Source organism: Vidua chalybeata, chromosome 4 (genome assembly GCF_026979565.1).
Source record: "Vidua chalybeata isolate OUT-0048 chromosome 4, bVidCha1 merged haplotype, whole genome shotgun sequence".
Lineage (NCBI taxonomy): Eukaryota > Metazoa > Chordata > Aves > Passeriformes > Viduidae > Vidua > Vidua chalybeata.
In genome coordinates, this window is record NC_071533.1 from 2,373,614 (window position 1) to 2,511,401 (window position 137,788).

Below are 137,788 nucleotides of genomic sequence, written 5' to 3' on the forward strand. Positions count from 1 at the left end.
TCACTGCTGGCTTTTAGCAGGTTTAATCCTCCCTCTGTGAAGGGCAAAACTCTGAAGGAGTTCAAACACTAATAACAGAGATAAATTAAGAAATTACAATAAACAAATAGTGTGCTGAGCATTTAAAGAAAAAACAGAGATTACTCACTCTGACTTATTCTGAGGTAAGAGATGAAACTTGCTACAGGTTTGTAAGGTTGCTCACTTGAGCCAAGAAAGAGCCTTTATCCTTTAGGGACATAGTTAAAATAATTATATTGATTGATTTTTAAACCATTTTTCTAAACAGTGGATTAATTCTGCTACAATGTATTTCACCTTTTATTACGAAGATGCAAAATGTCCTCATTTGCGATTCGGGAAGAATTTAAAATAGGTAATTATTTTAAGTACAGTAAAAAGAAAAAATGTATTATAAGAAAGAGCAAAGCAGGCCACAGGGACGCATACAGCAGTTTTCCTGCTGACTTTTGTAGGGAAATACTATTAAAATTGATAACTGATCACACACTGTGGGTGTATGCTGCCTTTTAACAAATTTGAGCACATTTTAACAGAAATGCTATGATCTGCAGTGACCTGCTGGGATACAAATCAAACCTATGGCTCATGGCTGTGGGCCAGGTAAATTTAAACCATGTGACAAGGCCTCTTCTACATTTTATTACTTTTTTTCTTTTTTTTTAAATCCCAGGTTTCTTTAAGAGAAAAATCCTTCACACATCTCCCAGGTACAGCTTGTCTTAGGGTAAGAAATGTGCTGTGACTCTAAGCTGGTGTAAATCAAGGCAAAATCATTGACTAATGGACTGATGCTATTTAATATTATTTATCTTATTGCTTCTATGATTTGACAAGAAATTATTTGGGTTCTTGCTTTAGGTCTGTTACAGCCTCATTTTTACAATAATATAAGAACCCAATATTTCCAGTTCTGGCATTAAGTGTTTTAACATGGCATTTCTCCAGCATTTTCCACTTAGCCTGTTACAAGGCCATGACAGAACACCATAGCACAGAGTCCAAGAATTACTGCTGAAATACATTGTGACTTCAGCACAGGCTGATTCCGCATGGGTGCTTGGAATAAATCACTCTTGGCAGCTCCTGTAGTATTTGGTGCTGTTCCCAACATCTCCATTCCTGGGCTGATGTAATTAGAGGGCACACAACTGGCTTAAGTCCTACAAGTGAGTGCAAATGCTTTATTTAAAGATCAGCCTTGGACTCTTAAAAAAAACCAAAATCAATTACCAAAACTTTTTATCTTGACTTTCACCTGGACTGACAGGTGACAGTCTCAAAATGGAATTACCATTCCTTGTTGCATCTCACTTCTTTGTGTGTACTTACATTCAACAGTTTCCCTCAGCTATAGGAGGAACATCAAGGAGTCCAATTCCTGTGATCCTGTTAGGGTCAGTCAGCTGTCACTTCCTCAGAAGCCTTTCCAAGGAATAAGAGGGCACTGAAGGCAGGACCTCCAGGAGAAGATTTCTCTGCAAAGAGAGAAATTTCTCTGCAAAGAGAAATCTGCTTCGGCTGCTCCCAAGACCCTGCAGAAATCTCAGGAGAGCTGGAATAAATTTGGAGGTTCCCAAGATTTCTAGGGGCTGCTACTGCAACAGGAGGAATACAGTATGTCAGGAGTTTTATCCCACAAAATGGGAGCCAGAACTGCCTGAGTCATCACAAAACAGGCTTTACCATTGAAAAACCATGAGTAAGTGAGGAGAGTTTTTCTGGAAGTCTGCATTTCTTCCCATCCAGCCAGACAGCTGAGCTAGGACTTTTAGAATAATACTGAAATTAACTCCACCACACAAAGAGAAGATAATAATTATCTGATTATTACAGTAATGCATGCAAGGGTGATTATTAGATCTTTTAAATCCAAGTCCTCAAACCTTGACTAGCTTCAGGTGGATTTTTGAGAAGCAGCAACTTTTCATCTTATCCCAGTCAGACCCTTATTCTGATCCCAATCCCAGTCTCTACCTTATGCTTATAAACACTGTTTCTTAAGGCAGCAGATAAGTCATCTTCCTCTGCAAAGTCTGTGTTTGTTCACCTTCTCAGCCATTCTGCAGCTTTCTTGCAGCTGCTTCTGGCTTTGATTTTAAAAGAATTTGAAAATGTACATTAATGAAATTGCATTATTAAAAACTTCACAGCTTTTACAAGATCTCCTTGTTTCTAAATTAGCATTATGGGAACACAAAAAAAAAAAACCCTCATAAGAAAACCCCAAACCTTAATTTTAACAGTGACTGGCTTTTGATATCTCTTCTCATAAAGCCTTTGATTGATTGGCCACCATTAAAATATCTGCCCTTAAGGTTTCTTCCTGTAACTGACAAAGCTGAAGATGGGGTGAGAAGATGCTTCAAAACTCCTTCTAAAAATTAAAAGAAAATCTTCAACAATTCCTAACATCCATCTTAGTACACTACATATCATCTTTTGTTTGTACTGACAAGTAATATATGTGCAAAACTCAGAATGAAGTAAAGGTATTCAAGGTCTATCCAGGTAAAATGTGTTTTAAGAAATGAACGAACAAAAAACGAAGTGTCTGAGCAAGAAGCAGATTTCCAGGGCGTCCAGAGTCAGTCTAATATTGATCCTGCTGACTCCAAGCACAGAAATCTGAGGCTGAGGGGGAATGCTTTGGAAATCCCACCACGGCATGCAAATTTTGTGGGAGAAACATATAACGGATGTCTGTCAAAAGCAGAATGAAAGAATGCATTCTGCATTTCAAGGCTTGAAGGAAAGAGCTTTTATGGGCTGAAAATAAAAGAACAGAAAGTATATTTGGCTAACCAAATTGGAGAGAGGAGTGGATTTTTGTTTGTTTGTAACTGGCATGGTTTTTCAATGAAGGAATCTGGAGAATATTAACAGTTATGCCTAAATCTATGCTGGAAGCATTTTTGTAATTTTAGAGCCAAAAACAGCCTCTTGCCAAAACCTGTAAACTGCTTTTTAAAAAAGGAAAAGAACAAAAAAAAGCACCTTGGAAAAGGAATTTGCAATTCTCGTGGCAGGCGATCATCAGCTCCAATTAGTCCACGGCAAAGGAATCTGAACAAGAGTGATAGACTCAGTGCATCCAAAAATGTTTAGTCTAGACTAAACCTCACTGGAATTGTCTGCAGACCAGACCTCAGCCCTCTGGATCCCTGACAGCCATCTCTAATGGCCACAAGCAACAACACAGCGTGGATCCTGTTCTAGGCTTCCCTCCCACCTTTCCTTATCTGCTCCCAGAGCTATTCCCCCTCCCAAATCCACAGGCACTCAGGTAAAAAGCTGTTGATGGTTGCAGGTATTTGAAGCCTGGTTAATGAACATAGGTAATGCTCCCCCCCATACCCCTAATCATCAGTATAGTGAGCATGTGAGCTAAACCCAAAATAATAAACCCAGAAAAACATGTTCATCTGCCTGACAGCAGCCAGAAGCCACTGTTGCCAAAGAGAAGGGTCTGGAGCTGCTCTTTCTAAAATGTTGTCAGCACAATTAATTCTGAAATATGCTCTGAAAATGTGGAACGTGGCCCATCTGTCACAGCTCCTCGTGTGTATTTAATGATTAGTGAGAGGGAAGAGTACAAACTCAAGTGTTTCACCTCCAAACCCAGCTTCCCTGTGCAGAGGATTCAGCCTGTAGTTCAGAATTTCATCCTTTCTCAAACTCAATTCTAAGTGGCATCTTCGGCAGAAAAGAAAGTCACAACTAACTCCTTTGTCACCAGCCCCATCACAACCACCATCACAATGAAGTAAGGCTGGAGTATTATTTTTCTTTCTTTATGATGGAAATTGGTCATTGGCATTAGCACAGGTGATCTGGTACTTCCCTGGAATCCATTCCTTCAGCAAAGAAAAAAAAGTGATGCTATGTCAAGTGTGAATGCCTGGCAGCCTTTTTTTAACATGTATTGCTTGAATGGCAATTCAGACCCAGCTCCAAGTTTTCCAGCACTTTTTCTCATGACTCTAAGTCCAATTTAATGATCACAAACACTGGAGAAGTTCAGTTGACTCAGGTCCAGACCTGAAATCCAAGAACAGACACATTCAGATCAATCTATAGATTAAGCCACAGGAACTGAGGGGTCTGAGACTCAGCCTGTCAATCCAAAGACAAGCTGCTACATCCAGCTGTCATTTATAATTGTCCAGGATTTAAAATATTATTTTTCCTTTCACTCCCAACAGCAGCCTGGTCTGCTAAATAAAGCCAGGCTGCTGTTTTACACACCAGCAGACACGTGCACTTAACCAAAGTGTTAAGTGCCAGAATGTTTTTGCAAAAGACATAAAGAAGAAATAATACACAAGGACACACAGGTTTACAAGAACGGTCTCTCAAACCCGTGGCAACTTTGATAAGAGTAGTATTAGATCAGTACTGAATTTTGGGAATTTTATGCTTCATGAGGTAAAATAATTTTCACTGGATGCACATAAATCATTGCACTTGTACTCACACTAAACCATGACCTTAACCTGTGGTAACTTCCCAAGATTATACACTACTTAGATAATTACAAGTACAAAATGTAAGTGATATGTAAATAAAACAAGCCCTGAATTTCATTTCAGCATTTTGACAGATCCAGTTCTTTCACTTATGGGATGCACTTTTCTGCTCCCTTTCAAAGGTGTCACCAGGTGGACAGGAGAATCACAGTTAATCAAGGAGCCACATCTAATTACAGTATCACAGCAGCCACCCATCACTATCTCTAGAGAAGCCAGAACAGATGGATTCTCCTGGGATTTAAGAGTCCTTGAAGAAAAAAACCAAAGTACATCTTGAAGCAATTAGGCAAGGCATTGTAAATTCTAATTTCTAGATAACCATTGGCAAATTAAGTCTATTAGTTAAACAAACCTTCCTAAGGAAACAATACCTTGTTTTCTTAGGCTCTCCATGCTTATCCACTTGTCCTGGGCCAGGACAGCTTCCACAGGCAGCTGCTCTCATGTTTTTAGGATAGACTCTGCCTTCTTTTTTTGTACTGGTGCTGTGCCCCAGCCTCTGCTCACACCTACCCCCACACACGTGACCCTCAGAGAACATCTTGTTCTAGAAACAAGTTCAGAGAGACCTTTGGAGCCAGACATAAACTCTGAATTCAGCATTATTCAGCATTGTCCCTATATCAGCTTAAAAGGAGGTACAAAAGAGATGTCATATGAATCAAACCTACAAGCTTTCTCCAACAACAGAACAGACTCTGAGGAGGTACACAAAGTCCAAATGAATTAAGAACTGGAGTTCATATTCTCCTGAAAAGCCAAACCAAAATGACAAAAAGCCCCTTTGAAGACTGAAGGAATGCAAGAAACCAGGAAGGCTACTCCTCTTATGCTTCCAAGGCTGTTAGAACCAGGAGTTGTTAGAACTCCTGCTCACCATTCCCTTTGAATCCCTGTAAAAAAACAGTTATTTTTCCATGTGGAACATGGTGCTTTAAAAATGGCAGAGGAGGAAACAGGTTTTTCCTACAGTCCTGGCACAGGCGGGGTCCCACTCAACATCAGACCTCCCACATTCCCATCCTATCTATATTCAGATGTCAGCAGGAACAACTTACAATCATATTCCAGTAATACTTACGAAAGTATACAGACAGCCTGACTCACTCCCCTCTTCATCCAGTACAGAAACATTCTTGCTGTAAGGTTTGGTTAAAGGCCAGTGTTTATAAACTTTAAAACAACAACAAAGCCATTAACTGACTCCAGCCCTAGGAACATCCTGAATGCTAAATAAGATGAAAAGGGGCATCCTTTACTAATAGCAATAACACCTGCTCTTTATAAAGTGACATTTTGGTGCCAGCAACGCAGAACGAGTGAAATGCAACAGCAATGCCACTAGTTTCATTTCATGTTGGTTATGCAGAAGCTCCCCAAGTCCCAGAATCCAAGCAAACCCATGCTTTAAACTCTTCATTTCTGACTTGGAGCATCGTGGTCTAGTGAAAGGAACAGTGCATTGCAAGCTGACCACGCTTGTTCATTGTTCCTGACCATGCTCCGTTTTCTTTCAACAGGCTCTGGATATATTTTCTTTCAAAAATGAAGAGGCCAACCAATAGGGATAATCACTCACATGCCACACCTATGAAAAGCAGGGACATGGTTCATCCAAAAACCAGCACCACTCTCCAGACTGGGAATAAACAGCCCCAGATGCAGAGGCCTTAATAACATTTTTAATATAAAAGTATATCTTCATTTCCCCTGTGCTACTTAATTCTGTTCTGTGTTTATAGGATTCCTCAGCAGGGAAGAGGTCAAAGAAAATGAGAATTCATTCAGGGAATAGTTTCATTCTCACAGAGTGTTTTACTGAATGGGATGGAAAAAGATGGAAATGGATATTCCCAGAGGACAGCGATGTAATATTCTTGCATGCACTGATGAGTATCTCAAGAATACAATCCTTAGCAGGAAATATTAATTTTTCTCTGGCTAAACTGAAGTGGTTACTCTTTTGAGGACAATGAGATGCATAATTCAGATTGAGATTTCTTTCATGCTCATTTTTTTCTTCTTTTAAAGTAAAAAATGCAAAATAAACACTTCATATCTGTTGGACGCAATAATCTCAGTATTTGCAGGATTTCCCATGTTCAGCAGCACATTTCTGAATCTATCACTTCTTCAATTGCCATGCCCTGCCTTTGGGGTAGCTCAGGGTGCTCACATCCCTTCACTGCAGCTTTGATGATGGCCTGGCCCTTCACTGAAGAGGACAAGAATTAAAAAACAAGCTTTATTTCCTTAGAAAAAGGTTTTTCACACGGGGGAACTTAGGGTGTGGATTCCCCGTAGAAAGCAGATTTAATTTACAACACGCCAGTTCAGATGAAATAATCAGGGTTCTCTATATTCCTTTGTGGCAAGGAGTGAGAAAAATGGTTAATCAAATTTAGAGTCAAGAGCTGAACTCTCAAAGTTCTGATATATTTCCCCAAAAATTAGCATAAAAATTAGACACTATTACATCAGTCATTTCTTAGATTTATGTGGGCATAATAAACTGCAATTTCTCCTTGTTCCTCTGACTATGAACTTCAGAAAGACTCAAGCAAGCAAGATGCTCAGAACAGAACCTGTCCTGCCAGGGGAAGGGATTCCCCAAGCAACAGCACTACACAAACCCTTAGTGTAAAGTTCCTTGGTTTGTCTGGATGCAGCTCCTCAAGGGGCATTTCAGGGAATGTCTTCTGATCTCAAAGCAAGAGAAGAAAGAATCAAATGTAAATTGGTTTGATTTGCTGTTATGGCTGTTGGCAAAAAAAAAGCTAGCATACCTGCAGAACCACTCACCTCCCTAAAACTGGGACATTCCAAGTCATGGTGTTCATTCAGAGGCTATTCAGAGGATATTCTGAATGTTCCCCTCAAAACCCAAAAGACTGGTAAATAAAATCATAAAATGCTTCACTGCACAGATGGACCAAGGGAGATTGGAGAAGTTCACAAATTGAACCGGTTTTCCTCAGGCTAGCCATACCTCCACACTGCTACCCCTTCCCAGAAACTCCAGATTGTTGTCATGGAAGGAGAGGAAGGCAAAACCTGAATGAATTAGAACTTGAACCAACCAAACCAAAAAACCCCACCCAACAAACCACCTAACACACTAGAAGAAGAGCCCTCCTTCTGCTTCTCCTGATAATTCCATAATGAAGAGGCCAACACATCATATCCTATTCCTGGAGGACTTTCCTCTCTCCAGTTGTGAGATCCATGACCACTCTCACCTCTGTCAATTAAACAGCAGATCAAATAGGATTATCACAATGTTGCCTTTCAAAATCTTCTCCTAAAAATGAGGGGAAATTGGACACTTTTTGGGAATGTCAGTCACTTCTGAGAAAAAGGAATTCCTCCCTGATAATGTGCACTCAGACCCTGATGTGATCAAAGTGATTACACATCCACAGCTCCTGAATCCCCTGGAAAATGGACAGGTCTGTACTTCATGTGAGAATTTTTTCCCTTATAGATTGGTAGGAGGAGACTCAAATCCATGAAAAATGGACCAGTTTTATATTTCTGAATATAGTTCCAGAAATTCTGAAATCTCTAATAAATTTTTTTGTTGTTTCTACAAAAAAAAATCTTAATTTATAACAGTTAAATTCATGTACAGATATTACTAATAACAAAAACCTCCTCCATCCAAAAAATAGGAAAAAAATGGGCGTTCCTAACTGAAAAAAACAAAATATTTAAAACCAGATGAAGTGCTTTTAAACAACTTTGAGAGCAGTTTTTTTGTCTCTGCAAGCCTCTAACATGGGAGGTTTGCCTGTGGTGTGAGTCCCTGCAAGTCAGATTTAGCTGCAAGAAATCTGTGGAGTTTAGTTGCTCATCTTAGATTGTCCAGACTGTAATGGCCTGGAAACACACAGAGAAGTTTTGCAAGATCAGATTTTTCAAAGGAACATTCCAGTACTGATTGTGTTTCAAGCTGGTTGGAAATCTCTCCAGCACAGATTCTTTCATACTGGTTTAATAGTTTGAGTTTCAGTTGAAAACTGGAATTTTAAAAGGGTATTGCAGAATTGAAAATTCTGCTTGAAAATCAGAAAGCCCTCAGATTTGGGTGTGATCTGAGCGGTGACAAGAAACATACAAAACTCATCTACTTCCCAGTATTTTTTCCTGTCATTTCACTTCCAAGCTCTGCTTCAGGATGGATGAATTTATCTTAACACTGTGATGCCGTTTCGCACCATAAATATTGAAAATACTTATTCACTTGACCCCAAGAGCTGTCAGCAGAGTGACAATCTTCTAAAGGTAGGTCTGAGAAAAACTGGCAGTTCTCAATGCAAAACCTCTGTAAGTATCCTTACCAATATTTTTTTCCCCATATAACAGGATTCTACCAGATCAGAAGAAATGCTTTGGAAATTATACACTTATCCACAAACAGAAGCCCAGATCATGGGGGTTTTTCCATGATTCATGAAAAAGAGGTCAAAATGAAAAGAAAGTATTTTTGACTTAGACATCTCAAAAATCCAGCAGCAACCAAAGGTGTCCAGCAACAAAGAATCCAAGCATTCTCTTTGCTACAAAAATATGAATTCATAGGCTTCACTGAGCAGGCAGAGCTGCATTTCAACAGCTAAAATTTTACTGTACCTTCGGAAAAAGGGTTTCAGTTGCACAGGGTTGCAGCCAGCTCCTTTCATCTCTGACCCAGAAGGCACAACTCCATTATGGGGCAGCTGCCAGAAAAAAACTGCAGAGGCAAGAAATCAATCCATCGGGATTCCAGGAAAACACATTTTATTCAGTAAATAGCACCGTTTGCAAACCTCCTTTCACATGATGAAGCTCTACTCCGAGGATATGTACAAGTCACACGTGCACCTATACCAGAAATGTTGGAGGAATTTGCCAAGCTGTGTCAGAAAACATGGCTGAGATAATTATTGAGCAAACCCATCTTTAAACCGTCTTTGCAGCACAGAACACATCCAATGTCTTCCCTATGCATAATCCCTCCACCTGCTTCTCATCTCTCAGGGACTCTGGAGTGTGTGACAATATAAAGAGCGAGTAGGAGGCAAGGCAGGGCTTGTGCTCAGGCATCCTGCAATGCCAATAAAACCCAAGCCCTGGAGACATGTTCCTTTGGACAATCTCAGGACCACTATTCATCTGTAAAGCACAAGAAGACAGGCTGGGCAACAATCACAGAAGCTGTTTGAAAAATCCATTCCTGCATGCATGAACACCAAAGTGGCAAAAAAGAAACAACAAAATGCTACTTAATAGTTTAGGATACCTAAAGTTAGTATTTTAGAACATTAAGCAATTTTTCCAGACTTTTATCTACTGACATTTAAAACTACTTATCAGCCAATTTTTGTATGTTTTGCTGGAGACAGAAGATCAGGCTGCTTGGGAATAAAGGGGAAGAAGAACAACAAGGCTTGTGCTCTTACAAAGGAAGAGTTAGTGAGATATTAAGTCATCTCTAAGTATTTAATGAGGCTGGATTTTATTGTGTTTGAAACAATACTACCCCATTAGCACCTCTGGTTTGGCAATACAGACTGGAGCTGGGCATCAGACAACGGGCTAAGGACTGAAAGGGCACAGTTTTCCACAGAAATTAGGTACTGCTGCTCAGGCAGTGAAAGGAGCCTGGTCTACACCTTCCGTGGTGCCTGGCAGTTGCTGGAAAGCACCCAAATATCACCTTACACTGATGCAAGTGGGCAGAGAACACAGCAGCAACATAAACAAACCATCCTTGAAAAGCTTCCCAATATGCAGCAAAAATTTACGTTTTTTTAATGCACAAGCTGATACCAATCCACAAGAGCTTCCCTTTCAGCAGCTGCCAGGATAAATTTCCCCTTTAGGCAGATGGTCCAAAACTTGATCCCACTGTCCATGAGAAATTGCAGCTTGACTTGAGCGCACAGTGAAAAAAAAACCGCAGAGAATTCTGCCCAGGGAAATTAATCATTCTCAGCACCTCTGCAGAGCCACTCTATCCCTCCAGCCCTGACCTACATACTGCACACACAGCACTTCAAAACAACCTGACATTTCCACCAGAACTCCTCAGCTTCCCTCTTCCTCCCTGCACTCCCAGCGGACGAACGGCCCACTGACCGCCCACCCTTCAGATAAGGATATCTAGAGGTGCCCCAGGACACTCGTGGTCTCCTCTGGATTTTTTGCACCCTGGGGTTGTCCTGAATTGAAGACTGGAGATGTCACCCAGTGTGGAGTCTGTTACACATCAGTGGTGTTTCAAAGCATGTAAGAAAGTGGGGGGCAATGGACAGGGAATATTTAAAAATAATCACAGAGTCCTGGAATGGTTTGGGTTGGAAGGGACCTAAAAGCTCATCCATGCCATGGGCAGGGACACCTGCTACTAGACTAGGTTGTTCCAAAGCCATCCAAAGCAACAGTATCACACCCACCTGTTTTTTTTTGAGTTTCCTTCACAAGAGAGGTTGCCCAGACAAAAACTTCACCAGGTAGCACAGAACCTGGTAAATTGAAACCAGTTTTCCAAACAAATTTTAAGGTGAAGCAAAGCTGATTAGGGAAACTTTTCCTGATGAATAAGTCAAAGATAAGGGGCACAGGACAAGGGGAAGTAAGTTAAAAGAAACAAGTCTCTTTACTTTGAATAATGGCAAATGTCAGAATGTTGTGATTGAAAATTTGGTTTTTTAGTTTTTCACACTAACACAGAAATGTTAATCATTGAAAACTCCATGCATTGAGCATTTCTGAGCAGTAACAGAAAGGCACAACATCTCTCCGAGCAACTGGCCTTCCAAACTACCAAGTAACAGCACTTCCAGCCCTGGTTCTGCCCATAAATGGATAGGGGAGATACACTGCGACATGTGCAGAGGCTTTTTTTGGGAAGGGAGGGGGACTGGGGTCTCTTATGCATGATGGGACAGTAAAACTTTACACATTTACATTTCCAACTGCGCCCACTGCAATACGAAATATCAAACATCAAACGGGGAGAAAGGTCCACTCCTGGGAAATCACTTTTGCCTCACTTCAAACAGTTAACTGCAAAATCCTGATGCACCAGGACAGAGGAGAGAATCCAATAGGGAGTGTCTGTCCCATGCTCTGTTTACTCACCATCTCCCACTTGGTTATCATTTCATTCTTACACTGTTTTGGGATTTATTTCAGAATAATTCCTACCACTTTACCTTTAACTTGCAGAGAGAACTGCTTAGGGGCAAAACTTACTGTACCTACAGAGGCAGAGTTTCCTCTCCTGTCCCACACCCCTCTCCTACAAAAGGAAGGCATTACTAGAAGCACCAGCAGTCAGAGCAAGAGCAATGTTTTCCAAAACTGTTTCATTCCCTTTGTTTCACCACTATTAAAAAACGCGTGGCGCACTCCATCTGCAGCCCTTGTATTTATTACCTTCCCCCAAAATCTGTGCTGTGAGGAACATCAGTGTGAGAGCCCAGAGTTTTCCTGATGTGGGGAGGGGAGAACAAGTGATCACCCAGACTTACTCCCCACCCCTTCCCGAGTGCCCGGTGAATGTTCCAGTGGGAAGCACTGCTGCTCCATGACAGTGGGATCTGCTGTGAAATTGCTGTATTCACACCAGCAGTGACCTTGCAGATAAAGCCTGGGAAGTGTACAACATCCTATGTACAACATTTTCTATTAAATACCTTAGGACAAACACAAAATAAAATGAAAGTTCTACAAAGAGTTTTGATTTTAAAAGCTTCAGTTACTAAGTTCAGTTTTCTGGAGATTTGGCAGGCTTTCCTGGAGTATACTGGGATATCTGAAACCTCTTTTGTTCTCTTTTTCTATTTTTTTCAACTTAGCTATTTGCAACCATCAATGAATAGTGGCAAAACATGACATTTAGAATTAACTCTGAAATCTTGGAACTGTCTGTTGACTGAAAAAACCAAGGCAGAATGTTTCAGTCTTCAAGCAGAGAATCTTTAATCCTCTTTTAATAACTAGGTTTCACTGTGTCAACATATTATATTATATCATATCAATCCCTTGATGGCTGACATGCTCCAAGAGCACAAGGGAAAGAGTTTTTACTTCAGTGTTTCCCAAGAATTTTATATGTGCTCATTTTACTGGGATTTGCATTAATATCTTTCATTAATTACAAGTTATCTGCTCATTGCAGGGAGTACAAACGGTTTGGAGGCCACAGACCCAGAGTATTATTGTGATTTAAATGAAAATCGCACAGTGCCCCTGCTTTTTTTCCAGCCATCAGATGTCTGGATCAACTGCACATTCCAACACTTTGGAAAGGAGATCCTGCCTCATGTAATAGCTAAAGGAATGTTCCAGAGTCATTGCTGGGGAGGGTGCAGAGGGACAAATGCATTTAGAAAACAACCTGAAGACCTAATGTGTGTATTTTTCATGAAGTCACCTAAAACCTTGTGTCTCCTGGTTGTTTTCATCTTCAGGCAGCACAGCTCTGCTCTGCCTAAGGTGGAACCCCAAGTATTTCAATTCACACCATGCTGCTCAGGCAGCCAAAGAGCAGGGAACAGGTCCAAAGCCAGTTTCAATGATTTTAAGTGTAAAGACCCACATGATTTTAAGTGTGCCCATCACCAAAACATGTAAATATAATGGGATACAAACTCTGCCCTCACTCACCTGACATTAGATGTTCCTGCTTTATCTAGTAGAGCTATTTTTAAACAACATTTTATTGAAACAGGTTTCTTATCAATAGCAAAATGTAGCAATGGTGCTAAAAATCTGAAAATGTGTTCCTTAAACTGACAAATATCAGTATTTTTGTCAAATTCTGGTCTAATTTGTCTAATTCTGCCATAGTCTGTTGCCCTGGAATGCCAAAATCAATGGAAATTGCCTGTTAAGTGCAGAAGTTCCAACAGATCAACTCATTTAGGTCTGGGTTGGACTCAATGATCTTGAAGGTCTCTTCCAACCTAGTGATTCTGTGTGATTCTGTGATTTTATCCTTATGGACAATAGGACCTTCTCAACCTAGACCTATCTAGTCTAGGAGGAATGAAAGCAAGATGTTGTTCATGGGATTTAAAAAGGCTCTGTAGAAATGATAAAATCTTGACAAATCAAACAACTAATTAGATTGTGCAGGTTTGAACATCACCCCACAAAACCTCTTCCTAAGGATCTAATTTGCTACTGGATTTGCTCCAGCAATGACACAGAAAAGATTATGCATTTCTCTTTATGCCAAAAGCCTTTTCAAATGAGAATCTATGAGGAAATATTATGTAAACTGAGGGAAAGCCATTTTTAGGGAGGATGAAGTTGTGATCTTTATCAAGTTCACCACACAGGATGTGTGACGGCGGTGTTTCACCTTTGCAAGTATCCTAAAGCCATGAGGAGGTGTTGGGTCTGAGAACACACTCCTGAGGGGTAGAGAATGCTTTGTCCATATCTGATCTGCCATCCCAGCTCCTGCTTCTCCAGGACCAACAGGAAAAATGCCTAAGAGGAGCAGGACTGCAGACAGCTTGCATATTTGCAATTTGATAACAAACCTGCAGTCTAAATAAAATCTCTCTCAAGCGCAGCAAAAACCCCAGAGGCTTGGGGTATCAGGGGAAGAGATGCTGGTCCCACCTTTGCTGGGACCTTTTCCTGTGTAAAGAACATGAAGAGTGTCCCAAAGAAGCTCTGGGGCTTTATGGCAAATTACTAATTGGTTTGGTGCTCAATTGCTAATGTAGCAGAGAAACAAGGTATTTGTATTAACTTACACTTAAACTCCATTTCCCTCTTATAATGTGTGAGTGTTAGGCATTGTTAAAGGTCCTCACCAGCTCACAGCTCTGTTGCAGCTCCATCTCCCATCCCACACAAAAGGCACTGGTGTGTTTGGACAGACCACAGGCACACCAATGGAGCAGGAATTTGCTCTGCCCTGAATCTCCCTTGCACTTCCAGAAGCCAGAAGCAGCTCCACACTATTTGGCACTGGTGCCACTGGGCACTGTGCATGGCTCCTGGTGCCACCTGGGCTGGCCTAGTTTGCACTGGACTAGGAAAATATGATCATATTTTCCAGCTTTACTCGAGCTGATCCCCAGAGTAGCAAAGTTTCCACATAAAGCAAGCAGTACTTTTTCTCCATATCCTGCCAGTCCTTGCAAATGGTACAGCTGAGAGCAGCAGTGTTTAAGTGATGAGCGTCATTCTGAGAAGAAAGGAATCATTTGCTACAAACCTTTTCATGTTTTACCTCAGGCTGGTGTCAGTCTCAGGATAAACGGATGCCATCAATCACCCTAAATATAAAAGCAATTTGCATGAAAGAAGTGTATTGCTGACAGTTGAAAGCTGACAAAGAATTTACTACTTACAAAATAAGAGGCATTCTTCTTGTCTACTCGAGAGAAATCAATAGGAAGAAACAAAGACCAGCCTAGGAGTACCTACTATTAAGAGAATGTTTTATTTCTTTACTCTCTATAAAGGTCACACTCCCAACAAACCTTGAACTTCCAGTTGACTGGACTTTGTGGAAGTTCATGAAACTCAAGGATTTTGATTTTAAGCAGTGCTTAAACCAGCTGTACACCCTATGGAAAAGTAGGGGAGATGGCTGAGCTGGGATAACACTGGTTCTCATCACATTTAATTGCCAAAAACCATCTTGCACTTATCATACAGAGAGGGGAAGGAGAGGTCACCCCTGGCCTCTCCACTCTGCTTTTCCGTAAGATTCCTACTTCCTCTTCCAAAGCACTGCACTGTCTCGCTTTCCTGCTGGGTTCCATCATCCCATGAGGACTCCATGCTGGACATACAATCAGGAACATATCCACTGGGAGATTTTGGGGTGATTCCTGCTACAGAAATGCACACTACCATGGCCAGTGTTTAATTTCAAATGGAACATGTTTTTCTAAGAAATAACTGAGGCGCTGGGGAATGCTGGAATTAAGTCAGAACATGAGATCCATGGAAAGTTTGCCAACCCTAGTAGCAATCCGAGCAAGGGCCAGGTTTGGCATCTAAAAGGATTGTTTTTCACTCTGATAATAGCAGTGAAAATGAGAATTGGTCCATCAAGTCCAAACCTGGCAATGGTTCTCATGGCCCTGGTGGAACACAGACTTCTCATGGTCTATGAATGCAACACACACTGAAAAAGGCAAACAACTGACATTTGATCCCATCTCCGTGTCTGACATGGAAAATTAAAAGCCTCCCACATGGGTCTTGTTTGAAAAGATAAACAGAAAGGCAGGGGACTGAAGAACTATGTACAAACAATGGTGGGCCCCATTTTGAGTTAGAGACATCTCCGTATAGCCATGGTACAAATTCACGTCGGATTTCCAGTTCTTGTTGAACACTGGCTGCACCAGGAATAGAGAAGAACACAGCATGGGCCTGGGCCCTGATGGAATCCTGCTGTGGGTTGGAACATGCTCCCTGGAATTGAATTTGCAATACAGGAAAGCAAAGTATAGAAAATAAAAACTAGGTGTGAGAAATGGTACCTGTTTTCTGTCAGAAAGCCAACAATGCCTGTCACCAGAGTTTGTCAACATTCCCAGGAATTAAAATCAGGCCCGTTTGTGACTATTTATAAGCAAGAAACAAACATTCAACTCAGAATCAGATCTATAAGGTTAACAGACACAGGTATAGTGGGATTACTGCACAGTTACAGGGAATTTCATGAGGACACCCCGAGAAGCTCTTGTCCACAGGAGAGACATGGTAACTGTCATATGGACATTCCCATTTTATTCCACCAATTAAAAAAAAAAACCCTGAATACTTACCCCTAAGGACATGTGGCTGGCTCACGGACACCGCAGCCACATCAGCTCAGTTGCATTTCCAGTTGAATTTCCAGGATGGAGACAGCCAGATTTCTCTCTTCCATCTTTGATTCCCTTCAGGCAGCTGGAAGCTGCCTGTGAAGTGCAATGACATGAACAATACGGTTGTCACTGACAGCTCTCTCTTTTGATCTTGGTGACATAAGGCAAGACTGAAGTGGGTGCTGCCAATGCTACAAAGCCACATTTTGAACCTGTTTTTCTCTTACAAAGCCAGGGCAGTGCTAGATTCCAGTGGCACGGGGCCTTGTCCAACCCTACATTCCCTGGGAGATAAGGAAGGCATTGACTGGGCTTTTAAAATATACACATGGAACTGCCCAGATGCTTCAGCCAAAAGCAAAAATGAGAGAGAATCAAGTTCTATTTGTCCACTTACATGCCATCACAGAAAAACTCCCAATATAGACACGCTGCCTATTAATCTAGAACAGACAACTGTGATCCAAATGTCATTTCAGCAGTCAAACAGGGATACAGCACAAATTATTTGCAAAATGAGCTTAATGAAGAAACACATTTGGTCACAGCTGCTGCTCAGACTAGACTGGAAGCAATCCAAAAACCAGAAGGAAGTGAGAGCCTTAGTAAATTAGAATGAGAGATCAAGAGCTTGCTTCTGTAAAGAAATCCCAGCTTTGAAATCCAAAATATTTAATCCCAGCTACCAATATTTCTTCCAGACCAATGGAAGGCATCTACAAAGAACACCTGGAGCCTTTGTAGACCAGCAAAAGCCCACAACAACTTTTGGGTGTCCTTGAAAAGGGCTGGCAAATAACAAAACCATGACCTCGTGGCTGCTCAAACTATCCACAAAACCAGAGACTTTTTAGAGTGAAGAGGAATATTAGTGACTGAAATTTGTACAGATGGAGCGCTGCCTGTCCTATGAGGGAGGATTGGGGTCAATCTTGTTAGACATAATAGGACTTTATTCATTATAGATGAAAAGATTCGGCTCCTACTGTTATGGGAGCGGATAAGTGCAGCTGTGGTTCAACCAAATTCACAGGAGGTTGAATGAGGCTACTGAGACAAACTAGGCAGCAAACTTCCAAAACGCTGCTGGAATATTTAAGGTTCTGCCTCGCCTGGTGGATGCCTACAAAGCATAAATGCAATTTCCATTATGAAAAGGATTAAATTTGAAACTGCTGCTGGCTTATATAAGAATTATTGGGGCTATCAGTCCATACCATCAAGGCATAAGCTGATCACCAGCTGGGATCACGAAGAAATCCCCTCTGCTCCAAGCCCAACGCAACTATAGTGTTGGATAATTAACAGGATATTGAGGAGAGGCAGATTAACACCTTGCTTTAAAATATCCACAAGTGGGATATTAGGCCAGATGGACAGTTATCTGCTCAACTAATGCAACTTTTCTACTCTTAGAAAAATACACCATTGCTCAACAGAAATTCCCAATTATTCTTGGGTTCAGTGCCATATGAATCACTAACCACTTGAACCACTGACATTTCAGTGGTTTTACTACAACCTACGGCTCCTGGGATGTCTCAAAGTCAGGCTCTCTCCTGCCACCCTCACTCATCATGACTGCAAACCAGACCATCTCTGATTGCTATGGCAAAGCCATAAACAGATTCCTGCGTGCCAGGATGCAGAGCCTTGGCCTGAGGCCTTCTGAAATCCATCTGGATTATCGTACATTACAGCTGCTGCTCCTCTGCTCCAAAGAGCGAGCCTGAGCTGTCTAACAGAGAAAAGTTGCCTTTTTTTTGAGATGCTTGTGTCAAAGAACTTTGAGAGAATAAGACACAGTGAGTATTCAACCCACATTAAATCATTTTGGCAACAAAACTGATGAAGAAAAACACAATAAAAACGCTGCAAAGAACATTTCCAAATGTTTCTTTGAAAGAATTTGTACACAGCCAAAAGCTGTTGGGTCCACACCAAACTCCTAGGCCAATCTGTTATTTCTTTCTTTTCATTTTCTAAAGATTTTATTGGTACCTCTAAATTTTCAAGCTTTTTATAAGGCAAAGAGCTTGTCTTGCCAATGACTTTTCCTCTACAACTGCGCAAGTTTTGTTTCCAGTATTTTACCATTATTTTGAAGTATTTCAGGTGCAACATCTTCAGATTTTGCACCATTTAACTGTGGCAAGTCTCTGCTAAATGCCTGATACAGCAGTGAAACAGTTATCAGCTTAATTATTTACACAAAGACTGTAAGGGAAGAGTCACCCAAGTAGAAATGAAAACCACCTACCTCAGAGTCCCAGGAATGCTCACCTGCACTTGATACCACAGAAAGCAACTGCAGTTCCTGTTTCTTAAAAGAGAAATGTATTAAAAGATTTCAATTCCACCTTTTCATGATGGGAGAAGCTCCAGTACGGTTGATTCTTTCCAGAACCATCTCACTGATATTATTGCTAATTGTCACTTATTTGTTAATTTCAGACAACTGAAAGAGCAATTCTATGTTTTAAAAAGGTAAAACTGAAGCCAAACGGTAAAACTCCCAGCTGCTTAAGTCTTTCTTGGCTGTTCAGTTCCAATGAGAATTTACTATAAGTGGGTTTTGAGTAGTAAAAACTATCAAGAATTCATCAGAAATCTGATTCGATTTTGTCCCAATAACGCTTGCCTTTAATTCTGTATAAAATGGGACAGGAGTTTTCAAGCTACATTTGCTTCTAGGAAAACTATCTTCTTTTCCTTAGCACAAAATAAGTATCTGCTTACTGCTATTTTATCTGACAAAATGTTTTCGGAAAAATGCCTGGGAAACATTCAAGTTATGTCATGCAATGTAAAACTTTTCCAGGATATCCTGGAAGTTTTAGAAAGCTCCAAGCTGTTCTGGGTCACACAGCCTCCAGCAGGCTGTGAAATGCATACAGGGAAAGGCATCGTGTATGCAGTGCTGGGAAAGGTTAGCCTTTAACCACTGTGCTGGATGAGTACAGGACAAGCAAAATTCATTTCAGAAGCTAAAGAGACGAAGTCACGTCACACTTGAGCTGCACTCAACTTCCTCAGCACTTCTGGGAGCTGATCTGACCAGTCCCTAAGCTGTGTGTGCCTTCCCTGAAGCAGTTCAGAAGTTCTTCACAGGACCAAAGACATGCTCATACATTCCCTTGAGACTGGGCTCAAAGAAGTGGAATTCTCCTCCCTCCCCAAAAATCCCTGATGTACAACAAATGACATCTTGCGGGGTTGGGAAAAAAATCTTTTTTACCAACAAATCCTATTGTTGTTTGATTCTTGTGGTTTCCTGGCGCTGGCTGGAGTCTGGGGACAGCAGTAATTCCATAGGCTCTAAATCAGCTTGCCTGGCTTTGGAGGCTGCTCTTGCAAGGACACCAAGGAGCCTCTAACCACATTCTAAAGCAGAAACTCTTTCACACAAAAAAATACTTCAAAAATCAAGAATGCTTTCATTTTTCAATTAACACCCTGTGTGCTAGTCTGAATTCAGGCTCTCTCAATGATTAGGAATGCCAGCACAATTCCATAACAAATGCTGGAAACCAGCCAAGAAAACTCCTTGCTGTAAGTTGATACAGTAAATCTGTAAATTCAACACATGTAAACACAAACTTTTAGTCATGCAACAATATAATCTGCAGAAACACTTTCCCTGGAAGTGTCCAAGGCCGGCTCGGACAGGGCTTGGAGCAACCTGGTCTAGTGGAAGGTGTCCCCACCCATGGCAGGGGGGTGGAATGGGATGATCCTTCAAGGTCCCTTCCAACCCAAACCATTCTGTGATTCGTGATAGAACTTACTGCTTCCTTTTCCTTGGAACTGGCTAAAAAGCAGAAGAAGCTGATATACATTTTATAACTGGGTCAGCACAATAAATACTAATAAAATTAATAATGGTCCTGTTAGGCAAACATGACACTTACAAAGAATTTGAGTCCACTACTCCCCAGACCACGGTTATTCATCTAAAGAATTGTTAGTTTTGGAAGTACTTACGATGCCCATCGTATTTTTCGGAAACAGAACAACATTTCTTCCATCCTTTATTGGAGGAGACAAAAAAATAACAATCCTAAAGAGGTGTGGCCATTAAAAATCATCTGCTGTCTTTGGCTAGAGCCTGAGGAGGCAGCTCCAGCAATCAAGCCAGATCCCCAGAGTGGAAAGATGAATTCTGTCTCTTACCCACTTTCCAGGTTATTCCAAATCCTGAGTTCTGGCAGATCTAGTAAAGAACTGCACTTGATGACACCTGTAGTTTCGAAGCCAAGTCTTCTCTCTCTGCTACATCATAACTCTCCATAGCAAGGAGAATTCCTGACTCCTCACTGACATCTGCCAATTCCTTGTCACCCAGGGGCACACACATTGGTACTAAATCATCTCTAAGGTCCCTTCCAACATACACCAGCCTATGATCCTAGGTATTAAGATTATTTTCTACACAAATGTACTGCTATTAAAAAAAAAAAAAAAAAAAAAAAGAGGGGAAAAAAACCCCCAAAATCTCTTGCTGAAATCCTCATTTGACTATGGGCTTATACCAGCTATTGGCCTACAAAACAAACATTGCTGAACTACTTCTAATTTTAAGTTTTGAACTGTATTCTAAAGCATTTTAAAACATGTAAATGATTAAGCTTGACATCACAATGTATATAAAGAAATATAAAGCACCTTATACCTGTTTTCTCCCCTTTCAATGTATATCAAACTGTTCTTCATTTGCAACTTTTATTACCTCCTTTTTCTTAAAATCTGCATATGTACCTCTTGGGTAGGTTCTTTGTCCTGCTGAAGTCAGAAATATACTGACTAGAAGGTCCTTTCCAAGTTTCTCATTCCCCATTCGCTGCCACAGCCTTTCCCCCAAGATACTCATTTATTTACAGAGACATGTGAATTACAGCACTTCACAGTGCTTTAAATAATTGTTACTGCAGAGACATCAGCCAGACAAAGAGGCAAAACCTTGGCTGGGATAGTTCTGCCTCGTCAGGACAAGATTTAGTTGCTGTGTTCTTTATGGACAGTGGTAAAAGCTCAGAGCTGGGGAAGGATGTAAATATCTTTTCTGGCTGGCCTAAGTACTGATGTAGAATACATTCGCTAAATGTTCTAGCAGAGGTTAGAAAATTGCTTGGAACGGCTTGGAAACTGCTCTGAATTGGAGAAACAGCTTCATGATAATCAGAAAAATGTTTACATCCTTAATACATGAAAATACATGGAGCATTACTTGTTGGGAAATAAAGCCTGCAATTTCAAATGTATTTATTGACCTGACTGTAAGAGACTATTTTTTATTGCAACATTCACAGCCAGGTGACACACGTAAAACAAGAGCATGTGTCAGCACTTCCCCTCCAGATGTTTTCTGTCCCTGCTCACCTCCTGCCTGGCTCCCTGCCTATCTCCTCACTCCCTCCCACCTGAGACAGCCTCTCCTCGCCTTTCTCCTCCTTCTGCTGCACCTTCTAGCCCATCCCTTTCCCACCTGCACAAACACAGTTTATTTCCATTCTGAAAACTGTCAGAATATCTCCTGATTTCTCTACTTGTCTAGAGCGACTCAGGCAGGAAGCTGATCTTGGATGCACCAAAATATGCCTGAAGAAAGGCTATAAATCACGGTGCTGCTTTCACAGATACAGAGCAGCCAGCACCGAGGCCTCGTGGAGTGAGCCTGTTCTCACCTCAGGTTTAAGAAATCTGGGTTAGAGTTGGGATTACTGGGTACGGCGCTGAAAATTCCACTTCGAGCACGGAGTGGAGTTTTCTGGTGGATCTTTTCTTTCATAAGTATTATACGCACCAGAGATTCATGTCATCAAAAACATGCCTACTAATTGTCAAATTTCTGTGATTATCCAGGGACCTGCACCAATTCAGCAGTCTGATTGTCTTCAAAACTTGGCAGCAACCACAGACTACTCAAACATTATGTTTCAGGGACTTCCCCCTCCTCTGATGGATTCACAACTGGGACCACCACTTTGACCAACCAACTTCTGAAACACAACAATGACGTGTCATTGCTGGATCCAGGGGTGGGGATATCTTTCTACTCTTATCCTTTCTTTCTCTTCATTATATATTTCATTGGAATATATTCTTGTGTTTTTATATTGCTGTATTTCTACAGATAATAACCAAAATGGCTACATACCTCCTTCCCACTGCAAGCAAATTGTTCTAAAATAACCCCCACATATTTATATTTATATTTATATTTATATTTATATTTATATTTATATTTATATTTATATTTATATTTATATTTATATTTATATCAAATCCACCCTAAGGGATCAATTAACAACCTGAGTTACCCCTACCTTCAGGGGCAGGTCATAGCATTAACACTCGCTTCACAGAGAGGATTACTTCAAGAAGTGATGGGGAGGTTTTTTTTTTTGTGGGGATAACAGTGTTGGATAAAGAAGAACTGATTTATGGTCAAAGCTGGAATCTTGAGCAGAAGCTGAGCAGAATACCTGTATTAACTGGACTTATATTTTTGATTATAGGAATAGCGCCTGTCACTGTAGGACAATCCTCTTTCCTTTTTTCCTCTTCCTCCTCTCTTTTTTCTCCCTCTGTCTCCTAGGTTAGGACCAGCAACACAGGAAAAAAAGGCCCCATCACTCAGGTCCTGGTCACTGCTTAGAGCCATGGGCTCTAAGGCAACCAGAGGAATGGCTGACTGGCTCAAAAAAGCCAGGCAGGAAGCGGGGCATGGCGGAACTCTCCGTATGTAAGGCAGGCATGGCTCCACCCCGCTCCTCTGAGCCACTGTCAGCCCCTCGTCCGCACCAAAATGGCAGAGGCTGAATGCATGGCCTGCCCCAAAAGGGCAGATTCATTTGTAACCTGCCCCAAAATGGCAACAATTGATCCACAGGCTGGTGAGAGCTGGTGTGTCCTTATACAAAAAGGCAATGACTACGAGAGCCTACCAGAGCCGAACAAGAGCCACAAAATGGCGGCTGCTGACCCACAGGCTGCCCTAAAATGGCAGCAACTGACCCACAGAGACTGCTGAGAGCCCCACAATGGTGGGAACCGACTCACAGACTGTTGAGAACTCCAGAATGGCTGTGAATGACCCATAGTGTGCCACAAAATGGTGGCAACTGACCCACAGCCTGCTGAGAGCCACAAAATGGTGGCGACTGGCTGCCCCGAAATGGCAGAAAGTGACCCACAGAGATTGCTGAGAGCCCTAAAACGGTGGGAACTGACTCACAGACTGCTGAGAGCCCCGAAATTGCTGTGAATCACCCACAGTGTGCCCCAAACTGGCAGTGACTCACCCACAGCCTGCAGAGAGCCACAAAATGGCTCAACCATAGCGTGCTGAATTCCCCAAAATGGCAGCAACTGACCCACAACCCCCTGACAGCCCCAAAACTGTGGGAACTGACTCACAGACTGCTGAGAGCCCTAAAATGGTGGGAATTGACCCCAAAAGGCTGCTGAGAACCCCAAAATGGCCGTGGGTGACTGCATGGGCCCCGCAGTGAACATTAAAGTGCATCCATGCCTGGGGGAGGCCCCAGGAGACCAGAGCAGATAAAAGGAAGTGACACATGGGTTAAGACACTCCACTGGCCTGGATTTAGAAGCAGCTGAGACCACATGGGATCCTGGGGTGATCGATATATATATTTTTTCTCTCTTTTCTCTTTTTCTTTCTTTTCCTCTTTCTTCTCCAACCTTCTTCTTCTCAAAATATAATATAATAAAATATAATGTAAGCCAGACAAAAAAAATCCAGTCATTACCTTACTAAGTGCCTTGTTGTGTCTGGATAAGTTAAAGTTGGCTGAGTTTAACTTTGCTAAGTTAAAGATTGTAAAGCATCTTTGTCTGGATGTTGTTTTAAAATTCACTTAGTACCTTCTTTTACCTTTGCAAGCTTGCAAATAAAAGTTTGTTACTGAACCTCTTGAGAACTTGTTTTTTCCTCTGTATACTGCCCAGAGTAAATCAAACTAAACACACCCAGCAGGTTAGGGCATAATAATCTTAAATTCCAAATTACTTCCTTAAAAAAACAACCAACCAAACCAAACCCGGATCCCACTGAAAGGAGATCTCATCTTTTAAATGGCTCTTGATAGAGAACTGCCTTTTATCCCACTCTAGTGCTACCAGATGCATTACTCCTGGCTCACTTGTGGCATGAGGCACTTACAAGATGGGTTAGCTGTGTCCTTGTCAGTGCTGGGGGAATAGGTGGACTTAGACCTTGGAGGGTTTCTCTAATCTGAAAACTCTATGAGTCCATGACAGGAAAAAAAAGCATATTTCCCATATACTCCTTGGGAATCCACCTGAAGGCTCCCACACGTTTGGGCAGGGCTGCCCTCTCCTGAGCACCGGACTTTGGACTCCAACTGGAGTTCTCCTCTACTTCAAAACTTCCCCAAACGGTGCTGCAGGAAGAAAGAAAAGACAAATTACTTGCAGCTGGCTCAGAGAATTCTGTGAAACAGTAAAAAGCACTTCAGGCTATCAGCTTTGGGAGAAAAAAAAAAAAAAAATGTTTTGAGGTGCCACAAAATATTTGGAAAGCCGCTTGTTTCAGTTTGAAAACTCCTGGAAGTGACACAGAGTCAAACAGATGTGCACATCTGGCAATGGGTGAGCTCTACCTGCTGGCACACCTGTGCCAGCATAGCTCACTTCCAGTGGATAAAAACAGTGCCGAAATGAGGCAGCAGCATCTTAACATCATCAGCCAGGATCATCAGCAACTTTCATCTAGTCTAAAAAGATGTAGGTTGTGTTTTGTTTTTTTTTAAGACTCCAAATTCTCTCACCAGAGAGCAAACCAGACACCCTGATTGCTTCAGCAACAATTTCTCTACCTCATTAATAATCTTAGGAGGCCAACTGATTACCATCCAAGGAAGAAGCTTTAAGCACAATGAGTACTTTACTCCCATCACTTACCACAACATTTTGCCTAGGTTTAGCTCAATTTCAGCAAAGTGTCTGAAATTTGGAGGTCAACCACGTAAAAGTCTAAACTAAAAATCAAGTTTTTTATTATAGCTTTATGTTAGGGCCTAAAGTCAAAAAGAACCATGAGAACTGCAGTTTTTCCAATACACTAGCAGTATGGAAATTTTTTTAAAAAATCAGGAATGCTTACTGAAAACCTGGATTTGTTTTTTCTAGGGAGTCAAATACTTGGATCAAGTGTTGCTTACAAGACAAACATATTGAAAACGAATCTGAGAAAGCACTTCAAAGTCATTACAAAAAAGCACTTAGAAAGGGCTTGAGAGCAATTATCAAAATTGTCAAAATTTTAGAAAGAAAAAAAAAGGATAAATGTATGAAGTATTTTGAAGCTGCAATTTACCCTTCTTTACAATAGCAGTTTTGCACTTGCTGTTCTGTGCAAAACTTGCTGTTTCTGATAGAGAAATGAGTTTCCACACCTATACAGTTAAAAATCACATTTTTTTCCTGTTACAGACAGAAAATCACCTACTAGATCAGCAGCAAAACTGCAGATTTTCTTAAGGTTCACACGTGTAAAAGAAAGGCAGAGACAGAATTGTGTGTGTACAAATGTGTATGTGTTTAGGCACTAGAACATACTTACTATGCCAGTGTTCTCAACCCTCATTTAAAGCCCAGCCATGTCCCTCTCAGCAGTGAGAAGCTTTAGCCACCCTCCCAGGATGTGCTATTAAAAATGGTGACATCTCTTTGCACAAAAACAACGCTGGAATGCTCACCTAGCTGAGGGATCCATTTTCCTGAGCACTCAGACGTAGCTAACTAAGAGATTAATTCACCACAGGTATAACTGCAAGGACTGCAGTAAGACAAAAAAGGCTGAACACGTTTCAAGGTCAAAATAGATTTTTTCACAACTTTAAAAAACAACTTTTTCTCATCACCTGGGTTTCCCTCACATGAAATTATCACATCTACTGTCTATTTTTTTCCATTCTTTTTTTCCCCCTATAAGATCTGCATAATGCAGCAGCTTTAGCAGGTAACTTGCCTGGGATAAGGGACAGAACTGGCTATTTTCTGGCCATATCAAACATGCATCATTGCTTCTCAGTTTGGAGCAGTGGGAATGTTGTGATGCCACTGAACTACCCAACAAGTGCATCCTCATTTCTCTTAATCATAAAAATCCTGTGTGAGTAAAAAGTACTAGTCCTGAGAAAGAAGCGGTGGAGTGACAGAGCTGACCACACAGTCATTTTGAATATTACTCCAGAACTACCCTCTTCAATGCAGGCATCTCACCAATTCATTTTTAAAAAATTTTTGTTATTCAAATTCCCTTCCTCGTGTCATTTGCCTCACTTGCCCAGGTGGTCTCTCCAGGAGGAGAGTCCACACACTGGCACATAGCTGTTCACCCTGGTTCTTGCCATGTCAGCTATCCCTCTACAGAATAATGTCCCAGCATGATTCAGGAAACCTGAATAACCTCTCCTAACAAGACAGCTTTGACACAACTCCATCACTCCACAATAAAACACACTTTTGTTTTTAAACCAGGGTTCACATTTGCAGAGCACAGGATCTGTCAATAAAACAGGGTGATAAAACAATCAGTATCATTCTGTCCCAAAGGAAATGGCAAGGAGGAGGCAAATAAAGTTAAGGGCAGCTTTCCTTCAAGTGTTTCTATGACACCTGAAATCATAGGAGGCAGCCAGGAATCTCCCCCTGTGTCTCATCAGTGACCCTGGTTTTCATCCTTCAGCTTTACATAATCCCAACATGAATTTTGTGCCCACGCAATCAAGTAATTGCATATGAAAGGGCAAGAAAGAACATTTAATGTAAAAAAACCCAAAAAACAAAAAAACCAACAAACCTCTCTGGAGAGACATTTCATTTTCCTATTGCTTGAACTCACATGAGGCAGCTCAGGAAAATCAGCCTCCAACCTACTTTGCTGCATCTTTCTGCCTTTTTAGGGAAAGAAATCAGTACGAAAGTTTCCTAACCTGATGCTTTTAGTGTGGAATTTACCAAAAAGTGAGGGCTTTTTTAATGGACTTGAGAGAAGATAAATGCTTTGGAGGATTTATTCGCCTAGCAAGTGGGAGATAGAAACCACCAAATTACTGTGGAATTTTCAGTGAAGAGAAGCAGCTGCACGCAGAGAACACAGAGCTTTCCCTCACATCTGCCACCTCCACCACGTTTGGATGCATGAAAAATCCCAACAGCAAGAAAGGTGGAAGCTTAGCCAAATCTTACCTCTGTCTACCTGAAAACCTAGTGTGCTGGGGCTTGGGATAACCCTCATTAATAGGGAGATAGGGTGATCAGTGGACATTAATCCATACTGCCTGTCTCTACCTTTACATGATGCTGTATCCAGACTTTTAAAGCAATTTTACTCTTTGGAAATCAAGAGGATCCATGCAAAAAATTTAATACTCTGAAGAGGAGAAAAAATTGGTGCTGTGCTTTTTCAACTTGCCAAGTTAAAGGAATGTTTTTGAGGACTCTCTTACATAAATGTTCCTCGACCTCTGAATGAACCAACAGGTCTTAAAAACTGCATTAGCCAAAGCAAATTCCCACAGCAAATGAAACATTTAGCCGAGAGTGCACTGGACTTTTCTACGAGCAGCACGAAGGAAACTCCAAATGGCAAGTTAGTGTTTCCTGTTTGGGTCTAAATGAGCCCAATAAGCTCGTGAGGAGCAGCTGCCAGCATCTAGACAGTAAAAATACACCACACCAGCTCCTCCTAGAAGATGAAGCTAAAGCTGATGGGAGCAGTTTAAGGCAAAGAATGTAATGCTTGAAAGCCAGATGGCTGCTAAACAACCTATGGCTCCTCAAGGAAGGCAGAGAGCATTAAGAAAGCCATCCTAGAACCCCAACCAGGAGCTCATTCCAACTTCATCTCCTACAGCATATTCAAGAGCCTCATGCAGTCCGTAACCCTCTGAACATCCATTACCCCATTACAGAGGCACAGCTGCCAGGAATGAAACTGCCTGTGGCCATTTAACAGTGCTCTGTGACACACAGACCCAGGCGTGAGGAAAACTGCTCTGACACCTTCAATTCTGCGATTTCAACACTCAGCTCTGCAAACTGAGGAGATTTTAGCAGGTTCTGGCAAATAAATGTACATCCTTAGGTCACATACTCTCTTTGCGTCTGGATGCAGACATACGTGCAGTCTTTAAATTAAAAAAAAAGTAAAATTCTATAAAAACCAAGCTGTACCTGGTTATTAAAGAAGAATCTTGCAATCATCCAGATGCACTGATCCAGGGTGATTGTTACATGTCTCTGGAGGTGAATTCATGTCACATGTAACACTAATGAGGTTCCCTGAGTAAATTCCTTAGAGCAAAAATGTCTTCTGCACTCAAGAAAACAGCTCTCAGGAGTCAGGTCCTGTTGTTTCCAGGACTCAGTGAACTCCTGTGACATGCAATAGTAAAACCTGCCTTATGGCTGTCCTCAGGGTGTGAAGGAGCACAAAATCCATACATAAAACCTGCATTTCAAAATTCCTTAATCAGTTTTGTTTCTACTTCCCTACACAAAGCTTTTATGGCTTGAGAATCAAGCCTTTGGGGTGGTATATCCTTGGGTTTACAAAGATATTCAGCATTCCAGCATCAAATTTTAGTAATAAAAGGCAACAGAGGCTGCAAGCTTGGAATAGCAATTAGGCTTGCTCCCAAAAAAAAGCAAGAAGTCTACATAAAATAAACTGTGGGGGTTTAATCAGTGATAAACTTCAGACAGAGCTCACACAGTTGACCTCTCAGAGGTCTCCTTTTGCAATTTGAAGGATATTCTAAACTTGGAGAGATCTATGATGAGGAGCAGTTTATTTGCTCAGCTTCCTTCCATAAACCAGAAATATTTAGATGGAAAGAGTCAGAAAGGATTCTACCACGCATGCTGGAATGCTCAGCCATAACCCGTACACTGTGGAGAGAAACAAGTGTTTGTTGCTAAATCATTTCAGTATTTTTGGCAGTCATTTTACAGAAAAAGCAGGAGACCTGTTCCTTGTCCGCATACACATCCAAATTGTGGCATAAGCAAAGGGATAAAAAAGAGACAATCTTCGTATCATTCTGCTCTCAGGAGGAAGAAAACAGAGAAAATAATGAAATCTTTATTCCACTGAAATTGGTCACAGAATTCCTGCTGGCAGCAGCAGGTTTGAGACTTCAGAGACTCTCTGAAAGGATGAATTCAGATGAATTCACTCAAATGAAGCATAAAAATAACACACTTGGCCAAAATTTGGAAAAAATTTGGCCCACAACAAGTCCCAGTGATGCTCATCCAAAGAGCAATGAGGAAAGACAGAAACCAACCCAAATCCACAGATGCTGACAGCACAGGAACACGACAGCTCCTCAGCTCAGCCCTGAACCACAAATCCGTGTTTTGCATTATTTAACAGCATTAGAACATCCTCTCATCTCACAGAACCTGGAGGAGAAATATTACAAAAGGCTAAAGCACCAAACAGATTTCATTTGGCCAGAATAATGGAGTTACTTTTCCCTATATTCAGTATTTCCTATCTTTAGGGTTTTTAGAACCTGCTTAGTAGTCAAGGCCTCACTTCTGCAGTTCAGCACCTCCCAGATTTCAGTGTGATTTTCCACCACCATCTTCAATCCAAATTTTGCATCGCCACAAGAGCAAACAGCTTGTGGCAGCAAACAACATGATCTAGACTCACACTTGAGCCAGACTATTCTTATCTTGGATCCAGTCCTCGGGGAGCTGGCAGCCCTGGAGAAGCGCACACGCCGCAGCTCCAAGCTCTTGTGGTCTGCCAGCTCCACTCTGACATGCTCATGTCAACAGTGCCACGCTGCAGCAGCGGGAAACACTGGGAAATAACCAAAACACAGCACTGGGAACTGGAGTTACCTGCAGGACCAGCTGTCAGTGTACAGGTATGCTGCATTAAAGCAGTTCAAACCATCTCTGCTCCTATTTTCTCTCAACTTCTACAATTACTTCACTCTAAACAATCTGCATCTGAAGGGGAAAAGGCCACCATATATTTTTTTAAAGATTGCTGTCATGTGATAGTCCGTCTCTGGGGACTTATTGCTGAAATCATAACTCTAAATATCTCCAAACAAAGCTTATCTCTCAGCCCTCCAGCAAGAGCATTTAAAGTGGAAAAATGCAAGACTAGCAAAGGTTTTATTAGCAAATTAATCTGAGCTTGTTTACTTTGTAAAATATGACAGAATTATTGGTTGCACTCTGGAGCAAGCACTTAGGCAGTAATGAAATAAAAACCATGAAGTGCACAGCGATTACAGAGAAAAATCAGGGACTCTTGGTAAATGGCCCCACTTGGGAACCAATGGACCCACTTGCAGTCATCCCCATTTCCCTTCTGCACTTTCAAAGTTGCACTTTCTCCACTTACAGAAGTTAATATGGGCCTAGTGCTCAACTAGTGCTCAACTGTAACTCTGGCCATGCATTAAAGAAAGTCCTAAAAATAAGGAACAGAAATATTTCCAAACAGCTGAGTGAGTATCAAGTACCTCTTTACAGACCCTTCAAAGAAAAAAAAAACCCTTTTTTCATTATGTGGCCAGCTGGACTTTAACAAAATGCACAAAGAACTTGAGTTCTAAACTAAATCTAAGTTAAAATCCCTTTAGTTGTACCCACAAGGTTTAGGCTACATTGATATGAAAACCCCAAAAAGTTGCTGTCAGCCAACTTTCAATCTCCAACTCGTCCTCAAAGCAGAAATAACGTGCCTAGAGAGTACCGCCACTATTTATATTTTATTAGCTACATTTCTAAGCAACTGATTTCCCCCAGCAGAAGATTTTATAATTTATTTTCTAGACAGAAAGGGCTCAAGGTCAGGAATTCGTCCAGAAGAACGTGTTCTCTGCCTGCAGCAGCTCCCACTGAGGTATGCTTGATAAACCTCTGTCAGCAGGACAGAGGTCAGTTTCTGTTCAAGCTCAGGTGCTGAAAGAAAATCACTGCACTTGAGTGTTCTGGTACCTCCACTAGACCGCTCAAATCAAATCCAGCCTTTCAAAACTTCCAGGAAATCCATATTTTAAATGCTATCCTGTCAGATAAGGTTCACAGTTCACCATTTTCCTACTCACATTCCCAAAGTGAAAAACACACTTGTGGACAAATGGGAATCCATCACAGCCCTCAAACAGGAAGCAGGACTAAAGCCAAGCAGATCATCTCCCCTGCTCACGTTTAAGTATTTCAAAACTTACCATGTCCCTGCCTGAAGATTCCTGGTCCATCTCAGGTCATCTGAAAACACATGAGTGGAAAAGCACTTCTTGGCTTGCTTTACTTGCCTGCCAAGAGCACATTTTAACTACAATCCACAGACCTTCTTGCCCTCTTGCACTTCCAAGGATCCATCATTTACCATGGGTTGGCATTCCACCCCTCTGGAAGAAATGTATCCCACTGACCAACAGTACCCCAGAAAACTCAAGATAAACATACTCAGCCCCAAACTCCTGAATCCACAGGGCCCTTTTCCTCAGGAATGGATGATGCTGAAGGCCGGCATTTGTTTCCAATTAACATTCTTCCCAGTTACAGCCTGTCTGGTAGCCTTTGACATTCCAAGTGGCTTTTCAACCTCTCTGTCCCCTCCATTTCACACGTTTGAGCCTTGGACTCATAAAGCCAAAATCAATGCTTGTGACAGCATTCCAAATTCTCCACTGTTCTCAGCAACAAGTACCAAAACCAAGTACTGCTCGAGTGTGAATACAGGAATGTCATTTCCCTGCAGGAAGGCAGGGTACCTGGTCCAGGGAAATGCTTTCCCTACCTCTCTCCAGGCCTGAAAAGGCCAGGTAATATTAAGCCTCAGAGCACACAACACAATACCCCTTATTTTCATGAGGGATTTGAGTATCAGGGATTCTGGGAGCTGGAAGATTTCCTCCAGAAGTCCAGTCCCTACAAATAAGGCAGTAGCGGTCTCCTCTGCTTTCAAACAAAAGCAGGGGATTATATGAAGTAAAACAGGCTAAAAAAAAAGTTATTTACTTTTACTCCAACTGCAAAGTTAATTAAGGCCATCAAATTATGAATAGGTACCTTGACAAATGAATCCACAAAGCTCAACTCCTTGAATAAAGGAACATAGGGATGTGTGCACCCACCTTAATGATGAACCTAATTTATACAGGCTTCTTCAAACTACCTAAACTCAAAGCCTGTAACGCCACAGTTTTGTGCAGCAAAAATGGATCAAAATCATCAAGGTGCCATTGATGTAAAGCACTAATCCCTCACTGTGAATTTTTCTGTGGTCCCTGAAACCCAGAAAATAGAACAGAACACCTCACTCAGGGAAGCAGCAGCTGCTGCTGCTTTTAGCACTATGCTGAGCTTCAAAGGAATGAAGAATACCTTATTTACCATTAGAAATCAGTCAGATTAATTAAATATAGGTAGGTTAATAATACCAAGTGAAAAAAGGAGTCCTGCTGGCAGCTGGCCACACGGCTGCACAAACGGAGGGCTTTGCAAAGACAACCAGGGATTGTTCCGACACCTGCCCGCTTCCCTTCGGCATCCTCAGCCACAAAGAGGGAGCAGCAAGTCAGTTCTTTCCATTTTTTCAAGCTCAGCAGTGTTGAACACTGGATTACTTCAAAGGGGCATGGCAGCGAGGTGGAAAAGAAGTGTACACTGTGAAGGAGAGCCTGATTAAGCTCTGAAACAGCATCAAGATGAAAGACAGAGGAGGAAAATAGCTTTAGTCCAATGCTTGCCTGCCTGTCCTGGATTTCAGAACCTGGCAGCCCTGCAGCTGACAGGAGCTGGAGCACCCCCGTGTGTACAGCAGTGCACTCAACAGTACTTTGACAGCTTCTTCCTTTCCAGAAACCACGGAACTGTGCCAAAAATGACACTTAGTCCAGGAAAAAAAAAATCTTGCACTTCAAGGAATCCACCCTAGTAACTGAGGTGTGGCTGAAGAGTTTGGATTCCCCACTAAAACAGCCCCAAAGAACAACCAGGAGGACTGGCAAGGTGTCAAATTCTCTGGCAGAGAGCAGCATCCCCTCCACCAGCCTGTAAAAGGTGTTGGATCATACTGACATCTCATTCCTGAATGGGATGGGGGTCAGCTCACCTCACCTACAGTATTTCAGGCTAATAATCAGAGGGAAGTTAGGAAGGAAACTGCCCTCCTTTCTAAAACCACAATTCTTTTATCACTACTGGGTTTTGCTCATTTACTTACAATCTCTTTGTTTTCAGCAAAGCCAGAATAGGAAGCAAACAGGAGAGGTGGAGACACAGTTAAGCCAAACAGAACTATAGATGACATTACTTAAACAATAAAGTGTCATTCACAAAGAATATTGTACAGGCTTTTTAAAAGACACTTCAGTAGGGTTTCTCAGAGAACACAGCAACAGGTTTTTTCTAATTTTTTTCTCCAGAAACCTCCCTTGGCCCTTCCACAGTCAAGGAGGACTTATCTGACCTGACATACATGCGTATCTTTGTTCCATCTTTGTCTCATCAACATGGACTGACAACAAAGTAATTGCATTACCAAACAAAGGCGAACAGCAAAGCTCCGATCCTCTTTCCTAGAAACAGCACCAAACACTGAGACAAGGATTTAAGGCCAGACAACGTATTTGAATGGAGTCATTACTATGGCTGGGAGCAGAGGTAAGCTTTTGGGTAAGCTTTTGGGTACACAGTGTCTTTCTCCAGGGCACAACCACCAAAGATAACAAGCATCACAGCCCTGGTCTCCAAGTTCACACTGCATCTTCAAGACAGAGGATGAAACACGTAATTATCCAGCCAGAATATTTCAGAGCTTCTGAACAGAACCTATTCAGGGAACTTGTACTTGCCTGACTTCAGTTCCTTAAGCTTAGGCTCCCTCCTAAGTACATGCAGTGTTCCAACAACCCTCTTCCAGGTCTAAAATAATGCTGTGAGAAATCCACCACCAAATACACTCACTGGAGGAACCTTATTCTCATTTAACTCACACTGGCAGGTTTTGGGTGTAATTTTATAAGGTAAAAAGGGTCTAAAATAAACATAAATAAATGGAGAACTGCAAATCTAACAAAGCCAGTTTCCTGCATCAAACATATGGGGTTCTGACAGAGCTGTGAGGCCTTTTTTTCAGTGACCAGTTTCACGGCCCTCTTTATGCTTCCCAAGAAATCTCACGTTGTTTTTTTACTGCACACAAGATGTAGCTGTTGTCAGCCTGCCCTCTTGCCAGGCTGGGAACGTGAGCTCCTCTCAGGTGAGACTGCTGAGGAAGGAGAGGTGACTTTCCTCAGCACTGTATGGAGCACCAGCTCCCTCTACCACCAGCTTTCCAGACAAAAAATTCACTCCCCTTTGCACAGTCTTTTTCCAACACTTTCAGATGAGGCAAAATGACAGTATTCATTCAAAGAAACCTGTAAGACCCTTTAAAAATCTAGAACATTATCTTACCTGTAATGCAGACCTGGAAAGGGCTTTATCACATACCTTCTCATCTCCTTACCTTTAGGTTTTGAATTGTTAGACGCCATTAGATGAGATGCTTTTGGCTGCTTTACCTTCAGTTTCACACCTGTTTTGAGGAGTTTTTTGGGTATAAAAACATCCTGGCAGCATCCAGACATAACTATCACTGATGTTCTGAGACTCCTAACAGTGAAAACAGTGAAAGACCTCAGTGAAACATCCCCACAGCCACAGGTAAAGTGCAGTGTTATCAGTCCAATGACATCTGCATGTTTTCTTCTAAACTGCTGGTTTTAGTCAGAAAGTGTATCTCAACCCTATCTGTAAAGTTCTACTAGGCTATCACAACAATTCAAATAAATGCTTCCAAGTCTGCATTAAAAATTTCTGCTTCCAAATTTTTGTTAGTTTATGTCATAGTAGTAGCTTGGAATCTTTTAAAAAATTAAAGTAAATAATTAATTCCTGATCATTTTAACAAAAAATCCGCAAACCTCTTTACCTTCAGGACTCAGAGTAAAAGAGAAGCACTGTATATGAGTCACAGCTTTATTTAACACTCACCTGCCCTTATGATAATTCAGGAGACAAACCTGGACTTCTGGACTATAGCAACTGCAAAACGACCGCCCTTGAAACAAAGCTTCCCAGTAAAGACACATTTTTGCTGACCAATCCTTCCTCGTGGCCAGCCAGCGTTTTATTTGGAAAATAAATACACAGCAAGTAAGTACATCTCACTAGAACAGCACTATTTCATTCCTGAGACAGCTCTTGCTGGAGTTCAGGGTTTCTTAAAGCTGTACTTGGTGGCCAAGGCAGCCACCATGTCCCTGTACGGCGTAGCCGAGTCGGATGTGGTCCTTGGAATGCGGCACAGCCGGCGGAAGGCGGGAGAGCGCAGCAGGAGGTTGTGGGACAGTCCCACGAGGCTCGAGGACAGCCAGTACAGCGCCATGGACTGCAACAAGACAAGCACGGGTCAGCTCCCTGGAGGCAAGGAAAACACCAGCTTCAGGCAGCTCCTCCCAAACCACAGCTGTGTCCCTTTTACTCCCAGGGATTGATAAAAATAACTCACCTAAACCACTCCTCCTCTCATTTGCAATAATGGCTTCCATGTGAAATGCAACTGTCTGTCTCTGAACTCTTCTGGGGAAAAGTGTCATCTACACTGAGGCTTGACAGTTCTTAAATTAATTCATATTAAACTTGCTTCAACTTCTGTATTTGAAACTATAATTGAGCTAAACAACCAGACACTTTATTTTTGCTAAGAACACTCTGCAGTAGAAAACCTGGTAAAAATGAGAAGTGTTTGAAGAAAGACGTGGAAAAATTCCTAATTTAAGAACTACATCGGTCTCCAGTGAACAAACATTTGCCTACGTGTCTTTACACAAAGCTTTCCTCTCCTTTTTCAGGCTACATGAAGGACATGTCGCCTTTCAAGTTTGCAAAGTCTTCCTCCTTGAACAAAAATATCCCAAAGGCAACGAGACTTAAACATACACGCAAGGCAGAACATCTGACTTTTCTTAAGCACACAGCAGTAGAAACATGAAACACGTGAGGCCTTCGGGCTGTCCTTTAAGCACCAGAACAGACCAGCCACAGGTGAGATCCCAGAGGTCACCTGGGTACTTACAGAGGGCACTGTGGCAGCAATAGGGATCATCACCACCGACACCGTGCGGAAGAAGTTCGTAACAAGCTTCTGGATCCGCGAAACTGGCATTTTTGTCTGGGAAGCAAAGATCTGAAAGGGGATAAACTCACAGTTATAAACAAGCTCTTTTTGAAACGGCCACACTGAGGATTAACACCCAGAAGTCTCATTAGAGCAGCATTCTAAAAGAAACTGTAGTCAAGACTGAATAGCTCAAGAAGATCTGAGACGTGTCCCATCTGACCTGGAGGACTCTGAACAAAGACACCTACACATGGAAATACACAGAGCAAACAGATTGTGTTTCATTTCTGCCCAGTGCATTTAAAGCAGTGATAATCTGCAGCCAGCTTTATGTGTCAGCCCTTTGCAGTTACCGCTGCTGGTTTATTCCACCAACGTACCTCCACCACCAGCAAGTTCACCAGCCCCAGGGAAACTGGCAAAATCCACGTGGGATCAGGTGCCGTGAGGTCTGTGAACCACAGTGCTCCTCCTGAGGAAAACTGCTCTTGTACTACAGGAAAAAAATGAAGAAAATACAGAATTCAGTATAACTTACTGTCTCAAGTGAGCCAGAACTGTACCAGTGTTAAATCACAGACCCAAGTTTCTAGGTATGTTTTATCCACATGGTAAGTACGAATAAAGTAGAAATCCTTGGTTCAACACTCTGCTACCAATATAAGTAAGAAAAGAGAGAGATACAAGCTGAGACCCAGCTCATGACAGCCCCAGACAGGGAAATCTGTGATAAAAAATACTTAGATCTCAAATATTTAACAAGTCAATGAGGAAAATAAGAATGCAATAACCTACAGTGTTTATTTCCTGATTTTGAGAAAATTACATTTTTGTTAGTATCTGTATAACTAGCTACATCTTTGCCTAAAAGAACCAACTATAAACTCTTGTCTAAAAAAATCAGTATATAAATTTTTTTTAATTTAAAAGACCCTCACATATTCACCTGATCTACAGTATTTCACATGGAAGGCAAAAAATATACAGATTAATAGTGAGCGTGCTGTGGCACGTGTAATATGACTTGCTAAACAGGATTGTCAGACTACATTAAATTTAAAACTAATTTCAAATATTTATTACTTATTATTTATACTAATTAATTAAATTTAAACTATATTAGGTTTAAAACCTTAGTAGCTGACTGTTTTTTATATCAGCTTGTACGTCAAGCTCGGGACACTCCGTTCTTTAACCAAGAAGGTGCCTGTGAAGGCAGCAAGTGGGTAAGAAGTGACAGCGAGAGAAGATTGGTGTCCAGGTGCAGCACCTGTTTGTCACACAACACCCTTCTTCTGACCCCCAAAAACTCTCTACAAATCCATTTCCCCCACCTGCAGAGCCCAGGGCACCGACGCTGCAGTTGCGCAGAGCCAGGGACACGCACACCCACATGGGGACCTGCACCCACAGCAGCAGGGTGGCTTTGAAGGGGTGGCAGTTGTCCCGGACGTACAGCTCCGTAACGATCCTCCGCATGTTCCTGGCGAAGTGCGACCTTTCGGGGACAAAAGCACAAGCTCAGAGCTTTGAAACGGACAACGGCTGAAATTAAACTGAATAAACAAATTAATCACAGGCAGGGAAAGAAAAATCTAAGCTGTGGGCAATGGCAGAGCCTTGCTGCAAAAGTGCGGTTCGTGGGATCTTCCTTCCTTCCGGAATGGATTCAGGAGGTGCGGACGACGCCCCTCGTACCTGGCCACCTTTTCGGACCACCCCAGCTGCTTTCCACGCACTGAAACTTCATAGCGAAGGCGCTGGGCGAGCTCCTTAATCTCAGGCTGCAGGTTTTCCAGCTAGCTAAAGAAAAGGAGAACTGTTTGGGCACAGTGGCAGGTAGGTAACACTCGCTTCCTCTCCTCACCTCTGTTGTTAGTTATCCCTGGCAGCTCAATACCCCAACAAGTATTAGACTTACCACTGTAAAATTTAATATCCGCACAGGAATTAAACATACACGTTGCCACCGTATAACCGAATACCTCTATGGGTATTACAGATATTAATTACTCTTCTATGATTTAATGCCAGCACAGGCACCAAACGTTAATTACCACTGTAATTTAACAGCTGTTACAGGGGTAGTAAACGCCTGTGAGGGACAAGGCATCTTTGCCATGTCTTGCTCAACAGCAGTGAACACTTTTCATCTTTAAAGAAAATAACCACGTGAAGGTTACAGTGACAAGTAATAACAGTAACAATCAAAGATACTCTCTTACTACTGCAAGAAATGAAGACAGAATTTTAATATTTTTTAATTTTATACTTTTTTAAGAAGAAGATTATTTCTGTCACAGCTGAAATCAGGGCAATTCTTAACAAGCATCTTTTTGCCTGCATTCAGGACTTGTAATCAGCTACTCCACTTAAAAAGACCCAGCTTTAATGGCACCTCAACGATATAAAAAAGACAATTATAAAAACTAGTAATAGCGTACAAATATAAATATATAATAATAGAAAATGCATCTATGTTTAAGAAAAATTTTACATTAACAAACCAAAAGCACCACAATATAATAGAATGCATTACTTACAATACACTGTACGTAATATATAAATATATCGTGTTATACATGATAAAACACATAAATTATATATATACATATAAAAATAAAATAAAGGCCATGAGGACACAACTTGGCAGTGTACGAAGTCACCACTCACAGCATAAGAGACCCCACTACGCGAGAACGCAATAGACGCTCACTTCTACAACCAAAAAAAAAAAAAAAAAAAAAAAAAAAGCACAAAACGTAACGAAATTGCTTTAAAAAACCCCAAACGCCCCCAACCCCGCTGCAATAAAGGAACTGTGATGTTCATTGTTCATTCCGCGGCCCCCTCAGCCCCTCCACCGGCCCTTCCCTCAGGGCCTCTCCCGCCCCTCAGAGCCCCCTCAGCGCTCCCACCTTAGCCAGCAGCCGGCCCTGCTGCGCGGCCAGCGGGAGGGTCACGGCGGTGCGCAGCGCGGCGGCCCCGCCGGCGATGGCGGCCCACCAGGGCAGCCCGGTGGCCTCCTGCAGCGCCGCAAGCCCGCCCTCGGCCCAGTGCACGGGCGCGGACCGCGCCGCCCACTCGTACCAGCCCTCGGCGCCGCCGTGGCCGCCCGGCCCCGCTCCCGCCGCCGCCGCCGCCGCCGCCAGGGCCGGCGGGGCCGCCCGCGCCAGCCGCCACATGCCGACGGGCTCCCTCCGCCGGGGCGCATGCGCGGCCCGCGCGCCGCGCCCCAGCGCGCCGCCCCGCGGCCGCCGTGGCGGCTGAGGGCACGGCGAAGGGCAGCGCCTCGCGGCGCGCCCCGCGCTGTTACCGGAGCCCGGCTGCTACGGCCCCGGGAGTGGAGATGGGAACGGTCCCGGCGCCCTCCTGCCCTGAGCAGGGACACCTCCCGCCGCATCATACAGCGCGCTGACTTGGAAAGGAACTACGAGGATCACGGAGTCCAAGACTAGGCCCTGCACCGGGCACCCCCAGGGATCGCACTGTAGGCCTGGGGGTGTTGTCCAAACCGGCTTTGAGCGCTGCCAGGGTCGGGCCAGTGTCTCACCCCTTTCCCAATAAGTACTTCCTCCCAGTAGCTAGGCTAAATTTCCCCTTTTTCCCTTTGTACCCTTTACTTGTTGTATCACTACAGTTCCTGACAAGGAGTCCCTCCTGGGCCACTTCAGGTACTGGAGGGCTGCCATGAGGAACCTACACAACCTTTCCTTCTCCAGGCTGAATGGCTCCAACCCTCTCAGCCTGAAGATTATATTCTAGAGTAATTAATCATTACCAAGCACTTCATCATTCCACACCCGGCAGCATTCTCCTGCCCAGCCAGGTTCTGAACTGTCTCCTTACCATTTCTGTGGCAAGGAAAGGTCAAAAAACCCCTTAGACCATACGCTGCACTGTGTTCTCTTCCTCTCCATGTTTGTCCTAACCCTGCCTCTGCTCCTTTTTCCCCAAATAAACAGCACCTGCCCGCTCCCAGAAGAGTACATTCCTTGGTTTATTGAACGAATAAAAGGCATTACATTGTGGGGAAAAAAAAAAAAAGTATCTGGGAATAAAAATGGTCCAATTCCCCCCACCCAGGATCTCCTGTGCCCAGCCCACTGCCACAGTCTGGTGGCATCAGGCCTGTTACTGCCCCAGGCATGGATTTAACTATCAGGTCAACAAAATACTCTGAATTCATGGTGCTAATAAATACTGAGCACTATTTCCCAGTAGGATTAATAATTAGTAACCCTAAACAGCAGTAAAGCCTGCAGCAAATGACTGTAGCAGAGGGCAAGGACACTCGCCCACACCCTGATAAGGTGTGAGATGGAGTTTCAAACCTTTTTCTGAGCAGTTCCTCGCTTTGGGATCCATTTTGCTACCACCACATCTTCACAGGATTTATTTCAGGAGATCAGACTGCTGGAAAAAGGAACTTGCTTTTATTCAGAGCAGCATCTGAGGGCAGGTATATGGCCTTGGGCATGCAAAAGGTTTGAGGACACCTCAAATATCACAACAGTTAAAAGGCAGTAGTTTCCGTGGCCAGCTGAGATGCTTTCTTGGTTTTTAAAGGAGGAACCATAATAAAACCAAATAATGCTTCCTAAATCTGAGTTGTAGATCTCCTTTAAATGCTCTGTAAGGGAACTGTACAGGGATCCTGACTGGATCTGTGTCACTGCTCACCCAGCCCGGCCTCGCAGGACCCACCCTCCTTCACCTCCTGCTACAGCTGCACACAGGTGACAGCTCCTGACAATGGATACAGGAATTCCCACTTGGACTCTTCCAAATAAACCTTCATGGGCCTGATTCTGCAAGAGACCTGCCTCTGGAGCCTTCAGCAGGGAAGCTCTCCTCAAATGTCAAATAGAGGATGTATGTATTCTCAAAAAAATCCAACACACATTTGGAAAACACCCTCTGATAATGCCTGGGGTGTTTTTCTTTTTATAACTTACTTAAATTACACAAGTAGAAAAGTTATGCTTATTAATAGTTTAATGTATGAAGGAAACATCCAGATTTCTGAATATGAAGGTACATATCTCACATTAATTTAAGTCTACATAAAGTAGAGCCTCTATAACTGACATATTGAAATTTACTTTCTGCTTAGCCTTTTGTTATGTAAACAATTGTACATTTATTTGCCATTCTAAAACTTCAGGATCAAGTTTACATAATTTTGCTAAATTTCTGTGTTTGCTCAGAAGCAGTTTACAGTACTAAAACCAACCAGCCAAAGAACAGCTTCAACAGAAAGTTATGTCAAAAAAAAAAAAAAAAAAAAAAAAAAAGAGGAGGAAAGGAAAGAAGAAAGTCTAACTAAGTTGAACATATGATGGTGGGGAATGGGCGGTCACAATGTTCACAGAAAAAGGTCAGTTAGTAAGTTCTTCTGCAAAAAGCCTACACACTTCAGTCAAGCACATCAGTAGAATGATCTGGGAGCACATAAACTGTTTCTGCCAATTGTGGTTTCCTCTGCAAAAAAAGGAATCTCAAGGCCAGCACGTTGATCCCACTCAGCCCAGTTGGTTCATATGCACACTGTTCATGTGAGGTGTCCAAGTTCCAGTCCACACCTGCAAGAGAAACCCGTGTTAACACCGTGCTTGGGGCTGCTCCAAGCAGGGCACAGCCCACAGGAGGCTGCAGGGCTCACGGTTTTTCCCCTACAGGACAATTAATAGGGCTCTGGGTGTGCAGCACATGATTTCCCAGCCCAGCTCCCGAATCCCTCCATGCCCAGAGCAAGGGACGTGCTCTCTTCTTGACCTTAACTTCAGACAAATAAGAACTTCATTTCTGTCACCTTATTTTCCCCTAACACCTTCAGCTCTGGGGAATCCCAGGTCTAACCAAGTAAAGCTTTCTTTGGGGGACAAAGTTTCCTCATTAAACCAGAAATCACCTTGCAGGGACGAGAAGCCACCTCAGAGCAATACCTGAACTGTGGCCAAACCCCCTCTCCCCTCTCACCTATGATCTACCAGAACTGGGAGCACTCCCCACAGCTTGGATCATTCCCAAGCAAATTAAGCCCAGAAACATCCTTATTTAGTAACAGGGATCACTGTCCAATTAAACATAATCACAGGATATAATTGAACCACAGCTACTGATTAGTATTAGTATTAGTTCCTGAGTACGAACAAGGGGTTTAGAGGAATTAATCCCTCTGCCTAAATTATATTTAGTGGATAAGGCAGGCAAGATCAGAACAGCAAAGAGCTAAGACTTACTCCCTTCCTTGGTGTGCTCCTAACACAGTCACAACATCCTCAACTACGGAGCCCAGCAGCAGCCTGGTTGCTGTGTTTCCTTCTTGGGAAGGGAAAGCTTAACTAACAGCACATAAATTGGCTTTTCCTATGAAATTTTGCCCCAAGATTTCTTCTCCCAAGTGCCTAACTGCACAGAAAGGAATCACGATACATTTTGAGTAAAATACATAGTGCAAAAAAAAAATGGAACAATTACCGTCTGAGGCCCATTGTTTTCTGTGGAATTTGAAACCATCTTTATCAGCGAGTTCCAAGATGGGTCAGCAGCATGAGGCCCGTTAAAGATGGGGCCTCCAGTACCATCTGTGATGGGGGCTACAGGAGGAATTATGGCGTTCCCATACACAGAAAAAGGCATTCCCTGTGGGGAAGGAAAAGAACAGTCAGGATGCTTTCACGAATGCCACTACTAGTGCATGGTGGACAGAAGGACAAAAGGGGATTCACGCTGCATATGGGGGCCAAGGAGGTCATTACCCCAACTTTTGGGAAGTCCATGTATCCTGCAGGGACGGGCTGATGGAATGTACCGGAAGGCGTTACGATTCCCGTGCTGTCTCTCTCCATGGCTTGGTGCGAGAAGACGCCTGGATCAGACATGGGCCTGTGGATCATGTGGCTGCCCATGCCGCTGTGGCACCAGTCCACTTTATCTGCCGGCACAGAGACACGGCGTTACCCAGGGCGCTCTCCCCGCCTGCCGTCCAGCCTCCACGTCCGCCAGCCTGCAGCTCTCAGGCCCCCACCCGCACCACAGCTCAGCAGCACGCAGCACGGATGGAGAACACCAGGAGTGCCACCTGCAGGGCCGGGAACCCTGAGCCACTGCCAGGAGTTTGGGACAGTTACCTGCAACCAGAGCGTTGCCCCTGCAACTTTCCTCCATTTCAACAGCAAAGCTGGAATTTGGGCTAACTCTCCCTCCTCCAAAAACCTCAATTCCTCGTGCCTTTGGTGCTGTGGAAAGGGTATGTACACTATGAAGACTATTTGCTCCACTTCACTACCATTCTTCCATTAATTACTTAATATTCTAAGGGACACAGAAGTTTCTGTGCAAACCAAAACCAGAAAATGACGAGCTGCAAATATGGGCTCATATCCTAATTCTGTGAATTCATCAGAGGCACTTTGCTATTGGTGCTGCAGTTCAAATCCCAGACATTCAAAAATCCAATTTTCAAAACAAAACATTAAAAAAAAATTATTTGGAGAAAGGGTACAGAAGCATTTCTGAGGCACCCTAATACTCAAGTAGAGAAGAGCCAATCCCATTGTGAACTGAAAATCAAAATGTTGAAGTAATTGACCGGAGCAGAAAGAAAGAAAGCAGCATCCCAAAAGCCAAGACAGGCACAAAGGACAACTTTTACAGCAATGTAAACACAATGCAAATAAATAGTGAATTTCTAAAGCTTTATCTGGGAAAAGACCACCAGTGAAGTAAAAAAAGGGTTTGTATTTGGGAAAAAATTCCAGCAGTCAGTCAATTAAAATCTTCAGCTGCCTGGACTCAGTCAAGGGACACAACAGATTGCTCTGAAGGGTGGAGCAGTTCCAATCCTTGCAGGTTTTTCAGAGCAGATTGGATAAAGCCCTGAGCAATACAGGCAGAACTCATGGCAAACCCCATTTTGTGCAGGAGGCTGACAGGGCATCCAGAGGTCCAATCCAACACAGTCTCAATATTCACAGTCCCCATCCCAAGCAAAAAAACCTAAAGAAACTAAAAATCAACTCCCCACAAAAACCCAATCAATATGAAAAAAGTTCATCAGTCTCCCAGAAATTGCATCCAAGACTCCTGACAAGTTTGGTAAGAAAAGCTGTAGGATGACTAACTGAAATTGTTAATAAGATCTGAAATACTAAATTCTGTGTGACTCCAGGAGAGCCAAGAGCCTTGTGGTAGTAGAAGGCGAACGGCTGAAAAGAACAAAGGAAACCCAAATGTGGAATATCACTTTATAAAAGCACCATCCTCAGCACAAAAAGTTCTACCTTAGCTACAAATTAAATATTAACTTCTACTGTACAAACAGCCTCTTTATCAACAAGAAACTCCAGAGAGTTATCTTGTGACACCTTAATTTCCCCTCTTCCTAAATTCAATGATCCTCATCGTGTTCATCCCTGGAAGGCCTGTTTTTATTTTTCCTGCTCCTACTTGGGAGTACCAAATCTTCATAGCCAGGACATTTCAAAACCCCTGAGGATTTCAGAAACCTTGTTAAAGGCTAAGAAAGGAAGGCTAAGAGATGTCCTTGCTCCAAACCCTTTGGAAAGAACATTTCTGTGTTTTCAGGCACTCACTTCTGCATGCTCCCGTGCTGAAGACAAGTTTGGCAAACACAATGGTGTGATCAACTCAAGTGCATCTATGAACAACACCTACCTTGACTGCCACCTATACCTTCGAAGGACCAGATCCCACTGTGTCCCACTGGAGCAGCCAAGTTGCTCCCAATTACAGAAGGAGTAGACGTTCCAGTTTGTCTAATACGTGCAGAGCGTTCAGTCCCAATAGGAACAGGAACTTTTCTGTCCTGAGAAACGTTACTGGGTTTTTCTGATCCCAAGGACACTGCTGAAGGGGTGGGAGAGGGTGCTCGTACTCCAGAGGACACGGACTGAGCAGGAGATTCTGCAAGGAGAGCAACAGGAGCACTTAGTGATGGCAGCCAGATCCCACAAACCTATCCTTCAGTGTCCAACAACTGACAACGCGGAGCTAGTTGATGCCACATTCATCCACCTCAGGGTAATTTTATTTCCAGATCACAGAGATATTCACCAGTGATTTGGCCCCTCATATAAAATGTTTATTACACCCTGGTAGCTCAGCCACTGGAGGATACACCCCACAAAACCTTAACTAAGCATCACTGTCCATCAGCAACAGAGGATTTGAGGATTATGTCCTACACCAGAGCTGAAATAAGCCCACATAAACTCATGTCTTTGTTGGGTTTGTTTTTTCTTCTTCTTTTTGATTTGTTCCCTGGGGTTTTTTTGCCATTGTTTTTGCCAATAAAACAGATTAACACGTTCCCTATAAATAAGCCAGCACTCAACAGCTTATTTGTTTTCTGTCCAAAAAACTCCTAGCTGCAGGGGCCAAAGGTAGAGGAAGGTACCAGAACCTGCCCTGAGGACATTCTCCTGGAATTCCTTATGCAGCTCTGCCGGACAATTTTATTTATACAGCAGCTTCTCAGCAGCTTCCTGCTGACCAGAACTCACCATTTGATGCTGATGAACATGGAGGCAATAAACTAAGAGGGGAAAAATGCTGTCTGTTAAAATTAGCAGCTGCAGGCGCTCCACCCAGCGGTGTCCCGGGCGCGTAGATCTGCCCTCCCGACAGGTTCGAGGCAAAGGTCCCCAGGTGTGTAGAAGAAGGTGTTACAGAAGCATAGGGAGAATCCATACTGACAATACCTACGAGAGAAAACGGGCACAAGTGACTCCCACAACTCCAACACTCCAGCAAGAGGTCGCCCGTATCATGGAAATAGAAAGGAAAACTTTTATCCAATCTGTCTTTGGGGGCACGTGTTACAATTTCCCAAAGGAAACTGAAGCATTAAGCGCCACACTCCGCAGATCTACTCAGCATGTGGCAGTTGTGCTGTACACCTAAATCAAGAATGATTCTTACTTCCTTAACATCAAATGCCACCAATTAGCTACGATACTCAAAATACAAAAATTACTGCTCCCTTCATGCCCTCTTCAATGAAGAAAGTGAAAAATAAAATCTTAGGGATCTAAGACTTATGCATTTGTATATCTTAGGGAGATACAGGGTCCTAATCAAAATGCTGACTAGTATATCAAGATTAAAAATTTCAACACCATCATATTCACAAAATGGGAAAGAAAGCGCTGTTCTACCTTTTACACCATTAACACCTCAGTGGTCTTACAAAAACAGGCAGAGATGGTCCAAACCATGCATGTACTTTCTGGAAGCGACATGACAGATTCTGTGACAACCCCTTGGCCTCCGTTTTGGGCAGAAAGCTCAACAGCGCACTAAAAAATGCAGGCAGTCAAGGAAATGACAATTTTTGGATCAAATTTAGAAATTAAGAGAACACACCTCTTGTAATTTACAAGTTCGAATCAAAACACCACTTTATTTACCATCCTAGCCCTTGGAAGATGCTGCATATTTTTCTGCAGTCTCAGGACAAGGTATTGCAAACTGGAACAGTCATTATCCGGTAGGGAAGGGAGGGGGAAATGAGAGTGTTTCATTATCTCAGCTATTGGAGAGGAACAGACTGGAATGGAAAAAACTCTATTAAATGAACTCAGCTTAAAAAACACAAGAATAAACTGTATTATTACCATACAGACACAAGCCAGAGACTTACCTGAGGGACTTGGAGCTGGCCTCTGTAACGGTGGCCTAAAACCTGGGGCTTTGGAAGTATCAGACTGATGTAACGGATCTGAATTTGGCAAAAATGAGGACTTAGCTGAGAGCATGGATTCTGGCGTTGTCTGAGAGGAAACGACGGACCCACCCCAGAAGGCATGAGCAGACGTGGGGCTGTTCTCAAACAACGTACTAAAGGGCCCAAAAGGCAGAGTAGCACTGAAGTTGTTCCCCAGGGGCTTGTTTGCCGGGTGGGCCGAATTCTGAGAAGCACTTTGTGTACTTAAGGTAGAAGGAAGCTGCACTGAAGAAGGAACGCTGTGGGGCCTTTTGATGTGGTTAACGTTGAGGACTGCGACAGAGGAGTTTTGCACAGGAGCTGGATTCTTGGGGACGCTGCCGGTTCCATGGACAGGCGGTCTGATGGCTGGGGTTTCCATCTTGGCTGCGGGCTGAGCAGACCCCATCGCCGGCTGGGACACGGGGTAGGTCATGGGAGCGTTGCTCGCGCCTACCGCCGGAGCGGATGAGCTCGTCGCCGCTAAATTTGGAGGCACAACCATGCGAGGATCTGGTGCAGGAACCTGAGGTTGCTGAAGAGGGGGCCTGGCCTCTGGCAGAGGAGCTCCCGGGGGCTGCTGATGAGCAGGATGCACAGAGGAGCTGCTGGTCCCAGGATTGGGCTGCCTACTGCTGGTCGAGCCGCCCGCATCCACCGCGGGCGGGCTCCCCGCATCCGGCTCAGACGGAGGCGCACCTTTGTTGGGAGAGGCTGCCGCGCAGTTGGGAGGACTGCTCCTGGAGACGCCCGCCGGCTGCGCAGGAGGAGAGGGAGATGAGGGGGAAGATGCAGGGTAGTGTTCTTTGGCAGTAGGAGTTGGATACGTGGTGTTTGTGGGCGCTGTGCTCGTGTTGCTCGCCGTGGTCGTCACGGTGGTGGTGGTGGCGTTGGACGTCTTCACCACCGTGACGAACAGCTGCCTCCTGACCGAAGGGGAGCTGGGGTTGCCGCTCGCCGAAGATCCAGGCACAGTAGAAGCCACTGAAGTCGTCGTTGCCGTGGGACTCGTCGTCAAAGAACTTGCTGAATTCACCTGAGAGCCGCTGCTGTTCTGGCTGTTGTGGCGAGGCACCATGTGAGGTTTCGGCGAGTTCGTAGCTCGGGCGGGGCTCAGCGGCCTGACGGGAAACGGGCCCCACGTGGACTGGGCTGGTGGGAAGGTACCTCCGAAGTGCGTCATGGGCAGCCGCGGCGGACGGATCTGCTGGAACGTCTGAGCAGCGAGGAGCGCGTGTGCAAACTGCGGAGGAGGATATGCCAGCGGAAGAGAAACTTGGAAACCAGGCCGCACGTTGTTCACGGGGTTCTTAATGCTTTTGTGAGTGGATGCTGAGGAGATTGCAGGCACGGTGAGCGCGGAGGCGGTCTGAGATGTCGATGAAGCAGCTACGGTGGTCACTTTGATGCCCACGAGAGAACTGTTAGCAGCTGTAGTGGTGGCAGGTGTCGAGGACCCTATTTTGGAATTTACAGTTGAACTTTTCAAACGGTTCTTTGGAATAAGTTCATCGATTTCCTTATCTGGATCCTTAATCAGAGCATTGATCAACTGTGTGGCCTGTCTGGTTGACTCTGTGCCACCCCTACAAAAAAGGAGGACAGAAAAAGTGCATCTAAAGCATTTACACATGTTATAGCCAAAGACCTCCCACACACGATCCAGGCTATCTGCTACCACCCTAACACAAACTGGAAAATAACTCTCTATCCAAAAACTGAGCTTGGCACAGTCCTGCTGCAGACAACTATTCAAGAAGTCCAAGTTGAATGCCCCAAATCCCAAAAACCTCAAATGGATAAAATATTTGCTTCCCTAAATATGCCTTCATATTTCACCATGAACTAACAAGCCCAAACACAGAATCCCAACATTTATGTTTCACCTTATCTCACAAGCCGTCTTTTGTACCTGCTGGTGGTTGTAGTCTGTTTCCCCACCCCATACATCTCCCCTCCCTCCAAGAGATCTTCCAAGGAACAACCAGATCATGCCTTTAATTTTCCTATGCAGACAAACATTCTACAAGGAGAAAATACCCACAGGATGGACCTATGCAGGATCCTGCTCACCTTATTGTGATGATTCGGTCTCCAGTTTTATCCTTCTGTTTGTCAATATCTATATGTGCTCCCGTGCACTCCCGGATCGCGTTGATGTTACATCCTCCTCTGCCAATAACTCTGGAAATCACAGTTGATGGGACAGAAACCTTCTTGGATCTATATAAAAAAGAAACAATATTAAGTAGGAAACACTTCCATGGCAAGAAGCTGTGGGCAGGCTGGTCAAAAGCATACTGTATTTTCTGATTCAACCCATGCAGCAGCAACTTTGTGAGATCTCAAACCCACTAAGAAGGTCATTCAGTAACTCCAAGGAAGGCTACACAAAGGACAGCATCAAAGTGAATTAAGGGTATTATTTTGCTTACCTTCTCACAACTTCCTTCCAACCTTCTTCCCTTTTCTGACCACGTTTAGGACTAGCAATGGTTAGCTTCCCGTTTGGAGAAGAAAGGGGAGAAGGAGCGGATTTTGTGCAAGTAGACAAGGAATTACTTGTCACTTCATTAATAACTTCAGACAACCTGCAAAAGGAATTAAATGCTGTCATTACATGGGGGAGAAAAAAAGGATGACTTGCACTTTGCATTCATGGTCACAGGAACTTACTTGATGGATGACTTGCCAGGCACTGCTTTCCTCTCATCCTTTGGACAAGTGACGAGCACCGACGGTTGCTTTTTGTTGCTCTGTGTGTTAGTGACAGCTGTGGAGGAATGATTGTCACTTTTGTGGCTGCTGTTGCTATTGCTGCTCTCATCGCTGCAGCTGGAGATCCTCATATTGTCACTGTCACCACTCTCGCTAGTGCTGCTGCTCTTGGATTCCCCATTCACCTTCTCAGGTTGGCTATAGGAAATGGGAAGCTGATCATCAAATATAATCTGAACATTATCAGGGGTTACTTTGTTTTTCCTGTTTTTCCTCTTGGAGCTCGTTGTGGTGATGGTGTTATTCCTCTTCCCATGAGAGCCTGCTAACGTTGTCCAGGTTGCAGATATACCTATGGTGGTGGTGGTGGTAGCACTGGGAGGCTCCATTGGGACCTCAGGATCATCTGACAGAAAAGAAAAAGCAGGAGTAACTTAGTTGTTTTCAGGAAACTTGAGTATTTTGCCTTCCAAATCACACCTGTCCTATCAAAAAACTTTAGGACTAAATTTTTTTGCAAAGCTCCAAGAAACATACAAAACCCTTGACTATGAGACATCCATAAATCTACAGATGTCATACTAGCTCATACCAAATTTCATTCTTTTCTTGGAATAATTGCAGTAATCACCTTCAGCTTTTAACTTCTCCTTCTCTTGAGCAGCTTGAAGTTCGAAATTCTCTTTATTTTTTGCTTCTATTTCTTCTAGTTTTCGCCTTTGTTCTTCTTTTTTCTTCCTCCTTTTCTCTTTTCTCTTCTCTCTTTTGGCAGCCAGAGCCAGTCTCCTGCTTTCTTCCCTTAGCTACAAGTCAAGCACGTGGAACAGCATTACAAGATGTCCCATGCATTTCAAGAAATCCAAATGCTTTTTATTTCCTTGGACTTTTCTGTTTTATTTCTACTACAGTACTATGGTTTTTAGTAAATTAGGTAATTTTTTTAATATTTAGGACAGAAAATTTGGTTTAGAACTAAAATCCATATGAATATGACTAGAAAATGCCACACTTTTTTTTTTTTTTTTTTGACAAATCATATTCAGAAATCCTTCTTTTGGTACAGAGGAAATAGTTACAGTGCCATTTCCTAATCCAATGTCTCTGAATAATAGCAAAGTTCAAGGGTTACCTGAACAACAAGATGCTCAGCTCTGGACACTCCAATTATGGTCATTACACACACTCCTATACCCCAATAACTACTTTCACCGACCTTATCACCTTGAAGGAACGTGAAATTGGAATTTTAAGAGAGGAATATTCCCAGCTTCAACTCTTTCCACTTACCTTCTCCAAGTCCAGTTCCTCTAGCAGAATGCTTGCGTTTTTGTTGGCTTCTGCAGCCTGTCTATCTTTGGCTTGAACAATTGACTCCATGCACAGGTGGCACTTCTTCAGCATCTCCTGAAATGACAAAGCACATTGAGAACAAAGTGCCACGTGTTCTCATTTCCTGCTGTTTTTCCTCAAAAATTCCAATGGGACTCGTGCTCTGGCTGAAAGCTGGTGGCCAATGAGCTGAAGAGAGGTCATATCACTGTCTCTGAAGCCGAGACACAACACTGTTCCTTGTCAAGTGTTGCCTTCCCCCCCCATCCTACCTTATCAGTGATGGTCGCTATGTATCTCATGCACTCCGAGTCGGACGGGAACTGGTTCACCTCTTTCACCAGGTAACGCACCACTTTCACATGACCCTGCAAAACAAATTTCAAGGACAACACTGTCTATCAGACCAGCTGCTTCTGGTTTACTGAGAAACACTTCAGCCCCAGCACTCCTTGCAAAATATTTATTTGCAATTCCTCACCACATGAAGCTCCCAACACTTTTTTTGAGATCTTTCTCACCTTCTGAACTAATGAGGCACATTTCTGACACCAGAGAAGCCAATTAATTACCTCTCGTCAGGTTGCCCTTACTCCACAAGTACCTGCACAAACTTCTGCCTTTTTTGGGGCAGTTTTCAGATGCCCAACACTAACAGCTTAACAGCTACAAGCTTCTGCAGTCATCTGCAATGTTTAGAGTACTGCAACACCTCAACTACACTCTCTTACTAACAGAAATCATTTGTAGACTCTAATCAGGCTAAACCACACTTTTTTGACCAAAGTCCTCACCCTCTCTTGCCTAAGGAACCAATCCTATTTCCCCCCAGTTCTATCACAGAGAAACAGACTGCAATTTTCACCCGACACACACCAGAACCAGACTCACTACATTGCCTGTAAAGCAAATTGCAATTAGAACTGAACTCAGATAGTACACAGGTGACACACGTATCTGTTTCTGAAGATTCAAGGCCAAGTATTCAAATTAACTGAGATATTATTGAATATGTAGCTTCTGTCAGTATGTTCTACTTCTAACAGCTACGTAGGGATGAGCAAGACAATCCTAGCTAAGAGCCAAGCTGAACTTCGCAATCTACCTTTCGAAAGGCTGCCATGAGAGGAGTTATTTTCCTGTTATCAGCTGCATCCACGTCAGCTCCAGCCTGGACCAGCAGTTGGACAACATCAAGATGCCCCCCATTTGCTGCCAGCCACAGTGGAGTATTCCCCTTCTTGTTCCGCACATCGATGTGAGCTCCCCTACAAAACCAAACACATTCCTGCATTTAGGCAAAAGGAAGCACTCTGACCCCAAGAAGAACTTAATTTGATTACTTGAGATAAATTAAATTATCTGGTAAAAATCAGACACACAGAATCTTTCCCATTTCCCGACCTTTACTGGCTATTTGGAAATATTACTGTATTAGGAAAATGTAGCCTAAACACAGCAACATTTTCCTTTAAGCTGCTCACTTGCCAACACCATACCTGCTAATGAGGAGCTCACAGAACTTGTAGTGCCCTTTGTCTGCTGCAATGGTTAAAGCTGTGTCTCTGGATGAAGGTACTGGGGGAGCGTTGACATCTGCACCTTTGTCCAGCAGGACCCTGCCCACTTCTGCATATCCCCCAGAAGCTGCTTCCATTAATGGTGTGAGACCAGTCTGGGACAACAAGCAGGAGAAAGAAGCCATCAGTGGGGGGTGAGTTACCTGAGACACAGTATTTATCTGACTCACAAACATAATGGATTGCTGTCCTTACACTTGTAAGCGCCGCAAGATGAATCAACACTTTTTTGAAGAAACTGTGAACACTTTTTTGATGAGCTGTGCAACGACCAAAATCTTAGCCCTTAAATGCAGCCATTTTTTTTTTCTATATGATATCTGGTTCAGTTCAGTTAACCGGACTAAAGAACTGAACTAGAGAAGTTGACTTGCACAAAGGCAAGAAGATCAGGTACCAACACAGACACGATGACTTGCAAGCACCTCTCTCTGGAGACCCCTCCAGCTGTTTGCTCTTTACCTTGGCTCTGTGTTCCACGTTAGCTTTTCTATCAAGCAGCAGGCTGACCACCTCAGTTCTTCCTTGAAAACAGGCCAGAGTCAGAGCTGTATTCCTGTTGGTCTCGATCTGAGCATTTATATCAGAGCCCATGTCCAGTAACAGCTTGACAGCAGCAGTGTGCCCATTCATGGCTGCCAGCATCAAGGGAGAAATGCCCAATTTGCTACCAGTTCTGAAAGAGAAGAAAGAAAGAATCAAAACTGTTTTAAAGGTCATTTCATAAATGTGACTATAATAAACTATTGGAGGCAGGGTACTTACACAAGACTGAAAAATCAGCTGCATACCAACTTCTACTGAACCTACAAAAGGTTCTCCAAAGCAATAAGGTTTAAGACAAGTGTTTCTACTTAGAGACTCCACTTTTACTTTTTGATTGCTTCAAATTGAAGGGCATCTCTTATGAGCTGTGCATTTAACTTAACAGCCTGTGCTTGGCCCTTTCCTTGTACCCGTGCAGCTCACACCTGAGCTGTTTTCTACCTCCCAACAGACACAAAAGCATGGCATAAATGCACACACAGAGAGAAAAGTATGCAGGGAAAGCACACACACTTTCCTCACATAACTCACAACCAAGCACATGAGATAAGGGCTGTAAAGGGAACTTGCCTGGAATTGATTTCTGCCCCAGCATTCAGCAGAATCTTGATAATGTTCACGTAGCCACCTGAGGCGGCGAGGCTCAAAGGTGTGTAATCAGACACATTCCTGTGCTCCTTGTTTGCGCCTCGAGCTAGCAGCAACTCCACCACCTGCAGTGATTCAACAAATAACATCTGGTTTTCTCCCAGACTTGCAAATCTATTCAAGATAAATGCTTTTTAGACCTTAATGTTCTGTTGGAAGATGTCAAAGGTAAGAAAGTTGCTTTTATCAGTTGCTTTGCTATACTCCTTGCCTTGATGACCGGATGAGGCCACACCTGTGATCCCAAAGCCACTGTAAAAACTTCTTTTAAAAAAAAAAAAAATATCAATCATGGCTGCTCTTGAGTCTACCAAATTCAATAGCACAGTAAGAAAAAGCAGATCTCCTCATGATTATTTCAGCTGTCTTTAAAGCCTGCCAGACCCAGAGGTTCAGTTTCAATATGGTGCACCAAGTACTCCTGCTTTTTGGCCTGTCCTGCGGAGGACTTGACAAGAAACTGAACTGTCTAGCAACTTAAAATCACAGTGTACACTAAGGTGAAAACCTATGGTGTCACTTCCAGTGCAATGTTAAATTTGCTTCACTTTCAGGTTTTAAGCATTAAAAAAAGTTTAGATCAGACCTGCACAATTCTCAATCCGATTTTTCCCTTTTTATTTCCCCTGAAAACTATGATAAGGTTCATATATGGTACCCATTTGTGTCTAACTCCTGATTCTCAGCAAGAATACTCATGATAGTGTTCATTTCATATCTACATCTGATTATGCTGGTAAAAGTCCCATAATGGGGAACTAATGACTGCATTCATGAGGATACCTGCACAGCACCAGTCCAGTTATCAAAAGAGAAAAAGCAGTCTATATGAGACACGTGGTAGTGCGTACATTGGAAAATGTGAAGGTCTTTGCATCTTTTTTAAACACACAACCCATGTGACTGTATCTTTTCTGGAAGATTCTTGTACTGTAGTGACATAATATGTCATTGACACAGTGCTTCTGAAGATTTAAGGTTTACTTTACCTCTTGCCTCCCTCCCGAACAAGCCAAAGACAAGGGAGTGTCCTTGGTTCTCTCAGACTGCGCTTCAATATCAGCTCCATTATCCAGTAGGATTTCCACAACACCCACATGGCCGGCTGTAGCAGCCAAAATAAGCGGAGTAAACCCTGAAACAGAAAACATGACATGAGTTAAACCACCAGAAGAGCAAGCCTAAAGGTTTCACATGAAGTCTAGGCTTACTGGGGATTTATTTAGTGGGACACACTTGCAAAGCAGACAGGGTTCGTACTGCCATGGTGAGATACCCACCTTTCTTGTCCCTGTGTTCAATGTTAGCTCCTCTCTCCAGCAGGGTTTGTACCAGCTCTTCATGGCCACCAGCACAAGCCAGCGTCAAGGCTGTGTCATGGTTACTCTCAGTCTAAACCAAACAGACATACACACAAGATAAATACTTGCTTTATCAAGTACAGCCCCTGTTATAGTGCACGTTAGCCAAAACGTAACTGTACCCATGCCAAAAGAAAAAGCTTCTATAAGCTAAGGGCATGTTTATGGATGCTCCCCTTGACAGCTGTGTGCAAGTTCATGACAGGATTCTACCTCTCAAGGCAGCTCTGCTGGGAGATTTAAGAAGAAATCCTTAAGAAGAACTGAGATTCTTCAAGAACTGAGCTCTCATCTGTGCTCTGCTAACCAGATTAACTTCTTTACCACTGCTTGACTGTGACCTTTAGATGGTATAATGAAGGTAAGAATTCTGTCTTTAATTCTTAAGCACTCCGGTTCAGGAGTGCCAAAGGCTTCATTAAGGGCAGCATCCAAGACAAGTGCCACAAGCAGCTAAGTAGCAAGGGCTGATTTTCCAGAGGTTTCTCTCCTTTTCTGCAAGATGATCTCATGCCTTTCTTCTGCTCCATGCTGCTTATATCTTAGTCATGTTATGTATAGCCCAGAGCTGTGCACAGATATATGCCAGTTGGTATGTGTATGGTTTTTGCTGATGGCCAGCTAGCTCCAAGTCAACATAAAGTTGCCCTTTTAACAATTATTTTCAATATAGAAAAGCCTTTCAGTTAGTGGAAATGAGAGCTTGAATTATCTCCTCTTGCTTTAAAAAAACTACAGCAATTATTAGTTTCAAGACTTTCATACATCCGTGATCTCTGGCCAGCAACTTGGAAGCACAACCAAAAACTCTGTGTGCAATGCTTTAAGGCTTATTTTTGTCTTAGGATACCAGGCCAGAAAACACTTAATTTCTGTCAGTAGGCAACTCTGCTGTTTCTCATAATCACAGTGACAACAAAGGAATAAGAAATACAAGTGTTTAGTCATTCAGAAAGCATTTTTTTGTTCGGTGAGAGCACAGAGGAAAGTGGGTTGCGACTCTCGGGGGTGTTGCTCTGGCTTTCTAAAAGCAGCAAATCCAGTCCCCAGACCCCAATCCATTATACAGCAGAACTGTCTGCCACCACTGAATTATTCAGGACGCAGGAAAATACAGCTTTGTGCATCTGTGAGAGTGGCAGGCTCACCTGGGCATCGATGTCTATAGCAGGGTAGATGGGCAGCATGGCTGAAGGAGAAATGATGGGACTCGGAGTCGGCGTCTGAGGTTGGGACACTGAGGTTGCAATGCTGTGGGTAGGAGTGTTTGACATTGCAGATGCTCTTCCACTCACTGCTGTTGGACAGAAGAACCACACTTAGTCAAAGCAAAACACTTCCCAAAGTGTAATGTGACAATAAAGGGACAGTGGGATGAATTCCCACCGACAGATCGAACTCCTTAAAAACTCTTGTTTTCCACAAATATATGTATTCCACACATTGAGCCCAACCTTTGATCCTTTTAACTGTTAGAATTTGAACTATGAAAAAGGTTTATTGTATTCAATCAAAGAAAGAATTAAGTATCAGATTGACATGTTCTTTAAAAGCCCACCGTAAGATTTTTTTTTTTTTTTTTTTTACCCAAAGATCTTTCCTACAACAAATCAGCCATTATTTGGATCTGGAGCTCCATACCTTTGGAAGCAGGGCTGCAGAACAAGTCCAACCAAGGGGTATCTATACAATTTTTCTTAAAACAGTTTAAATGTTTTTATGTAGAAGTCCGTCCAGCCTTCACCCCCACCCCCCATAAACGTAACAAAAAAAAGCAACAGGGCAGGATGCTCACACAGCAGAATTTGCTGAAACCAGAGAAGTGGAAGCTTTGTAACAGCAGGTTGCAGAGAGTTTGGTCAAGGTGTTAGGTAAGCAAAGGTAACACCACTTACAGTGATAACAGTGTATGGACACGACACAGCACCGACTGCCACGCTCCCTCAAGTTCATTCTATACATGGGATGTTTAGGAGTATACAGCAAACTTGAGTCTAAAGCAGCTGTTGGGGAAAACACCCATTTTCCTACTTTTCCTCAGAAGAACTCAATGTTTTTTTTCCCTGTCACTTCTCCAGTGTTTCTCTAGCTGTTTCTGAGGCATAACAGCAAAGGAGAAGGTGAAGCACCACACACCTCTGCCCAGTAGACAAAAGCACTTTAAAATGAAAGTTTCCCAACTGATGCCACAAAACCTGTATCCTAACAGGCCCAGCTGTGTGCTCCCACCTCTACAAGGCAGCTATATTTTACATCCATAACTAATTTAATTTCTGGATTTCCTACACAAAATCCCAGCAAAGAAGCTAATACATGGCACCAGGAAAAGCAAAGAATCCTCAGCTTCTAAGACTAAGTCAGAATTCAGAACTCAAACTCCCTTGATCTAGATCTTCGAATACCTTTTGAAAACTTATCTCACAAATCACACTAGGTATGGATTAAAATTACCATACTGAAGATATGCCAAAGTATTTTGACATAAGGTCAAAAATGGCACGTGTTTAAGAAGTTTCTAAGAATTCCTGCTCAAGTCCCAAAAAGGGGATTGGGAAGCATATTACAGGAGAAATTAGTAAATTCTCAGGCTAAAAAAAATATCAAGTTAGTTAAGAAGGTCTCAGTTCAGGTAATGTGTACTTTTTACATTTGTAGTGAAGGGAGAAAAAACAAACAAACAAACAAACAAAAAAAAAACTCCAATCACCCCTCACCCCAAATACAAAACAAATAAACCCAGAAAAGAAAGAGGCTTCAGCAATAACACACAGATTTAGTTCATATACCTACAGCACAATTCATGATATTCATTTTTAGGGGTAATCACTTTGATTATATTTATTTCAACATCACCTGCGTGGAGTTCAAATTTCTAATGAACATGCCAAGGGTGATGAACAGAATTTCTACGGCGCCCAAGCTAAAATATTCAAAGTTTTCAATAACCCAAAAGGATTTTACAGCAGTCCTGAGCACTGAGAGGAGTAACCAACTAGCTTGATTCTACATGCTGAACACATTGACAGTCAAATATTTATCTCTGCACTCTGCTCCCTGCCCTACTCTAATGGCCTAGTGGCACTCAAGTCTGTACTTCACCATGGAAACATCATTATTTCATGCCTGGGATAACCAAGTCTTCCAAGTTAGGTCACTATTGGAATATTTAGTATAGACATGACTTGGTCCAGGACCACCTACACCTCAGTCAAGCTTCTTGGTCGGAAGACATCGCCAAGCACTGTTTGACTACTCCAGTTCCAGTCTTGGACATTTGCTGGGGTATCAGACAATCAGCTTTGTGCTTACTGATATTTGGAACAGCAGTGCTCTTCATCTCGATAGTCTTCTGGCCATACCTCAACTCTCTCTTAGCTTGAATGAAGAGAGCAGAGCAGCTACCTCCTCCCCCATGCCCACTGGCCTCACCAGAGTGACATGCCCTTGTAATCCCACTTCTCTTCATGTGGCCATCACATGTCCCACAAGTGCTGTCTTGCTGTGGGCACAGGACTGGCCTTATGCACTGATTCCTTGTCTCCTGTAATGTCAACAGTACACAGATAAAAACTGTTCCACATTACACAATGAGGCAAGATGAGGGACTGAATAAAAAAATACTTTACAAGAAATGTATGAGACATCTCAGCTTTTTCCAACTGGTTTCAAGCCAGCTCTACAAGCTTGTTCCACATCAATTCCTTCTCTGCTCCCAATTTCTCTGTAGTATCCTCAGTTATTACAAACTGTATTCATGCCACACAGGATTAAAATCACTCTAGAGCACTTGAGATGCAGAACATGCCTCGGACTGTAACTGTGCAAGCTATGTTCTGAATTCCAACACAAACACTGGGCTGCTGCTGTGCAAGAAAGGCTCCATGGATGAAGCCTGAGAACCACTGCACACCTGCAGTCTTGCTGGTTATTAGTTAAGAGTGTGCAAAGCAGCCTAAGGCAGGTCAGCCCCACATGAAACCAGCTCCTGCTCAGGTCCCAGGTGGGACACAACCTGATTTTCCTGGGATGCTGGCACTCTACTGTTATTTTTTTCAGTACTGAGTCTCTGTGAAAAGCTTACAGCTTGCTTTCTGATGTATTAATTTAAACAGCTGCATTTCCAACTGACTCAACCCACAAGGTAGCTTCCAGGAATGCATTTTATCAAGTGCTTCAAGATTCCTGAAGTTCTTTGTGAAGCTCTGTGACTGGACATAATCCTTGGAATAGTTCCTGCTTTGTAAAAAGCTTGCTATTAAAAACAAGGTGGTTTTTCTCTTCAGATCTTTACCACACCACTTAAAAGATGCAATGTTTCCATACAAGACTTAAATAACTAACCCTAAAAAATACTTCTTTATACAAACCTCACAGCAAGCAAAAAACTTGCCCAACATCTGAAGCTCAAGAGCAAACCTTTCACTTGTCCTCAATTCCAGCAGGATCATAAAGGAGCCCAAAGAAAAAAAAAAAAAAGCATTATCTACTACTTATCCATTGTTTTCAACTAATTAAGTACAGAGATGCACATTAAATCAAGTCTGCACAGTCAAGGTGAAGCTTTGTTTCTGTAACTGATGCTGGAAACACAGCTCTGCAATGGAACTAAACTCAAGGCACCTCAGAAAGAAGAATTTAAATCCATAAGAATACTCTAGAAGCTTCTCTTAGAGCAGTACACGGCATTACCAACCAAATACTTAGTGTCCACTTAAATGTTCCGTGTTACGCTGAACCTATTTCAGTTCTACATTAAACTGTGATTTGTGGACTCACTACAGGTTCTATACTCAAGCCAGTATCTGTTCTTGCTTAAAAAAACACCCTATAATCAGGCACTTGACAGAAAATGAATTCAGACTTCCTTCTCAACTGCATGTGTGCACACACGTACTTACAAGTGGGGCTGAGCTGAACCAAAATATTCACTTAAATTCACACTGGAAATACCTGACTGCCCAAAAAGGCATGCACGGGCACTCGGCTATGCAGCAGGTGACCTGAAATGGCACCTTCTCAATATGTGACATGCAGCTAAACACATGTCCCAAATGTCCTAACTCCAGGTTCCACTTGTATTTAAACACAATTCAAGTGCATTGCACAGATTCTTTATAAGTTACCAAGAACTGCAATCATCCCAGCTTTTAAATTCATGTTGTCCTGTACCCCAGCAGTTCCACAAGAGGAACTGTTACTGTTAGTGCAGGATACATGTCATTTTATCTACTTTTTCATGCATACATTTGTGTTTTTATCCACTTCCAATCTTTACGTCTATGCTTCAATTCTAACACGAGATTTCCAGCAAAAAAGTTTCTGTCACCTTTAACGAAGCTTTGCCTGGACACAAGGTCACTCATCAGCTGTCTCACCTCAAAAGTGGTGTTCCAAGTGCTTTACAAACTCACCACCTGGTAGATTTAATCTGTTACCATGCCTTCCACTGACTCTGTACTACTGCTGTGCTCCAACTCTTGCAGTATATGCAGGACCAGCTCCAGGCTAACACCTTCTTGGAGACCTGCCTTCCCCTGGCACACATCTCTCATCCTAACAGCTTTGCAAAGCACACTTGTCCAGATGGACAGCACTTGCAAAAATGACAGTGCATCGGCTTAACCAAGAGCATCTTGGTACTTTTTCATCAAGTGACATTTTTTTTTAAGACTGTGTCCTACCAGTTCATCTCTATTCAGCTAAGGGGAATTTCAATGACTGCTTTAGCACGGAAAGGGTCCAGATGAAGCACAACGGAGTGAGGTGTAAACTAAAACAACAGTGACAACTTGCATTTAAAACCTGCTTCATTCTCCTATTTTGCTGCTTAAGGCCTTAGAGCATTCATGTCACCGGGCAAAGAATTCTCCGAAGCGATGACAAGAATTTGGTAAGGCTAAGCATGTTTTCTGCTGGCAACCATTTTTATGGGGAGATGTTTCAGAAAGTCATAGGATTATCACCCTTTTTTTCCCAAGCAGAAATGAAAGCTTCCAATAAGTAGAGTACAGAAGGCCAACTCGAGCAGCACTTATTCTGAAGATAAACCCACAGGTCCCTCACATTTTATAGGCTAGTTGTGGTGCTGCAGCTGCTCAGCCTACTGCAAGTCAGCTCTCAGCTAGTCCCAAGTACTACCCAGTACTGTCATGGTGCTATTCCTGAGCTACGATCAGGCCAAAATAGAACTACCACATGAACTCTAATACACCCCTCCCCAAACTATGACGAGTTAAAAATGCCACTCCACCATACCAACCTGACCAACAGGCACCAGTTAGCTCACCCTGCAAACTGAAAAGTTAAAAGCTCGTTTTCCCAACTCCTCAAGATAGGGATCAGAGGACGAGTGGTGCTTGCCATAGAGCTCGTGGGAATACACAAACACACACACACACATAAAAAGAAGTGGACATACCCTCAACTGGTCAAGCAAATATTATACCTGCTCATAACAATGTAAACCCACCTGCCATGATGTCATCCAGCGTGTCATTGAGCGTCTGAGCAGGGCTGGCTACCATTAACCCTTGCTGTGTTTCTGTCAGTATTCCTTGCCCCAGCCCTGCTAGTTGTGCTTGGCCCAGCACTGGCTGTCCAACTATAACACCTTGCAGTTCTGTAAGATTTGCGATGGACCCTGGAGGTAAGGAACCTGCTGCCAGAGGCAAAGCTTGTGGCATGGCCAGAGGCTGAACTGGTGCAAAACCCGTCTGCGCAGCAGCTTGCTGAGGGTCATCTTTGAGCAAGATGGGGTCCACTTGCTGCAATCGTGCATAGTCTCCCTCTGAGAGTTGTTCTCCTACCCCAACGGGAGTCAGTAGTCCCAGATGCTGGCAAGACTGTTGCTGCTGCTGCTGCTGGAGCTGAATTCTTTGCGCTTTTACCTCTAGATATTGCTTTTTTAGCTGCTGCTGAGTTTTCAGCTGTAACTCTCGCTCCACTTTCTGCAGTTCCTCCAAAATCTTTTGTTTCTTCTGAATTTGTTCCTCTCTCGTTTTGTTCAGCTCCTCAATCTTCTCTTTGGTGAGCTGGTCAGCGTGTGCCAATTCCAGGGACTGCAGCTGAGCGTTCTTCTCTATGGCTTCTTTTATCCTCTGCTCCAGCTCTGTCAACTTGCCCTGAGCCTCTTCTACAATGCTCTCTGGAGACTGATTGGTGATGTAACCCTGTACATCCTGGTTGTTTGTTGGCAAATGACTGCTGGACTTTTGTTTAGAAGCAGCTGTGTGAAAAAGAAACCCCCTCAGAACCAATGGAAGTGCATACGAACGGCATCCTCATTACAGAGCTACTGCTGGGCCGCTGCGTGGCCGGCTACGCACCAGGGCACAGCACCCACAGGAAGTCAGCGTGTCCCGAAGGCCCTCCAAGAACACCTGCCAATTTGTACCCAGCAGTCGGATTGCAATTTAACAGGCCACGCTACTGCACATGCATCCCACAAAGCCCTGTGCTACGGTGACAGGTCTACTCCAGCAATCGTTACGCTTTGGCCAAAGGAAGCGATTGTCTCGAGCCGCTGTTACCGAGTGCTGCTACAAGAAAACTGGGAACAAAAAGCAAGGATATGCTGTCTCTTTACTTGGTGTTTTGCGTCTGGTATGGTGTTGGGACATAAACATATGCTTACAGCCCTAAAAGCGCAGCCCAAGGGACACAAAAACATCTCTAGGACTGGGACTAGGCCGCCGGTTTTGCAACCGACTTGGTACACTTTAAGAAGTGCTATGCTTTCTAGAACTAGGCATCCTTTCGCTCCAGGTATCCAGCTTTGCACAGGTGACAAAGAGTGCCAGAACCCAGGACAGTCATTTAGATTTAGCAGGACCTAACAGGGTGTCTTTAGCCACTACGTTTTATCCATAGCAGACATGATTTTGCCTGTGTCAAAGCTCAGCTGTCTGTCCAGGCAAGGCAAATATTTCAGCCTTCCTGCAAGAACAAGCAATGGACTAATCCAACTGGTCTTTTATGCAGAAGTCCCCAGTAACACAGCTGACATGCTCTGCCATACCAGGTGGAGAAGCAACAATCGGTTAATTTTGAAGGGCGAAAGGCAAATCAAAACTCAGGATCTGAGGCAGTGGAGGTGCCCAGTTTCTTCCAGCCATCCTCGCTGTATCTCCAGAACAATACAAGTGTACACACAGGATTAATTTTAGGACATGCACGCCTGTATTTGCTACTGCTGATGCTTGATAAAAATTGGTTTTTGATGAGAATTCTTAAGTACAGAAAGCATTAAGTGTCAAAATGGTGAGAGCAAAATAGATGCAAATTTAGTCCTAGGAGGACCTGAGCCCCATCAGACTAAAGATTTTACTGCACAAGAAATTCCGCCTTCAATCCAATTAGTCAAACCCACTCCCAGACTACTACCTAAGGAAACACAAGTTATCAAATCAACTATGATATGGAGATTAACATGGGTTTTGCAACTTCCATTATCCAATTTCTATAGACTTCTGGGTAACATTTTGCATTAGTTCAGTGTGTCAGACTAGACATTTTAACATATTTACTTTGGCAGATTTCTTGATGTTTTATGATTACAGGGTTAGATGACTGATACTTGGTGGATAAGCAAATCCTTAAAAAAAAAATTAAAAAAAAAAAAAAAAATTGCAGTTTCCTTGACTGAATCCACAAACACTCTTCATAGGAACTACTCTGCTACAAGTGCAAGCTTCTATCTTCTACCTAGGAAGGATATTTAGAAAATAAGCTCCAGAACTACGACTGACCTTTATTTCTGATGGGAAGGGTTGTGGCGACATTAGCAGGGGGTTTGTCAGGCTCCTGGGGTGGGACGACCATGGGCAGCGCCTGCACTGGTACTCGAGGAGCCTAAAACGTCGATACTAACAGATTACTTTTCTCATACTCTGTGCTAGTTATAATTCAATAGACGGTAAACAAAATCTGTTAGAAAAATAGATTTTAATGGTGACTAAGAACATTCAATATGGTTTTTAATATGCCGAGTTCAGTAATTAACACCTGCAGATCATGTGATCTCCACGTACTTGGCGTTTTTAACCTAAGAAATTACTTGCTGAACTATACTCAGCATGGTACAGTGCTGTACTGCAGCACAGCAAATACAAGCCACAATGGGCTATAAATTCAATTCTGTAGAGTCTCATTTCAGCACATCTTTGAACTTGCTGGGTTTTTCCAGCCTCGGTGTTTTTTTCCAGTAATACTTAGAGAACAATAAGAATGATGAGAGCACTACATCACATAATGTCCGAAAGTCTTCCCATCTCCATTACAGCTCTAAGTAATTTTCAGTGTGCTCATCTACACTTCATGGTATGACATGACTGACTCTTCTCTCACCTTTAAACTCTCGAGTAAGCAAGTGCAAAAAGATCATCAGCCCTGAAATCTTACCCTGTTTAGGTCATGGGATGGCGGGGTCAGCTGAGTGGCGTCGGGCGGAGGAGCAGAAAGCAAGTTGTTTGGGTAATCTAGAAGGTAACAAACCACGCTGGTGTGACCGCCTTTGGCTGCCTCGATTAGCATGGTCGATCCGTCCTGAAGAGGGAAAGATCACAGAGTTAGAAAAGAGCATCATGGAAACAACTCAGCAGCATTTTGGGAGACACAACACACTACCCATGTGACTGCCCTCTGCTCCAGTAAATACTCCATCTCCATAAGTTCACATCTAAACTTAAAGACTTGATGAAGTATTAAAAAAAAAAAAAAAAGTACTTTAAAATTCTTTCCTCTTCCACAATCCACACTTTACAACTGGAGGGCAGCCTTTATACTCATGATGATCAAGAGACCTGCACTAACTCCAACACATCCACGAGCAGAACATCTGCTTGTGCAAACTTCCATTTAAATCACCACAGGCTGGGTGAGTTGTAGAGAACACAAAAGGAGAAAATACAGCTGGGTATCCTTAGTTTTAGAGGAGAATGAGGCAGCTGAGGGACAAACCTTGAGTCTGTGTGTGGGATCAGCACCATGAGCGAGCAGTAACTCCACCACTGCCAAGTGACCTCCGGCACAGGCCAGCGACAGCACTGTGTGATCGTTGTTCGCTGTAGTCCTGTTCACATTTGCTCCTGCAGAAACACAAGGGCAAACATCAGCTGAAATTGACCTCAACAGGTGCACCTCTATCAAATGTAACAGAATTAACTACTCTGCAATCTACACAGGGAAAATTCCATTCTGCCAGATGTCCTACTCCATGCAAGGTAGGGACAAGAAAAATTCATGAGAACCAGCCCAAGAGAGGGAAAATGGAAATTCCCATTTTCTATTGAAACATCAAGCAAGCTATAGTCAAAATCTGGAAACCAATAGGCACTTGTAGCTCAACTGCCAAAGACAGTGCTCCAAAGCTGCACCATGGGGCATGGAGACCAGGGATCCCTACTACTGCTGCTTTTACTAGGAATTAAACACTGAAATACACTATTTTTACAACTACATGCAGTTCCACTAATCTCAGCAGAAACTACATGTAATCATTACATGCCTAGTTGGAGAATCAATTGTCTACTTGAGCTAGGACATTTAAAACAAATCCAAGGAAGTTACACTAGCTCTGACATGTTCTTAACTTGAAGTATTTCTGAAGTCAGGAAAATCCAAACCATTCCACACTCTTACCTTTGCTAATCAAGAACTGAACAGTGCAAACATGACCTGCCCTGGCAGCTTTCATGAGAGGGGTTCTTCCACCTTCTGATTCATGCTCCTAGAGCAGATAAAGAAAGGCTTCAAAATCCAAAGCAGCATGCGAAAGAAGGCAAGCCAGCCTCCTGGGTTTCTGAATGGAACATGGAACATCCTTCTCTAGTGTTTCACAAACTTAGACATAAATATTTAGCTAATGTTGGAACCAAGGGTACCTTGAAGGCAGATGAACCATTCACCACCTGTCTCTGCAGAGGTCTGACTCCTGGACAAAAAGCACTCAAGGCACACGAGGGGGATTTTAGTTAAACAGGACATCTTCTGACATGCTTAACATCACTTTTTGATAACACACTGGTGTACAAGCCTACTGAAGAGTAAAAATCAGTTTACCTCCATCATCTTAATTCCATTACAGCACACCAAACAGACTGTCAACTATCTGATGCATAAGGAATAGAACAGATTTGCAGGCATAAGGACTAACCCAAAATCAGCTCAACAATTTGAAGCTGAATACCATGTCAAAAGAATGAAATCCCCTATTTTCCTGTCCAGGCAACTTTGAATGGCTTGGAAATGCTTTAGATATCAATCACCAGAGGACTGTAACTGACCTCAGCGCTTTAGGGTAATCTAACAGACCAAAATACATTAAAGAATGTGTAAATTCTCAACAATGAACACTGAAACAAACAGAAAGAATGTCAGGTGTTGATAATTTAATATTCTACTTAGATTTTTCAAAGAAGGTAAATGACTTACCAGATCTGCACCCGCCTGAAGTAAAACATCTGCTACATCGGTGTGGCCGTTTTCACAGGCATACGTCAGAGCCGTGTCACCTGTTGCTGTTGTTGCGTGCACATTAGCCCCTGAAACAGAAAGCACAAAACCATGTAAGCTTTATTATGGGCATTACAGAAAACATACAAGCCTCCACAATGTTTACAGGATCAAACAGCAAATGAAACCTCCCCCTTCCTATCCAGCATCTATTAAACTGATCACTTGATCAGATACTCTAGAAAAATAAAAACATAAACTGCAAGTTAGCTCCAAACAAGTTCACATCAACTCAATCTTCAAAAGCTAAATTAGAGTCCAACCAGTAAATTACTCTGGGCTTCCAAGACCTTCACAGTCAACTTCAAGAAGCTGCTAAAGAAAATGTAATGAATATCGGAAAAAGAATTTTTCTCTTAGATTAAGCCTTTACAAAAGTGTTAACAGAATGAGTCCATACCCGCAGCTAATAAATATTTAACCAGCTCCAAATGCCCCTCTTGAGCAGCCTCCATCAAAGGTGTGGAACAGCCGAGTTCTATGTCAGCTCCTGCTTTAATGAGAAAATCGGCCACCTCCAAAAACCCTCCGCAGCAAGCCAGAGTTAATGCGGTTTCTTGAGTCTCCTCTGTCTGAGCATTGATGTTTGCTCCTTCAAACAACACAAAACACCAGTTACAGAAGGCAAGATCAGCACACAAACCACTTCCATATGCACAAGACATCTTATTACCAAAGAAAACAAAAACCACAGCAGCTCAGGGCTTCTTCCCCAACACAAGCAGCTGCCTGCCGAGCTGCAGCCCGCAGAAGGCCCCGCAGCAGTTACCTTGCCCAAGTAACAGTGCCACCATCTCCTCGTGGCCTTCTCGAGCTGCCTCCATCAGTGGCGTGTATCCTTCATCATTGACCTCTTCCAAGTTAGCCCCACGTTCAATCAACAAAGCCGCCAGCTCCACGTGCCCGCCACAGGCTGCCAGAGTCAGCGGAGACTCGAAGGAGTCCGCAGGCATGTTCACCTGAGCTCCGCTGTCCAGAAGTAATCTTGCCACTTCCACGTGACCATCCTGGAAATGCAAAAAAAAAAAAAAAAAAAAAAATCAAGATCAGAAGACTGACCAAATGGAAAAACTGCTTTTCTCCAGTTTTGTCACAGACTCAAATTCCCTCAGAAGACACAAAAACGAGTGAGTAAAATGAGTCCAAAAATACAATGAAACTTGCTGAACAGTTTTTCTGAATATTTCCTTAAGTATTTGGATAAACATCTCCTATACTGAACAGACACCAGTAGGAATGCTGAGCATGTTTCACTGAATACGTGCCATGAACCTCATATCAGACCTCTCTGTCAATGGTGTAAGCAACATGCTGGACAACTTTGCATCAGACTCCAGTTCAGGTGTCTGTGATCATCTTGCTTGGGGCTGGGGGGAACTCTAAAATAAAGCCCAGAAAGTCATGAGGGAGCTCGCCACTATTTTAGAAGCTTGTCTCCTCCACAAGAACAACAGTGAGATTCTTTTGCTTCTTTCTTAAGAAGCAGCCGTGCACACTGACCTGGCTTGCCTCATGGCTCCTGCAAAACTATTTCACTGCTCAATTTAACTGCAGAGTCAAGACTTCCTTTCTCCTTCCAAGAGAAAAGCCTAAATGAGACCACTTGTCAGGGGCTCCTTACACATCCCAGGAGCCACCCACCCGAGCAACAGCTTTCCCTTGGCAGGATTCTGGCAGAGTTTTCCAGACACCGTGATTGTGCTGTCAAACCCCTTCTACCAAAAGGCAGCTCCTAAGTTTGCTTTCTTCCTTGAAAAATACTTCAGCATAGGACCTCCATCATATTTTCAGTATTCCATAAATTCAGGAACTATTTGAAGTGGCTTTTCAGCTCCATGTTTACACTGGAGGTCTGACAGTGACACATCCCATTGCCATTCCATTCTGCTTTGTTCAGACAGAAGCAGAGACTGGCTCAGTCGCTGCACTCCAACAACAGCATAAACTCTCCAAGCTGGTTTTCTCCATGAGGAGATGGCCACCATTCCAACTGGGAGGAACCACAATCTGACAAACAAAACACCAGAGGGCTGCAGCAAATAAACAGCCACTCACCAGGAACACAAGGCTTTCCCAAGGTTGTCACTGAATGAGGTATGTACACCTTCATCTCAGATTAATTCCTAAGAGGCAGCAAATCACATCCACAGCCATCCTTGCCAAGCTGGAAACCACAACTCCAAAAAGCTCTTTTCCAGACAAAACACCAAACTGCATCTGACATTTTTCTGCTTCATTTTCTCAAGTGTTTCATACCTTATTCTGATATCCAGGGAGCAAAGCACGGTTTCCTCTTGGAAAAATATCTAGGACATTAACTAGGACATATTCACCTTTTACATGAAATGACAGTACTATTTTAGGGAAAAACTCCAAGCCTCCATAAAGAATCTTTCCTCAGGGAAATGCAGAGATGGTGCCTCATCCATCAGGCTCTGGAAAGACAGCTAACTGCTCACCCCTGATCCATGATGAGGATGGCACGACGCAGCAGCACCAAGGCTTGCTTCAAAGCTTCCTATGTGGGCCAAGCAGCCTGGAGGAGAACTGCTGGAGCTCCACCACACAAGGGAATTGGATCTATGTTTTAATAAATCCTGCAATGGGGTGTGGTTGTTGAGCTCTCCTACAAGAGCCAGGAAAAGCCTTCCAACTGGTAGTAGATCAGAAAAAGTCGCCTGAGCAACCTTCATGAGAGCACCAGGTGCATTTTAAAGCTGAAGCTCTGTGGACAGCAGTCCTTCAGCAAGAGGAAATACAACTAGATTAACCTGCTTTTTGCTCCCACAAGATAAGTGCCATTGTCCAACACCTCATGTGCATTAAATCAATATTAACTGCTGTATAAAAGGCACTCTCAGGCACGAGTCTTCCTGAACACACAAAGCTGAAGAAAGCTTTAAACCTGCACTGGCTATGCCACAGATAGACAATTCTGTGAGGACACATTCAAGCTCAATGCTGTTCCAGACAAGGAAGTTTTCTTGTGCCACTGAAGAGCAGAAACCGTTTCTGCAGAAAGAACATGCTGAGATGGAAGTCCTTGCTCTGCTTCATTTCACACTGCAAGGTTTTTAAATACTGCTAGAGAAAGCTGCTCCTTCTCTCGTCAGCAGAGCTGAAGGTATGAGACTCTCAACTATCTGCCAGCTCTGAGCACCAGCGTGGAACTGCCTCACTAGAAACAGCTTCCTGCAGAAAGAAGGGAGAATTTTTTCCTATTGCTCAGTAATTTTTAACAAAAATTAGGTCTTAACATCTCTGTGGGTTCGATGGAATTTTGTTAAAAAGGCAGAAGAGAATGGCCAAGAAAGGAAGGGTTGATCCATAGCTCCGCCACAAAAAACATCCTGATGGGAAGGCAACTGCAACATCAAACAAGGTCTTTTTACCATCAACTCCCAGGAACTGGCTGCAAGGCCATTGCCAAGGATATTTATGTGGTTGCTCTAGTAAGATTTCAGGGTGAGATAAAGGACAGCTCGAGTTCTGTTTACCTACGTGACTTTCTTTGCAACAACTTTCAAGAAGTATAATGGTTTCTGTTAATCATTCCCCTATGTGAAACCATTAACTTCCTTCAATAGACACAACTGGCCGATTTTAGAACCTTTACAGTTGTTTCAGCGAAGGGCACACTAAACAGGGATTTACTGCCCTCCTCTACAGCCACGGGTTCACAGTGTGACATTACACAAGACATATGCCATGAAAATCCCAACACATGAGGAATCTATTTGGAGAGAAGGATAAAAAGGAAATTTAAGAAATTAATTCTCAGTTTAACAATAAAGTTAGCTTCCCATCAAGCAGACAAGAGGATCAAAACATCACAGCTAGATTCTGTACCAGAAGGAGGAAACTAAAAGGAACCACTTTCTCCATCTTCAGCAAGAAAAGAGAGCCCACAGACCTCACTGCTCAAGCCTTACGTCTCTTACCATGCACGCCTCCATGAGAGCAGTGTGCATCTCATCTGTCTTGTGCTCCTGGTCTGCACCAGCTTCCAGAAGAAACCTCACCATTTCCAGATGACCTGCATGAAGAAAATAGTTAACAGAGGGAAACTGCTTGAGAAAGTGCATTTCAATGCTCATAGAAATCTAAAGTACATAATGGAAGTTATGGATGTTCATGTTACATCATAAAAAGTGCACTCTGGAAATGTGTCTTTGTATCTCTGCCATCTACATGCACAGCAGCTTATCAGTGTAGCTGGTAAAAAACATAAATGAGAGACTAAGACCTCTATACAGGTGCCACACAAGCACCTCTGCTACTAACATGAACTACTCCATGATGGCAAGTACCTAAAAAAACATGTCCTAAGCGACTGTAACAGCAGCTACTGGGCTGTAGGGACATACTTTGCCTCTTAATTAAATATCTTCATGTCTTTCTGGGGTGCTACAAGTTTGCTGCCTAACGCTCTAAGGGAGGAAACAAAGGCCTGTTGTCCTCAGCACTGACAACTAAAAGGCGAGGCCCTAAACCTTCCATGATTTGCAAGTGCCAAGTCCTTTAAAATGAAATATTTGCTGTACTTCAGCAGAGGTAGCTGGCATAATAAAGCTGTAATACAGAAAGTTTAGCTTACTTATTCTGTAATGTAACACATTAGTTCCTTGTCTCTTCATTTGTTTAACAGAGCATCTTCTAAATAATCGTACCTCAGAACAAAGGTTTAGATCCTGATACTCAGACTCTGCACACAGATGATTTTGCATATAGCACAGGCGTGCTGTATCACAGCCAAGACAAGAGCACCACAGTGTCTGCTCACACCCTTTTAATTCCCCTGGTTGTGGGCAGCAAGGCTGAAGGAATCCATGCTCGCCCCTGACACTTTGCTGCACGCTTGTTACCGTACCTTTGTAGCAAGCCAGCGTCAGCGCGCTCTCCTTGAACTCATTGGAATGCGTATTGATGCCTGCTCCGTTCTCCAGCAGCACCCTGGCCACTTCCACGTGGCCAGCGCTCCCGGCCTCCATCAGCGGCGTGTGACCGTTCTCGTTGTGGTCCTCAATGCTCGCGCCCGACTCCAGCAGCACCTTCACAACATCCACGTAGCCCCCGGCACAGGCGTAGGTCAGGGCTGTGTTGCCTTAAGCCAGAGAGAACAAGGGTTGGAAACAGAACCTGATGGCCTTTCTCCACCCAGAACTTCCCCTGATGCTCCAATCCATCCCTTTTACCTGGACACCTGACAGAACAGGGTTTTTCAGGCTACAGATGAAGAATTACAGGGAGGGGGCAATCAGTAATGGCACCAAGCAGCTCGGTGCTGACAGACTGAGGATCTCCTTGTGCCTGCACCGATGCACCTCTCTTCCCATTTCTAGCCCAGTCTCTGTCACAAAGCCCCATCCGTTTTCCTGCTCATCAGCAGGAAGAAGAATGAAAGCTCAAAACCAGGAGCAGAACAAACTGCTGCTTCTAAATCAAGTCTTAAACACCTACAAGGGGCTGGTTCCAAAATGTTCCTAGTCTTTACAAGGAGAGGAAAACAACTTCAGTGGGAAAAAATACAAAAACATGAATCTGCACATAACAGTCAAAGAATCTGCCTCTGTGAAAGACATCTGGAAAAATATTAAAGGTCAAGGTCTTATTGCCACTGAGAAAACCACTTCACTGAAAAAAACATTAAAAAAAAAAAAAAAAAGGGGTCTTCTGGTATCCCTTTCTCCCCCTCACTCAGGGTCAGCTCTCCATTCATCAGTTACTGTTGACTACACACCAGCTCTCCGCTTCCAGGCTACAAGAACTTAGAAGATTTCCCAATCTGGTCACTTCAACACAAAAGGGTAGCGAGTTACCATGGAAAGAGGGGAAGGGGGAGGCCATCTTCTCACGTTTCCTGTGTTCCCCTTGGGCTTCCTGACCTGCCACCAAATAACTTTTCTACGCACACACAAACTTACCAAACTGTGTTAAATGTGACAACTAATCCTAGGTACTCAAACACCTTCCAGTTCTAACTGACCTTATCCACCTTTGTATGTCTCCATAATACTTGATCTGCATCCAACAATATTTCAGAGTTTCACTTAGAAAAGAGAATTTAAATGGCAAAACCACAAGGAAGCATTCTGCCTTGCTGGGCTGAGAGCCATTGCTCCCAAACTTCCATGCCAAGTTCCCTGCATACCACATATCCCAGCTCTGCAGTCATTCCCAACAGCCTCTTTACCTGTGGATGACTGTGCGTTCACATCAGCACCGTGAGCTAGCAGCAGCTTGACAATTTTGACGTGCCCGCCATTGGCAGCAGCCATTAGAGGTGTGATGTCTCCTTTGATTCCCCGGTCCTCCACATTGGCATGCATTGCCAGGAGAACCTGCCAAGAGTCAGTGATCAACAACACAGAGTGATAAACCCTGCCTCTGCACTACAAACCCCCACCCTCCCCACAGTGTTGGGTGAGCAGCCCTCGCAGAAAATAGGCACCAAGAATGCATTAGCAACATTTAGTGTGTGCGTGAGACTCGCTTGCCAGTGAACTGCCATTTCTCACTACCTTTGTGCACCCTTCCAGGTGCACAAAATGCTACTATATTGATTTAACATTGCTTTATGTACAACACACACATAGTACAAAGAGCCAGGAAACCAACCTGTGCAAGCTCATAATATCCTGCTGAGCAGGCCAAACAAAGGAGGCTTTCCCCTTCTTCTGTGTGCTCGTTCACACTCCGGCCTTCAATGAGCAACTTCCGCACAGCATTCACATCTCCTTCGGAACAAGCCTCGGCCAAGCTGCGGCTAACAAGGGACAAAGCATTCAGAGTGGAAATGGACTGTGCCTCAACTCCAGTGTGCCATGAGGACGCAGTCAGCAAGAAAGGAAACACAAGCTAAAAACGTGCCAACTGCTAATTAAACAAGTGCCAGTTTTACACTTGAGCTTTCCCAGCTAACTTGGCTGAAAATTAAGTTGTGTCCATATCCACTCCTCCTATTAATTTTTAACAGAGGTTTGCAAGAGAAATATATGCAGGATATCCCAGGACCAGAGGACATGGAAATCACCTGTCAATCTTGAGAAAACTTTATTTGTTCAGCACTGTAACTATTAATTAAACTAAAACAAATCACCCACGTCAGTCTTCTCTTGTAGGAAATTTAACCACTTCCCTTCTCTCCTGTGCTGAAAATACCAGGATCTTGTAACTAGACACAATTTTCATACACAGAGAATCAGTTCTGAAATATGTCTCTTCAATACATGTTGAGCCTTTTTTTTTATTTCCAAGAGCCTCTGTTCCTGTAACAACTTTGGCAACCACCACCAGTCCCAAGAAAGAGGTGCAGGGGAGAAGAGTGGATGCAGACAGAACAGAAGTAGACATCACCCATAATTATACTGCTCTCCATGCTGTTCCTACAGCAAGAAATCCTTCTTCAGAGTTGTTCTGTATACACTTGGTTTTTCCTAATAACACTGTTTCCGCTGCACTGAAGCCTTATAGCAGCCTGGAAGGAAACCTCCTTCTTCTTTCCCTCCTGAATACCCCAGTAAGACAAAATTGCACATGTAAAGCCACATAGTCCAGTACAAGAGCAGCAACTCCCTGGCTGAGGCTCTATCCAGGGCCCTGTGTGACACTGACCACTATGGAGCTCCAGTCCCTCAAGGCTGTTTCCCTTCCTCAATTAAAAAGGCATCTGAAATTCCCTAAAAGGTTTTTTCTGATCTGAAATCTTGTTTCATGCTATCAGTGAATGACCCATTTGAGGATTTGCAACTGTATGGAACAGTTCTAAGGCCCATAGTATTAAAGAGCTTAGAAATGTTTCTATAGCTGGTCACGATAAACTCCTTGGAGTGCCATTCCGTAATTCTAAGCAGCATGAATTGCTTCACTCTCTGCTGCAAGACCTGCCAGTCCACAAATACTTAAGCAGGAGAAGCAAATGTGATAACTTGGCACCAATTCCACTTGAGTAAGAGTTTCATCATCCCCGAAGCGCAAGTGCTAGAACAAGAAAAACCACTTCTAGAAGTGGCAAAGGGCGGAAAAGCTCCAGGACAAAAGCTGGCTTACTTGTCCGTCTGCCCTGCATTGGCTGTGCTCTCCGCTCTCATCCGGGTCAGCGCAGCGGCAGCTTCATCCAACGCACAGCTGACCGAGGAGGTCAGCCTGCGGAGCACCTCGGGATCTGCAAAGGCTTTCCCATCCGCTGTCGACAGCTTCCCTATTCCTGCCGTTCCAATTCACAACCGACGGGGACGCGTGCCAGCAAAGGAGAGAACACACAAGTTGAAAATGAGCCTGTGAGATCTGTCAGCAGGAACATTCCAAGCACAATCAACTACAGCTTCCAAAACGATGGGTTTAACTGCTCACAACACTCATTAAAAGCTGTATGTGACTGAAACTCTCCAATCCACAGAAGAAATCAGTTTTAAGCTACTGAAATTACTTAATATAAGCAACGATTAATGCTTTTCATACAGCAACTACTACAAAATAAAACCTATTGAGCCATTTAGGGTTTGACACAATGGCATACACCAAAGTCAGGCGTCCATTTTGACTCAGGCTTTTAGAACGCCAACACTGGAGAAATCTGATTGTAAACATCTTCATGTGAAATTCTGATTTTTCTAAACCTTGGAATACTCTAAAATAAACTTTTTCCCCTCTGTGACGCCCTTGCCAAATCCACCCTGGCGTACATTTTGCATCTGTATCGTGCTCCTATGGATTAGCCTTACGCAAGCGATTCCAGTATGGACTCTTGTAAGGGCTTTGGGGTTAAACCTGTACGGGACACGAGGACTTACCCGCAGCTTCAAGTAAAGCTTCTAATCTTGCCTGGGTTTCGGGATCTACAGTTCTCAGGTCAGCACCATCAGCAGTACTTGACAGCAGCAATTTAGAAGCTGTTTCCAACATAGGGTTTTCGAGATCATCCTGATCCAAGATAAATGATTCCACCTGAAAAGTAACAGATCTGGTTTAAGAATGATAGAACTGACCAAAATAGACTTAAACCACAAAATGCTACGGCTGCATTAATTATTTAAGTATTTTATTTTTAAGTACTTTATTGGCTTCAGGCATCTCACTTCGGGTCTGATGTCTCCTAATCTAACATCCAAAGAAAAGAATCACAAGGGCAAGCAACACCTTCCACATAGTATCAACACCACTACAAAATGACTTCACGTCACAGCATCTTACTCAAGAAAACATTTTCTTAAACTTGATCTATAAAATATGCATCTGTATATCTGCCTTTTTTAGAAAACAGATGCTGAGTTGTCCAAACTCTTCTGTAGACCCTAGTTTTCTGTGCTGTCCATCTGTTTTTGCTGTGAAATAGGTAGAAACTAGGAACACGATGAGTGTTTTAGAGAAGAAAGCCCTAATACTCTTTGTGTTATCCTGCCTGGTAGAGGACAACTGGAGCAAGTAGTTCAGAGAAGACACTTCTCTGAGAGTTCCTTGAGCTCACTCCAAAACCTGTGACCTAGTCACTGAAACAATTATCAAATTATAAAGACCAAGTTAAACATCCCCCTAACAAAGCTCAACAGCTTCCAAAGTTCCCAGTTTCAAAATCCAAACCCCAATCCAAATCCAAATTCAGAATCAATTTAAATGCCAGTCTGCCCAACAGAGAAATCATATGTGCCACCCCTACAACAATTAAAAACTACAGTCACCTCTGGATAAAAGCAGCCACTGTCTATATCTGTTCCCACGTGGAATATACATCGTTGAAACAGAAACTTACTTTATTCTTAAGCCTCATTTGTGTCCCCAAAGTTTCAAAGCAGTCCCATGAGCATCACAAGTTCAGACTCCTGCAGATAAATTCCCCAAGAATCCATCTATGTGGGCAGATAAACCAGAAGAGCAGGCAGTTCATCTAAGGACTCCTGGAAGGTCCCTCCAGCCTCCCATCCATTCTCTTGTCATAAGTGGGGAGCTCACACAACTTTTGCCTTCTGCAGTCTGTCTCCCACTCAGCAATTCACTCAGCTTCAACCCGAATCCCTTGTTTCCTAAGGAAGGCAGGCTGAGCACTACTTTCCCATTTTCTTCATTTTATCCCTTCAACACCACCGTTGAGAAACAAAGCCTCTGGTCAGCTCTTGGCAATACACCAACACACATCTCAAGGGCACCTCTGAAGGCTCCCTCTGCTCTTTTGCAGCCTCTCTGCCCTCCTCCTCCAAATCTGGGAACATCAAGCTGAAAGGGAGGACTTCCAGCTTCAGACCAAAGTGGCTCTGATGCCAAGAGCAGAACAGTCCAGCAGCACTGCCTGTCGCTCCTCAGCAGCGTTTTCTCCAAGCCATACTCACACAGGCTGCTCTCTCCAGTTTGGCAAACTGGTGAAGGCAGCTCCTAGTTTCCTCCCAAGTCCTAAGGAACCCTGCCTTGCCAGGGTCCTCTGCCCACCACCGCTCTTTGCACCTACACTGATATTTTAGGCCTGTTTTGGTTCATCTGAGGACTTGCCATTTGTCATCTTCCAGAGGACAGACAGCCTGCTGCGGCAAGACAGCGGAACCGCTGCGCTGCTCAGGAGCCAAGCGACAGATTTCACCCCTGGAAAGGCAAACTCCGGAGCTGTGGAAGGATTCTTGGCTCACCCAACTCATGCAAAATCCCAACTGCTCAGACTAACTGAAAAAAATCTCCTCCAAGTGAAATAATGAACAGCTGGTCGTGGTTCTTCCTAACACTATGAAATATTTGCTAAGAAAAAAGTCAAAATAGGAAAACTATTCTCCCCCACACATATCCTCTCCCCAAAATTAGGTCTTTCATGCAGTTTAAGTTTCAAATGGAAAAATCATCCCATCTTCCTTTCAGCTAAGAATATGTGCATGGTGTGATTAAATAAACAACCCAAGGGGAACAGGGAGAAGCAGAAATCCACCCACAAACAACACAGCACTGAGACTCCCATGAGGGACCAGGAGAAAACATCCTCACAAGAAAGTTTGGGGAATGTTTATATTATGTGCTGTCACTGAAAACATTTCAGAACAGTATCAAGAAATTATCTTATTGGAAAAACACTTGACACTATTTTTTAATATTAAATACAGAGTAAAAATCTTTTCTATTGCAAGATAGAAGAGATCCATCTTCAGTCTGCAGCTTGCAGAACTTCTCATCTCCTCTGCAGTTTCAAAATTGTTATTTACCTACAGGGTTTCATTACAGTCTCGTCTTCTCAGTTTTTCTACACAACACCAACACCAAGGGAGAATGACAAAGACATGGTGTACCAAAGCAGGGAATAAAACCCTGTTATGGTAAATGGGAAAACTGCACTTCTGTTTCTCAGAAAATCCTGCCTTCTGCACAGAAGCTATAAACGAAGACAAAGCATTTCCATGTACCAGGTCAAGTAAACAGACATTTCCTCAAAGGGCTTCAGATGTATTTTATTTCCCTTGACTAAAAAAAAATGTAGAATAGCATACAAATGCTCCACCTTACATATCAGAATATTTCATCTGCATGTTCCGTCATCATTCCTCCAATCCAACAATACTCTGACATAACCCAATTGTTCGGGGGCCCAACATAAACCCTATTACAAGATTTCTCCTACCCTCTCATCCTGCAGTAAGAATCTCATGTTCTGTCCTGGCCTAGCTTTCCTTTGCTCAAAACAATTTTAGTATATTTGACACATCTACTACCAAAAAGATGCCAGGAGAACAAAACTCCCAGGTTCTGGCTGCTCGCGAACAGGACTCGTGTCTGTGCACCCTGAAGACAGCCCTGTAAGATGCCAGTAAGTTTGTTCTGACTGACAAACACCAAATACTGAACGTGCATTTGAGCAAATGCCAGGTTAGGGCAGGAAGACAAAGCACACCTGAGTTGCCCTAACTGGTGTGGCTCTTGCTACCACATAGTGCTGAATCAAACAGAGACAGAATTCAGCTCTTGATGCTAACTAACTCTGACTTCACTCATCTCTCTCTATCAAGCCACCCGCACACAAAACTGCCATCAGCACAGATCTCACTGTGGACCCAAGCCTCCACATAATCTCATACAGATGTAAACCAAGGTCAAAGAATCAACTCCTCTCAGAGTTTCCCTCACAGTAAGAAGACACAACAAAATGCCAAGTAATTACACACACATAAGAAAACCAAAGAAACAACTCTCTAGCATTAAGGACTTGAAGAAAAGCTTTGGGTTATCTACTGATTTCAAATTTGCTGCTTTTAAGGCTAAACATGGATTAGCATCTTCCTAATTTTACACCAGCCAGGGAGGGAGGGAAAAGGGAAATTACATCCCACCTACAAACAACTGTCTCTTCACATCATCTCCTCCTAGGAGAAAGAAATGCAGTACCCAACCCCAAGCAGCAACTCTAGAACCACACAATCGACTAAGGTACCAAGCTAGGCAAAGTACCAAAATGAGTATACAATGCCTAAACTAACACAAGCTAAAACGACAGCAACTCTAACCTTACTCCCAGCAGAACTTGCCACCAGCTCCATTACCAGAGAGCTTCAAAATGAGCTGAACTCTATCAGAATAAAACCACTTCTTAAACACTCACTTTAGGAACAAGGCAAAAAAGACTTGGTTTCCAGCACCCACCACCCTCACCACAAATGCAACAAGCTCCATTTTTTATCCATCTAATCAGAGCATGGCTCTGCTCATTTACAGAGGGTCTCCAGCATTTGGTTATCGCTGGATTAGAGTTTTCCTAAATGACATCTTTGCTGTAAGGACAACCCAGAAGCATTGAGAAAAGGCTGTAAAAAGTAATTTTCTCCTTCCAATCTCAGGTTCCCTGTCTGATTCCAAGAGCCCATTTTGCTGATCCCATTCCCTGCTCCTCCTCCTTCACGCCATCCTGCATGCACCCAGCATTGATGTGCTCCTGCCTTCCAGCATTTAGCCAGAGCAAGCACTCTGTCTAAACTGTAAAAGCTAAAATCACGTCTGTAACGTGCCATGTGTGGAGGCAGAGCAGCAACGAGAGGCCCAAACAGTACATTTGGGCACTCAGTGTCATTAGCCAGCCCAAACCCTTGCTCACAAGAACAAGGGTTCTGAATGGCACCTTGGGACAAACACCCAGTGACATCTCTCTGGAAGCAACGTGAGTTCTGAGCAGCCTTTTAGCCACTTGTAAGACAGCAGACAGCAGGCTATCTGTGTCTCTTGATGACAGGCTCAGAGCATTAGTGCAGAGTTCCTGAAGCAGTACCAAGGAAGCAGTGCACTGCAGTGAAGTGTCTGGCAGCCATGCTGCACACAGCAGCTCTGCACGGCAGTGAAATAGCAAGTTGGGCTCATTAACCTAACAGGATTTACTCTTTAAGCTTCAGTGTTTTTAAGCACCGTAATATAAAACGGCAGCATCTGAAACCGGATTTGGACGAACCACGCTAGCTCAGACAAGTATTAAAAGACAGAAAAATCTCACCTCTCAGGAAAAAATCTTTTTGCTTATTTTTGGGGCTGGCTCCTATCTTCCACTCTTAAAATCCAACACAACTTCATGTCTCAGCTTTTCTGAGTGAGGACTTTTGCCTTCTATTAGCCAAGGAACACAGCTGAGAATTTGCTGAATTTTTTACCATGGCATTTGGGCCTTTGGTGTTTGGACACCCAGAGGGTGCCCAACAGATCCTACCAGAGCAAAGCTCTTCCAAAGAACCTTAAGGACAAGGGAACAGCCAGTGGCCATTGCCAGGCAGCAAACTGCACTCCCTAAAATAAACCTTACCTGACACTCCTTTTGGATCAGTTCTTTGTGAGGCACTTACTGCCAATTAGCAAGCCCTTTAACAGGGTTGATTTTTCCCAGCTTCAAAACTTTTGGAGAGCAGCAGAAGGTTTTTAAAGACAACAATTAATTTAGTAAGAATTTTCAACTCTGTTTGGTGTTGCAAAGCTACCTTCAAACCAAAACCACAACTATGACCAGGTCAGTTAATAACCCTTAGTCCTACTCTGCTGACTTCAGCCCCACTTCCCTGCTTGAAGAGCAAGAAAAGTTTCAGATTCTTTCCTTACTCAGCTAAAAATGACTCCCTTAGAGTGAGCAGTTTTAATCCTGATTTCCTGAGGAACTCCTCATGTCTGACCTACAGCCACACTGCTTTCCCTGCTGCTCCAGCAACTCCTGTCCAGGATAATCTCAGCTTTCCCTCCAGAACAATTTCAGCTCTCACACCTCCAAGATACTGCACTGAAAACCAATTAATCTATCTATCTACACTTCATACATTACTGAGCATTTCTTGACAGTGTATTTTCCACTGTTCAGGAATACACTTGAAGTCTGCTTCACACAGAAACAGCAATGTTTATACTATTACCTTGCAAGTGGAACACACAAGAGGAAATAAACCCCCATTCCCAGTGCAAGAACAAAGTCCAGCTCTGACTAATAACTAAGTTCAGTTTGCAAGACACTTTTTCATGCCTTTTTCATGCCTTGTGTCTAACCATTTGATGCACATCACGGGGTTCATGAGGCAAGAGGTGAATCAAAACAAAGCAAGGATCATTTGAAATGTGACAAACTGGGCCAAGCATTTCAAGCACCAATTTTTCACTTTGGGATCCAAACCACAACATTTAAACATTTAGGCAACCCAAAACTTCTGCAAATTAAAAGATATAATGCCACAAACTACAGCAAGAACTTCATGTTTGCTCTCCCTCACGCTGCTACTTTTTTAGCCTTCAGAGTATCACCTCTGATGCTTTCAAAATACATGAGCCCATCTCAGTTTCAGGACAGCTTATTGGAAAAAATACTCTGATTTGAAACATTGAGACAGAAAATTAACTTAAACATTCTTCAAACACAACAGTGAAAATGGATTTTGACTTCCACAAACTAACTATTGAGGCAAAGTATAGGGTTCTGCCTTTTCACCTACATGTTTTCAGGTGGAACTACCACTTAGCAACACAGGTTTCAAGGCCCTTTGCAGATCTTCACAGCATTAATAATGCATTATAGAAAAAATTCCATCCAAGGCTGTACTGAAGCCAAGGCTCTGGCAGTGCCTGTCATTTCTATGGGTCAAACCCTCAATACCACCTCATTAGGATGACATACCCCTGAAGTATAATTGATGGTTTCCTGGCTCCTTACACAAGACACCATTTTCTTTAGATAGAGATCAACTCCCTGGTCACTGCAAGGGAAAGCAGACATGGAAGCTGAGTGCAGCAGATGATCAAGTGCCCACTCCATTTCAGCTTTGCAGATTTTGTGTGTTTTCCTCAAATGTATTTCCTAAGAGGAGCAAGCTGTGCGATTCTCACTTGCCCTACCCTGCTACTACTGCAGCACTGTCACCACAGACACAGTCTGACAGCACCACCTCTTCCCTGCACGGTGAGGATTGCTCCCACCAATCTGGGATACACAATCAGATCCCTTGTCTTCTCAACATGCACTGACCCTCCCCAAAATGCCTCTTTCAGCACAAATCTGAAGTCTGGCAGATCTGGAACATCTCAACAGTATCTTCTTTCATTTTATTCCTTTGACTGTATACTCCATTTCTCTCACTGCTGCTACAAAAATTAAAAGGGGGAGAGGAGGAGGGAGGTGAGAGGAGCAGCATAAGGAGCTGCTGAAATGGCATAACACAGTCCCCACGACTGGCACCAGCCGAGTCTCTGCTGCAGGGACACCTGCATTAGGACTGCAGTGTGCTTCTGATGACGAGACAGGTGCTGAGGTATTCACAGGAAAATTCCCTCCTCTCCTCCGCACGCTGCATTCCCAGCAGCATACACAGCAATAAAAACAGAGGGGCAGGCATGCTGAAAGCCATAGCTATGAGAAGGTTGTGAAACTGCAAGGGATAATATTCTTTTTCCATTTCAATCCCTCATTCCAAGCACTTGGCATACTTCCACATGAAGCAAATTCATGCATTAACTGGTATTCAGCTGCAACCGTTCATGCGAGAAAAAATTCATGCCAGTGTAAAAATAGCAACACCTCATCTCACTATCATTTTAACTTCCCTGCCCAAATTTCACATTTATGTGGGGGGAAAAAAAACACATTTCAGTCTTTGACATGAATAACAAAATATAAACATCACTATAAAAAAAGCCACTGAAACACATACTCGTGCCTCTGAAAGCTGAGCTTCAGACAACACTGTTACATCAACAATATAAAGCTGCCACGTTTTCAATCCAAGCCCTCAACACAAGTTCACGCCTTCACTCTCCTCCCAACCTTCCCTCAACCTGAACTTCTGACAGAAACCTCTTCTTTTGGAGAAGCTTTGAAAGAACTGACCTCAGAAGCAAAGCTTTGACAGTGTATGAATAACTCCTATGTATCACTGGAGCTGTGGTGGTCTACATCAGAGGCGCCGACAAACAGCAGCACCCGTAATAAAGGTTCTTCCCATGCCGTTGCAGAACCAAAATGGAAACCAATCCCTGCAAAAGACCCTACAACTGAGGGATACTAAAGGGACAGCTTGAGCCTATGCAGGCAGTTTTTGCCACCCTTAGCAAGTCACCTGTCAAGTCTTCCTCACTGTTATATCTATTTAGCAGACACAAAGCAAAGGGATCACATAACTATAAAGGAGATGGTACCACTGGGCTTCCCAGAATGACCCTCTTCCCTTATCACCAAAATCCCCAAATGTCACACCTGAACAACTGCAGCTCCCTAAGACTCTCCCTCAAGTACCTGAGGTAAGCATCACCTAAGCTACTTAGCAAATTACTTATAGGGCCACTCAAACCAGAGCTACCTCACCACAGCCCTGAAAAGCACAGAGGGGTTACATTCCCTCTGACCCCCCCAGACTGGGCCACAGGCTCGGGAGCAAGAGCTACAGAAAGAGCATTTTGGAGTTGTCCTGAAGGACAGCTCAAGGACTCTAAAATTCCTTGGATAAGCACATCCCAGGACCATCATCACACACCGTGAAAGATCCTTAAACAGGACACAGCCAGCTTTGACAGATTCAGTAGTGAGAACCAAGGAAGGCAAAGAACTCAAGTAGTACAGGACACTGTAGTTCTGCTGTAGGTGCTATATATGAAGTTGTTTCAACTTGGTCAATTCAGTAATTAAAAACTGGGAAGTACACAAAGCCTGACTCTGCTCTGAACAGAAGATTTTAGCCATCTACCTGAAACACATCTCACTGGCAGCAGCACCAGCATTTCCAGACAAAGTGTGTACTGCTGAGGAGGGACTGAGGAGTTCTGCTGTGCACTGTTACATCCTATTCCTCACTGCCCTACTTTCAAGGGACTAATTATTCTCTTAAGCCTTGTTTAAGGAAGGTGAGCTCCCAAGAAAGAGAAAATCCTTCTCTAACAGTTAATCACGTTCCTTTTCCACTGGACTCACCTTTTGCCTTCACTGTCCAAGGATAGATTTGACTAATTCTCAATTCTAAGCACGCCATGAAGCACCTTGCTACACCAACAGATCCACAACAGCTTACTTGGATCCTTGAAGCATTTTCCTTTAAAATGACACCTAAGGAAAAGTTGAAGACCTAAAACAAACTCCAAAACCCTCAGCTGTTAAAAACACAAATGCATTGTTTCAGTCCTATCTCTACAAGAGTCAAGGTTGAATTCCCAATGATAATTTATTATCTTTATCACTGATAAACTTGAGGGGGCTTTTCTACACATTAGTTGCCTGCAGAGTCTTCAAGGAGAAGTACCTTGAGCTCTCTTACACAGCTCAATAAGCAGCCATTTCCATGTCACACTCAGACTTTGCTGCAACAGACCTTGACCCTTCCCTCATCCTTTGAAAAGGGAGTTTGGAGTAGTTTTGCACAACTAAACGTGGAACAACTTCCCACAAACACTTTTTCTGGAGTATTTTCCCCCCACTCAATTTGCCCGGCCTCATGCACTGTGTCCAAGTTTCAGCTCAGAACTGCGCACACCCATCCATTTCCAGCTGAAACAAGTTGTTTTTCTAAGGATTGTAGCTCAGCACAGCTGAACAATGGAAACACGACATCCGAACTCCTAAGTGGACAAAGCCAGCAGCAATAAAGCTCTGGGCAGACTGAGCTGTGGGGCCTTGCTTTCACCCAGATTTCCTAACAGCAGAGCTGAAGTGTGTCCATGCAGGAGCAGCTCTCTCCCATCTGAGCACACAATCCTTTCTTGCAGTGCAGCCAGCCCTCGGATCAAAGCGGCTTCTCTAGAGCCCATGCCAAGCAAGCCACTGAACTTAGCAACCATGCAGATCCAGAGGAAAAAGATGACAAGCATTCACAGCTCATCATGTCACTCACAGGCAAGACCACCCTCACACCTCTCAATCAGAATCATCTATATCCATCCAAAATCAATTTCCCAAAAGAAAGCCTCCGCATGGTGCGTTTTCCCTGACAGAGCATGTTGCATTTTTAAGGTTAAGAAGAGACAAACCACGGACTTTTCCAGTCTTCAACAATAAATGCTCTAATTTTTTACACTGAATGTGCCAGAAAGCATTTCTCAGCCAGCACAGACTTTCAGCAACCAGCCTAGTCAGCTTGGCTGCATTCCTCCTGCATCCACAAGTGACTACAGCAGTAGTACAGCAGCTACAATTCCCATAAGGAGCTTACTGCTGGTTCCTAACTGTTGTCAGATGACTTATTTCTGTCTGTTTCCCAATTCTGATCCTAAAGTCAAACTCATAGTCAAAACAGAGGACGGCCCACATGCTCATTTACACCACAAAGCTTCCAAACAGAAGACAGACCTCCATTCCATGCAAATTTGACATGCAGACAAACTATCAAGTCAACAATATTTTGCTTCAACAGTATCAGAAGGCAAGTAAAGTAATCCATGCTTGTCCAAGCATCTTCATCCCCACACACAGATATTGAGATAAACAGATTGGTCAGATCACAGGACAAGAGAAGCAATGGGAGCAGAAATAAAGGATCTGGTATCTTGTATGATGAAGTTATTCTGACTCCTAATGCCCTCTCTTATGGACTCAAACACTGCGTCTTCCCATCTCTAAGGAGCTCCTTGCCCTCCCCACACCTTCCAAGGTAATAGCTCTGTTTTCTCCTGGGATGAGGCCCTCCTGACAGCGTTTGTAAAAACCCACCACCAGCGCCCACTGGCACCCACCCATGCAGGACCAATTTACTACTCAAACTGGATCTGGGGTGCACACAAACCTGATGCTTCAGAGAATTCCCCTTCCCAACCACAAAGCCATTCAGTTACCAGCAAAGCTAAGAAAAAACAACCTCCCTGCTTCATGGACAAGTAAATTTTACTTTTGTAGCAGCGCTTTGAACATTTTCTCATGCCTGAAAACCACCTGGAGAGCTTTCTTTACAACAGCTGGGGCTGTCACCCAACACTGTGGTGTCTCAAAGCTTTAACAACTCCTGTACAACATCAGGTTAACATCAAGCAAGAAGCAAAGATACCTACTTTTTTTTAGCCACTGAAAGGATGATACACCAACCCCAGGCCAACAAAATGGCATTTTGCAGTAGGAGCACAGTGGGTTGATGAAGGGTGGGAAATGAACTGTGGCAAAAAATACTGTTACCCAACTCATTCCCAAGCCCTGTCTGTCCCCTCTGTGGCAGCAGACTGTCTCCTTGCCTGTGATCAGGAAAACTAAGATCTGCTTGGGAGGAAAGACATATGAGTGGCAGACATCCATCTCTCCCAGCAGTGCGAGGAAGAAAAGCTGTTCTCCTCCCACTCCAGTCTGCCTGCTTTGCCCACTATGTATAACCCACACTCCCCCTAGAACTGTGTTCTCTCCCACAAGACAACACTGGGGATTAAAAGCCTTCAAAAACAATACTGAAAGCACACCTAGGCAGTGTTTCTTCCTCCTTGTTCCTGCAAAAAAGGAAATCCTCTCGGATTCTCAATGCTGATCACTCCTGCACACACGCTGCCCATGTGCATTTCAGGCACCAGGTCCACAGGTACCCACAGAACACACAAATTTATTCAATCATTCCCTGTGGCCACTGAGCATAAAACACAGTGAACAAGCGGCCTGAACTGCACAGCACCAGTTGGGTTTCAAACAGAAATAGTTTTAAGCTGCCCACATGTTTTCTTACACAAATTTGGCAGGCAGTCTTTCCCTTCTGTAAGTGGTTTTGGTCGGCTGCTCTTCACAACAGCAAGCAAGTGCTCTGCTCTGAAGGATGAGGCAGCAGAAGGGAAGGAGGACATGTGGAGGAGGGACAGGATGAACACACAAACAGCTACTCTGTTCCAGTCCAGCTCAGAATTCCCTTTGGCATGAATGAAACACTGACGTGTGCATAGGCTCCTTCACAGCAATACAGCATCTACTGGTGAGCAGATAAGTTTAAAAAAAAAAAAAAAAACAAACAAAAAAAAACAGGAATGCAGGAACAAATTTTTTTCATCAAGCAATGCCACACTACCTTGGCCTACTTAGAGCTTTCCTGTCCCATCATCAATGCAATGAGGAGCACCAGTTCACTGAAAGGACACCCTAGGAGAGGACTCTATCCCTCTCTTCAGGGTCTTAATGCAAAACACAATTCCCAAGTCTGAAAAAGCCAAAGAAATGTAGTTTCTTTACCCCACAACTCATCTTTCTTGACACCAGGCGGTAGCTCCTTGTCTCAAGCCATGCTACACTAAGTGACTGATGGACAGGAGACGTGGACTGCAATGCACATTAGAAACAAGAAATACAACACAATGTGGCAGAAATAATTGTTACCAGAAGACTGAGTTTACAAATATCTGTGTAATAACAAAAAAAGATGTTGAAGATATGTGCATTTTGATTGCAGCCTCCCCACAGTTTAAATGAAACTGTGAAACCTTTCAGTATATGAAGGTTTAGCTACCATTTCCCTCACCTTTACTTCCCAAGCCAGGAAACAGCAAAGACAGCAGCCAAGCTGCTGCTGCCTGAAATTCACCATCACAGCAGAACCTGGAGACTCAAGAATGGCTCCTTAAGGAACGTGTTTTAAGTGAGTATCAGGGAAACAGGTTCATCCCAAAAGATCAAACCTTATTTAGGATTCAATTTATTGCAAACTACAGAAATCCCATTTTTCTTCCTGTGCAGATGACTTCTATCAGAACTTGCTTTTATCCTGCCTCCACAAGTTCTGCAAACCACATCCAATTTAACCTATCGGGATCTGGGAGGGGATAGTAGAAACCAGAGGTCCTTAGAGGACATCTGCATTTCTTCATGTAATTATCTTGCTGAAATAATTATTGATATTAAAAAGTGCTGATATCCCTCATCATGCAGCATACCAAGTTCACATATTAAGCAGAGACATTAATAATGTTAGCAAAATATAGTTTGGGAAGATGTGACTAGTTAGGTCAAGAGCTTTGAAATAACTTCAAGTTATTCCAGTTTAATTCATTTGTATTTATTCCTGTCCTATAAAGTAAAATGAAGACATGGCTGTGCCACTGTCCCAAACCACCAACCACACTCACACAGACAAAAAATGAACCCAACAAAGGAGTGAAGTGAACCAGCTGAATCACAATGCAGATTTCCTTTCCTTTTTTGGCATTTACAATGCAAGTATTTTTTTCAATGAAGGAATCAGTATGGCCTAGTTCACCAATCTTCTCTTACGATGAAAAGTGAAAGGATAAAGTTACAGCAGGAGACAGTTGGATTCAGTATCTGATTAGAATTCCTATTGTTACTGCCTGGGGAACTGAGCACAGAAGGAATTATTTCTAATAATTTCAACTCATTTGGTTAAAATCCTGACAAGCTTGACAGTCCCTGAAATCTTCCTTCAATACAAACTACTGTTAGGCATATCTAATACATGAGTTACTTTTTTTTTTTGCTCTATTTGGCACACCCAACTGAAAGCTGCAGCATATTGAAGGGGTTTGAACAGTTTTTAACATATGGCAAATGAACAGACTTGTGAAGGTAGTTAAAGCAAGACACAAGTATGACTAAGTCCAAATATATCTGTTTTTACCATCTTATCAAAAAGAGGTTCAAAAAAAGTAAATCAATGTTTAAGGGCAAAGACAGCAAATTTAAGTGGAGTCTTTGCTTTCCAGTGTTTGCTTCCCATGTTAGATATAAACATCACGTGCCAATTTCCTCACAGTCAACACAACAATTTTCATTTCTATTCTCTCCTTACTGCTTCCCATCACATCTGTTCCATGAAGATATTTAATCTTATTTATTCCATATTTACATGGCCATTAAGTGACAGAGAACCACTATTTATACCAGCCAGTTCCCTGGATTTCCTTCTTGCAGGATTCTGATGCCAAGGCAGTGCAACAGGTTGTTTGGAGTGTGGGTTTCAGCTTTAGAGCATGTGACTTCCTATCAGTCAACACAGCCAGTAAATTCCAGGGAGGCAAAGATCTGAAGAGATTTCAGGCACATGCAGAAAAAATGTAACAAGTACCTTGGCCATGGAAACAACCTGTTTAAATATTTCTATGAACATTTAAAGACAGGATGTATGAAGGAATGGGAGAAAAAAGAAAAAAAATTAAATAAATCCATCTGTCTGAAATATCCCTCTCAATTCTCTCACTGTTTTTTGATTAAGGACTTCATTTGAACCAAGAGCTTAAAGATGAAGAGCGTGGGTCCAAAGAGACCTTTGCTGATCAACTGATCCCACCTGCTGGTCATGTCCTTGGCTAAGACTTCCCAGCTAGTAAGACCCTCACTGGCAGACACAAGCACTGAATGATACTGACCTTTTAAACACAGTTATCCAGTATGAAGTCAGTTACTTAGAGGTTTCTCACACAATAATTGCATTTTCATATTACTGTTACTGAAAAAGATACAGCAATAAAGCATAGACAACAAGAATGGCTTCAAATTATGCCATTAAGTCTGTAACCTCTTCCTGCAGGTCAAGAAGAAACAGGTTAAGACTCAGAGGAATTTTATCTACGAGATTTCCGGTCCCATCTGTCACACAAAGGGACCCAGAACCAGCTCCCTGCTCTGCACAACAGCAGGAAAAGTCACAGAAATCCAAGATAGTATTTGCTTTTCTAGGGAGATTCAACACAGGCTTGTTCCAAGTCCTTCGCCTCTTGTCACAGGAAAAACAGGCAGAGGAGGCAGTAGGAAGCAGAGAACAGTTCCAAGGCAATCACCTTCCCATGGTTTGTCTGAAAGCACTGAACAACAAAGGAGCCCTTGGGAACCACCCAAACCTTACTGCCAGGAAGTTTTCTCCCAGTCCCGTGCGGGTGCCTCGGTGCTGCGCTGTTTGTGGGAGGATTGCTGCTTCTCCTCCTCACAGTACAACCTTGGACACAGGAACGTCAGCTTCCAATATTCATCTCCTGGGGCTGGGACTAGATGTGGCCCCGACTCACCAATCGTACCTCGATGAAAGGGATACTACAGCAGGGCTCCAACTAACTTGCAAGTAAGGCATAGAGAGGCTGTCCCGACAACCTACGAACAACTGCAACAACTCAGCTGGATTTTGAGCTGGACTTCAGAGGGGAGTGTGACTTCCATGGAACTCTGAGTCCCGTCCAACTCAGGATATTCTATGACTGAAATCACCAGGAAATACTGGAGCACACAGTAGCCAACACCAACTTCATATGGGCAAACTCTTTAAAAAGACAAGAAAACAGGTAAAAAGCAAACCAGACAAGATTACTAAGAGAAACTGTGAGAAAGAAAACGGGGAAAGGATTAGCCTGTTTAAGAGCTGGAACGTGGGAAAGCTACTAATGCCCCAACACTGCAATATAATGCTGATTTTAATCTTCAGACCAAGAGACTACAATGTTTATAAATATTAAAAGACTTGGCCTGTAAAGAAAAAAAAAAATTGCATTGCAGAGGCCTCCCTGACCTCTGAACGTGCACTGTAGACACGACTCTGCTACTCAATGTTTGCTCTCCCTTCCACCAGTGTTTCATGGAGCACCTGAGTGCTCGCGCAGGGCAGTCTCTGCTCTGTGTAAATCTTGTGGTCACCACCTGAACTATGCTCTGCTGCCTCCACTGTGGTTCAGCTAGACAACCCAAGGTGTAAGACCTGATCCTTTCATATTATCTCACCTACACCATTGGCAGCCACATACAAAGCGGGATCTTGGGCATTATTAAATTATCCCCATGATTCCAGTATGAAATCAAATTAAAAAACCCCTTCTGCAGTCAGGAAATACTCCCAATATCACTGTAACAAAGTTTCTCTCACAGTGATTTTGAGTTTCAGTTCAAAGTGGGTAGAAGATATCTACCTTAAGCTAGAAAGCTGAAGCCTGTCTCCCAAAAGCAAAGCACAAATGAGCTTTCAAAGAACCTGAAGGTCAGAGCACACAGCTGCTGCTCTTGGAAAGTCTCAAATCAACACAGGGAACATAAATTCACCCCTCCACTGTCATAAGCTTCCTAAGTGGATTTCTGAGCTACGAGCCCGAGTTCAGCGCACAACAGGGACCACACCCTCATCTGTCAGCACTGAACTTACCTCCTATTCTCCCACCCAACAGAGTGCTCTTCTTGACTAACTCAAGCACTAAAAACACAACTACAGCTCTACATTAAGGTCTCCTGTAATGTAATTATTCCTCCCCTGGCATGTGCAAGCCAAAACCTGAAAGCTTCAACCAACACAAAAAGCCTTGTGTCAGTCAAGTCACACATCCACAAACACATATGGTCAGGATACAGGAGCAAAAGATCCAAGTGAGCAGCAGCTAACTGCAGCTAAACCCCACAGTGCTGGCATTTTATTCACCTGTATCCCCACACAAAGCTTTCAATGCCAGATTTAAGAGACAGAGCCAAGACAACGCTGGTCTTCAGCTGAAAGCAGCAAAGCCAGCTCCACTTCTGCACCACCTGCACCTTCTTCAAAGGTGGCCTGAGCACAGGGCAGCCAGGACGCTGTGTGAAATCCTCTGGGCTGACAGCCATGTCTGCCTGCAGCTGCACTGCATTTGCTGAAGACTTATTTTTGTTTTAGCATTCAGAAGTGATTTTGGCCCCAGAAGCAGCCCTTGCAGTAAGGGCCTCTAACACCATCTGAACCTCAGTCTCTTGGCAACTGAACTTAACTAGCACACTACAGAAAACGCCTTTTTTTCTGGTTTTAAATTATAAACAGCTTAGAGGAATTTCTTGAAGACTTTATGAAGAGGCAAGGTCTGATGATCACTCCAAATTTAACTAAATACAAAGCAGTACCAATTATTTTCAGAACAGAGATGACAGATCTGCTGCCCAAGCAAGAGCAGTTCTCTCCATCTCCACACTGCTGCCTTTGAATGAGCACCAGAATGGTGCCCTCAAATGGGAAAATAAGACAACCACTGTAAACAGACTGCTCAAAGTTACAACAGAAACAAGTTTGGAGGGAACTATAAATTGTACTTCTGGACATGGGTTCCAGTGACGTGCTAAGAAATCACAAATAGATTGCAGTGCTACCAGAGGACCTCAGAGACCTATGAACGGACTCAGCCATACTTCACACACATCTAAAGCCAGACAAGCCATGCCTGATTCCTAAGGATGCTTTTTACCTGGATCTAGCTGATGCTGAGAACAGGAAGTGAATGTGTGACAAAATTATCAGAAGACATGCCACCATATCCCACTGAGAAGCAAGATGTAATTGCTCATTTCACACAAGTCCAAATTCTGTTATACCGACAAAATTAACTTCCCAATTGCCCCTCCACACTGGACTATTGATAAGCACCATATACCTTATTAATTTACATACTATGAAGCTGCATATGGCAACTGTGGTTAAAATAAAGAAAAAAAAAAGAAAAAAAGAACAAAAAAGGAAAAAAGAAAAAGCTTTCAGTATGCAAATAGGCAAGTAAAGTACTGAAATATTTATTTGATGGCACAAAGACCAGTTCACGATTGCTCTTCCTACCTCCCCACACAAACCCAGCCACACACACAGATATTGGTGAAAATGTGTTGCTCATACACCTGTGCCAGTTTATTCACCATAAAGTGAACAGCTGAGTTAATATTCTCTATGTAATTACGTTAAGCAGTTCCAAAGTCCACACAGAAGTTAACAGCAAGTATTCCTATTGATCAAAAATTTTAGGGTAACCTAAGTGTGGCTACTATGGGAAAAAACCTACAGGACAAGCACTGGTGGAAGCACTATTTTGTCAGAATTCTGACAGCAGCTAATGAGGCTGCAGCTTCTCGTTACAAAAAAGAATGTATGCAAATATTCTGACAAGTCATCTGGCAATCTTTTTGCTTGCAAAACCTGAAAAACAACAGGAACAAGAAAAAGGTATTTCATAAAATGGCTTGGAAGCTCATCTCACTCCAGCCCCCTGCCATGGGCAGGGACAACTTCCACCATCCCAGGTTGCTCCAGGGCCAGTCCAACCTGGCCTTGGAGACTTTCAGGGATGGGGCAGCCACAGCTTCTCTGGGCAACCTGGGCCAGGAAACATTTCCTTGAATTATTACAGCAAATATAATCCGTAATAGAGACCTGTTTCACTCTATGACTTCTTGGCAGGCCTCTCCATTTGGCTGAAAGGTTACTTCCAGTCTACCCTCACAGGAAGAGATAATGTCATTTATTTCATAATAAATTACTGCTGCAGAGGGAGATCTACTCCTGTAGAGAAAGCAAGAACAGGCTACATTTAGACAACTGGAAATGCAGCAGGAAAAATTACATACTGCAACAAATGTGCCTCTCTGCTCTGCTGAGACCCCACCTTGAGTCCTGCCTCCAGCTCTGGGGTTCCCAGCACAGCAAGGACATGGGGCTGCTGGAGAGACTCCAGAGGAGGCCACCAAGGTGATCAGAGGGATGGAGCCCCTTTGCTATGAAGAAAGGCTGAGAGAACTGGGATTGTTCAGCTTGGAATAAAAAAGGCTTCAGGGTGACCCAATTGCAGCCTTCCAGCACCTGAAGGGAACTTGCAGGAAAAAGGAGACGCTACTTACAGGAGTGTGTAATGACAGGACAAGGGGGAATGGGTTCAGATTGACTGAGAGTAGATTTAGATATCAAGAAGAAATCCTTCCCTGTGAGGGTGGTGAGGCCCTGGCGCAGGTTGCCCAGAGAAACTGTGGCTGCCCCATCCCTGGAAGTGTCCAAGGCCAGGTTGGATGGGGCTTGGGGCAGCTTGGGATAGTGGAAGGTGTCCCTGCACATAGCACAGGGCTGGAATAAGATAATCTTCAGAGTCCCTTCCAACCCAAGCCATTCTGTGATTCCATGATTCTATGAAACAGAAACACTGGCAACAAAGATTAAAAGACAGAGAGAGTTATGGCAAGCAGTGGCTGAAATCCCCGGTAATGTGACCGCAATGTCACCCCCAGGGGTGCACGTCCCGCACCCCTCCCGGCGGGGTGCGGAGCGCCGGTGCCCGGCCCCGCACGCCCGGGCCCCACCGAGCGCCGCAGCCCCAACGGCCGGGGCCGGGGGGCCGGCCCCACGACCCCCCGCCCCCCTTTGTTCGCGCCCCGGCCGTACCTCCAGGATGTCCTCCAGCACGTACGCCTCCATCGCGGCCGCCCGCGCCCCGCCTCACCGCGCCGCCGCCATGCCCCGCCGCCCCCTCCCTCACGGCCGGGCCCCCCCCGCCGGCGGCACGGGAACAGGAAATGGACCGTTCCACCCCGTGCGCGCCCGGCGCCTACCACCGCGTGCGGAGGGGGGCTGCGCGCCGCTCCCCAACGCCCGCGCGGCGCCCCTCCGCCAGCGCCGCAGGGATGGAAACACAGAAGAATTAAACGAAAAAAAGCCCGGGCAGAACCAGCTCAGTTTTACGTGTCCCATGGATCATTGCACCTCCTTCCCCGCCGTGAACTCGCAGAAGCCCCAGCCCCAGATTAGGCAGATGCGTGCCATGCCACATTTGTTTCTGTGCTATGACCTGTCTTCCCATCACACCAAAACCTCCCAAGCGCTGCTCCATCAGCTGCCCTGTCTCCAGCTGCCCTCATCCACCCAGCTCCCGGGTGGCTGGAATTCCAGAAACAGGCTATGACACCAGTAGAAAAAGGTGCTGACCGCATGGAGCAAGGTCTTCACAATGCAGCTTTGAGAAACATCACCATCTACCCACCAAGATGAGTACCTACTTCTTACCTACACACTTCTCTGCTTAACCCAAAACATCAAATGGACCAAAAGATGGTATCTTACATATTCCATAACCCTAGGTGACAGTGATACCAATTCCATACGCAGCAGGTCAAGATCACTGAGCAATCATATCTGCAGCTCTCAAAATAACTCATTTTCCAGTTCAAAACATCCAGCATAATAAATCTTGTCAATCCCCCAAAAATCTCCCTCATGATGTCATTTCAGCAGAGCACAAAGGAGTCCAATGGCCAAAGGAATTAAATTCACGTTTTCACTTGAAGAAGTACTCATAGTAATCACTTAGTTTAACTATCTTTTCCCAAAAAATACTAATTGTTTAAAACACTCACTTAACAGCAAGAATATTCTTACCTGGATTTAAAAATCTAGCCAGACTGGCTAGTAATATCTCAAAGAGAAATTCCAGTTGATCTTATGAATTTTCAGCATAGCTGCATTCTTCCATTTAAAAACGTTATTTAACCACCAAAAGTGGGAATTACATCCTACTCACCTATTACAAAGCCCCTTATTTCAAACAAACTCAACACCTGCCCGGGCTGTCCAATTTTCCACTGTTTTTCCACTTTAGGGAACACCCCAGATTTTACAGTTTTACAAGAATTGATTCAAGGAAGAACCACAGAACAATATATTCCACTGTTCCTCTGGAGTCATTTAGGGTGGCATTTCTAACATCCCCAGCAGCCCCTTGCAACTGTTCCCGTGTACATGAAATCCAGCAATAATGCACAAACATTAGCCCAAGTACAAAGCTGTCCCTGACAGCTTGAAGGATTTCTTTGTGTGTGTATATATATAAAAGGAAAAAACCAGCCACCACCTCCCACATAACACTCATGTCTCAAAAGACAAGCTATTCAGTCTTCTGAGCCTCAGAAAGAATTAACAGATACCTTATATCACACCAAAAAAAAAAAAAAAAAAAAAAAAAAAGAAACTTAAAGCACACAACTTAGCACTGAGCTAGAGATACTTCACACATGACACCACTGAAAACATTTTCAAATTCGAAGGCAGCATTACACAGGAACAAAAGCAGCTCGCTGCTGCACACAGGGCAAATTGAACTGCATCGTCTCCCCCAGATCCACAAATCAAGCAGCAGATTTTCAGGAGAAGGAGCACAATCACCTTCAGAGCTGGACAATTTCCCTTTCTGCTTGGGAAACTGCAGAACCGTGTCTGCAACAGCATCACTTCAGTTACAAACCCTATCCCAAAGAACAATTCAGAGCTTCCCTTACACCATGAGAGACGTGAGGACTCTACATGTGAGCCATGAGGGCGATGAAAAAACCTCCCTGGCACTGAAAGCAAGTCACCCTCAACATTTGTTTGAAGGCAGCAAACAAAACATCCCGAATTTCACACTCCAAACCTCAATACCCAATCCTTCCTCCTCTCCCCTGGCCCACCCTTAATTGGCAGCTTTCTGATGCTGGCTTAGAAAGAAGCACTTGTTTGTAAAATGAGATCTCAGACTTTCTTTCATACTTCAAAAATATTTACAGTATCGAATACCAAACTCTAAAAAGCCCATCCCCAACTCTTGATGTTTTACTGAAGATCTCATAGAGGTGTAAAGTAAAGGCTTTAACAAATGCTTCCATTCTGTTCCTGAGAAAAAAGGAAAAAAAAAAACAAAACCTTTGAGGTAAAAACAACAAAAAAAAATTTAGACCCTTGTGATTAATTTCTTTTGTATTTCTACTGTTGTGATTTTGGGTTTTACACACAGGTCAGGAAATACATCTTTAATTCTGCACAGGTAAATACAAACCCATTTCAAGTCCAGCTCTAGGAATTACTTCAAGTGCTTGATTAGGAAAGATAAAACACATTATCTCTTTGAAACATCTCAGCTCCTACTTGAAAGCTAAGGCTCTTTATTTAGCCTTATGCTGAAGGGCATGATCCACTCAGTACCCTCATTAATCACCATCCACTACTAAAAATCAGCCTGTTCTCCTGATCAAGAGGTACCCTAAAACCACACAGCTGTCTGAGCTGTGCCCATCCATCACATCCCTTACACTCTGCGAGCCTAAAACACCCAAACACACTTCTGTTCCCCCACAGAAGGTGGGAGAGAAAACATTTGAAGTGCAGCTTGAGGAGACAGACTTACAAACGGGGAACAAAGTCCTGTTTCAAGCCCCATGAAACGTGTTAAGCCAAGGGGAATCCTGAGAGTGTTCTGAGCAAAGCAAAGCTAGGGATGGGTATACATCTAGGCTGGTTTGCTCTGCACTGTGCTCCCCACGCAGCACTGGGAACTACATGGAAATGACCAAGGGGGGAATAAAACCCTCCACAAGAACCTGGCTGCTCATGCAGAGCAGAGCTGTGCACGCTCAAGAGCTCGAGGGCAGTTTTTAGGAAGATCCTCCTTTCCAACCTCCTGGTACCACGCAAGCCACCACCAATTTTGAACTGGCATCACGTCACCCTGAAGCACAAGCATTTCAACCATTGATCCGAGACAGATTCTGGCACCCAGAAATGTGAGCATTGAACAATTGATCAGACAATTCCCACTCTTATATCACAAAAGCACATTGTTATCTAGTTACAGCTGATCGAGCAGTACTGGTCACCAACTGTCCCAAAGCATATAAAAACACTTTTTTTGTGTGTTTTTTCAGAGCACAGTGTCAAGGTTGGGCTGTTTAAACCCTGTCCCATGCAGCTACTAACACCTTATTCAGCAAAATCACGAAGTGCATTAATTACTAAAAAAACCAAATCATTCTGAGAAGAAAAAAAGGTGAGTTGAAGACAGGCCCTCAATACAGTACCAGTTATCAGTTATACCCTTTAGCAAGCATTCCCAAGTATTTCCCTTTCCAGATGTAGTACACAGTCAGACAGAATCCTAAAGTTCCTGAGACATTTAAGACCAAAAACCAGAATCGGTTTTCAGCCCAAATTTTGTGACATTCTGATTATCTGCTAGAGTGCCATGAGGCAAAACCCCCACCACTGTCACACAGAATACCTTGGAAACTGAGGTACCTATCACAATGAAAAATCCAAACAAGATACACTTACACACACATGGTGGGTGTTTCACATTAATTAGAAATACCCTTGAAATCAGAAGACTCTGTTAATTTGCCAATGGAAAAATTCCATCATTAAAACCTTCAAATGACCAAGTTTGCTCTTCTAACATGAAACAAAAAACCATGACAAGATACAGGAGCAGTTGTTGGTATACAAGAAAAAATACTCAGTGCAAGAAATATCCACACAGATTTTTCAAAGGCTGCTTCAAACTTGTGTTGGGCCCAATTCTTCCATTTTTAGAGTGATGATAATCCCAACTTAGTTCATTTTGCTGGACTGAACCCAGTTCTTCATATCTGCTCTTTGAATAAAAACGATTTTTCAAACCCCTTTACAACTAAGCCAGAACTGAATGTTTCCCCAAACAGATACCCCCTAAGGGTACCCACTGCTCCAGATAAATGCACTAGGATTTATCAACCTTCATCAGGAACTACAGCCTGTAACTTGCAGCTCTCCACCATATCAGTATAACCACCAAGACACTAAAAACGTTCTTCTCTGCTACTTCTTGTTGTTGTACCCCAAAAGCATCACCTCTGTTTTGGGGCAGTGTGCATCAGTCACCACTTGGTGCAATTTTTCATGTCCCTTAGTTCTATGTCAATACAAAACAAAATGAGTTTTAAACCTGCTGTTTCAGGTTCTCCCTCCAGAGAGATTCATCCAACTCCTACTTCTAGATGCTCAGTGGTTACATAAAAACAAGTCAGTCCAAACCCAAACCTCAGACACCACCTGAAATCATGACCCCATCTGTTTTTTCTATTTTCACATTGTATATTGGTTTCTTTTACTTCACTTCTTGCAGCAATCACAGCTCTGCAGTTGTCAGCCTGACTAAATTTCCAGCACCCTTCAGGCAGGTGCTTCAGTGAATTCCAAATAAAAGAAACCTACTTTCTTCCTTCTATTTCCATTATTGAGGTGGGGATGTGCAGGGATGATGGACTTCAACCTGATAAATACTGAAGACATACTTTTATTCTGATTTTTTTATTCCCTCAGCCTTATAATTCAATGTCTCTCTCTGAGCATTTCAGACTTTCCTGCCAAAAGCTACAGTGGAGCTTTCACGTGAGTTTTACAGTCACAAGATGATCCTTGCTGCCCATTCTCATTATCACACCCCTCTTGATTAAGCTCCATTATCACCCACAGACAAGGAAACTTTGATAACCAAGCCACATATTTTTCTTCTCTAACAACCATGTAACAACTTTTTTTGACCATCCAAAAACTAAGTTTTCTGCCAAGACGGATCTTTCATTTCTCTCCAGCCTATTCTTCCCTTGGCCTAGGGCAGCAGCAAGGCATTCCAGACCCTTCTGACACATTCAGTGTTTTCTGTTCAGTTAGTGTTACTCCTTTTGGTCAAGGGACAAAGCTGGAAAGCATGGAATTCTTTTCCTTATGCTATCCATGAGATCTAGGTTTTCCACAGCTCCAGGAAACTAGAATCTGGAAAAGGTGACTTAACTACCTTTGAAAGCACTGCAGTTAACACATCCCAAGGTTTTTTATGCCCATTTAAAAGACTGCATACACAGAAAAGGTTTCATGACTGAGTGTTGAGAGACTAGGACAGTTATGACCTGTCTGATGGAGTAACTTCCACAATTCCCTTCATAAAGCCCTCCTCTGATCTGTTCTCCCTAAACAGAAGCACTACGCTGCGGAAGCTGACTTGGCAGCTTGCATGAACTGTTGGGATGTGGTGGCATCAGGGAATAAAAGAACTCCATGCCCAGAGAAGCCTTCTCAAAGAGGTGGAGACCTCCTCCCAGTAATAGCTGGGGAATTAGGAATTTCAGCATTCCATCTGCATTACCATTTCATAGAGGATTTCTCATTCAAGGTTAGTAAAAAAAAAGGTGATTAATTCCACAACTGAATTAAGAGTTCGTACCATCATGCCAGGAAGTTAACAGAAATACAAAGATTCACCAACCAGATCATATAAGCTCAGCCAAAAAGCACGCAGTTTATAGCACTTTTCCCAAGAACCTGAAGACAGGGAATGTCAAAAGCAAGCTCTGTCTGGAGGGAGACTGCAACACTCTGGTCAAGACTGTGAGAGTTGTGAGTTGTGAGAGTTGTGAGCTCATCATCCTCACTTTATCAGCAGCCTCTTGTTGTTACACCATCCATCTTGAGAAAGAAGCCAGAGGCACAATATAAAAACATTTCTGAATAAAGTCCTTATTTATCTCTGCCTAAATGCATCTGACACCTGAGCAGAGTTTTACAGCCCAGCAAGCAAGCAGCATGCTGGCACAAGAGAGAGACAAACCCTGCTCATCAGCCAGGACCCTTCCACCCTAGTCAGTGCTTACATCAGCCCTATGCTTCTGGATTTCAACTCCCTAAGGCAAACCTAAGCATGGAAAAAGGAGGAAAGAAAGTATCTTTACTCATGCACAGCACTGCCCTGAGAATGAATTGAACTACAACATCACTAAAAAACAACCATGAGATGATAGCTACGATTTTGCTATGGAGGAACTGCCCAGTGCAAATCCAAATGTACCTGACAAGAGATGAAAAAGGGCGACAAAAATCACATGAGCATTTTGAAAGGGGTTTTTGGCAGAAATCTAAGATTACTGGTGGACATTTTTGTCTAAGGGGAGCTTTCTATTAGAAATCTTCCTTTAAGTTATCCACAGAGTAAACCCAGTAGTACGTTTTCACTGGGTAATACAATGCTCCAAGTCTGTAGACCAAGGATTTCACACTGAAGAACCCTGGTTTGGGGAAAAGCACAAGTGAAATGAGGGATGTGTTCAGAAATCACAACTTGGGACATGGAAGACCCTTCTTCAAACAAATGAACTTCCTATGCCTTTCTCCTTCCACGTGTGAAATAGTGGTGACAGAGAAGCTGTGTGTAACGAAGCAGCACGTATAGTCCAACAACATTCATACCAACACCTCTCAAATCCTAAAGCAGGTACTAATCCAAGATACCTCCACATTAGAACATGAAAATTTGAGTTCAAGTTCTTAAAAAGTTTTTATGTGCAGACACGTTCCCTGCCATGAATTAGGAAACCTCAAACCAGGAAAAGCCATTATTCAGGACAAAGCCTCCTACTCCTTTTTAAGTGGCCTCATCTAGCATTTACTTCTACACATAAATTCTAATTGAGTGAATATTATATCAAGTATTCTCACATCAAATTCTAATCCAGGACCTGCTGGATTGAGATGTCCCTGTCTTCCTTTTCCTGGCTGTGAACAGGATGGTTGTTTCAAGAGCTCTACATTCAGGCTCTTCATCATGAATTTGGACTGGGTTAATACCAGATTTTGAAACCTATTCCAAAAGCAGGAACCATAACAATGTACTTGATGTTTCTTTCTTTTACAGAACTCTCAATAATCAGAGTTACTCAGGTGGCATCTTCACATTCATAGACTAAAATGGCTAGAAAACCTACTCCATTCAGTGACAGCAGTATCAAGCCTGGAATTTAACAGAACAAGCTGGATAAGGCTGAAGAAGGAAAAATACATAAACTGAATAAAAAATTAGGTACTATTGTGATCTCTCTTTTTGTTTAATATGGTTGTTAATTTCCTTTTTCATCTGAGGTTACCTGGAAGATCAGGACAGACCGGGGACCACACAGCACAACTCCCAGCATTTACTGCCAGTGTAGCTGGACCAGCTGCCAGACAGAAACACTTCTAGCTGAACACTGGAGTTGAGTACCTCCTGTTACCCATCTCCTCTTTGCTTAAAAAACTTAAACCCTCCTCAAACCCCTCACTAAATCCCTCATGGCTGAACTCCTCACTGCCCTAGCAGGTAAGCTGAAGTCCCCTGTCAACCCAACACACCCCTCTCACAGAAGAGCTTCCTTCCCCTCCACCACATTTAAATCACATCATACACACAGAGCCTGACAGAATTGTTTTACTATGACCAAGTTTAATAAATGCTGGGGAAGCTGACAAAAAGTTTTTTTAAAAACTAAGTATCTTCTGGACTGGATGGACAATGGTTTTGTTATGAAACCAACTGCTTGAGTTATTTCTATTAACAAGTATTCCAATGTTTTTTGGAAAGGCTGTGTGCTCTGTAACAGCCAATTCTGGATTACAATGAAAGCCACCATTGAAGACATCTGCCTTTCTGAAAACACTTCGGCAATTTTTTATTATTATTTTTTTTTAATAAAGTTCTTTTAGAGTTCTACTGGTAGCCTTACTTCAAATCTAATTCACTCAAGTACTTATTGGGTGTCACTACTTCACCCACTTCTTCAAAACCAGTACATTATTATTATTATTATTGTAAGATTTTTCTAGGTCTAACTCAGGTTTTGGCCATACTCTGATGTAACTGAAGAGCGCTGGGCCACAACAGCTCCAAAGCACACGAAGAATCAGCAACCATATCAATTTTGATAACAGATAAGGCCCCTGGCACAGCTGTGCCACCAGTGCTCAGCTCCAGAGGGCACAGAGAGAGACATTCCTCACTCTGGGCAGAGGGAAGCTGTTGAGTCAACCCATCACACCAGGCCATTCCCTAACCTAAGTATTTCTGCAGAAGCCAGCTGTAGTGCAGGTACTAGCATGGCTCTAAAACCCACCTCAGCCTATAGACACCAGTAAATTTTCTCAACTTGAAGACACAAGTGCATTTAGAGAGTGATTTCACGCAGAACTGTAGACACTTCCCCCCTAATGCAAGCTCCAGAAAAGCCCTTTTCTGAAGTTCAGCACAGAAACTTGGCCACTATATTTATCCCTGAGGAGTTCTTTGATCAAGCTGATTCTCCACAAAAATACCAGCATGCTGTTATGCCAACTTTCACTTCTGCTAGTGACAGAGATGGACAGAAGGCGTATGTTCATCCATGGAGCAGACTGAAACATTCAAAGCACTTTTTCCTTTAAGCCAGCTTGATTTTTTGTGTTATGATTCCGATCACAATTGTGACTTTTTTAGTCAATCTCCAAAGTGACTCCTTTGCTGCACTGCACTAAGTGACAAAAAAAGTGATGGTGATAAACCAAAATGCTGCAGTATTTTAATAAAATCCTGCTTAATTCCTCTCTTTCTTCCTATCCTTAATACACTGCTTTTGAGAGCTTGAACAAATACCAGAGACAAAAGTCAGTACTGATTTTATCTGAAGAAGCTCTAGGTTTTTAAAACTACACACACACCAAAAAAAAAAAAAAATCTGTGTGATTTATCTGTTCCAGTCACTTCCAAGCAGAAGATCCAGAGGAAGTGTCAAGAGGACTTGTTTGCCCTCAAAGACAAGAATTCTGACTGATCTGCACCACTGTTACCAACTGGAGTCCTCAGAAACAATGCAAATGCTTTCTGTGACAGGGATTTAAATGAATTATCCCACCGAAAGAGGCAGTGCTCATCCTTCTCCCTGCCTGAGTTCCTGCTCTCCGCTGTGTCAGCACAAGCTCTTGTGCCTGACAAACTGGATCCAGGAACTGATCAACTGGAAATGTGTTTTTTCTCTTACTGAGTTTTTTTTTCCAACGACATCATTTCCCAAGTGGCTGGGAGGAGCACTGAATGCCTTTTTTTTTTTTTTTTTTTTTTTTTGCTTCCTCCAAGCCCAACTCCCCCAACTTCAGTGGGATTAGTACCCACGCTGATGCAGGGGCTGAACAGCACCGAGCACTTGAGGAAAAAAACTAAGTCACATCATGACTTGAACATTTCAACTTCATTAAAGCATTGTTCCCCATTCTGTGGAGGAGAACAATTCGCACCTGCAGAACAGCATCAAGAGGAAAATTCCACTGGCAAAGCATTTCAGGACAAGACGGAACAAAAGGCAAGAATACCTGAAGTCTGGAAATGGGAGAGCTCTGCTCCAGGACAGGAAAACACGTGAGTCACCTGCCAGACACAGATGCACAAGGGAGCTTCAGCTTCTCCTTCAAGTGTTTAGCTTCTTCTTATGTGTGGGAAGAACTGGGAGGTGCAGCTGGGAGGATAAGAGCGACCTTCCTCCTCTTATTTCTGAGTCATTCCCTGCATGAGATGGGGGGGTTTCAGATACTCCCCTTCTGCTGGGATTGTAGTCCCCAAAACTGCTCCTGCACAGCTGGACAGATGTACAGAGCCAGAAAGAACCATTCCTTGTACATCAGAGCAAGGCAAAGCAAATCCTAGACCAAATATGAGGCAGCCCCCTTAGCAGGAGTTTGAACTGGTATTACTGAGTGCAAAATGTCTTCAGTTTTAACCTAAAAAATAAAGAATCTAGACACTTTTTGATTGTTTCAAGTTGAACTTGAGGAGAATGCAAGCCAAAACCCCAACCTGATATTCTAAATAGCAATATTTCATCGTATTTCCTAATGTTCCAACATCTTCCTAGCTCTGAGCAGCTGCTTATTTGGACACATTATCCACTCTTGATGATTAACACCATGTAAGATATTGGGGTGGGGCAGGGAAAAACATAAAATAAAGGTTTACTTCAGCTCATTTCCTAGAATATATCATTATGCTCCAGGAATTTGAGGATGCAGGTAAACTACAGAAGAGGACTGACTCCTGTACATCAAACACCAGTAATTTGAATTTGTCAAAAACTGCTTTGAGTAACGCCAACAGAATCATCCTAATGACAACATGCAGTCTAAAAGAAAATACTGCAAGCACAAACAAGGATGTATTAAAGACATGCTTGGCTTTGTGGCCGATTTTTAGGCTGGTGTACGACTATTACCTCATGTGAAGACAAGGTGACACAACAGTTAAGTAATACCTCCATGTGGCTTTAGCTCTTTGCACAGTCATGAGCTTAGGACGGCCTATGGGGGATAACCCAGCTGAAAAACATCTGGAATACTGAGATAACCCCTCCCAGTACCGACTAACACAAAGCACTGCTTAGTGCAAACACAGAGGAAATGCTGCCCTTCATTGGTCAACAATGGATTTTTTTCTCCACAATTCCTGTGGACACTGCACAATGACTGGATGGAGGTCACCAGCATTCCCACGCTAACACCAAGACACACTGATATTCACTGCTAATTTCATGTTAAGGAAGACTTTTCCCCTAAGTACACACATTAGCTCAATGACCTTACCCAAACCATTTGCCAGCATTAGTCCTTCCTCACCAACAGTTTTCTTACTCAACAGATCCAAAGTTATGGACATGACAAAAGAGGTCCCACACAGGTGCAGAAGCTCTACAAGACACAGCACATCTTCAGGATGTCATTTCAGTTGAGTCACCTACAGAGCCACACCATCAAGAAGCCAGAAGCACAGGAAAAAACACACAACGTCTACCCAGGCAGCCATGGATTCTGCTGAGATGGCCCAAAGACACTAACAGCAAATTTAGGCAATTTTTATTTAACACCAAGTTAAAAGGGCTTGCTCCCTTAACCTCCAAAACAAAGGCTTCTTACTTATCCTGGATCTGCAGCATTGATTTTTCAATTCCTAAATCCAATTGCTAATCAGCTATATCCTAAATAAGCACCAACAGTTTTGATTTTAAAACACAGATAGAGGGAGAAAAAACAAACACACATAATCCCATTTGCCTCCAACCTTGACACATGAGGAAATTCTCTCAGCTAAACCTCTTCCAGAGAAACCATTCTCTTTACAGAACTGAATTACTGGCTTAAAATGTGAGGTGTTCGGCTCCAGCCTGCACATGGGAATTATGTTTATAAGGACATTTCCTGAAGAAATATCTAAGGAAGTAAACAAATTCACATGGTGCTGCCAATATTGAACTCCACCTTCTGCAGTGATCACTTTCTGCTGGGGGATTTCTTTTTTTTTTTTCAACCCAGATATTCACTGATTACTTGAATTAAAGCAAGCACACAAATATATAGTAATATTTAACAATTAAAAAAAAATAAAAAGCATTAGGTCTAACCAACCTGATTTTGCTGGAACTTAGTCCAGGAACACTAAAGAAAGGAAGTTAAACAGTTTTGGTTAATGCTTCCTGGGGTCAACTACAGCAGATTTCACTACTGTGAAACCTGGTTGTAGGATTCCCCTAGCAACAGCCCTGGGATAAGCCCTGAGATTTCAGGGATTTTTGAGAACCATCCTATAGTATTTCTCTCTTATTCCCTCTTTTGAGTGGAAGAAACTAAGTGGTACAGGCAAAACACAGCTGAAACAGACGGGAAAAAAAAAAAAGAATTAGAAGATAAACAATGCAGCAGAACCTGAGAGTGAACTGCACCTCGGGATGTCACACACTCACAAGGACAGGGCCCTGTCAGCTGCACGCTCAGTCACGTCTGTGAGGACCCAAGGACATGAAAGCAGTGGCAGTGAAGGGAACACATCACACAGTGGTCAAGCCAGGCATGGTGGCCCTGCAGAATCCAAAGGCCTTACTCCAGGATTCTGATGAAGACTGTTAGGGCTAAAAAAAAGGAAACAGATTTCTAAAATAAATTCTGTGCTTCAAATCAGCCCATTTGAACACTTAAGCTCTTCAAGTCTTTTCCAATTTAAATATTACAACCATGGGCCTGTGATGCTCTTGAAACCAACAGCAGGACGCCCAAGTTTTCATATTAACTTTGCCTTAAATCTGAATCCAAGGAATTCAGAGTAGCTTCTTGTGCATGAAGAAATTTTAGAGGACTGCTGGTGTTGTGTTGTTCTACTTACTTCATCTTAGTAGCTCAGTTCAATTACTATTTCAATTGCAGCTGTAAAAACAAAAAAGAGCTTTTACTTCCAGGAGGCTCAAGTGAACCAAGAATGCTTAAAAAACAGCCAAAACATCTCAAAAAGTATCCTTTGCATAGGGCAGCGCTTTCAGGTATAGTTAACTGAGGATTCCCTTATGGAAGGCTAATTTGCACAGGATGTAAGAATCCAGTAACAGAAAAGGTAATAAATACACACAAATCCAAGGTGGATCTACACCTTGGATCATCACAAGATTCATGGGCAAGATGTAATTTACAAATTCCTAAGATGGATCTAAAGGGCAATTATAAATTTCACTGCCAGCAGCAAGCATCCTCCAAGTTCAAAGACTTGAAATAAGCTTGTAAACCTTTTTTATTACACAACTAAACCTTTCAGTGTTAAATAAGAGAAGCCCTAATGCACTCTGGACATCAGGTTTCCAAGCAGCAACCTGCTACGAGGACCTGCTCATTTTTTACCCTTTTCACTATGAATGGAAGTGTTGAACAAAATTTGTACGTACAAGAACACCTGGAAGGAACCTGCAAGCTGACCTCACCTGCTATATAACTCCTACTCTCATTCTTCTCATACTTCAAGATTCCTCTTCCTTATACCGAGAAAAGTTGCCATTTTTTAACAACTGTTTTTTAGGGAAAAGGCAATTGACCTTTTACAGACAACAGTGGACCCCACTACCTAAAGTCTTGGGGTTTTGCAGTAATTTGCTGCGATTTAAAAGATCAGGTTGCTATGAACAGTGTTGCTGGAGCTCATTAGGTTGTTGGCATGACATTTCCACTAAACTGCTTCCAAAACTCTCCACAGTGCCTGTGTTTCCACACTGAGATCTGATGGAATTTAGACATGGACATGAAAACAGCTGATCATAACTCTTGATTCCATTCCATCAGCTCAGCAACAACTAAGCTGAACAATGTCTTTCTACTCCTGGGGTTTCTGTGACTCAGGATGCGCCAGGTTTCCCTTTGGAACTCCCTGGACTTGTTGCCACTGTACTCCTGATTTTTAGAAGCAGTCTCATTAGCAGTCAAATCTAGAAGCACTTTGCTTCAGAGATTAGAGAAGTCTTAATGTATTAAGCATGGGAAGGGCAAAAAATAGCCTAAGACAAACTATCTTAAGTTTACAGAGATAATGAAGGGAACGGTTGGGAGGGAACATCAGCTTCTGCAGCATTCCCACAGTAGTTTCCATTTACAGCAAAACCAGCAACTTAGATTTCTTTGTGTTTTTCACTTTATGTGCCTTCCACACTGCCTGTGGACAGAAGACCACAATCCAACTGCAGAGCTGGGCACAACTCAAGAAAACGCGAAATAAAATTTTAACCCCCAAACAACCAAAAAGCCCTTTTTTCCTACAGTGGGATTTGTTTTAAGCTTTTAAAAGCCAAAAATAACCATCAGGTTCCTTGCAGACAAGGAAACCTCCCTTTCACTGAGAACACTCAAAACACTTTCCCTCCCCAGGAGCTGCTGGGAGTGATGTTCAAGTTGGATGCTCTGCTCCATTAATCAGGCCATCCTCATGCTCACATTCCTAAAAACTGTGACTTCAGCCGTGCATATTCTACAAGCTGCATCACTTTATCCCGAAGTCACTAGGAGAAAGACTAGAACGGGTTTTTGCAAGCAACCTGCATGATCAAGAACAAAAATTAAATTAAGCATGTGGCATATATTTTGTTGTGAATCCTGAATGTCATCATCTCAGTATTATGCACTTGCTTACTTAGCCCTGCTTAATATTTAATCCCAGACCACCCAGCCTGGGAAAGCCCTCACTTAGGATAAGATGAAACCACCAGATGTCCAAACTGCCTTCACAAATTGCTTATATCAGTATCTATAGCACATATCACTCTATCAAAGAAAAAAAAAAATGAACTATTCTGCTGCCTCATGATATTTAATGATCACTGGCATTTCTTCCTCTCTGCAGGTCCCAAAGAATGTGAAATAGGTGCCTATGGCTCTGAGGGCACCAGGCAAAGGCTCACCTCACCCACTACCTGTACTCCTCAGCTGTCTCTGCCCTCCTCATCCTGCTGCACACAGGATTCCACCTGGAAGCTCCCAGTGTAAGGAGCCATTGGGAAGAATGGCTGTGGACCACTAAATAAAACCTGCCTGTGACTCCACCAGCAGGTCTCGCTTGACACAAATTCTGTTGAATGTTTCCATCACACGCAACTGATCTCAGGGCTTGTCAACCGATACATTGAAGTCACTCCGGGGCCTCCATCCCTTCACCACACAGCACCGCAGCAAATCCCAAAGGCCTTTTTGCCCAACAGAGCTCTCCAAGCACCTGTAGGACTGCTGGACAACACAGTCCAGCAGCAAACCAGCTATCCTACAAGTCTTACACCATAAAAACTTCTACCTACACAATGATATCGACTTTTCCAAAAATCAACACCACAGAAACAAGCGTACAGACTCTCTGAGACACGCTCACTGCGTGCAATTTATCTCAAAGAGCTGGATAAAATGCTTCCTGTATCAACTTCAGCAGGAATAAAATGCAGACTGCTGCCTAACCGTGGAAAAAGCTATCACCATCCTAGCCCAGCCCTTCCTTGAACCTATCAGACTCTTCCTTCCTGCCCCATTTCTAACAGAACTGTAGATATATCGCTTGAAAGACAAACCGTTTAGAAACCAAGTTCAAAGAAAAGCTAAAAAACTTCCAAGTGGACTTTTCTTTTCAAAAAAAAAGAAAAAAAAAAAAACCAAAGCAGAAGTGAATGTTCACCTGGGGAGGATACAGAATTAAAACCGTTCAACAAAGCAAGCCTGTGTGACTACATATGCAAATAAGGGGCTCCCAGCCTTACCGGCCTTTTCCAACAATACCTACCTGAAAATCCTACCACCAGACAAAACCGAGTTATTAATGCTTCCCTGGACTTCTTTCTGCATTGCATGGATTCAGGGCGGCTTTCAGGTTCGGAGAAAACGTCACTCAACACCCTGGGCTCTCCGGCAGCTTTCGCCTGGCTGCACCTTCACCTGCTTTACCTGCACTCTCTCTCCAAGACGACCTATTCCCACCACTGGGCGCGCCAACACCTTTCCAGCCACGCAGCCAGCGCTCCGGCCTGCCTCCGGAGCCTCATCCCGGGCTTGCCAGCAGCATTCCCACCTTGGGAATGAGAGCTCGGCTCTCCCGGCTCCCACATCCATCGCGATATATAGCACATGGCACACAGCACGGCGGCAGAGCGCACCTGCAGCAGCCCCTGGGCCTTTCCCTTCGGGATAAAGCCACACCAGGGATGAAGGCGGCCGCTGGCTGCGGCTCGCAGGGAGCCTCCGACCCCTGGGGAAAACCCTGGGGCGCCGGCCCCGCATCCCGGCGAGCAGGGGGGGCCGGCCGGCGGCTGCTCCCCGAGGCGGGGGTGACCGGAGGCCGGGATCGGCCGTGCCCCGCCACGAGGTGCTGCCCCTTCCCGGCTCTGCCGCAGGGCCGAGGGCGGGGGGAGCCGGGAGCGAGCTGGAATTATGAAACCGGATCAGCGGGGAAACCCCCGGGGCCTCCCCCGCGCCGTACCTCGGAGACCTCCTCTTCCTCCTCCTCCTCCTCCTCGTCTTCCTCCTCCTCCTCCTCCTCTTCCTCGTCGTCGCTGCCGTTGTTGCTGCTCTCGCTGCCGCCGCCGCCGCTCTCGCTGCTGCTGGCCGGCCGGGCCGCCCGCCCGCCGCGCTTCGCCTTGCCCGGCGCCGCCTTCTTCTTCAGCAGGAGGTCGCACACCCGCACCAGCCCGGCCGCCCCGGGCCCGCACGGCGACGGGGGCGCGGCGGGGCCGCTCGGCCCCTCCGGGGGACCGGGCCCTGCTGTGGCGCTCCCGGCCTCGCCGCCGCCGCCCTCACCGCCTCCCTCCTCCGCCGTCACCGCTACCGCCGCGCCGACCGCCTTCTCCATGGCCGGAGAGGAAGGAAAAGGAGGAGAAGGAGGAGGAGGAGGAGGAGGAAAAAGAGGAGGAGGCGCCCGCGGCCGCCGCTGCCTCGGTCACCTCTAGCGCCGGCGCCGCCGCCGCGCCAACTCTCGCGATACTTCGTGCGGCCGCCGCTCGCGCCGCTCTCGCTCCCGTCGCGCGGCGCGCGCTCGCGCTCTCCCCTCGCGCCGCCCGCGCCCGCTCCCCTCGCGTCCCGTCCCCGCTCCCGGCAGTGGGACCGCGGCGGCGGCGGCGGCGAGACACCGCTTTCCCCCCCCCCCGCCTCCTTCCCTTCCTTCCGCCCGCGCCGCCGCCTCGATCACCGCCCCGGCGCCGGAACCGCCGCTTGCGTCATCACCCTCAGCCTTCAGCGCGCTGCGCCTCGGTAAGGGCAACGGGTAACCTCGGCCCGGCCTCCGTCGGGAGCCTTCCGCGAGAGCCGCCCGTGGGCACGGAGGAGCCGAGTTAGCCCGTCAGGGCCCGGCGGGACCCCGCGCTCTGTGGGGGCAGCGCTGCCCGCGGAGCGTGAGGGAGCGCGCCTAGGGCGGGAAACCCCCGTGAGGGAAGGCCCGTGTTGAAACCCCACAACTCTCAGAATTCCGCTTTAAAAGTGGTGGTCTCTCACACAGTGCGGACAATATGCATTAAAAAGCAATCTCCAAACGCCTCTTATAATTGGAATTTTTTTTTGGGGGGGGGGGGCGTCGCTAGAAGGGTCAGAAAATAAACTGGTGGAATATCGCTGAAAGTAGTGGTCAGTGAAACTGCAGAGCACAGAATTCCAGTCAAAAGCGATGTCCAAGGAACGACTGGACATGGCAGCCAGTGGTGATCTGTCAAAGGTTGAAGTCGGTAGTCTTTTCCAACCTAAGTGTTTCTGGGATTCTGTGTTCTTCCACACAGTTGGTTCCCAACAGGCACTCTGCATTCAAGAGTAACCTCCATTTTCCCTGTTTTACAACAACTTCCGTACAATTTCACTAAAATCGACAAACATTAAGATGCCCACGTCAGTTCGACCATATTTCTTTAATGAAACCCTTTGGATATGTCATCATGCCCTGATTCAGCCCTCACGCCCCCTACCCCAGATTTTCATCCCCAAAGTGTACTTGGGATATTAATACTGTTGCCTCCCTTAGGGCAGACCAAGTCCTCCAGTAACCAAAGTTAAATCTAAGTTAAATGTGTTAAATATTTAAATTGTGTCTTCCTCACTGAAGAAATGGGCTTTTTCCATTTTACTTTTTAGAACTGTTGAAAATAAAAATTATTTTAACCACAGAAACACATGATTGTAAAGATCAGTAATGGCTCTATGCACTGGTACACTATGGATGTTTTGGAATTGGTGTTTCAAACCAATAATGCCTGTTCTGGTTATATTTTACAGAAATGAAAAGAGACTTGTTTTTTGACTACTTAGGTGGTTTTTCTTATTTGGCTGATGTTGTAGAGCACCAGTCAGGTCTGCAGCTCCTCTGAAATCACACATTACTTTTTAAATGAATGCTCAACTGGCGCTCATCATGGAGTCTGCACAGTTCCCCCCAAATCCTCGAGCTGCTGAAATCCCACCAAAACATCCTAATACGTGCCTCTGTATGTTCTTAATAAAAGGACTGCCTTGGTTGTAAGAGCCCCACTGTTAAATTAAATTATTTCCAAGTCAGCTGGAAATAACTGACACAGACTCTTAACCTTCCAATTCAGAAGATTAATCTTCAGGTACAAGGTCTATATATTATTATATATATTATACATCTATATATTACTATTTATTCCTTTATAAATATCTCAGCAGATGACAGTTTGATGTGATCCAGGAGGAATAAACTGAATACTCTAGCCAACTACCTCCACCTTCCTGGTGTGACTGCACAGAAATCTCAAACCACACCAGCATGAGATGTGTGGTGGCAGATCAGTGACAATAATACTTTTGTCCTCTTATAATTTTTTTTTGGCATTAAAATAAATGCAAATGCTTTGATTTTTACTGGTTTCTATCAGGGTTCAAGCAGAGATTAAGCCTTTGTTATTTGTTACAATTACATACACCATATATGTCATTTAGCATTTATTTATTGTATTATTTGTTGTCATCACAAGAGGCAGAAAAGAGAACTGTAAATGAATATAGGTAATCTCAGCCCTACAACCTGAAATTTGTGGTGCCACGTGACAAGGATGTCACTTCTCCAATGGATAAGCCTGGAAAAGTGACCTGATCTTCATTATTTGATCCGAGAGGTAGGTGACTTTAAACAAAACACACCTGAGATTGCTCTGGCTGTACGAGCAGCCAGACAGGTCGTCCAAATGCACCACATTCACCCACCTGGGTCTGGGAAGGGCGGCTGCAGAGCTGGGTTTTACCCTTGGAGCTGTTCGCTGCTCTCTCTCTGCCCCTTCCCAGGATGGTGTGAGGTGGGGAATGGCCTCGAGTGAATGCTTCTGCCGCGGAGCTTGGGCTGTGGTTACTCTCAGCTACCTTGTATCACAAATGTGCCTTTGATACTGGGTGCATTCGCACCTTACTCCAAGTATCCATTCAGGTTGTTACACTTGGAAAGGCTCCAGCTTCTTGCTAACGAAGGCAGCCGTAGTATTTTATCTGTGTGTGTGGTACTCCCCGGCCCAGGGTCAGACGGAGCGCAGTTAGCAGCACCGCTTGTGTTGGCACAGGCAGAGCGGCCTGTCGGAGATTGTTTGTTCAGTTTCTTTTATGGTGGTGACCTCTGTTCTGATCAAAGAGTGGCGCCTCTTCACTCGGCACTGCAGAGCAAGTCCTTTTCCTCCATTTCACAGCACCCCGGTTATCCCCCCTCTCTCTGCCACCCTAGCTTGAGCCTTTTGTGCTGGAGCCCTTCCAAAGAAGGGCAGTGGAGCTGGGGACGGGTCTAGAGAGGAAATCATGAGGAGCGGCTGAGGGAGCTGGGGGGCTCAGCCTGGAGTAAAGGAGGCTCAGGGAACTGCAGAACTCCCCCTGGAGAGGAGGGTGCAGCCAGGTAGAGGTTGTGCTCTGCTCCCAGCTCACAAGCAATAGAACAAGAAGAAACAAGCCTCAAGTTGTGCCAAGGGAGGTTCAGGTTGGAAATGAGGAGGAATTTATTTGCAGAGAGGGTTGTCAAGCATTGGGATTGCTCAGGGAAGGGGTGGAGTTACCATCCCTGGAGGTGTTCAAGAGACAGCTGGACAGGGCACTGAGTGCTCTGGTCTGGTTGACAAGGTGGAGATTTGTCACAGGTTGGACTCGATGATCTCAGAGGTGTTTTCCAACCTAAATGACTGTGAGATTCTGTGAGTGCAACAGCAAGCAAAGCATTTGAGTTCTTCAGAGAAACTCAGTTTTAGACCCCTGGGGCTTCTAAGATTTGATTTTGTTGTGGGCAAAAGCTGCTAACATAAGTCTGCTCCTAATCTTGGGATGGTTTGAATGCCTTGGGAAGGTGTGACACTTCTCCAGCACTTTGTATTTTAGAAACCCAAACTAAAACATTCTTGTAAATACTATGATAATCATCAAGACATAATGAAGTAGTAAATAAGCCATATTTTTTTATTAGGCTTTTTTTTTTGGGTCCCAGTTTCCACAAGGGTGTATGACCCATAGCTGTGTTTCCTGTTCATAGGGCTCTTAGGGAATGGATTGCATATCACTGAAAAGTCAGTGTAGGCTCTAAATAGGGCAGTAATACCCAAAAAACACATTTCCTTCCCTGGTGAGTCTGTGAAGTTGGTTAACTTTGGACACCTGAGTTCATTGGTAGCATAAAGCTGCAGGAAATTGCGGAATCATAGAACCACAAACTGGTTTGGGTTGGAACGGATGTTAAAGATCACCCAGTTCCAGCTTCCTGCCATGGGCAAGGACACCCTTCACTACCCCAGGCTGCTCAAAGCCCTCTCCAACCTGGCCTTGGACACTTCCAAGCATGGGCCAGCCACAGGTTCTCTGGGCAACCTGTGACAGGGCCTCACCACCCTCCTAACAATCCTTTGTTATCTCTTTTATCTGTGATTTCTGCTTCTGTATTTATTCTATTTCCTCCAGGTTATTTATCATCCCACTGAGCACTCCATAGGAGTGGTGGGAAAGCTCAGGGTCCGGATTCAGTGAATACTTTCAGGAACTGTCTCCTATGTGCCAGATTCCTTAGAAAGTTCTACAGGACAAACAATGTGTTGAAACCTCTGCTGTGGTATAATTAGCCTCATGGATCTGCTTTCAGTTTCATTTACAGCTGCTGGAAGTAGTGTCATTGTCAAGGTCAGGAAGCAGAGAGCAAAGGAGCATGAGTTTTGTTTGCAATTAATACAGGGACTGAAAAAAGTTCATAACTTCTTGAATTTTTAACCCGAACTCAGGACTGCTACAACTTCCACAAGGCTACCAAGCTGGTCATCCAAATAACCTTTAATCCAAACCCCAAATCCTGCCATTGTCACTGGTGAATGCTTTCATTGTCTTTGATATGTACAGTTTTGTCATCTTTGCAGCTTCTATATGTGCTGGAATGTTTTTATTTGTATCATTCAGGGAACTGTGAACCCCAGATTGTATTGTCTCAACACATACCAAAGGGACTTGCTCACTGGACCTCCTTGGTGCCAGCATGGAAGATCCATCTGAAATGGGAGGTAAGATAAACTACAATTAGACCACCATGACTTATTTTAAACAGAAGTAACAGAACTGAAGTTGTTCAGCAAGTATGCAATGACTGCTGTCCAAGGCAAAGGGAGAAAGAAGAAAAAGAACACAAACATTTGAACATTCAGAGAAGTGCAATTGTCCATGACGCATTTTAAGCCTTGTCTAAACCACTCAGTTTTAATCCCAATAAATTGCACATGGAAAAGAATTATTTAGAACAGATTTTATGTAGCCATATCATTTGCTTTAAATTACGTTTTTTAACTAGCTCTATTTCTTCAATACAGTGAGTTTCCTGTGAGCATCTCATGTGGTGTGGCCTTGTGAGTAAAGAAAATAAAAACAATCCAGACAGATGGAGAATTTAAGAGGAGCAGTGCTAGCCCAGGAGAAGTGCATAGAGTTACAGCAGAAGGTAAATTTACATTACTGCTCACACTCAAACCCCTCCAGTCTGAAAGCCCCTTTGGGATCAACTTCTGCCTCTTTGGTGCAGCAAGTCAGGTGATTTTGCCCTTGGCTGTCCTTATCCGTGATCAATGTCATTGGAAACACACCAACGTATCCCACTCAAGTGCCTTGCCCATCATTTGTGTTCCGTCTCAGATACTGATGGTGCATGTTCTATGAGTTGCTCTTAGAGCATCAGGCCAGCTTTGACCACTTCCTCACAGGGAGAACTGTGAAAGGAAAAACAAGACCAGAAAGCAAAATCTTTCAACAGTTGATTCAATGAATAAATCTGCTAGTGTTCTGTTAAAACATATGTTCTGTACAAAACATATGTTCTGTAATATATTTAATACTTTGGGAGTCTTAGTTAAGAAATGGCTTAAGCACTTGAAATCCTAAAATGCATTAGTACTCTGTGAGCCTTACATTTTAACATGCATAAATTATTCCAAAGGTGTGTTTCAGGCTCCTAATATGCTGGATAAGTTTTCAAAATTATTATCCTTTGTGAGTATAAACCTGAAAAATACCATGGCAAATAGAGGCAAAGGGCGTCTGGACAAGATTCTGGAATCTTTCTCATTCTCTTCAAGCGTGGTCATGGGTAACATAAAACAAAGACAGGACAAATCATAAGATAAAGTGTATTTTTTTGTGTATTTCATGTATAAGGGATCTGTAATCCAAAACTCTAAATGAGACCTCTCAAGCCAAAGCCGCATCACCTATATTTGAATATTAAAGTTTACTTGTCAAATTAATGTTTAGCTGGTTGTTTTGGTTTTTTTTTTTTCTGTTTTAATTGCTGGCATTTAAGGCAGCATCAGTTGTGGGCTGCACAGGAGTCAGCTAGAAGGATCAACATCTCTTACACTTCGTGTTTTGCCTGGGTTCAGCCAATCCATAATGATAATTTCTATAGTAACCACTTTTTTAAGTACACAATTGATTAGTTCTGAAATTAGTCCTTGAAACAGCTTCTCCTGGAGCAGCTTGGAAGATCTCTACGCAAGCAGCCTTCTGCTGGCATGCAGAACAACAAGGCTCAGGCTGTTTTTTCTCTCCTCATATAGAGTGTGCCTTGAAAATATTCATCCTCCCAGGGTAGTTTTATCTCTGGATAAGGAAGGGAGTGGGAATCTCCATGTAAAACTCGGTAAGACCTTGGATTCAGTGAAGGCAGTGTAAGAAATGCCTTTGGTATCTCAGAAAGGCACTTAAAGTGGAAGAAGATATTTTTACAGAGTTCAAATTAGAACTAGAAAAACTGTCTACAAGTTTTTGATGGTATAAAATTCCCTAACCCCCAAAGGTCCTGTGGAGCCTCTGCTTTCAAACAGAACCTGCCCTCACTTTTTCACTGTGTGCTGTTTCACTTATTGGCTACATATTGTGGGTTCCTGCTCTGCTTTAGGGGCCCTTGGGACAGGGTTTTTTAAAAACAGAGGAGAGCTCAGTGTTTCTGTTATTTCAGTTGCACTCAGCAGGTGGAGCTAAAAGCCAGCAACACACCTGCAGCTAAAACTAGTCTGATTTTAATTCTTTGCAGTGCTTTGGAAATTAATTTTTATTAAAGCATTTACTAATTTTTACTAAAGCATTTACTAAAGAATCTTAAATATGTATGTCCTGATTTTTTTTTTAGTGGACAGTACATATTAAGTGATTATTTTGTGTGTAATTTATTTCCAGTGGGCTAAAGAAGCATTTCTGTCTGTGTGTGGCATTTACAGTGCCATTGACTTTATTGCTAGCTAGTTACAAAGTTAGGAGCTACCTTGAATAGCTCTGTGTTTGTCAATTAGTGACCTTTTCCATAAAGAGAAAAAGTGCTGGTGGGGTGAATTTTCTTTTTGTCACTTGTTATCCTCTTACTTTCTTCTTTATGACTCTGAGTTCATTTATACTTTTTAAATGAGAAAATATCTCAAATGTCAAACTTATAACTGTCCGGTGAGTGAGCCTATGAGTGTCTTGAAAGGTAAATCTGGATCTTTTATTCTCATTCATGAATTCTGATGCACAGCCTCAACTCAGTTTTCTCAAGTGTGTAATTTTCAATTATAGACAATATATTAATTTCCAATATTTAACTTTTCAGAACTCAGTTTGAATACAAACTCCAGAGCTCGGTTTGAACACAAATTACCAAGCTTACCTTCAGACATCACTACAGTCTCTCCATGTACACCAAAGCTCTTAAATGCTGCTTAATTTCAGTGAGTGTTAAACTTGGATTCAGCAAAGCACTTTATATGTAGCATTTATGTACCCTAATTCCAAATCCTGTGCATCTCTTTGTTAGATAGTGATTGTCACAAGCCAGAAAAGCAGCCCAGAATTTTTGGAGTGCTTTATCAGCATTATCTCATATCTTAAGGAACTTCTCACATTTTGTATTTTTGATATGTTTCTTTAATTTAAAAAGACACCTGTAAGGACAAGGCAAACATTCTTTAAGAAAAGTGCCTCCATAAGCACTACACTAATAATACACAATAAGAGCACCAAATAAATCACACATCATTACTAATCAACAAGCCGCATTTTCTCTCCATTATTAATCCAACCCCAGTGAGGGCTGATCTCTTTTTTAGACACATCATTGTGGCAATTCTCTACAATTGTCACTTTCTTTGCCCACAAGAACATGAAATTTTTCTCAGTTTTGAGGTCTACGGTCTCTTTGTACAAATAGTTTTGTTAACAGTAGGTGGCAGATTTCTCCTGCCTGAGTGCTTGGAATATGCTTCATCGGGCTAGTTCTTATGGAATGCTGATACCTGTTTATTCAGGACACAACATAGCGTCCCCCGTCAGAGCTCTCATTTAGGAAAAGGTTAGGCTTGAACAGAATTTTTAGAGTCATCTCAATATTACCTGCTTTTGCAGGTACATGTCCTACTTGTCCACTAACCAATCTAAAAACATTTCTGTGATTTGGTGTGAAATAACTTCCTTAAAAATATTGTAGGGAGGGTTGAAAATCTGCCTGGAAAGATCCAAGATACAACCTCCCTTTTATTGAGCTCGCTTTCCAGAAAAATCAGGCAAGTTTTGGCACTGACTATGATGTGACCAGAATTAGGCCAATGCTGAATATATTTGAAAATCCAGCACAGAGGACCTGGTAACATTAGTGAGTTGCCAAGAAGCTCCTTAAGCAATATCAGTGCCCAAGAGACAGGAGTCTCTGCCTAAAGTGCAGTTATATACTAAAAGCAGGAAGGGAAAACTTGATTTTCCTTTCCGAAGGGGAAGCAGATAGGTTGCCTAGCTGATAACAAAGAATCAAATAAAATAAGATTATTTTCTTTGAAAACTAACTAACATAATACACCGAAGTTCCTTGTTATGTTGTTCTGGATTGAATTTTATGACCAGCTTGACTGTGAAGTTTTATTTTTGTGGGTGGACAGGCAAAATAACCTTAGCCCATGTCAGTGGAGTTTCTGTTTTGTGATAGTGGGAATGACATGGAACATTCTATAGCCACGAGTCTCTGATAGCACACATCCCAAGGTCCTGGGGGAACTGGCTGATGTGGTCTCCAAGCCACTCTCCACCATCATGGAACAGTCACAGCTGTCAGGTGAAGTCCCCAGTGAGTGGGAAAAAAGAAACATTTTGTAAGAGGGGTAGAAAGCAAGACCCATGGAACTACAGACTGGTGAGCCTTACCTCTGTGCCAGGGAAGACCTTGGAGCAGATCCTAATGGAAGCAATGTTGAGGCACATGCAAGACAGAGAAGTGATCCAGGACAGCTTCTCTAAGGGCAAATTGTGCCTGACCAAACTGGTCCCTTCATGCTCATCAAATCCAACCAATAACCTAGCACTGGCAAGTGCACCAGTAAAGCATTTAAATTAACTGAATCCAAAATGTTTCAGTGGAAACATCAGAGTACTGATAAACTTCCATAAGATCCATAGTTACATTTCCATATTGGCTCTGACAAACCTGCAGGGAGGGCAGGCTCTGCACTTGAGAGATTTCTGTCAAGTGATACAAGAACATTTGTATTCTGGGATGTCAAAGGATCCATCCCAAAACTCCTCCTTGCTGACAGCAAAGCTGCAGTGCCCAACAGTGCAGCAGGACCTCAGAAACAACGAGACTTATGTTCATATCAGACTCTCAGCAATTTCAGGCTTCCTGGGCTCACCAGGAACGGTGTCCTCAGTCTTGACTTGGCAGTAGGCTGTCCTCTTTGCCAGAAGGAACAGGGAAAAATTGGGTTGAACACATAATTTGCCCAGCTTCCAATCTCCCAGTCCAGGGAGCCAGGAATCTCCCTAGATCTGCACTGATTTTAAGGGAAGCCTTAAGTCTCTTTGCCCTGGGAATAGCTCCAGTGCTTAGACACCCACTCTGTTTTCCAGCACTCAGAGTCAAGGAGCAAAGTCAGAAACTCAAATCCACACTAAATTGAAGGTACCAGAGAAGGGCATTAATTGTTTTAATTGAATTTCCTGAGTTATTTTTGAGACCTGTGGATAGGCTATGGATATGCCTGACTGGCAATATTGAAGCGCTGTCGGTATGAGCAAAAAAGGCCTTTGGGCAGAAAGCAAATGTCAAGGACTGTCAGCATAGGGTTGGAGAGCACCACAGAGGAATGCCCTTGGGAGTGTAGCCTCTGCCTAATTGATCCAAAAGACAACACCAAAAGCTTCATGTGCAAAGAGTTCGTTAATATTTCTTTGCATGGCTTAAGAAGGATTCTCATTTTAGTGGTCAAATTTAAATAAAACCCAAACCAAACATCACAGCTAGCTGGGCTTTGCACAGCCACAGATCTGCCTGATAGATCTCTTTAGTTCCTCTGATGTACAGACCAATCTTTTGATAACTTATTTAAGAGAACCACATGAACCATAGAGCTCTTTGCTAAGCTCAGTTGCAGTTTTTGGTCTCTGATGAAATTTTCTGATTCTGGGAATGTACTGAGGAACCTTTCTTCTAAAATCAGGTCTTCCTGAAGGCCCTCAAAATCAGAGGGAGTGAATTTCAAACCCCAATTATTCACATCTTCGAAAATCACAGTTTATAAGCACTACTCTAAAGAAAAACAAACAAATAAACCAAGCAACATTTCCTCAGTTTTGTATTATTTCTAGTCACTTCCTTAACTCTGGGAATCCCAGGTTTGCAGTATTACATGTCATAGTGCAACAAACCCAGGTAAAGGAGAACATGGGAAGGAAAACAGCAACCTGAGAAAGGCCATCTTTTGTTGCTGCTGCTGCAAATCCAGTTCTCTTCTAAGAGATCATTACATCCTGGTGTTATCACTGGCAATCTGATTCACACTGAAGGAAGTACTGAACCTGGAACTACAAGCCAGAGCTCACCTAATAAATGTGGTCTGGTTGAATGCTACTTGAAAAACAATTGAGTTTTACAACAGAAAAGTACAGGTACTTGGATTTGACTAACTGAACTTTGCTTCACAGGCTAAGGCAGAAATGTGGGAATATTTCACCGTGCCTATTTCACTTGTGGGGACAGGAGGCTTCACATTTCATTCGTGGAGCCTCAGAATTTGTAATTGCAGCATAATATGCAGAAGTGGACTATCCTTATATGTCAGCAAGTAAATGGCAGTGCCAAAATTTAAAATGTCTTGTCCTGCCTGCTCCAGTAACAAGGACCTAAAAATGGCTCTACAAACTTTTCTTCTCCTGCTGAGGTGCCACCTCAGGCCCTGACTCTCAGTTAAAGAAATTCCAAAGACGGTGGGGGATATTTGAGGTGGGAAATGCTATTCTTGCTCCATGACTTCATTTTTCAAAGTTCTGAGGGCTTTATCTTAAGAAATCATTTGCTCAGGAATAAAGGAAAGGCTGAGAAAAGAATCACTCCCTTTATCTCCTTAACATTTGAACATTTACAACTTGTCTTAAAGAGGTTAATTAGGATCTTCCCAAGAAAGAAACCAACAAAAAAACCCCAAGGGCCTAACAGAAAAAAATAACACAAGAGCACAAGAGAACAACTGTAGCAGTAACACAGATTCTGTTTCTACAGAGATGGACATGAAGGAGAAAATATTTACCAGCTTGGCAGTTTTTAGGGCAGGATGGGAAACCCCTAAATTTACAATGAAACTAAATGAAAAATAAGGCAAGTAAGAGTGTCAGCACTGCCAGGTGATGCAGTAACATTGTGGGGGGCAGCTGCAGAATGGCAGAAATTTTCCACAAGTCCTACAGCCCCTCTAGACATACAGGATTTTTTTCAACTCTTAAAGTGTTTCAAGTTGAGAGCAAACCCAGTGGCTCCCAGAATTGTTAGCTCATTTTACACATGCTTGTTTCTGATTTTAGCAAATACACCTGCTTACAGTTACAAAAAAGTTTGTAGCCATATTTTTTTTTAAAACTGAAGGTTACGGATCAACAGCCTAAAGAAATTCAAAACAAAAAGATGCTCCAAACATTTCCTGATGTTCCTCAAAAGTTTTCATTATTTCTTTTATTGCTAAAGCTGAAGCACATCAAACTTAGGGAAGAAGTATTAACAATCTCTTGCCAAACAGAAGCTTTCAGCTTTGGCTCTTGACTGTACCACATTAAATGGCTCTTCTCTCCTGCCAAAGGCCATCAAGTAGCATAGCAGAGCAGCACAGAAATTGGAAACTGAGTGCCAAAAAGTTTATAGGGCACAAGTGAATGCACTGGATTCCAAAGGTCTCTGGGACTTATGTAAGAGGAAGAAAAAAAAAAGATCTCCACCGATAGTCCTATCATGAGCCAAAAATCAATCACAGCAGCACAATGATTTCAGTTCCAGAGACAATTATCAAAGGCAATTATCAATAATTATCTTATTATTATAAGAAACACCAAAGGAAAAAATCTTCCTGAGAAGGAATTCTGGAATAGAGCAAAGCTGCACCTCGGGTATTTCTTTCCTGCATCTATTTTGTATTTAGATACAACATTTAGATATGCTCATACCAAGATATAACACTGATTTTTGCTGAGGAACCTTAGAAATGGATAATAGATGAAGCCAATACTCAGTTTTCTTGTGGATTACCTACTTGAACTGGCAGAGCAAAAAGTCATAGGGACGTGGAAAGTAGAGACAAGTTCTGAGAAGTCTCAGAATTGATACCCTCAAAAAGCACTGAAGGCTGTATGTTTGGATATATTCAGGCAATCGAATGTTTAATAGGCGAAGCAAAGCTGTTCTTGTTCCTGCTGCCAAAGAATGATGTTGGCAAACAGTCATTAATAAGGAAAACAGCTACATCACTACACTGTGGACTTGTGAGACAAAGGGGTAGGGATGCTAGAATGGCCCAGGGATCAAGTGTACAGGATCAGCAAGAATAGTCATTCTTGTAGATTCAAAAATCCTTATTTGAATGATCAAGAACAAACCAGCACTGCAGGTGGGTGGCTGATGCCAGAAGCCACTCACTGATGATATACCCACAAGATACACCTGACATGGAATGCTATTAGCTACACCTGAGCAGGTCTCTACCTGCTCTGCCACGGTGATCAAACCCCTTCTGTCTTTATGTTTGTTTTGCATCGATGAGTCCATCTCTGTTCAAACAAAAGCCATATATCTGAGATGTTTGACTCGTTCTACACAGGAGCCAGACATCAGTGATAAGAATGGCAAACATCCTGCACCAGAGCAGGAAAAAAAAAACAATGTCTGATAACTGTCCATGTGTCCAGAGCTACAGACATTTATTTAGAAATATACTGATCATTACAGTCATTGAAAAATAGCTACTCACTGCAGATACTGGCACAGGAATGTCTTGTCTCTAGGTTTGGTGTGTGCCTCATGGTTCAGTCCCACAAACAGAACTACAGGTCTTGAAAAAAAGCAAGAAACAGCAGTAAATAAAATGGAGGGCCACAAAAGTAAAGGGTTTCTTGATGTCCTTTGGGTTCTGAGAGATTATTTCGAGAAGTACTTACTTCCCAAAGGACTCTGACAGCTGTTCTTATGATCACATTTGTTTCTCAAGAGCCTCATTCTATATTAGTACATCTCGGTCCACTTTGTTTCTACTCTTCCACTTTGCACAGGCTGGTATGATGAAATATTTTAAAAGTATGCATCCTTTTTATTTTCAGGTCAATTACTCTTGGAATTATTGTCCTTTGGTTCCCCATACCTGGAATAAAACTAATTATCATATGTAACTTTAGACATAAATGAGTGTTAAAATGGATCATCCTAAAATGCCATTGATAAATTCCTTTTTCTAATACCAGGACAACTTTATTGGAGTGAGCTCAATGCAGTATGAAAGCACTGAGTAACAAGAAACTCAGTATACTATTTAATATTGTTAAACAAACATGAGCATTGGAGTTCAGCTCTCAGCAGTTATATGAACCATTGGCATGAAGTACAGGACAGACAACAGAAGATATCTAGAAATAAACATGGACCCTGTATTCCAAACTTACATATTAACTCCAGGGGACCAGGAGTGTTCTTGCTAACACTGCACAATGCTGCAAGGGAAAATTCCAGAGAGCTTTCAAGATGCAACATTGCAATCATGGTGCTGAATTTTAGCTTTGCCCTCCCAGCCCTTAGCTGTAGTTTTCTGGAGACTTCTTTGGTACAACCTGACAGCATCTCAGGAGCTGTTCTAAGACATCATTCACCAATACCAGTTTTTTACTGCCTTATAGATATCCACAAAATACCTAAATGTGTGTTTCTGTCCCACTGAATGCTCTCTTAAGATTTGAAAGGAGATGGCTATTCTCTCACAGAGGGATATGGTCAGTAAAATAATTACATGCTGAATTAACAAGCTCTTTCCCTAGATTTTGTTAGGCTAAAGCAGCCCAGGTCTGAAAGGTCCAGATTGTTCATCAGTTCCCGGAATTCTCCAGAAATGTGGGATTTTGCTACAACCACCTGAAAACAATCACAATATCTAACATTAGGACATTTCTAACATTGCTTTTCTGCCAACCTGGCTTTCCTGCACCATCCTTCATGTAAGAGTTATCCAAATAACCTTTTAATTCCCAAAATAGAGCCTTGTTCATTTAAATCACTAACTGAATGCTGCTTTTCACCTACAAAAATATCAGGAGCAGACTCGGGAAAATGCAGATTTTTTTTTTTTTTTTTTTTGCAACAGCAGCAGACTGTAGAAATTTCATTGTATCATACTATTCTGTGAACTCATCTCAGTTTTATGTGGTTATTCCTGGAGAAAAGAACAGCCTTTCTGGAACACAAGATGCATTGTGTGGGCATTTTCCTGAATGAAAACTGCCTGCAAATATTTTGAGCTTAGACATGTCATTTGCTTTATTTCAAATCTCTTTAAAAGCTCACACTCAGAAACAAAAGGAAGTATTATGCATGTACTTACTTAGTCAAATTTCCAGAAAACCGATCATGAATTGTTCTTGCTATCCCCATTAGGAATAATACAGAGTTATGGCAAAACTGCCCACCTAAGGAAGAAAAACAGAGTAAACAAAGGGAATCTTAAAGACTAAGGAAGAGTTTGGAGACTACATGCTCAGCTCTACCACGTGGGCACTCACAAAGCAGAGCTGCAAGGCAGCACACAACCTCCAGTTGTGTGGGTTGATATCCACACATTGGGGACATAAATGAATTAAAATAAATCATAGTATCTCCCCCTGGGAAGCTACATCACTTTGCACTCAGCAAGGATACAACCTTGTACTTGTTTGGGAATTTCTGAAGCATCTCACTGGGTGTCCTAGAAAAGTAATTTTGATTTATTCCATGTCCTGGGGCTCTGTGCAAACTGCACATTTTTCTTGTTTCTGATCTCCTAAGTTACTGACTAATCATTGGGAAATTTTTCAGAGATGAGAGCAATGTTTAATTAAGAGATTACTCTTGGGAGGATATCAGTACAAATGAGAAATTGCAAAAATTCTGAAATTATAGCTCTTGAACATGTTTACCCATGTGTTTGGCTGTTTTCTGGATATCGGTGGACAGCAGTACCCACAGAAAACCAGAGTAGGACCTAACAAATTCAGGTGCTCAAATCAGCCACAGCTGACTAGATTAGCCAGATCATCTCAATAAAGTGATTTAAAATTAAAATTCCCTAATTTCAAGTGGACTGAGTCCTCTCTGGGTCAGCTGTTGCTATACAATACCAACATGCTTTGCTTTTGAACAAATAGTAGGAAAAAAAAAAAGTCTATAGGATTAGCCCTGATGACTTTTTTGTCTGATGCCTTGAACTCCTTGTTTGTCATTTGATAAGGAAATTTACGTAAAACTTTATCTTTTTTGGGTGCTGGGAGGTTCAACCTCTTCAGGACGGAAAAGCCCAGAGTAACAACACAGAATAAATAACCAATATCAAATTAATTTTTTGTCAAGGTGAAGTTTTGTAATCTTCTTCAGGCCAAATGGCAATCCACAAATGCCAGCTCGAGGGTTAATATTTTACAAGCACAGGTAGTGAAGGGCATATAAGCAAATGTTCTTCCTTCAATCTTCCTAGCATTTTTGAGCAACTTTGCTCACATCATAATCGGAAACCATGAAGTGGTTAACATTAATTTCATTAATTCTTCTCCTGAGCTCTGCCAGATCCAGGAATCTGCAAAGAACTGCACGAGATGCAGGTAAGAAAGGACTAATTAGTTCTCTTGGAAGACTTTGTTCTATCAATTCAATGTCTTGAATATGGTTCCACAAACAATTAGTGGGAGCCTGATCCATACTGAACAGAAAAATATGATTGACTAGAAAAGAAAATAAATTAAGAGACAGTGGGGAGATGGGTAGGACACTCAGGACAACTGAACTGGGCGAGTAAATGTGGTGCATGAACAGATGTCAGTGAGTCAGGATCTGTTCCTTTCCAGCATGGAAAAAGCAGCTGCACTCTGCTTTTGGAAGTTCTGTCTTTTGACAAGTTAATAACTTAGCGTTCAGAAGAAGAAGGTTTGCTCTAATCAAACTGCAGCTGCACTGCTTTATTTGCAGCATTTGGGGGTGGTGGTTACCCTAAAGACACATCTGCTAAATATTAAGTCCTAACAGTCATTTTGAATATCTGAATTAAGTTGCTGCTTACAGAGGTAAATATTCTATTAGGACCATAAAAATCACAGGCTTGGGTTCCATCAGAAAGACAAGCAAAGCTACGAGTTAGGTACCTGTAGACAAATGAACAAGAAAATGTTCGATTTCTTAAGTTTTTAAGTATAAAAGTCGGATGAATGCTGAACACTTGTGAAAATCTGGCCCGTGGTGCCCAGAATATATTTCTCAGGGTCCAGCACAGCCAGTGTGACAGTGAGCATCACTACTCCCTTTGTTTTCCTTCCTAGACCACAAGAGTCCGATTGCCCACCGCTTCAACGACTTGAAGGAAGAGACATTTAAGGCAGTGTAAGTGAATGTTCAGCTTCCACCTTCTGATTGCTTCTTTTGTCTCTCTTGATATTGTACCAAAAAGGGAAAGTAAGACACACTGTATGAGCTCACAGGGAATGTGTATGTCTCACTGAAACACTGACTTAGCCTCTCACTGTTACTGCAAAACCTAGAAATATTTTAAGACCTGCAAACATCACAATGACTTTCTTGCTCTCTGGGAAAAGAACTCCTTGCAAACCTTGTGAAAAAGCCTCTGTTCCTTCTCTGAAAATAAAATAGGAATGAGGAACACAGGTTTGATATCCCTAGAATGAAGATAAATTATGCTGCATTGGCAACATTGCCAGAAAAAAACCACAAACAAACCACTAACCTGAAAAAACAAGGCTGTGACAGGTTTTCTGAGACGATTCAGTGATCTTCTTTTGAAACTGGTTTTGGGAAAGACAGAGGGCCCTGACAGAGACATAAGTGCTGACAGAAGGCAGCCTGGAGATCATAATTTGTCACAGTGGCCAAATCCAGCTTAGGTCACGGCATTTATGAGTTTGCTGGTATAAGTGACAGAAAACTCCAATCACAGTCTTTTCTGGTTTGTTCATAATTTAATATTCAATACTTCTTTTACTGGGAAGGTAAAAAGGTTATTGGGAAGGCTAAAAACATGTTCAGAAAGGAGAAGAGAACAAGACAGATGTGGGATCTGGCACTATGCTCTGCATGGCATTCTGGTTAACCTTCATGCATGTCATTTGAACAAACCAGTTCAATTCAATTCAGAGGCACCTTGAAAATACTGCCTGATGTTTCTCAGTACTGATTCCAAACTGTGCTTTGTGTTTCAGGGCCATGATCACATTTGCCCAGTACCTCCAGAGATGCTCCTACGAAGGACTGTCCAAGCTGGTGAAGGATGTTGTTGATTTGGCACATAAGTGTGTGGCCAACGAGGATGCTCCTGAGTGCTCAAAATCACTGGTAGGCAGCGAATCCTTCACCATTGTATTTCTCCTTGCTCTGTGCAGCTGCCACCATCACCCTCCTTGAGGACTTACACCTGAACCTTTCAGGTGTGGCTGTTGTCACAGGCCAATGCTCAGATTTCAGTGCTTAAAGAATTTGGTTTTGTCGGGTTTTAAACCTCTGCCTTTAAGTGCCTAATGATCCACGGATCCATATGTTGGTTACCAAATACCACACTTGGGTGGTACATTGCCTGAAAATAAATGGTAGCACTTAGTACAAAACACCAGCTGTGAAGTACAGGCCTAATTCTAGGTATTAAAGTGACCCAAGTGTGTGGATTTTCACACTGGGATGACTTGAAAAGGTGTGTGTGCTAATTTAGGGCATTTCGTTTATGAAAGTTTAAAAAAATTCCTCTAAAATGAGGTAACCAAAGAAGTTTGCAGGTATTTAGGATTGCTGGACATCTAACACTTGGAGCTAAATGAAGTTCTCCCTCAAGGTTTCCATCAAATCCCGCTTCAATTCATCTGAAAATTCAGTTTTGTCAGATTATAAGTAAAAGGAGATCACTGTCTTGCACAGAGTATTTTAAATTATAATTAACTTTTTTCAGTAAAGCATTGGAACCGTTTTGATATTGAAGTACATAAAACTTTATAAAATTATTGAAAAACAGTAGACTGTTTTGATTTATGGTCTTCTTCAGTAAAAATGTATTTACTATTCAGCCTGGCTTTTCTTTTGCAGATAAACAGACAATACATTGCACTGTCTAAATATAAACACTAGTTCTAACCCTCACATGTCCCTCTACAGCCCTCCATTTTCCTGGATGAAATCTGCCAAGTGGAAAAGCTCCGCGACTCATACGGTGACATGGCTGACTGCTGTGGTAAAGCTGATCCCGAAAGAAATCAGTGCTTCCTGTCCTTCAAAGTTCAGCAACCAGACTTCATCGCACCCTACCAGAGACCAGCTGCTGACGTGATCTGCAACGAGTACAAGGACCATCGGGTGCAACTCCTGGGAAAGTAAGGAAAATGGCCACTGGTTCTTTCTTATCCTGATCACATTTTCTCATTTCATGTGAGAGCAGGTTTTTGCATTCCAAACAGGGGTTAAGGATCACATTTTATACAACTTGGATGACCTTTCTTCCCCAAACCTGCTGAAAATTCAGTGTTTCCAATATTGATTTAATAACTTATTTGCTCCAGCTTTCTACTACTCTTGGTGTAATTGGCAAGAATGAAGAAAGGTAACAGTGAAAAGAATAAAAATTGTCAAGAAAATGTTGGTGAAAGGGCCACAGATGATTTTTTCACACTAAAAATCAGAACTCTAAATTATTTGACAACACATTTTAAAAAAGCAGATGGCCATCAAACCAGATGGCTGACAACATCAGGAGTTCATCCTTCACTGACAGTTACTGAGTCCTGCCTTGGGAAGGGTGGGATTTAGCAGAGCATTTCCAATCAGCAAGCATTATGTCTCAAAAGCAGATTACTAAACTAGATTTCTAAAGTAAATTTTTAAACTAGGAAAAAAGTTAGAGAAGCTGCAAGAGGTTTAAGGCCATTTGCTGTTGTCACTGGAACATGGAACTAACACTTTTCCTTTTCCTTCTAGTTTCATCTATACTGTTGCAAGAAGAAACCCCTTCTTGCACGCCCCAGCGATCCTGGGTCTGGCTGCTGAGTATGAAAATGCACTTAAAGCCTGTTGCTCAGAGAGTGATGTTGGTGCTTGCTTGGATGGAAAGGTACAGCAGCTTTGTCTCTGTGGATAACACTAAGCAACTGAGTGAGAAACAGGCAGGATTCTCCTGTTTGTGCAAAGCTTTGCATGAAGAACTTGGAGAGACAGGTCAGGACTAATCCTATCCATTGGATGTAATCAGTTTAATGTGACAGTGTGTGTCCTGTTACCACAGGCAGCTGTCATCAAGGAAAGAGCCAAGAAGATAGATGTGCACCAGCAGCACGGATGTAGACTCCTCCACAAGTATGGTGAGAGGACTTTCGAAGCAAGGTAAGTTCCAATCACTTTTTTTGATAAAATGTAGGTTTGTCAACCTGTGAGAGAGATCTAGGAAAAGCTCAGCTGTGAGAGTTGCAGAGCAATTAAACCATCTCTGGAAGCAGTCCAGAAAATGGAGAATTAAATGTTGGAATGCCCCTCAGAACCAGAGATTACAGTGTGCTTAATCCACGCTTTTGCCAAAGCTGTACCCCTGCTCCAGTGCCTACAGATTTCAGTGATGGACACATCACTAATCAGCAGAGTAAGGTGCTAGTTCGAACCTTAAGCCAACCAAAAAGTCAGATTTGGCAGAATCACAGTTGTTAAAACATTTGCTTGTAAGATAAAGAAAAGCTTTTACAATTTAATAACTGGATCAGCTGTTGGGGCACAGAGAGGTGCTTTGATTCTGTGGCCAGTCTGATACACTAACATTGACTAGGATTATTTTATAGACATAGTCAGCTTTCATTTAAAGGTATAATCAGGACTACATCTATCTGTGCCAAGTAATCTGGAGCACTGTCCAGTTGCTCAACAGTGATGGGGAATACTAGGGTGTGATTCCTACAGTTCAGGCAGAACAGAAGAACCACAGACTTGCTCCTTTCTGGCTTTACTGGTACAGATGTTGATGCCCTTTTTTTCTTTAGCCACCAGAAACTGGATGAGAAACATGAGTATTTTCTTGAAACAATCCTGACCTACCTTATCATGCGTTAGTGACTTGCAAGGTTTCCGTTCCCTACAGTGCTTTAAAATAAGTGTCTTTTTCTCCTTTTCTACGCAGTAAACTTATTCGTATGAGCCAGAAGTACCCCAAGGCTCCATTTGCAGAACTTGTTAAGATGGTCCATGAAGTGAAGGATGTCCACAAAGAGTGCTGTGATGGGGACATGGTGGAATGCGTGGATGACTGGGTGAGCTCACTGTTTTAAAACAATGTTGACATATTTGAAAAATGTTTAGAAATATAGTAATTCATGTAGCTACCCATTCACAGTCCAGGGAACTTAAACTTGTACTCAGCACTGCTGGAAGGCTCCTCAAGCACTGAAAAGCTCAGGAGTAGCACAATTGACTCTTACTGGAAACAGGATTTGGCCCAGCTCTGGATCTAGCCCTGTCTAATCATAGGGACAAGAAGCCATTACTTAAACTTTATCCACTGTGTTTGGCCAAAATCAGAACATTTAACAGGGAGGTTGTTTGATGGTATGTATTCGCTTCAACTCAATCATAAATATAGGGAAAAAAAAGCAGAGGCAAAAAGGCTGCAAATTTTTCTCCTGTCCTGTCAATCCTCTCCTGCCACTAATCCAGCCTTCCTGTAAGTGCCAATGAATGGCAGAGAACAGATTAACAAACCTCTGCAATAGTCAGATGATTTCAGTATTGCCTGGCCGACTCAAACTTGGACACACTTGTTGACCCAGCTCATTCCAGTGCTCTGGGATTACCACATGTTGTCCTCTATCAGAGCTGGGCATTTTCTCAGGACTTACAAGATCCATCAAGCATCCTTGTGACAGAGTACTCAGTGATGTGCCCTGGCTTTCCAGAGTTTGGGTTCTCAGAGTATCTAGGATCAGGGAAGGAACCATTCACCCTGCACATGCCCCAGTTATTTCTCTTTGTGTGAAGACAGCATTTTTTTAGCAAAGTGCTAAGTAAATAGGTGACCTGAGTGAAAAGAGTCTGAAGCAGAGAGAGCAGATTAATTAATCTGTCTTTAAATTATTTCAGAGCTTGTCTGATACTATGCATTAATTTTACAGTCACAGCTGGTGGCCTCTGTGTGCGCCAAACATGATGTTTTCTCAAGCAAACTCAAGCCCTGCTGCGAGCTGCCAGCTGTGGAACAGACCAAGTGCATCATGGAGGCAGAGTATGATGACAAACCTGAGAATCTTCCTTCACTAGTTGAAAAATACATTCAAGATAAGGAAGTGTGTAAAAGCTATGAGCCAAACCATGATGCATTCCTGTCAGAGTAAGTAGTGCCTACAGCATTCCAAGCTCTTTGTCCACCTGAGGAAATGTCCTTGTTATTACTGCACTGTGCTGATGAAAGAAGCACGTTATTCAGGAGCTCTGTCTGCTCCTGTGTCTTTCAGGTTTGTTTATGAATATTCACGAAGACACCCTGAGTTCTCCACACAGCTGATTATGAGGATTACTAAGGGATATGAAACACTCCTGGATAAGTGCTGCAAGACAGACAACCCTGCTGAGTGCTACGGAAACGCTGTAGGTGCAAAGCTTTGTTTGCAGATGACTAAAATGCTTGGTTGGTACCTGTCATAAAAGAATTGTGTTGAGAAGCTCCTACAGAAGAGCAGACAGGAAGCTTTTGGAGAGGCTAATTCCAGGGGAGGTTAATGTCCTGATGGGAGATGAAGCAGTCCGTGGCCCGTGGCAAGGACACAGGGTTATCTCAGATCACAGTGTAATTTCATTTGTCACATTACATTATTTCAGAGTAGTCTCACTCAACTGTCTGATGCCTCTGTATCTCAGTTGTGATTCTGCTTGTCCTGAGGCTGACAACTAATAGCTCAGTTATTCTCTGAGCTCCACTCATACACTGAGTATGGCTGCTCATGGATTGTGATGGGAGTGTGCGTGACCAGCACACAGAGACACCTCAGCTTAGGTCTGATCCACAACTCAGTCACACACAAGACACAGCATAAGTTGAGTTCCTGAAAGCTTTGGCCAAGAGATGTTCCCCTTGTGGTTGATAATAATTTGAAATATTTACTTGATTTAAACAAATAAACCCCCACTGCTTAGAAAATAAGTCCAATAGGTAATTAATTTAAATTAAATTTTTACAAAGTGGCTGCCTTTTTCAAGGAAATTTCTGTTAGAACTTAAAACAAGCTAGGGAATCAATTCCTGCCTACACCCTCCTAACTATACAGAAGTGATCAACCTTGCAAAATGAGTATTTTGTAGTTAAGGTGTAGAAGTGGTCAGAAGTTACATTTGTATGACTGCTACCAGCAAGTCCTGCTCTGACATTACTAATAAATCTGTACTTGTTTGCAGCAAGAGGAACTGAACAAGCACATCAAGGAAACCGAGGATGTTGTGAAGACCAACTGTGAGCTGTTCAAAACCCATGGCGAGGCGGACTTCCTTAAAGGGTGAGCGATTCCTGATAAATATTCTGGAGTGTAGTGAATTACACTGGCTGCTCTGGGCAGATGGATTTGGTCTTCACTTCCATTTTCCCTTCAGTGGGCTAGATATGCTTGTATTAGAAGAATGCTCTACTAACAGTCATTTTGATTTGACTTTGTCAGAATTCTGGTCCGCTACACTAAGAAAATGCCTCAGGTATCAACTGAGACCTTGCTGGAAATCGGGAAGAAAATGACAGCCGTTGGCAACAAGTGCTGCAATCTTCCTGAGCAGCAACGCATGTCTTGTTCTGAGGACTATGTGAGTACATGGATTTATCCTTTCCCTTCTCCTCTTGGGAGATTTTTCCTGTCGCAAAAATACTGAATTCTGGTGAGATAGCAAACAGTGATTTTTCATAGAAAACACACTAAGCATCTACCTAACAGAATTCCAAGTCTGTTCATTTTTTTAATGGATGTGAGAGCCTAAATACCTATCTGATGGTATCTTGTAAGAATTTTAGTTAAACTTGGCTTCCCCTCAGCAAGCAGAAGTGAGTTCATAGAATCATAGAATCAGGAATCATAGAACCACAGAATGGCCTGGGTTGGAGGGAACCTTAAAGATCATCCAATTCCAACACCCTGCCATGAGCAGGGACAACTTCCACTGGACTAGGCTGCCCAGAGCTCCATGACTGAGACTGTGGCAGGTTGCATTTGGGAAAGCTAAAGACTGTCCTAAGACCCTCAAACCTGCTGATTGTAACCCAATGCCCAGACTGTTTGCAGATGAAGAAACGCCTTAGTCCAGGAATACCGATATATTTTAAATGTTAAACATGTACCATTTCCCAGCAGGTGTTACATTCAAAAGCTTCCACTTCCAGCTATGCTATTGTGATACGAGCATCACCTAGTTGCTGTGTTTTTGGGAAGATGTAACTAACCTTTGCCCTAATCTTTTCTTTTCAGCTGAGTGTCATCATTGAAGATATGTGCAAGAGACAGGAGAGCACCCCTATCAATGACCAGGTTTCACAGTGCTGCAATGAACTCTACTCTTACAGGAGACCATGTTTCACTGCCTTGGGTGTAGATACCAAATATGTGCCTCCACCATTTGATCCCATGATGTTCAATTTTGATGAGAAAATGTGCAGTGCTTCTCCGGCTGAGCGCGAAGCAGGGCAGCTGAAGTAAGCTCCAAGAAATACCTTGTAGGGAAGCTTTTGAAGTGTAGCACGTTGGGGAGTGCAGAAGGAAGCTACACCCTCTTTTGTAACCTGACTGGGGCTTCACTAGTGACAGAGAAAACCAGATGGAACTATGTGTTTGCACTGACCTGGTCAGCATACAACATCAAGTAGTTTGGAAGAGGCAAAGGAGAAATTTTTCTTCATTTAAAATCACTCTCTTAACTGATCAGTTTCATGTAGGCCCACTGCCAGTGCAAATCTTGAGATGTTCTTAATTAAGACAACATACAGATCATCTCCCTAAGTTTTTACCCAGCTGTAACTGAGTTAACACAAAAGAAACAGATGGTTCTGTTAGACTGGGAGTTTGGAGTCACCAATAGGCACAGGCTCATCTAGGCATGACAAAAAAAAAACCTCAAATGAGCTGTGTCTGGGGAGAATGGTATCTTGTAAAGCAGGAATCTGACTAGAGCAGGCAAGATTAATTGTGTCTCGTGGCTCTGTTTTCAGATTGCTCGTCAACCTCATCAAGCGCAAGCCCCAGATAACAGAAGAACAACTAAAGACAATTGGTGGGGGTTTCACTGCCATGATGGAAAAGTGCTGCAAGCAGTCAGATGTTGAGGGGTGTCTTGGGGAAGAGGTACTTTCTATCTCCTTTTTAAAAAAAAAAAAAAAAAAAAAAAAAAAAAAACCACACAAAAAAAAAAAAAAAAAAAAAAAAAACAAACAAAAACAAAAAAAAACAAAAAAACCCAAACCACATATACAGGAACCTGGAAACCGAGCACTGGAAAGTTGTTCTGCAAACTGCTGTGGTCACTTGTCCATGTGCCCTTACAATAAATGGCCAGAGCTTACTGTGTATCTTGGTGCACAGATTATAGTCACTGAACAATTTCACATGGAAAAGTTGTCTGGAGGTAGTTTAGTCAAAGCACATCTCCATCCCAGATTAGATGAAGTTCTCTCGGGCCTTGTCAGAAAAGCCAAATACCTACAAGCCACAGCTGACAAATATCCACGTGTAGAATTTAACTTTATCTCTAGCATACATAAACTTCCTTTTGTGCTACAGATCCTTACAAAACTCTGGGATTACCAGTAAAAAGTGCATCTGGATCAATTCTCAAAACTGCCCAGCAAGTACAGATATACTGGGAGTTTGGCTGCTCATGTCACAGGAAAGGTTTATCTGGAGCCACATGGCATTGCCAGGAAGTATAAATGACAGTTTGCAGTAGCAACCTCATTATAATGTAGGGCACAGAACTATTACTAATATCTTAAATTGCTTAATAATCTAATTACTTTTTTATTTATATCCAAAGTGTTACATATTGGGAAGACTTAGGAAAGAATGATTTTGTCTGTAATCAGTTCTGAAAGTTTCTTTCCTCCTTTGTCAGAATTGGAAGACACACAACATCCAGGGGCTCATGGGTTCTAGGGTCAGGAAGAACCATCAGAATTATCCTTTGAACCATAATTGAGGCACGAGTTTAAGTTTCTAACAGTTCCTTCTCAAACACAAGCTACTTTTCTCCTTGGTTTCTCTCTGACAGCTGTTTGTGTTCCTTTTCCTAGGGTGCTGCCCTAATAGTCCAGAGCAGAGCCACATTAGGAATTGGTGCTTAACCTAAGGTAGGTAGCAGCAGTAATGACAAACACCTTTGTCTGCCCCTTCCTGCACACACTTCCATCCACTTAACTTCTTTATCCCTAAAAAGCATCCAGCTTCCCTTCAACCACCACCTGTGCTTTCCCTAATTGTTTAACCATCTGCCACTGCACAGGGCTCAAACAACTGAAGTACTACCAGTATGCTGCCATTTTACAAAATACTCCCTTTTGTCTCTCCAATCCAGGTTGCCAGTGAGAAAAACATGAAGAAAAAACTTTCTGTGTAACTTTTCCCACCCCTTACCCTTTTTCATTTGGTACTGAATGAATATTTCATCAACCCTCTGTGTTTTGTCACACTATGTGCTTTTCAATTCCTTCACTTAAAAAAAGAAAAAAAAATAAATAAAGGCTTTATAAAACTGCACACCTGTCCCTGTCTGCTGGTGACCACCATAAGGCAAAGCTCAGCAGTGCTGCCTACACCAAACGGCTATTCTAAGTAGAATATATGGGCAGAGAGTCTGTATTTCAGATTTTTTTCCCTGTTTATTGCTCTTGGAAATTTTTTATGAAAGAATATGAGAATTTAGAGAGATTTTAATACCCTGATTCAATTGCATGCCGATTTTAGACTTTACTTCGACCATTATAATTACATATTAAGAGAAGCTTCAAAAGTACTGTTTGATCTAAAGAAGAGGATTAGCAAAGAGCTCTTGTAAAAAAAAAAAAAAGATAATTTTTACACCAGCCACAAATCAAGCATCTCTTCATTTGTAAGAGTTGCAAACGGCCCTGCTTTGAGACAGCTTTCATGTCTTAACTCGATTTTTAAAAAGTGTTTTAAATTTTCTCCTGAGAAGCTCACCACCTAAATCACTACAGGAAACTCCCCGGAGAGACATTTCCTGGTCCTATGTCAACAAAACCGCGAGATTTGCTACGGCATATTTCAGTTCACCGGCCCGGGGAGGCTCAGGCCGGGGGACTCCCCTGGCCCTGGCCCTGGCCCTGGCCCCGGCCCCGGCAAAGCTCCCCGTCCCAGCACCGCTCACCTGCTGCCGCTCTCTGGGCGCAGACCGCGGAACCGACACAGAGTTATATCCTCTGCCGCTGCTGCTTTTGCGGCCCCGCACAGGCACCGCCCGCCTCGCTGCCGGTCCCGCCCCAGCCCGGCCCGACACCGACATCAGCCCCGCTCCCGGCGCGCCCCGCCCCGGCCCGACACCTGTGCGGGCTTCCCGCCTTCACTGCTCGAGGCTCTGTACGAGAATCCGAGCTCGGTGCTGCCCCGGGAGAGGCGGGGACCGCGCTCCCGCCGCTCTCCGTCCCGGCGCCCCGAACGTGGAGGCGGCGGCTGCCCGTGAGCGGCCCGGTGTGTAACGTGAGGCGGCAGCCGCTTTCCCGAACAGCGGCTGGGCCAGGCCCGCTCGCTGCGTTCGGCCATACTTGGCTTCGTTCGT

At 43.2% G+C, this 137,788-nt stretch overlaps 3 protein-coding genes across 14 annotated transcripts; 1 reads left to right on the forward strand and 2 right to left on the reverse strand.

The window, feature by feature from the left end:
* Positions 1 to 35,435: 35,435 nt before the first annotated feature.
* LOC128787527 (cytochrome c oxidase assembly protein COX18, mitochondrial) lies at positions 35,436 to 39,778 on the reverse strand. Of its 3 annotated transcripts, none has more exons than XM_053941716.1 (6): positions 39,512 to 39,778; positions 38,292 to 38,392; positions 37,928 to 38,091; positions 36,974 to 37,086; positions 36,549 to 36,659; positions 35,436 to 35,861 (listed from the first exon to the last, which is right to left on the reverse strand). In XM_053941716.1, the coding sequence occupies exons 1-6, from the start codon at positions 39,776 to 39,778 to the stop codon at positions 35,685 to 35,687; spliced, it is 933 nt and encodes a 310-aa protein (XP_053797691.1). In that variant the 3' UTR covers positions 35,436 to 35,684. The 3 variants fall into 3 exon arrangements, with proteins under 3 accessions (XP_053797691.1, XP_053797692.1, XP_053797693.1); XM_053941717.1 differs by having other exon boundaries at positions 38,292 to 38,396; positions 39,512 to 39,602; XM_053941718.1 differs by lacking the exon at positions 38,292 to 38,392 and having other exon boundaries at positions 39,512 to 39,597.
* Positions 39,779 to 41,007: 1,229 nt separating this feature from the next.
* ANKRD17 (ankyrin repeat domain 17) lies at positions 41,008 to 110,644 on the reverse strand. Of its 10 annotated transcripts, none has more exons than XM_053940110.1 (35): positions 110,492 to 110,644; positions 75,811 to 75,964; positions 75,068 to 75,224; positions 73,637 to 73,784; positions 73,212 to 73,359; positions 71,889 to 72,122; positions 70,960 to 71,054; positions 67,788 to 68,025; positions 67,419 to 67,610; positions 66,938 to 67,047; positions 66,146 to 66,233; positions 65,465 to 65,592; positions 64,907 to 65,050; positions 64,255 to 64,357; positions 61,977 to 62,732; positions 56,656 to 56,804; positions 55,427 to 55,538; positions 55,136 to 55,281; positions 54,069 to 54,211; positions 53,415 to 53,628; positions 52,872 to 53,047; positions 52,478 to 52,640; positions 51,645 to 51,740; positions 51,331 to 51,447; positions 50,675 to 50,846; positions 50,002 to 50,449; positions 49,761 to 49,916; positions 49,399 to 49,548; positions 47,263 to 48,911; positions 46,124 to 46,321; positions 45,276 to 45,524; positions 43,730 to 43,837; positions 43,358 to 43,533; positions 43,077 to 43,241; positions 41,008 to 42,178 (listed from the first exon to the last, which is right to left on the reverse strand). In XM_053940110.1, exons 2-35 carry the CDS (start codon positions 75,920 to 75,922, stop codon positions 42,119 to 42,121), a joined length of 7,500 nt encoding a protein of 2,499 aa, XP_053796085.1. In that variant the 5' UTR covers positions 75,923 to 75,964; positions 110,492 to 110,644; the 3' UTR covers positions 41,008 to 42,118. The 10 variants fall into 10 exon arrangements, with proteins under 10 accessions (XP_053796085.1, XP_053796082.1, XP_053796081.1 ...); XM_053940107.1 differs by lacking the exon at positions 110,492 to 110,644 and adding an exon at positions 109,799 to 110,081; XM_053940106.1 differs by lacking the exon at positions 110,492 to 110,644 and adding an exon at positions 94,513 to 94,558 and having other exon boundaries at positions 56,656 to 56,801.
* A 15,831-nt stretch (positions 110,645 to 126,475) lies between these two features.
* ALB (albumin) lies at positions 126,476 to 136,749 on the forward strand. Its single transcript, XM_053940115.1, has 15 exons — positions 126,476 to 126,612; positions 127,324 to 127,384; positions 128,218 to 128,350; positions 129,158 to 129,372; positions 129,974 to 130,106; positions 130,278 to 130,375; positions 131,157 to 131,286; positions 132,145 to 132,359; positions 132,484 to 132,616; positions 133,421 to 133,518; positions 133,678 to 133,816; positions 134,473 to 134,696; positions 135,210 to 135,342; positions 136,287 to 136,343; positions 136,568 to 136,749. Exons 1-14 carry the CDS (start codon positions 126,528 to 126,530, stop codon positions 136,335 to 136,337), a joined length of 1,848 nt encoding a protein of 615 aa, XP_053796090.1. The 5' UTR covers positions 126,476 to 126,527; the 3' UTR covers positions 136,338 to 136,343; positions 136,568 to 136,749.
* The last annotated feature ends 1,039 nt before the right edge of the window (positions 136,750 to 137,788 follow it).

Bases quoted from the DNA above. Each gene is read 5' to 3' on its own strand.
- LOC128787527 (XM_053941716.1), bottom strand. From the start codon at position 39,778: ATGTGGCGGCTGGCGCGGGCGGCCCCGCCGGCCCTGGCGGCGGCGGCG. The intron at 38,092-38,291 runs GTACGAGGGGCG...TGTCCCCGAAAG, and splicing joins TGGTCCGAAAAGGTGGCCAG to GTCGCACTTCGCCAGGAACA. The intron at 37,087-37,927 runs GTGGGGGAAATG...TTTTTCCTGTAG, and splicing joins CGGTGCCCTGGGCTCTGCAG to TACAAGAGCAGTTTTCCTCA.
- ANKRD17 (XM_053940105.1), bottom strand. From the start codon at position 94,545: ATGGAGGCGTACGTGCTGGAGGACATCCTGGAG. The intron at 75,965-94,512 runs GTACGGCCGGGG...GTTACTTTTCAG, and splicing joins TGCTGGAGGACATCCTGGAG to GTGGAATCATTTATCTTGGA. The intron at 64,358-64,906 runs GTAAGATTTCAG...TCGACGTTTTAG, and splicing joins CATCCCATGACCTAAACAGG to GCTCCTCGAGTACCAGTGCA.
- ALB (XM_053940115.1), top strand. From the start codon at position 126,528: ATGAAGTGGTTAACATTAATTTCATTAATTCTTCTCCTGAGCTCTGCC. The intron at 129,373-129,973 runs GTAAGGAAAATG...TTTTCCTTCTAG, and splicing joins CGGGTGCAACTCCTGGGAAA to TTTCATCTATACTGTTGCAA. The intron at 130,107-130,277 runs GTACAGCAGCTT...CTGTTACCACAG, and splicing joins GTGCTTGCTTGGATGGAAAG to GCAGCTGTCATCAAGGAAAG.